Source organism: Liolophura sinensis, chromosome 9, assembly GCF_032854445.1.
Source record: "Liolophura sinensis isolate JHLJ2023 chromosome 9, CUHK_Ljap_v2, whole genome shotgun sequence".
In the NCBI taxonomy this organism is placed as follows: Eukaryota; Metazoa; Mollusca; class Polyplacophora; order Chitonida; family Chitonidae; genus Liolophura; species Liolophura sinensis.
In genome coordinates this window covers 27298412-27442590 of record NC_088303.1, presented here as the reverse complement: position 1 = coordinate 27442590, position 144179 = coordinate 27298412, and the positions used below count along the sequence as shown (strand labels likewise).

The window sequence follows — 144179 nt, the reverse complement described above, 5'->3', positions numbered from 1 at the left end:
ACTTCCGGGGCCTACGTCCTCGCCAAATGTGGTCGAAAAGACATTTAAACTCCCTCCCAACCCCGGCCATACACTTTTAAACTTTAAAATTTTTTTAACCATGTTGCTTTTACGGCTCTGTATCCTTTAATCTCTGTCTCGGTGCCTCAACTTTGAATATTTGCCCAAGAATTCCAATATAAGGTCGCAAAGCGTCCAGGGCATACGGGCTCCTGGATCCTCGCCTAATGTGTAGGGGTAAGCTTTTAAAATTCTTTCATTTTGTGCATGTCACTTTTACGGCCGTATTCTCTTCAGACATCATCTCTTGATGCCTTAAAATGGTTGAAATCTCGTCAACAGCAATCTAGAGTCGTGGAGCTTCCAGGGCCTACGAAGCCCGTGAACCCTCGCCTAATGTGCGATAGTTATAATGTGCCACATCTGCTGCTGGAACAAGGGAGTTTTGGACTGAAAAAGGTGATACTGTATCATGTGACCTGTCAAAATTGTAAGGCAACAACTGGAGAAAACTGACGAGTTGAACGTTTGTGAATTTGAGAAGTTTCCAAAGGAAGGAGGTGTCATTTATGACTCTAGAATACGGCGAGACAAGTGATCGCTAAATTAATGTATACAAAGATTGCTTAACATTTTGCACAAGTCACATGATACAGGAGCACATTTTTACCTTCAACGACAAAAAAATTCGAAATCGAAACTTCCATCACTCCTATGCTCGCTAGATACTGCGCGCTAATGTAACCATCTACAGCTAGCAAGAAGCAACCATCACAAAATATGCAGATGAGCCGTGAAACCAACAACTGATCGGCGCTAAACAAAACCACCTGTTTTGGAACCTCAAACTAATGTTAATAATGTGCACGAAAAGATGACACGAGCGCTGAGCAAATAACCTCATTGAAAGACACTAAAAACTAGAACACAGGGGAGATACAAACTAATCGGTTTATGCTGACCAGGAATTGACCAAGACAGCAGTTAATTGTGAGAATCTATCGAGGTTACCACACGAAGCAGTCCACACAAGATGCCACTTTAGGATGTGGTGTTTACAATTACATATACCAACAAAGGCCATCAACATGATACTATGTAGATAACACCAGCAAATGACCAAGATACTATTTAACTTCAGCAACTGACCATGTTAATATAAAACATCAGTAACTAACAATCATTCTGTCTAATGTCAGTAAATGGCTATGATTCTATCTAACATTAGCAATGGACTATGCGTAATGCCAGAAATGACCATGGTTGTATCTAACAGTAGCAACTGACCATGATTCTATCTGACAATAACAACTGAGAATGATACCATCGTATGACAGCAACACTATGATCTCAACTGACAACAAATACCGACCATGTTATACCAGTTAACGCCACCAACCGACGAATTATAAGATACTAACTTCAGCCACTGACCGCCAACTCACGTCAGTAGCTGACCGTAATAGCAACTCACGTCCGTAACTGACCGTGATAGCAACTCATCCCCAAAACTGACCATGAAACCAACTCACGTCCGTAACTGACCATGATATCAACTCACGTCCACAACTGACTAAGATACCAACTCACGCCCGCAGCTGACCACGGTACTAACTCACATCCACAACTGACCATAATACCATTTCACTTCCACAAATGACCAAGATACCAACCCACGTCCACAACTGACCATGATACCAACTCATGTCCACAAATGAGCACAGTACCAGCTCAAGTCCACAAATGACCATGATACCAACTCACGTCAGCAAATGACACAATACCAATATAAGCGTCAAGTCCGACATTCCTATACCATTCGTAGTCCGTAAAGGGCGTTCCAAGTCCATAATCGCAAGATCCATTTCCACAACCACGTTTAACACTAACTCCCGAAGACAAAGGTATGTAAGAAATTATACAAATAAGAAATAAAGCCGGTAACACACAAGAGAGAAGGGGTCATCAGTTTTCAATGATGCCGGGCAGACAATGAATATTCCAGACATGAATTCCATATCAAAGTTCAAATTCGTAGTCCGTGAATGAGTTCCATGTCAAATAACAGCTAAACAAGTATCTCAGTCGCGCTTTCATTGCAACTGTTCATAAAGGCATCATGCTGATGTAATTTGCATGGCTACCTTTACAACCCCTAGCCCCAGGTTAAGCGGTATTAGATACAGTCTGAAAATGACGACCGTTACAGACCCTAACCGATCAGATTATGATTCAAAAGTAACGGACAATTACGTCTTTCCCGTTAATATGTAAAGATCTCATGCTACAAGAGGCGCCATCTATGATGTTATGCATGACAAACAAGATAGACGGTTACACTGGGCAACCAGCGCCATCTATGTTGTTAAATACCATGTACGTGATAGATATGTACATAGGGATAACAGCGCCGTCTATGTGGTTGATCATAATGCAGATCGCCAGAGATTCTGAACGCTCTGTCCATACCTACCAACGAGAGTGTTATATTCATTGTAAAATTTGAGAAACTTAGAATGAAGGCGTTTGATGGAGTATCCTTGACAAACTAGTTTTTGAACTAGCAACTTGTGACGCAGATTAAAGTCATCACAATTAACGCAAGATCTGACAGATGCTACAATACCAACTCATGTCGACAACTGACCAAGATACCAACTCACGTCCAGAACTGACCATGATACCAAGTCATGTCCACAAATGACCATGATACCAACTCACGTCTATAGCTGACCATGATACCAGCTCACGTTCGCAACTGACCATGATACTAACCCACGTCTGCAAATGACCAAGATACCAACCCACGTCCACAACTATGATACCAAGTCATGTCCACAAATGACCATGATACCAACTCAAGTTCGTAACTGACCACATGTCCACACCTGACCATGATACCAACTCACGTCCACAACTGACCATGATACCACCTCATGTCCACAAATGACCATGATACCAACTCACGTCCACAGCACACCACAATAACAACTCATGTACACAACTGATCATGATACCAACCCACGTCCACAACTGACCGTGATATCAACTCACGTCCACAGCTCACCACAATAACAACTCATGTCCACAAATGACCATGATACCATGATAAGAACTCCCCTCAGCAAATGACCATAATACCAGCTCACGTCCACAACTGACCATGATACAAACTCATGTCCACAAATGACCATGATACAAACTTACGTCCACAACTGACCATGATAACGACTCACGTCCGCAGCTAACCATGATACCAACCCACATCCACAGCTGACCATGATACCAACCCACGTCCACAATTGACCATGATACCAATTCTTTTCCCAACTGATCATGATACCAACTCATGCCCACAAATGACCATGACACCAACTTACGTACACAAATGATCATGATACCAACTCACGTCTGCGAATGACCAAGATACCAACCCACGTCCACAACTGACCACGATACCAACTCACGTCCGCCAAGGACCATGATACCAGCTCACGTCCACAAATGACCATGATACCAACTCATGTCCACAATTGATCATGATACCAACTCACGTCCACAAATGACCATGAAACCAACTCATGTCCACAATTGATCATGATACCAGCTCACGTCCACAACTGACCATGATACCAACTGACGTCCGCAACTGACCATGATACAAACTCACGTCCGCGAATGACCAAGATACTAACCCACGTCCACAACTGACCATGATACCAACTCACGTCCACAAATGACCAAGATAATAACTCACGCCCCCAGCTGACGATGATACCAACCCACGTCCACAACTGACCATGATACCAACCCACGTCCGCGAATGACCAAGATACCAACCACTTCGGGAGCGGTAGATCCAGTGTCAATCCTGTGTCGAGTCACACCTAGGACTTTAAAAGAGGAAGTTCCTCGCTTAGCGTTCAGCATGGAGGGAATGTTACAACAACTGGTTGACCTGTATCAGTATAATGGCATGGCTGGGGCCGCTTACTTGCCTTCGGTAAGTCGTCTCAGTGAAGCAGCACTAGATAAAAGAGCGGTGGAAATCCGTTCTGCAACACGGAGGCACATTACATGCATTCTAAGGATTCCTTTGTCGTCATATGACTGAAAAATTGTTATGTTCGACGTTAAACCCCAAAAACTCACTCACTCACCAAGGAATGTCAGCAGCTGATCATGATATCAGCTCACTTGAGTTATTGGCGATGATACTGTTACATATACTATAAACGCTCACTTCAGATGCTGACCATGGCACTGTTGCATACTTTAAAGGCGAGCAACTAACCAAGACATCATCTTCTGTCAGGAACTGATCATGAATCTAGGCGTTGAAACAGACATTGATAAAATCCTGCCCGTCGTCAACCATATTGGACGATCGACATGATCGACAGAAAAAGTAAAAAGTACACAAAGTATTAAACTGGACTGTAGCGGAATTTAAGGAAGTAGGATTTAAGAAATAAATTTAACGCAGGGAAGTTTCATATATTCATTTCTTAATGAATTTTCACGGAAGTTTTGTTAAGATCGTTATCTGAGGCCATACTAATTAATTTACAAAGTCAATATTTTGACAATATAGCGTTCATTTATTCTCATAGGAAGTTTTAAACTTACGTTTATCTGTTTCATGGACGAGTGATGTTGTTGTTGTTGTTGTATCGGCGTTCCTACATATTTGGGATAATTATAAGTATTTTTCAGCAATGTAATGATGATAATGTAGAAGTTACGAAATTCTATGCCATTGCCTTATCTGGAAAGTATTTACCTTCTACTTTCGTTCTTGTTTCACACATAAAATATGACATGCATTGTCCTCAGTTCAACCTCGAAAGCAGAAGTTTGTGTTGCCGCCATTTTTGTACATTTTTGTACAAACTGTCAAAAATGTCTCTGGTAACCAATCAGAGTCATCTGATTTGGTTCATGGCTCCTCCCACACCATGTGGAAATCTATAAATAGCCGATTTTTCAGCGTCTGCAGATGGCCTTGGAATTTGCCGAGAGTAGTCACCAAATTGCTGATAAGTATTCGCAGCAAGTAGCTATTTTATTAAGAGTGGGAAAATTCTTGTACCGTGAATTGGGAAATAGTCCCAGTATCAAGAAAAGTGATTTGTGATCCAGTTTGAGAATTCAGAGACAGTTGACACTTGGTGGGAATTAGTCCCAGGAAGCCGGGAACACAATGTCAAAAATCTGGGAATCTTCCCAGTCCCAGAATTCTGGAACTCATCAGTCTCACGATACCTGAGAATCCAGCTCCAGGCTCAAACAAATGGAACTTGTCTGAGATATCAAAAGTGGACCACAGAGACTATATATCAGAGTAAATCAACTGAACTTTGGTACCATACTTTGAAGCAGGAGTCTCATGAGACTTTTCCCAGTCTCAAAATTCTGGGACCCTCCAGTATCACGAAACCTGGGAATCCAGCTCCAGTGTCATGCAAGTAGAAATTATCTGAGATATCAAAAGTGGACCACAGTGGACTATATACCAGAATAAATCAACTGAACTTTGGCATCATAATTTGAGACAAGAGTCTTGTGAGACTTTGTTTCATATGTCACTCATCTGGGACTCTGTCCCATATGACACTTAACTGAGATTCTGTCCCATATGACACTTAACTGTTTGGTACTTGTGTCAACTGCTGGCTCCTCCCTCGTCATAATAAATATTCATCATCTGATTCACTGAAAATCTGTTGTTGGAGAACTTTCATTTCGTTCAGGAATTTCAAATCTCATGCGTAAGTCATACTGGAATAATAGCCCGAGTTCAGGGAATGTTATGAAATGGGATCCAAATAGTAGCGGCGTCTCCGAGTTCAGGGGAAAGAATCCTGACTGGTTTGTTCATTTAACAAGCTTCGCTCGGCACGTTAAATATCGAACAGGATTAAAGTGATTGAATGGTGTCGCACTCATAGGTACCTGCATGCTTGAGAAGACATCATAAGAAACAAAAGCACATAAGACAAATACAGGACGAATTCACCCAAAGAGAAGCAGTCAACAGTTTTCAATAACGACGAGAAAACACCAGAAATGTTTTACGCCAATTAACTAAAGACAGTAGACTGTATATTAAATATAATTACAACACGGCACTTTTAGTAGTTCTAAACCAGTGACGTCGAATAATTTACATCACAGAATGTTTTTTTTTTACCAAATTCTGCTTAAGCCACGGTGCTAGGGGGTGTTTACGTTGCTACTTTTAAAGAGTATAGATAAACAGTTGGAATTAAATCCTGACCGAGGTAAATTACAAGAGGCCGTATTTCACTGGTTACGTGTTACCATTTTCCAGCTATCACACTGTCATCACTACTCTGGTTTTAGTCTCTATACCGTAGTCTGACAATATTAAACCTGTATCCAAATCGTGATACCTACTCACGCCAACAATTGTTCACCTTGATACACACCAAGGAAAATACAAACTGACCCAATCTCATCATGATACCAACTCACGCCAACGTTTTATCACGATACCAAGCAACGTCAACAAATGACCAAGCGGGATATAACAACTTAAATCAACAACTCTACAATGATAAACTTAGTCCAGTAACCAACCTAGATGCCAAATATACCTTCGATCACACTAAGACATCAACTGATGCAAACATCTCATCAATATCTCATCATGATGCCAACTGACGCCGACAATTGACCACGATACCAAGCAACGCCAGCAACCGACCATGATATGAAGTATCGACAGCAACTGACCACAATACCAAGTATCGCCAGCAACTGACCATGATACCAAGTACCGACAGCAACTGACCATGATATCAAGTATCGCCAGCAACTGACGTACATGTAAACTAAGCCATTATTATTGCTTCCTGATACACACAATACTGTCTCCCTTGGGGACATCGAATATTAATTTTACAAGTAAGAAATGGCAATTGCGTCATCTGCCTTCTGCACCGGCCCTTAACTTGCCCGACCCCAATGGCCTATCCGCACCTTGTTTCCTTTGCCGGGTACCCCATTCTCCCTGACGTATGCCGAATCAGTGTCTTCTTCAGGAAGGATTACAAACTGCTCTCCGGGAAGTACCCGGATCACCCGAGGGCCGGTTGTCGTCTCCACGGACTTGTGACTTTCTTTGTCGTTTCTTTTGATATCTGACCTTTGGTGCATCCATGCAGGAGTTCCCGTAGCCTGGTCACGTGTAAAGGATTGCTTGCTGTGGCGAGTGTCTTGAAATCTGCTGTCAGTTTGCCGGAAGGGATCCCGCCTTTCGCCACGCCGTGATCCACTCGCACAGCAATATCTGAATGATTAGGCACACGAAAGTTGGACACCAGTGAGTTACAAGGTATATCAAACATGGTGGATTAACCATCTGCTCAATAAAGCCATTTTGTACTAAAATGCAATGACAATGGATCTGTGCTTCGGAAAAGATATTCGTATAAAAGCCGTGCTCCAAAATTGGACGTTCCAGGTCAATAATCGCAAGGCCAATTCAAAAAACGGTGTTCAACCAAATCCACCAGAGAACAAAGAAAGTTTATACAGTACGAAATTGGGACGGAATTTAGCAAACGATAAGCAGTTTTCAATGATGTAAAGACTCCGGGAATGTTCTTGGCGAAATCGGGCGTGGTGGTTGACATGGCAACATGACATGTCGAGTTATCGCCTGAACATGTCCATGATAGGGAAAAAACATAGTAAAACATTTGCGGGTAAATTATAAAGCATATTTTAGGTTTGGTCAACTGTGATCAGAAATAAATTCAACCAAAACACGATCTGTATAATGTATGAATTACTAAGCAAGTGAGAGTTTGCAGGGTGTGCACGGGTTCTCTATCCCACATTACGGAGCAGGTAAGAACCTTTAAGAAAACTGATCATAAGTCACACTTTAAATGCCATGAATTTTGAACACAAATGGCTTTCAGCAAAGCATCAATTCTGAATTCAAATGGCTTGGAACTAAAACCCAGCCAAGAAATTCACCTTCACCAAGACATGAATTTGTATGGGCATCATAATCATTAGATCAAGTAAGCATTATTCATTGACTGTATCATATCTTCAGGTGGAAACCAGATGCCTTGTCATTACGAAATGTCACAAGAAGTTTAATATAGGACGATCAATTCAAAAGAATACGGCATGGTACAGAAAATATTTAAAACACTATATATCATCATTCCATAAGATAAAAGTAATTATCACCATTGAACTGAATGAAAACAATGTATATATGTGATAAATGTCACTTACCGGCAACAGAAGTAACACATGAGAAATATAGCGATAGCAAGGAGCAAGATGGCCAGCAGAACGACAATGGTGATGAATAGCCATAGCGGAACTGAAATACAACGGCACTGGCGTTTATGAATAAAATATTTTATCATTCGCAGCAGCTATCTTATATTGACATTGGTTTAATATAACACAACGAAAGACAGCATAGAATGTAAAACCAGAACTGCGACGACAGTGATATCTGGCAAATGGGCACACGTAATTGGTGAAATATGACCTCCTGTCAGTTGACCGTTAGGGTTTTATTCTAACTGTTCATTTAAATACCTAAATAGTAGCAAAATTATAGCCAAAGTGCCATGGTTTAAGCAGAATTAAGTAAATGCAGTCACGTTAGTTGCTATTTATTGGACGTCACTGACCTAAAAATACTCAAAATACTGTTGCCATGATGTCATCACATAAAATACAAATAAGAATAAACAAATTTGTATAAACAATACAGGGTCCAGGCCTGTCCATACAAAACAATCACAGTGCGTTGGCTGTACGGGATATAGGGGGTTCACCAGCCTAAGCATATTTGTCCATTATATATATATGTGAGTCCGATTACAAAAAATCATAACTTAAAAGTGTCAATATTATAATGAATAGTGTATGGTACAAAAAGTTGAAATTGCGACAGATTTGTCTTACCACTTGTCACACCGTCTAATTTCAACCACTATGGTTCAGAAATAAGTGTTACAGTCAGATTTCACTTTTTTACTTATAAGTCAAAAGCAACTCTTTGGAAACGCCCTTGATTGCTTTTGTTTAAAGAGTTGCATATAAGAACGGCTGAGATGTAATTTATATTTGTATTGGCCTGGGTTTCGAAATTTCAACAGTGTTCATGTATTTAATGAGTCTGTCGCAGATGGCTAAAGTTATCTATTACTGGATGAAGTAAACTAGGTAGATTATAGGTTTAGTCACTGAAGCTGTAGGTCATGTTCAATTTTGCTTAAGTCATTGCACGGAAGGTGTAGATTGTCCATTTTGTAATCAGTCTAATTGTATGTTTTACTCATAATCCAGTATGGTGAACTGAGTGCATCTGAAAATACTATACAGTGTACATTCAAATAGTGCATGTTGTGGAAACTGGAACCAGGAAGTATCAAGTGGAGAAAAATGATGTTCATATTTGAATCTTGTTTTACTAAAATGTTAACACTTTTAGTCTATTACATACACATGTACATATATACACTTACTGCCCAGTCCCGACAGCTGTATGCTGGTCTTGGTTGTCGTCAGAGTACATGTTGGGGCTCTACCTGACCACCGACCATTACTGCATAACTGGGAAGGTGCGCCTGTCATAGTAAAGCCCGAGTTACAAGAGTAATACACTCTTGTACCATGTGTGTAAGTCGTTCTACTCACAAACTCGCCGTTGGTGATTCCGACCGGTTTAGGACAAGCCATGTTTATAAAGAGCGACCTAACACATAAAACATAAGCAAAAATTATAATAAATGTAAAGTCCGACATCTGTATATCACTGGTAGAGCATGAAAGGACATTTCAGGTCGATAATCGACTTAAAACAAGTTTCCAAAGGAATATGTAAGAAATAATATTATAAATAGCATGTAACCTTGTAACATGTAAGAGAGGAGCAATCATCCGTTTCAGTGATGCAGGGAAGACAGTCGATATCCTATAGGCATGACATCCCATTCAAATTTTAAACTCGTTAGTCAAAAAACACCAAGCTGCTATGATATACTTGGATGCCTATACCGCCCCTAACCGCGGGTTAAGCCGAATTAGATACAAATATGACGCAGATCGCCCGAGATTCTGAATGCTCTGTGAATATTTGCCAACAAGATTGCTATATTTACTGTATACTTTAAGACACTTGGAATGAAAGCCTTTGTTACAGTATGCTTGATAACGACTTTTTTCAGTGAGTAACTTGTCTTCTCTCCATCACCTGGCACACAAACAAAACTTACTTATCACAAAGGGAAAGCTTTAGGCTAGAATAGTATATTTCAGTTTCAAAATATATATATATATAGGGGACAATGGACAAGAATATGACCTCAAATCGCTTGGGCTAAGTTCTCGGGAATGAGTATTTTTGTTTGTGACATTAATTTTACAACAAAATATTATTGTTGTTGTAAGTTGTTAAAATCTCCTCGTGATAAAATAATACTTTACTTTTTAATTTTAATCTAGTGATGTTTAACATCGCAATGGACACAGATCTTATTAGATTACTCTTGGGAAAGCTTTTTTCGTTTTGAACTATAAAACATTTAACAGCCATAGTGACTCTTTCCTTGTTCTATCCTGGCCTGTCCACGATTCGACTGAAATACTGAAATACGACTCTCAATCATTCAGATTGTAGAGTACACTGTTCCAATACAAATTACACTGTTCCAGTACAGATTGCGCTGTTCCAATACATATTACACTGTTCCAATACAGATTGCGCTGTTCCAATACAGATTTGCACTGTTTTTTTTTAGTCAGGATTTCAAATCACTTCCAAGCCTTCCGAGTTAAAGCTGCATTTTAATGCCTCCTGTACAAGATGAAATCTGCCAAAACCATGTGATATTACGCTGTCTGTGGAATATTAGTCCTGGGCATCGTGGATCATCATGCATTTACGCCGTCTATAGCATTATTGCTTACCTTAAACTTACCTCTTGCTCAAGAATTCCAAGGTGGGATTTGCTTCTATATGAGCAATATCAGTTTTGTTCCCTTGGCTATATAGCGAACTGTAAAGAAACACTTATTCCTTACAGGTCTTTGGTTCCATATACTATGCTTATGAGTCTACTATGTTTTGCCAATAACCAAACCCGCTCTATAACGATGACCTTTCACATGTGATATCAAACTGATTTATAATGTTATAAGCAAATAATAAGCCCTTACGCGTTTGTCTTTTTAGTTTACCCCCAACTTTCGCTCGATCTTATCTGTGGTAGCCGACATAAGTATAGGGAGCATACCACACCCGGCTTCTGAAGGCTAGACACATGCACGCACGAACGCCTTTAATTGTCCCGAAAGTCTGTGTGCTCAAAGGCGTCTATCAAACAGTTGACAGGGAGTTTTAAAGATAATATATCGTATTACATATATAAACACTCCATGAGTGTGTATTGTGTTTCATGCTGTCGACGGCAAGCATACCCTTGCATGGACATTCTGCATATAACCTGGTCACTGTAATTTCTGATATATAACACAGCTACACATGACACAACAGCTTAACTCCCTTGATCCATTCAAGATGCTTGTTACAGAGACAGTCATCATTAAAAACTCCGTGATTCGTGTGGTGGAAGACTTACCCCGGTATGTGTTCCGCTCAGAGCGGGTGGATATCTGTTTTCAAGTGGTTCCTATGTAAGATTGTCTTTCAGGTTTCACGATGAACTGATTAGTTAGTGTTCCCCGATACGCCCTAGAGGGGGATTTAATTAAAAGTTGAGGTGACTGCACGACCCTCAGGGTCAAAGAGGGAAGGCTTACCACCCAGTATCTATAATTTATTGGATTCGATCTGTCAAGTAAAGAACAATTACACAACTTTGATCTTTCAATTTCAGACTTACGTGTTGTGCTGTATACTCACAGCACACATGCTCATACATATCACTGACACATTATTCCAGAGGTTTCCCAGTTCGGAGCTGTATATATACATGGTTTGTGGCCGAGTCGTAAGCATGTTAGCGCAGCACAATGGGGTCGCTGTGGTCAAGCTCACCCTGGCTTCCCCTCCGGCCGTACGTTGGGAAAGTCCGGCGGCAACCAGTGGGTTTACAGCGGCTCTGCCCTGTTTTTCTCTTACCATAATGTTGGCCGCCGTCGTATAATTAAAAAATTCTTCAGTCCATCGTAATACACCAATCACATAAATAAATATACAGCTTACTTGAATGCATATAGTGTAATACCATGTTAGGAAAGCAGATGTTGAGTCATCATGTACAGGATAAACTTGGCACTGGGACATTAAACTGACGTCTTGTGAAACCAACCATCTGGTAAGCAATTTCACAATGACTGAGTAGTCGTTTGATGCGTTATTTAGATAGTCAAATGGATTACACCAAAAACCAAACGAGAATAGGTCTTGCCTTTTCCATGCATGACAGTCATTCATGTAATGGAAACCTCGTGAACATATTATTATATATCATGTCATCGACTTCTAAACAAGAAGTATACTAGGTGTGAGTTCAATCCAGGCTCTGGGCAGGGAATTCGTAGATTCAACCGTAGATTATTGGTAGTATATGAAGCGGCTGATGATGTTTGTTGGGCTCACTTCCTAGACTATTTGTTTGCTACCAATATTATTTATTTAACTGGTGTTTAACGCCATAGTCAAAAACTTTTGATTTATATGATGGTGATCTGGATTATGGATGGAGGGAACCGGAACGGCCGCGAGTAACCATCGATCCTCGCCGGGTTCCTGGCAAACCGCCTGACTTAAAGCTGCAGCCGAAACAGCCATAACTGGATTTGAACAGATGACTTTAATGGTCAAGGGCCTCAGGATCGTAGAGATCCAGCGTTCTATCCATCTGAGTCAGTGGTCCCATAACAATCTGGTACGTCACATATACACTGGAAAGTTGGTCAGTAAATTGTCAAACGTCCGTGGTTTACTTCGGGCACTACAGTTTTCTCCAGTGCACCCATGGAACTGATAGAAATTATAGCCCATAAGTGAAAAATTCGTGGCGTTGAACAACAATCAGGCAACCAAATAAAGTAATTGAGCATGTAACACTTTTTGGGTGGCACATTCACCTATAAAACCTTGATCTCACCTACCCTGAAGGTGCCATCCAATTAAGGGTAGTGTTCTGTATGGTCACATGTATGCCAAAGCCGTAGCCATGTAACAAGCATGATAGCAAATTACGATCTGCCAAAAATGTTAATAATGGTTAGAGCATGTGACTTGAAGTCCGAAGATCTGGGATTAAACCCGGGTTGGGCCATACCAAAGACTTTAAAAATTGTTGCTGTTTGCCTGGAGATTGGCACTCAGAGGTTAGAGCAAGGAAAGGGGACTGGTTGGCCCGGTGTCAATGTAATGTGACTGGGTGGGGTGTCATGTCTGGTGTCTTCGGCATGGTATTTCAGTCGCGGTAGCAATGTGGACTCGCCTGCCACAAGAAGACTCATTATATGTACACACATCTATCGACTCCTCGTCATATGACTGAAATATTACTATGAAAGAATGAATGAATGATTATGGCTTTACACCACATCGGCAATATTTCAACTATATCGTGGCGATGTTAAGTACGAAGTAAAAGGCATACATACACCCAGGTACATATGCCAATATAACAATGGCTAATAGGAAAACATACAACAGTACATGACGTCTTCTGCAAATAAAGAAAACATTTGACACGGCTCGCCACAGGATTTAATCCAATCTTCTGGTGTCCAAGGGTAGGCGTACGCCCGAAACACAATACTCTGACACTGTGTCATTCTCTTACATTTCTTAATTTATCAAAACGCTTAGACTGCGGTCGAAAGGAAGTCTCTTTTTATGCATGCATTTATGACATTTATTAAGACAGCACGATCGTGATCAGACAACGCGAGCCGTGATTAGGTAACATTCGGCCATGATCAGGCAAAATCAACCGCGGTCAGGTGACATCAGCCGTGATCAGGCAACACGAGCCGTGAATAGGCAACACCAGTCCTGACCGGGCAACATCAACCGTGGTCAGGCAACACCAGCCCTGACCAGGCAACATCCGCCGTGATCAAGCAGCTTTTTAAATATCATTTAAAGATCTGTGCACATACCTATGTGCATTCGTTTTGAGATCAGTTAAGGTAAACCTCTTCTTTCTAGGTAAGTAACATTGGTTTAACGCGGGGCAGCCCCTCCCCACTACATACACGTCACAAGAATCTCACCTTCCGTGTCGATCAAACAGGTCACAAGTAAAGTCATTCTTATTTATTTATTACGCTGTATGACGACTGTGGCTGTACAATTTCGACAACAGATTTTTTTCGGTTTTCAAAAATTTGTTTGAAATAGGAGAGTAATCAATTTTACGACAGGAATTTTGACGATCGTTTATTTTCTCTTCATCAAATAAGACTCTTTAGAATTCATTGATTCCATGATGCATTCAATGTTTCAAAATTGAGGAGATCTCGTCCACGGCAATCTAGAATCATGGAGATTACGGAGCCAGAAATTCTGAGTGTTCTGAGATGGTTTTACTCTTTGCGGTGTAGACTTTTATATTCAAATGTGCACATATCAATGTGTAGGTCTATAAATCCTTTATATATTTACGTTATTAATCGGTTACAGCATAAACAACATGAAGTGTTTCATTTGTGATGCTTTTTGAGTAGGGGAAACTAGACATAAACAGCCGGCAGCAAACAATTCGCCTAGCAATGTACCTGGACAACTCCTTAACTTTCATTTATATATTTATTTGTTGATTGGTGTTTTATGCCGTACTCAGGAATATTTCACTTATTCGACAACTGTCATTAAGGTGGTAGGAAACCGGGCATAGCCCGGGGGAAACCCAGAATCATCCACAGGTTGCTGTCGGACCTCCCCACGTACCGGAGAGGATGTCAGCATGGGCTGGGCTTATTCGCACAGCGACTGCATTGTTGAGAGTCATTGCTCCTTTAACAACCACCTCTTCCATGGAAGCCCCTCGTATACCTTTCACCCGTGCGGCCAAATTAACAGAAGATGGATTCATACCGAGGAATTCTCTTCGCAAATCTCACAACAGAGGCAATTAGTCCCCTTGGTGAGCAATGTCTCATGTAGCAGAAGGAAGCTTAGTCAGTGAGAGTTACTTCGGTTTTACTCTATAGTGGTTACTTCATGAGCATACACTGGCTGTGTAAGATTATAGTGACTCGGTCTATGATTAGTTATGCGGGAAAGTAAATCTGAACTGACTGAAGCTTACATATAATGTGGGGAAATCTGATAGTAGACTATACAATTTCCATCACAAAGACATAAACTGGCTTCGAGATATCCAAAATGTTCGTAATCAGGATGCCACAAATTATACCCACCAGTTCACCTTAGTACAAAACTGCTGTTCATATTTGTGTCCAAGAGAGTTGACGACGTCACTTTGCCTTTTCTCACATTCGCAGCATTTGGTATATTTGAAATAAAGGCAAAGAATGAATTTGTCAGAAAATAAATTTCACACCGATCTGAGACGAATGGACCCTTCATCTATATCATTCTTATGATCGGTCAGACAAATGATTGACGTCACAACAAACGTTTAAAGTCGTCTGAAAAGAGAAGATTGAATGGTCTTCCGGGATATCTCAGTATGAAAATGGTGTGTTTTAAAGCCTTGTGTTCATGGGTTCGAATCCCATTCCAAGACCACCTTAGGTGGTGCAAGTCACCACTCACAAGTGTGTATTCTTGAAAAATAGCGTGACGTTACAGCAAACGTTCAAGTATAGCTAAGTTCTGAACTATGTTCTCTCTCGAAAAAATAATATATAGCTTATATTTACAAAACATTTATTTTTGAGAGAAAGTATTTTTTTGTAGCGAACAAAACGGTCCATTTCATATATCCAAAATTCGTATATATTTGACTTCATAGAACAACAGGGCATAGATTGTCAGGAAACAAACCTGGCACAAATGGCGAGTTTGATATCATCGTTATATCACTGGTTACTGCACGCTGTCACCGTCAAGAATTAATTCTAATACACCTGAGTATACCACTTCGCAAACTTTAACACAGAAAGCATAGGGCTTAGCAAGGTTCTAACCTTAAGATCTGCCGTGCAAGTTTGTCGGAAACTCGCCTAGAAACCTTAAGGTGATAAATTTGTTTCCTAATAATAATTCTGAAAAAATAAACAGGTACACAGAATACAAATAAAGGTTTGATTTTTGCAGCCAGAATATAAGCCAGAAATGACGTGTAAACAGTTTAAGGGGAAAAAACTAAAATGAAAAAAGCCCGCCCCCCCCCTCAAAAATAAAAATAAAAAGAAAGAAAAAAGACGGACGTGGTCACTGTATGCAGACTCGGCTTCAGACCTCGTCCTAAGGCAGTGAACACAGCTTTTTTTCCGGCATATATCTAAGTCGTTTTCATGTAAAATATAACCTCAAAATTTGTTGCATATTGAACGGTTCATCTTTTGCAAACCTTTTGTACATCTACTTGAACGAAAGTTTCTTCATTTTGGAAAAGACTTCAAAATAGTTTTAAGCTGTTATTCAGGAATCACAATGACAACAATAGAAGCAGCGGTAGTAAAGTCGTGACAAAGCCTTGGCACATTCTGTCCGGAAGTGTCTGTTTAAAAAACTGTAGATGATGGGGTTAATGGAATTATTAATGAAATAAGACTTTGACAACAGTTTCATCAAGAAATCGGAAGCGTCTGTCCTGCTTTTAGTGCCCTTACTTCTCGTAACCATCACGATCAGTGTGGGCAGGTAAGACAAAATGAAAGCTAAAGTGACGACGAATAGCATGACGGTAGTCTTACTGACACGGATCTTCGTCATCATATGCTCGCCTATCTGCCGGAGGGATTTTCGCTCAGCGTCTAAACCGTCACTAGAGTTGCTGCCCAACCTACAAGGTCTGTAACTTCTTGTTTCTTCCTCATGCAATCCACTAGAATCCGGATCACTGCTAACGCTGATACTAGTACTTGGTAAATATTTTATCCGGGCTACGGACTCCCCCTTGATCTGGGCGACATCAGTCACAGACCTGTCAACGGGAGACAGAGGTGTAGGAGACCTGGACAGAGTACCATGGTCTTTGAAAACTTCACAACTTTCTGAGGAAATGACCTGTTTCTGACGACGTTTAATTTCGAACCAGATTCGGATATATAATGCGATCATGGTAACAGAACAGAGTGTAAACTGTACCATGAGAAAGCCATACCAAACCAACACAGAGCCCTTGGGTAGTGTTTTAACGACACTGCAGTCTCTACCAACAACACCGGGGAAATCCGTTTTAACATCGACTACGCCGGAAACAAAAATCGACGGAATCACTGTAAGAAATGAGAACGCCACTATCGCTAGGCAGATTTTCTTGAAGACTCGCAATGATGTGTTTCTGAAAGGTTTGCAAATCTTGAAGCAACGATCCACAGCGACGGCAACCAAAATGAAGACCGATCCGATAATCGTCACCGACTCCGTGTAGCGTAATATTTTGCAAGCGGCATTGCTGTAAAACATGTAGGGATAGCGGAGGTCGTAGATTTCAGTGGGCATGCCGATACAGCATGACACCATATCGAACATGGCCATGGATAAGATGAAATAGTTCGAAGAAGTTCTCTTGAATCGTTTTAGATAGACGTAGAGCACGAGACTGTTACCGATGACGCCGGTTACAAGAAGGATGAGGATGTAGAGAACGACAGGGATGTAGAGACGAGCTTTGTCATCATTAAGCTGGCGTAGTAAGCGGTCTGAGTCGTTCCAAGTCACATCTTGGACCGTAGTATTCTTGGCGCCACAAGAGTGACCTGTACAGACGGCCGTGGGCTGAACTGTCTCCATAAGTTACTTGTAGGGAGACCGGTCCTTGATCTTTGTTATAGGCGGTATCATACCCAAGCGTCTTATAGCAGTCGGTCCGAGCTGAAACGGAGTTGAATTGTGAAGCGAATTATTATTGAAACATTTGTTCTATTATTGCATTTAATTGCATTTTTTATGGGCAATAGTCTTTGCATGCAAATCGTGAATTACATTTGGTAATCTACTATGTGTATTATGGCTTGCAGTTGCAAACCGGCGAATGGCTGAGCAAATGTTGCTACCCACGATAGGCTATTCGTGTTCTATGGATGGCCCCTGCAATCCTATGATTGCCTGAGGAAATACTCAGCGGACAAATGACTGCCTGTGTGGATGGTATAAACATTCTGCCGCAGTGTATAAAGGCACATGCATCAGCCAGTGTCACAGGCATCTGGTACTAATATAGATGTTAAAAACTTTCTATAGATGTGTATACTAGAGAAAATGAAGTCCAAAAAATTAGGTAAACCTTTAACACTCTATAAATCTGTAAAAGTAACTAAAGAGACAATAAACTTCTCTAGATAGGTGTTTGCGTAAGAAACTGTAGCCCTACATGAAAGGCTTGAAGAAATCAGGAGAACACAAAAAAAGAAAAATGATGTGAGCAAAATCACCACAGGAACCTGTTTATTGATACCCTACTTTTTTGCTACATGTAGGTAGGACTGTGCACAGAAATTGTAGCATAACGTGAAAGTTTTCTTGATTACAAGAAATAGGTAAGTTGAAATAGAAATAAGTCCATAAATCTGAAAAAAAAAACAGTCACAGAGGATCCGTGGTGAAAAGAAATCATATCTCTGCACTGAGGCTTTCTAGAGAAAATGTGCCTACTACAGAAAACAATGTAAAGTTCATATAATTGGAAGATTTTTACATTGAAAGTCTATCAATGACAAAGCCAATAAACACTAAAATCAGTAAAGTTCAGCCTTCCATCAGTAGGCCTTAAGTAGATCTATACACCATCCATGATCCCTTGAATATGAGGGCAAAAAAATATACATAAAAATAACGTAACTTTCAAACACTGAATGTTGAAGCTAAAAAGCTTAACCTTCAATCCATAGATGAATGCCCATTATACAGGAGCTAAAAATGATTAACCTTCCATCGGGAGAACATGTATAAACATTTACATACCATAGCCTAGTGGACTAGGGAGCTAAAAGTTTAATCTTTCTTCCGGGTATGTACAGTTACCCACCATACGTTAAAATGGCGGGCTAAGAATAAACGACTTAACCTTCCATCCGAGCATGAACATTTACACAGCATACCCTAGGATAGGGAGTCAAAAAAAAAGTTTTACCATCAAGCATGTGTATGAGAGCCCATTATAACCATAGCTTAGACTAGCGAGCTAAAGAAAGCATAGTCTTAAATCCATGTATGGGAGCCCAATACATGTATTCAGGAGCTAAAAAAAGCTTAACCATCAATCCATATATGAAAGCCCATTATCCATAGTCTAAAAAAAGCATAACCTTTCATCAGATTAGGTACATTTACACACCATATCTTAGACCAGGTAACTCATACTGGTTTCCTTTCCGGCAGCAAGTGCGAAGGTCTGACAGTAACCTGCGGAAGGTCGTGGGTTTTCCCCAGGCTCTGTTCGGCTTCCTCCCACCATAATGCTGACCACCATCGTATAAGTGAGATACTCTTGAGTACGGCGTAAAACACCAATCAAATAAATAAATAAATAAATAGGCTAGAGATTTAAAGAAAAGCTTAACCTTCAATCCATGTATGACAGCCCATTGTACAGGAGTTAAAAAATAACCTGTACGCAACTCCCTGTTGCGTACAGGTGAGCAAAAAATGTTGTGGTGTCACGATATCGCCCAATAAAGCTGTGTACAGTGATGAACATTACAATTATATCGTTCTCTGCTCTCGTTAGATTAGGTGTAGGACAACATTTTAACGTAAAATGTTGCTTTGTTGCATTGTTGACCTTATAAAGGTAGAGATGCAATGTATGTGTCAACTTATTGCTAAAATGGAGCGTTTTCTATAGAGTAGCCTGGACGATGGCCTTAATGGCCTTCCGTAAAATTTAGAATCACGTGCATATATGAACATGCATCTTTTGCCATTATATACACATGTACACTAATGTTTTAATGTCACCAATTTATTACTGTGGCGATCTTTTCAATTTAACCGCAAAATCCGTTCTTTGAAATGTTCAGCACTTTGCAGAATTGGTTAAATGCTTCCCGGGGTGTCGCTAGTTCCAATCATGTTTACCTTTCTGTGGTAAACATTAAGATCATATACATGAAGTACAGTTTGAAATTAACTAAGCATGATTAAATATTGATCTCAGCTTAAACAATTGACACAACGAACCGTTAGGGCTTCTGTAACGACGCCACTTCCTGCATAGGCCTTCGAGTTGATTTTATGACATTTCCGAGATGGAGTTCTATTCACAGGGCTAAATGGAATACTAAAGCTTACCTTTTCTTATGTCCACACTCAATACCTCACGACATGTAGAGTTTTGCTGAAAAATACTGAGTATTTTTTCCCACTATTCCAAACCCACGTGACACACAGTTGGAGCTTGTTCACGGAAAGATCACTGGCGATCTTGTAGTCGCAGATCAATGGCGGTCACATTGCGTCGAGGTACTTGTATGGGTATGAAATATGGGTATGAGTATGAATCAGCTGCACGGTCATACTGTATGTTTAGTTATATCCATGTTATATTTGCTGTACAGTAAGACTTATCAGTATTATATGTCTATCATGACGCATACAATCCAGTAGTCAGGCCACTTGACCTAGCTCGTCAGCTGCGAGAGTGACGAAAACACACTTCCTGGGTCCACTGTATCAACAGGAAGCCCAGTATCCTATACACAATACACGGGCACTTGATTCTGATGACGTCATAAGCCTGAAATGTTGCCATTGTGGTATCTTTGTTTACTTAATTAAACAGGCCATACCGGATATTTTTGGCAAACAACTGATCAGCGCAAACCCAATCAATTTTCGCCGTCATGTTAGATTGGCCCAAATAATGAATTTTCACAAAATATCAGCCTCGACTGTGCACGTGTTACCATTCAACACGGTTAATAGGGTTCCTACAATTTATAAAGCTGATTACTTTAGAATTGTCAAACTTTAGAATCATTTTAACACTATAATGAGTACAAGTAAGTCTGATATTCGCTGAAAGACAATGATTTGTGCTATTCTGGGTAAATACAGAAAATTTAATTGGATTAGTGCATATGGATTTTTTGGGGTCAAAAATCTTGGGTATAGACTCTCCAGCTGATTTCTGGGTAGCGTCCCCTTTTCCACATACTTGTGGCAGTGGTCTGCCTTATGGATGGTGGAAACCAGTCAATTAAAACTGCATGGTTGAGGCCATTATACATGTACCCTTGGCCAGTTATTTAGTTCACAACCTCGAAACTTAAATTATTTACCTTGTTGACACAGGGAAGAAACATGCGAAAAAAGTTTTTGTTATATAGGGTCCACTGCTTTGGATGTCGTGGACAGATCTGTGAACCCAGATAGAACCACAGAAGTCTGAATCCCAAATAGCCGAGGCTAAGGGGCGGCAGATCCCGGGTCGTGTCCAGGGCAAATTCCTGATGGGGGTCTGGATGGGGTGGGGGTTTGGGGTTGGGGGTTTGAGGTGTGAGTCTTTGAGGCCTTTGCCAACAATTTTACTCATATTTCGTGGGATTTAATACACTACCATCAGAAAGGTTTTAATATTACCATTAATAAAAGAGCGGTGGGAAAATGTCCTGCAACAAGGAGGCACATTACATGCACTCTAAGGATTCCTTCGTCGTCATATGACTGAAAAATTGTTAAAGTGCGACGTTAAGCCCTGAGCATTCACCCACTCACTCATTCATACGTTTTTTCTTTTGCATTTGTTCCAATTTTGGTTAAGCTATAACTGCATTAGCTCTCAAACTTTGGACACAAGCCTCTGGAGTTCTTACTTTCCCTTTTGATTTCGTTTACTTTTTGGTTAATCTATAGCTACTTAACTGTAACTACTACTTTCCCTTTGACTTTGCTTTCTCTTTTGGTTAAGATGTGACTGCATTACATATCAGGCTTTGGATAAAAGCATTTGTATGTAAGTCCTATTTTCCCTTCATGCTTAGTTTTCCCTTCTGATTAAGCCACATATATTACTGCATTAGATCTCAGACAACCCACAAAGCGCTTTTAAGTCTCACATTCTCACGCCGTGTGTGTAGCAACTGAAATACACAGACCTTAACCGCGGCGTCATGACCACATCAAATTATAAAAGATACACAACTCGCTAACTGCTTGTTGGAAAGTCATAAATGTTTTGATGAAGATAGGATCCGCCACACTGACGTCTTTTTGGTTGGTTATTGCACTAAATATTGTATAAGTACAGTAAGGAAGAAAAAAAATACAATAAATTAGAGTCGTAAAAAGCATGTGTCGTGGATTAACCATTTATGTGTCTATCTTTAGAATAACATTTAAGTTCAGGGGCCCATTTAACGAAGCATGCACCAAGCCTAATTTTAATTACAACTTACAGTGAAGGTATGCCTCAACATGCTAAATGCGCTTAATGTAGTGTTTGTAAAACGCATATCACGTTGTGCTGAAGAGAGCTATATATAAAAATTATATATATATATATATATATATATATATATATATATATATATATATATATATATATATATATATCCATTGTAAAAATTATATATATATGTCATATTTGCCTCTGCATCCCATATGGGATATAGGATATGGGATATGGGTAAGTTGAGTTAAGGGGTAATGTGAGCTACCCACTTTAAAATGTACCAGGATGTGCAATGTAGAACAAAAGCACCATATATATTTAGTCAAAAACATGTGATGACCTTGTTTTATCTAGTTACATAGTGAAATCTGTCAACATCATGGAAGATAAACAACAAAATCAATTTTTGCGATAAACAGTGAATACTGTTGAAAGAGGAATATGTTCAGCTGGTAAACCAAAAAATGAGAGTTAACCTGGAGCTAATTTCACAAATAAAACCTTATACTTTAATCATTTGGTTTGTGATGTAAAATCAGTTTTACCATTACTAGTTTTGTAGCTCCCAAGAAAAAAGTAGTTGTGCGGCTAGCTCGGGTACGGTAAGATGAGCCATGGACCAACTTGCCCCATGTGGACTATTGTTGACATATGATGTTGATATCTCAGTTATTTGTCAAACATGTTCATACTTCATTTTTATCTTCGACAGCCACACATTTAACATGTTGTCAGTCACCTAGGCCTACAAATATCGTAGATAGTTATTCCTTGAGTTAAGACTGAATAGGTTTGATTTCAGATCACCTCTAGTTAGTATTTATTTATTTATTTGATTGGTGTTTTACGCTGTACTCAAGAATATTTCACTTATACGACGGCGGCCAGCATTATTGTGGGAGGAAACCGGGCAGTGCCCGGGGGAAACCCACGACCATCCGTAAGATAGCGTAAGATAAGCAAAGTGAAAAGGTGCTTATGGAAGTGTGTTCTGTGGTAAGCAACTGAGCGAATGACATGGTTTTCTTTGTCAACAGGAAGCCTGTTTCATAAGTGATAACATTTATACTATCCAGGCTTGATCATAAAAGGAGCTCCTTTTGCTTGTTAGGAAGAAAAACATATGAAAGCAGGAATGAGATATAGGTCAGTTATTTAAAATGACAGATGTAAATACTTGCTTCTTTATGTGGTGACTCAACTTACCCCACGGTATGGATCAATTAACTCACCCCATTCACGGGATAAGTTGATCCACAAAGCCAACATTTTTTATTTTGCATCTAAAACAGAACTATTCGAGTTAACTCAACATGTAATGTCCTATGCATGCATTGATAAATGCCACTTAAATCAACATAGTTTGTATTTGATAAAATGGAATATTGTGTATTTCTGATTACATTTTGTAAAAAGTGGCTCATCTTACCCCGGTCTGTCATACTAACTTGTCCGTTACTAGATGATGATTAGAAGGAACAGATATTCTCTGTCCGTCCACTACTGGCCCAATCGATGTCTTGCTTCAGTGTTTTTAGCCGTCATATCGGCTTTTTCTCTCATTTGTGGCAATACAATTCTGATTCGTACAAAGGGTTGACCAGTCCAAGAAAAGCCGAATCCTCGTTCGAAGTGGAAGCAGGTGTTATCGGGCGCAAGAACTAGCCTCAGTGAGAAATTTAGCAAAACATTGTTTTACATCACGCCACTTCGGCAATATTGCAGCCATATTATGATGAGAAAAGCTTTTAAAGAAGCAGACCTGTTCTAATACACAGAGTTCCTAGTCTTAAAGGCAGAAAGAATAGCGCTTCGCAAGGATCAAACCCAAGTAAAATTTAAATAAATGGGTTAGAGTGTTGTGGTGAAATATTTTTCACTGAAAAAACGGATGTGTCCATGCACAGTTTGTGACAGCTTGTATTCGTGTATCTCCGAAATGTTTCTCCAAAGTCAAACCGTTATTTCTATTCTAACACACCTGAATTTTTATAATTTGGTGGAATAAATCAATCAAGAAAGCGAAGTTATACAAGCCTCAAAAATCTCAATTAGGAAGTCGGGATAAGTTACCAACTGACACGGCAGGATACTGGTAGACTCCTTCAGTTATACTGTTGTCATTAAAGCGGAAAGCGATCTGAACTTTGGTTATACCCCAATACATCACTGTGTATCAGAGGATCAAAACGAAACCAGTTCACTTCGCCAAACAGAGAAAATTCACTATAGTTCTCATTAGATCTCTCTCACGAACTGTTCAGAATTAAGTAAAACTAACGCGACATTTTTTAGGGAAATTTTATTTCAGGAAAAACAAAGCATAAGACGAATTAATAGAAGCAATCTGTTAATTAATAGAACACAGTCTGTTCAAGCCGTCTTTGGTGTTCGCAAAACTAGGAAATATTTCATTCGCATCAGTAATTATGGGTTTAAAATTCATTTCTGTGTATATTATCTACTAGCGTCTAAAGATCCCCACGGTATGGAAATTATGACCCTTCAATAACGATTTAAAACCTACTGGTGCACTGCAATCCAAAATATCGCAGGCGCACATCTCGAGGTGGTCACCATGCCAACTGCAGATCCATCTTTAAACGACGACAACTGTTCATGAAATGCTAACGAAAAGGCACGTGCACATCAAACCTTCATACATCTGCAAAGTTTCAGGAAACTCCAGTTTCCATTTTAGGGCGGAGATAGCTTGGAAAAAATTAAGAATGTGCTACCAGAAAAGCACATCTACATGTCATATCCGAAAAATCTGCAAAGTTTGAGGAAAACTTACTCACAGCTTAATAAGGCTTTTCAAAAAAAATTCTATCGAAAAGGAAAGTGTACATCTACATATCATGCCCCAAAATGTCTGTAAAGTTTCATGAAAATCCAATATGTTCCGGTGACCCAGAAGCCTCTCACCAATGACGTCGCTGTGAGTTCAAACCAAGCTCAGGCTGGCTTACTCTCCGGCCGTAAGTGGGAAGGTCTGTCAGCAGTCTGTGGATGGTCGTGGGTTTCCGCCGGGCTCTGCTCGGTTTTCTCCCACCATAATAATCAGATATAACTTGCCAGTTTACAAACTGTTGAGTAAACAATGTAACGCAGCCATCGAGTTATACCTCAGGGCCCACCTGCACGAAGAGTTCGTAGCTACAATCAATTGTAAAAATATGTTATGCCGTTTAGACATCAAATGTCCTTGATAAAAGGTCAGCCTTTTTTAGAGAACTGGACACTTCTGGAATTAGAACGACAACAACAGAAGCAGCAGGAGGAAAGTCTCGCCAAAGCCTTGGCACATTCCATCCGGAAGTTGATGTTCAAGAAGCTGTAGATGATCGGGTTGATGGAATTGTTTATGAAGTAAGACTTCGAAAACAGTTTCATCAAGAAGTCGACAGTGTCCGAGCGTTGTCTGGTGTCCTTACTACGGATCACCGTCACGATCAATGTGGGCAGGTACGACAAAATGAAAGCCAAAGTAACGACGAACAGGATCACTGTGGTTTTACTGGCACGGATCTTAGTCATCACGTTTTCTCCTATCTGCCGTAGAGATTTCTTTTCGGGGTCCATTCCGTCACTTGTGTTGCTTCCCAGCCTTCCCAGTGTGTTGGCTCTGGCCTCCCCTGTGCGCAATCCGCCGGAGTCCGGTTCACTGCTAATGCTTACACTCGGCAAATATTTGACGCGAAAATTTTGTTTCCGCTCGATCTTGGAATCAGACGCAGGCTTTTGCGTGGGAGACAGGGCTGTCGGTGACTCGGGTAAGCCGCTGTCTTCCGTGGATATTTTACTGACTTGTCTTCCTAACGCTTGTCTCTGACGATGTTTAATTTCGAGCCAGATTCTTATGTAAAGTCCGATCATGGTACACGTACAAAGCACAAACACCACTGACAGATAACCATACCAAACAAAAGACAACAGAGTGCTCTTTCCGTTCTTTTTCAGGGTACTACAGTCTTTGCCTACAACGTCTGTATAGTTTGTTTCAACATCTTTCAATCCAAAAACGAATATGGTAGGAATCGTTGTTAGAACGGCGAAGATTGCTATGGCAATGCAGATTTTCTTGATGTAGCGCAATGGTGTGTTACGCAATGGTCTGCAAATCTTGAAGTATCGATCAAACGCTACGGCAACCAAAATTAGGGCTGATCCTATAATCGGCACTGACTCCGTGTAGCGTAAGATTTTGCAAGCGGCATTGTTGTAAAACATGTAGGGATAGCGGAGGTCGTAGATTTCAGTGGGCATACCGATACAACATACCACCATGTCGAACATGGCCATGGATAAGATGAAATAGTTCGAAGAAGTTCTCTTAAATCGTTTTAGATAGACGTAGAGCACGAGACTGTTGCCGATGACGCCGGTTACAAGAAGGATGAGGATGTAGAGAACGACAGGGATGTAGAGACGAGCTTTGTCATCATTAAGCTGGCGTAGTAAGCGGTCTGAGTCGTTCCAAGCCACATCTTCGGTCGTGCTATTGCTTGCCGACATTTGAAAGTCAATTCGACTGGATACCAGAACTGGACCAAATCACGCCTCACCTGCTAATCGGAGAAAAAATTATAGACGAATGACTAATTGAATAACGAAGATTTTTGGTTCATCCATAATCGGAGGATTTATAAATGTATATACAGACGGACTGACACTGACATATTCATGGAATTTGACATCCTAATAATTACGATTATTAATAATATTGAGGTCTGCATTATTAATAACTGTTCGACATTAGACTGACAATAACCTGTCGATATTTAAAAAGAAAAACATGGTGTTCCGAAGCAAATATGTCCAAAGCAATGAGCAATGCCGAAAGAAAATGGAATGAACACAGGGGCATCATAAACCGATCTGAGGTGGGGACCCTACAGACTACAGTTTGTAACTAGCTAAGTTCGTAAATACAAGGTACCGAAAAGAATACCATATACCCAAAATTGGGCTTAAATGCCATTTCCAAAATATATAGTTTAGGATACATTTTAACTTTCCTGAAAACTTACTAAACAAGACAGGCTTTTTTCTGTTAGAGAGCATTTTGTGATGAAATTTCAAATTAAAAAAAAAAATGCTTCACATCAAAAACATCTTTGAGAGACCATGTAAGCCGTGGTCAATATGGCAGTTAGGTATATACATGTATGTAATGAGCTCAAGGTAAGTTCCCATTCATGCTTGTCGATAAAAGCATTTACCATGCTAGTAACGTTACAGAAATCTAGTATTTGGGGGTTCAGAAACAATAAAAGAAAAACGCAAATGTTAATCAATGCACTAACAAATTGAATTTATACCGATTAATTGTGGGAAGTATTTATGTGAAATGTTTTTTTCATTGGATTTGCATTATTACAGTGTAACTGAATCTTTGTTGTGTTAAATCCTTTAATTACCATGTATTCAAAACAGAACGATCAAATTTGTTTGATTCAACTATGTGAAAAAAGAAATATAGACACTCACCCTTTAGCGAAAATGAAGCCAGTGTGTAGAGATCCCCGGACTAACAGTTTAAAACCCTTACTTTCACAATGCACCCACATGAGCAACACAATGGGACTCAAAACTTCCTGTGTAATCGTACGACATGTTGTATAACCAGGAAACTGCACCGTATAAAACACTTGAATGTTAGTCCCAGGCTTTCCGATCAAAACCTACAGAAATTGGAGCAACTTGTATATGCTGTAGCATCATCGGCAGGCGATTTTCAATGTATTCAGATTATTATACTACCGGATGATACCGAGACAATTCGAACATAAAAGTAAAACTAAAATACCGTGTCATGCACTTAAAAACCGTCGGCCTTGAGCATATTGAACGAATGAACTATTTGCTGTTTTAATACGTGCAAAAGCCTTCAGATATGATCCTTAAAGCATTAAGCCTAAAATAAGTTTTTAAGGATAGACGCATATGACATGAAATCTGCAGCCTTGACTTCAACTGTAGAAGTCACAACTGTAGAAGTCATTACAATCATTTACCATAACATATGACCTTAAAAAAAGGTAAGGGTCATTAACGATGAAAAAAGTACTACTCCCATATATGAAGAATATGTAACTTTCATTATTTTTGTTCTGTGCTTTCGAAAGATATGTTTACATGCACTACATGCCATTTAACTTTATAGCGGCACTGCACGTGACATTTCACTTAGCAACCTCGTTCAAGATTGATCAAGGTAAAAAATAATCAAAAGAGTTCTTTTCCGGGGAAAGAGGCACGTGTGACAATGAAATGGCAGATTTGGCTTTAATTGTTTAAGGTACAACATGTTTACATCCATTTTAAAATAAAATAACCCCAATGACCTGAAAAACAGGTCAAAGTCACAGAAAATCAATAGGGTTTTTCCCTCACATATAAGGTGTATGTACCACAGGTTTCATTAACTTTTCCATGCCTTCAAACGATATCTGATTATCATGTTTACAAGTACTACATGCCATTTTCTGTAACGGACCGGTTCACCTTGGACAAAGTATTTTCAAGGTCACTGAAAATCAGTTGAGTTCTTCTGCATGGCGTTCTCCACAACTACCTTATAAAGCAAATAGCATTTGGATTTTAGTTCAAGGCTTTCCTTTCAAAACCAACACAAAACGATGCATCTTGTATACGTCATGACATAAGCATGCAATCTTCAACATGTTTGCTTCATTCATTGACTGACTGGAACTTAACGTAGCCTTCTACATTATTTCGGTCATATAAACGATGTCTCCTTGTAACAACAGACCGTACTCAATGACGACATACAGCCCTGGCCTCAATAATAGGCCATGCGGAGGACACCAGACACGACGCTCTACCAAGTCACATTATATTGACACCAGGCCGACCAGTACTTGCTCTGTTCCTGAGAGCCCGGCATTGTAGACTGTATCTTTCAGTTATATACATGCACAGAGACCAGGTTAAGACCCTCAGGAGATCATGTACTACACTTCACTATAAGTGACGGGGACATCTAGCGATGAAGCGAGAATCAATGCGTCGAAACAGACATTCGCATACCACCTGCCAACCAATACGGACCGTTCCAGGTCAGTAATCGCAAGGCCAGTTTCCAAAAACGACGTATAACACAAACCACCAAAATGGTCATAAAGTAATAAAGTACGAAATCATGCAAAGTGAGGCGGTCAACAGTTTGCAGTGATGTTAGAAAGACACAAGGTATATTCTAGGCGAATGAATGAAATCAGTATTCATGTACCATGTACAAGAAAATGTATATCTCAGTTGCGCTTGGATTGCATCTGTTCATACCTCCAAGGTGGTGACCTAAATCAGCACGATAAACATACGGCTTTAGCCTCGGGTTAACCCGAATTAAACAGAGTTATGAAGCAGAGCGCCAGAGATTCTGGACGCTCTGTGCATATTTACTTAGAAAAGAGTTATGCTTACTGTAAAACTTTAGAAACTTGGAGTGAAGGCGTTTGGTGGAATTACCTTGACACACTAGGGACTTACTCGAGTCTGGAGTTGACCAGAGATACCCTTGACTTTATACTTGCTATGCCTGTATATGGTAAAACGATTCCACTAACCCTGAGCTAATGACTAACATCGTTAATCATCAGATTTAACGTTTTTTCTATGGTTTTGTCTGCGGTCGTCATATTTATGGCTGTGTCTTATGGTGAATTCCCGACGAAGACATGCAATCTGCTAGACTGCACAATCAGACGATTCAGCTATTTTTTTTGTGCTCCCAATATCTACTGTCTACTGTTTTTAACTTACTAAAAATTCTGCGCAATAACATGATGTTTTAGATATTCAGTAAGGAATTTATTTAAGAGCGCATCGGCATTCTGAATGGAACTTACGGAAGCAGAAGAGGAACAAGGTCGGGTATGATGAGCCGTACAGGATGGGGTAACATGAAGCAGAGAGCCCGAGATTCTGCACGCTCTGTCCATATTTACTTACTTATGATACTCATTGTACAATTTAAGAAACTTGGAGTAAAGCTTTTGATGGAATAACCTTGACACCTTTTAACAGTACTTACTGGTGACGTTGAGTGAAATCGTCACAGGAAACGCAGGATCTAACAAATGCTAAAAGGCGAGATATGTACACGCCATATAAAGGACCCTTAATACGTATGTTCCTGTCCAAATAAGGATAATTTACAATGTCAAAATTGAAAATATGCCCTTGTAAAATTTGCGAGAGAGGAAACCAGATATATATAGGTCCAGATAAGATGCACCATCTGGAGGTTTCTTTAAACCCAGCGATTACAAAAACATTGGCGGGATTTGTACCCATCGAAATACCTGTACACTGTTGATATAATTATGGTTTCCCCGAATTTCACATAGATGTTATTAATGAGCAATTCAAGCACTCAGTGAACATAGAAACATACTATGAATGGTAACCCTTGCATGTAGTGGAATTGAAGAAGGATTTGTTGCCTCTGATGTTATTATAGCGGTGATCGGGAAACCGACGACCATTACTGAAAAATCTTCCCACATACGACGGGAGGCGAAGCATGCATGAGCTGGATTTGAACTCACATCGACCGCATCGGTGAGAGGCCTCTGAGTCGTTGCGCCGTCCTGGCGCGCTTACCATCTCAGCCACGGAGGTATACCTATTTCCTTTTTAATTATTGTTTACCTGTCATTTTGACAACATTGAAAACTTTACATTACAAAGAACCAACAGAAATACTTGCAATTTAGTAAAAATAATGTAACAATGCTGAAATAAAACGTCTTATTTAATAATAGATAAAGGATACTTGCTTTTTATGAGGCGGATCAACTTACCCCATGCTGTGGATGAACTTTCCATTCACGGGATAATTTGATCCACACAGCCAACATTTTTCATTTAGCATCCAATACAAAACTATTCAAGTTAACTTTAACATATAGCGTCCTTTGCGCGCATACATAAATGCCAATTAAATCAGTCTAGTTTGTATTTGATAAAATGGAATATTGTGTATTTCTGATTACATTTTATAACAAGAGTTCAGGTGAACACAACATATGCCCAAAAATGCATTTTTTTGAAATGCATAAAGAATGCCAGTAGCATTGTGGTGAGTATAAAACCTGAGGGTAATCTTCATGGGTGTTAATGGTAGGTATGCGGCTACCATGGTTACGAAATTATTTCTATTTATATAGTATATATAAGGAAAACAGCTTATCGGTTACCATGATAACCTCGAAAATGAACAAATGTGAGTCGCGACACATTGTCATCTGTGTCTATATATGTATGTATCTACCAAAAATTAAAACTCTAGGCGGAAAACGGTTGGGAGTTTATATCCCGGACACCAAATCATATTTATTTATATAGTGTACATAGGGAAATTGGCAATCTGGTAGCCATGACAATATCGTCTTCAAGGATTATTTCACTTATATGGCACAGTCAGGTTTATGGGTGGAATTACCAAAGCGAAGAACTCCAAATTTTGTTATTCTGTTCATGTAGGCACATGTACCTTCGTCAACACATAATTCAATGCACCACATTCAGCATTCAATATTTTAATCAATACGTTTCTGTAGACTAACGTCAAATGATTACATTTGCAGAAATGATATTATAAATTCATCTTTGGTTGTATCGTTTTCTCAGAAGAATGAATGAATGATTATGGCTTAATGCCACAAAGTCAACTTTTCAGCCATATCGTTGACAATATTTCGTTCTCTGCTTATAATGCACCTTCAGTGAGACATTTTAATGAAACAGTCCATATAATATAGACATTGCCTTATATAATGATCGAAGACAAATGAACAGAAAGTGGTCCATAAATAAAGACATCAACAGATAAACACAGCAGAGAATAGAGGAAACTCTACAGAAAGTCAATGCTTTCATTGTGGTCGTGATTTAGACTGGGGGAATATCGTCTAATTACCAAGGCCTCTATTAACAATAGCGCCTTCCAGTTTTTTTGATATGTTGAAAAAACTAAGGTCTAGTTCGGATTTCTGGAACTTTCTTGATTTTTTTCCGGCATCTCTGGAGGGCCAATGCTTTGGTGTATAACTCAGTGGTTTGGAGGGTTTCCCACAGCCTTTTGGATCCACAACAGACTTGACTTTCTCCGGAATTAACTTTATTCTCTATTACCTGAAATGAATCAGTGGATCCAAGAAATATGAACATACAGCTTGATCTATTGTTCCTTTTACGGACATTTATTGCAAATATTACCGACATTTACATGTATGCCATCTGATTTCTACATGACAAATATTCGATTTTAGGCTATTCAATGCAAGATATAATGAAAGGTTTTAAAAGCATGCGGATTCCTTTAGTTTATTTAATAACATAAAACGACTTCTGTGTTAACGTAATTTTAAACTACAGAGAGCATAGCTAAAGGTAGTACATACCTGGATACTCATCAGGCCGCATCCCAAAGGGTGAAAAACATTTCCATAGAACATCTATGTATTGGTATATTAGGTTGGTGTATTAAATTTTTAACTCTTATTTTCACATCTACATGCGATGTATACTTATGTCGGCATTTTTATTTAATAATGTACACTCACTTACGCTAACAATATACCATTCTAATTAGTACCATATATGCCATAACCGTTTTTGTTTGTGTTAAATCATTACGAAAGATTTGGTGGTCACAAGTATGCCAACGAACACAAAATTTAAAATTCTTGGTTCTCTCCGGGCTCTGCCCGGTTTCGTCCCACTATAATGCTGGGAGCCGTCGTATAAGTGAAATATTCTTGAGTACGGCGTACCAATCAAATAAATAAATAAATTCCAATATAATTCTAGAATAAATGACCAAAATGATTTACACTCTGTAATGTTAACTTCTTTTAGTTATATGCTACTAAATGTATGTATGCGTGGATATATATAACCAGTGTATAAAACCATGAGTTGGATACTAAGAAAATGAATTGTTTACTTTATACTGATTTCAATGGCCTCAATGTCCTTCCGAAGAATTTTATATTTACGTTGGTGGTCAGGTTTATTGTAATAAACCAGGATTACCTGATAAGTCTCTTCTCTTCAAGCCACTGTCAAGCCTGTAAGAGACAGGTGCTTTAAAACGAACCAATTACTTTTTTATTTGTAGGAATAGCACATTGGCCAGGATGTAATCGGATGTTCATAAACTTCTATCCCTTTTGAGGAAGCCCTTCTCAGTCAGAAACTCATTACGATCGTGCCGGAGAATGAGCGTGTTGATCATTGGAGAGAAACCAATAGCTTGAAGGCCAATCTGAAACATATGTATGGAATGACTGACTGATTATGTATAAACTGACGGCCAAAAGAAACTTTACGACTCTGTTAGATAAGTCTAACCAGCCTTTTCAGCAAATTAATACCAAATTATTCTAGGAAAACAAGCATATTCCCATGTGCGACAAGCGTCATATACGCCGACACGAATTTGTTTTGAGACAACGAAAAAAGTTGAAAAATCACGTGACCCATGGATGGCCGCACATGTAATAAAAACGTTACACACAGTGTGCTGGACTTGCACGCTGACTAAAAACCCCCAAAGTAATGCCTCGATTGACTCCAGAACAGCGCTAGAGGGCCCTGGGTATGGTATCCATGGGAGCCACCCATACCCACATTGCAAGGACCTTCGGCTGCTCTCGTGTATCGGTGTCAAACTTGATGCAACGTTACAGACAGACAGGGCAGACATCCAACAGGCCAAGAACAGGCAGGCCTATGGTAACTACGCCCAGAGAAGACCGGTACCTGCGCACCTTACACCTGAGGAACCGCTTCCTGACAGTGACGTCATCGTCAATCAATGCCGTAGATCACCGGGTCAGTCGGCAGACCGTGTCCAGGAGACTCATGGCTCACGGAATTAGGGTTTATCGACGATTCAGTGGACAGTTGACAGCCGAACATCGTCGCAAGAGGTTGCTATGGGCTCGAATTGTACGCCGTTTGCAGCGACGTGATTGACCACGCGTTGTTTTCACAGATGAAAGCCGCTTCTGCCTGTTCCGAGCCGATGGCAGACAGCGAGTTTACTGTCGAAGAGGCGAACGAACAGTTGCATCATACATCCAGGAGGTGGTACCGTTTGGTGGCGGCAGCATGATGGTGTGGGATGGGATTTGTGGAGAGAAACGGACACCACTGGTCATCATCTACGGGAACCTAACAGCTCAACGCTACGTGGATGAAATTCTACATCCTGTTGTCCTGCCATTCCTTCAACAGCAGCCACGTGGTGTCCTGTACCAGAATAACAACTCCAGATCCCAAACAGCTCGAGTTGTGCAAAACTTCCTGGACGCCAACGACGTCAACGTCTTGCAATGGCCTGCACGTTCCCCAGATATGTCCCCCATAGAACACCTTTGGGATATCATGGGTCGTGGAATAAGACAACGGCCATACCTTGCAGCCAACCAACAAAAACTGGCGTTCGCTCTGCACGTCATCTCATCAGACGACTGACTTTTTCTATGCGTTGGAGAGTTTTTGCATGTATTGAATTAAGTGGTGACCACACGCGATATTAATTGGTTTTGACACTGACTGATTTTAAAAATAATCAACTTTTTGTATACTCTGCCCATTGTTAACCAAGATGGAATGACTATTTCTCTACCTCTGCTCCGTTTGTTCACTTGTAAAATGATTTGAGGGCTGCTGTGTCCGTTCTTACTCAAGACTTTCAATATCTAAAGTCATTGGTCTTTTCAATATATTAAAGTTCAGTCATCCAGTTTTTTGCTTTGGCAAAATAAAATGATCTGAACTCTTTGTAAAGTTTCTTTTGGCCATCAGTTTTGATTGCAGTATAACATGGCTTTTAACAATAATTTGGTGTTAATTTTATTATAGGCAATTCACACTGCAAATATACTTAGAGACCTACTGCACTGGAATACTATACTGACACCAGACACGACACCTGGCCCCATCACTGTGTATTGATACCAGACACAACACCTCACTCCATCACATTATAATGACACAAAAAAACGACACCTCTTCTGATATTGAGTGCTATGTCCTCAGTTTTAAAGTTTGAGGAAGGACCCTACCTGGAGCCCAGCCACCAGCTCAAGCCAGGCAGATGCTTTATTTATTTATTTATTTCTTCATTATCATCTGATTACTGATCAATGCCACACTGAAGAATTTTTCACTTATATGATGGTGGTCAGGTTTATTGGTGGACTTAACCAGATTGCTTGTTGTAAAACACCACCCTTTTTTAGGTACCTGACAAACCTGCGGTCTTAAATCTGTACATGCCGTAGGCAAAATGGCAAGGGCTGGACTTGATCCCATGACCTCATTGGTCAAGGACTGGGCAAGATTTATTCTCATAGCCTTATCCATCTGTTTATCCTTTCAGTTATCAGAGTGTAGCATTAAGCGTTATGACATGTAGTTCTCATTGTCGGATAGAAAACTGCACCAATGGCTCTCTGACATAAACTAAACATAAACCTACTGACCTCTTTCAGGTACCGGCTGTCGGTGGCAGCAGGAAATAGCTCTGTCTCACACTTCAGGACCCTATACAATGGGTTAAGCAAGCAAATTTAGAGAATGTATATATTATGCTAAAAATGAAACATTTATGCAAGAAGCAAAGCTGGGTTCTGAACTTGATCTGAGATCTGCCACAAAACATATGTGCACACAAAATGTTATCAAAATCAGAGACTATTTGAAGCAGTTATTATTTCTTACATACCATTGTCTTTGGGAGTTAGTGTTAAACGTTGTTTTGGAAATGGATCTTGCGATTATGGACTTGGAACGCCATTTACGGACTACGAATGGTATATGAATGTCGGACTTGACGCTTATATTCTATAAAGTATATAGGCTTTTGTGCTAACCGGTGGTATAGTGTTGCAGTCGTGAAAATTTATATTAGGTCAACTCATATCACTAGCTTGCACATACATTATATATAGAACAGCGCATACGTTTTGAATGTTCCCCATAATTTGTTGAAGACATATTTTGCTTCTGTGTACATTGGTTTCATATGTAATATCTACATTATAATGCTGAATTGACAATTGATGACAAAATATTTCAGCAAAACATTAGAATATAATATTTGTGACCTAAGTAAAATAGTAAGCAACAATTCATTACCTACACTAAAACTCCACGGCCTACACTAGGCTGTGTCTTTACTATGACTACTAGTATATATTATTGTTTATTATTGTTATTAAGACTGAATTTGTCAAAGGGAAAGAGGCTGGTGTGTATGAAACAGAGCATGCATTATTCACATTCACAAAAAATGCATGTATATTTTAACCTGGGGCTGTTCTATACATGTAGGTGTATCCCAGCTACAACACTGTGGCAAAGGGTCAGTGATGTCGAATGGGGCCAGAGGACGATTTAAAGCGGGAATCCAGGAATCGCTGGTAATCCTGGAATCGCCGGTAATCCATGAATCGCCACGACTCACACAAAAGAAGCTACAAGAATGATTTTCAAAATGATCAAACATAGTCACAGTAGAATACATGTTGATTCACATCATTAATGTTATGAACATGGAATGCCAATAATTTAGTCACTTTAACATGCATCAAAACCTTGATACCAAAAACAACTGCTTTGTGGTATCAGACTTTGACTATACCCTGGTGGATTCTTAATTGCAAATGAAGTGCATCTATGGGAATCCATGCAAAGTTCTAAGCAATATGACGACAATAAATGCCTGGAACCGCTTGCACAAAGAGATCGTAAGCCTAAGTTTATTGTAAATCATTAAGATCAGGATCGTAGCTTAACTTACATTTGACACCCATTTTGAACGAAGGGATTGTAAGCTACAATTACGTGTCTTATAATCAGAAATTACAATCGGGTGTACCCTGTTGTAAATATATTACCATGGCCCCCCAAAAATTAACATTAAGTACGATTACTTGCCGTCGACTTTAGTCGATTAGATTATTAGTTAGTAACTTTGGACACAATTTGCAAAAGTCCTGCTTCACATTAGCACCTCCCCTACGGGATTACAATATGCGGCTTCCCCATTCCTTCGTACAAGCTGCGTTACCGTACTTATTTGTACAATAATTTTTAAACCAAAGCTGATGAGGGCTTTTGCCAGTTTGGCATGTTAAACTGAGACCATACCATGGACTCAAAACGTATATCAAATTGTTTATAAACTCATATGTACATAATGAAGACTCTAAAACGTTTACATGCCAAAAAAAAAAAAGAAAAAAAAAGGCAATTATAGTAAATCACGCATATGTTCCTGTGATTTCCTACTGTATGAGGGGAGATTAGTTGGTGAATAATTCCATGAAATTATGGGCGATTTACGGTATTACTTACTGATATATCAGTAACTATGTAAAAGTCTTATTTGACTGAGTTAGCTATCATTTCGTTATTACGATTTTGCAATTTAAATATCATGACACCATAATGTTGAAATAAGGAAATATGTTACAATGACCACTGAATACAATTACATTACCAAAAAACCATTCATACCATAAGTGTATTTGATGTCAGTACATCTGCATTAACTACTTGTTAAGTATTTATATGGCCACTATTAGGTTTGAGCCGTTAGCCCACAGTTAATGTATACAGAGCAGATGTCGAGGGTTCAGTTTCGTTAAATGTACATATCACCACCATTTAGTTTGACACAATAGCTCACAGTAACAGTTCCCGCATGTAAGGCGTGTGTTCTTTTTCACTAATATTTTCCTTCTTCTCTGTGTGTTTGGTATTTGTTATGTATAGACTAAACCCACATAATTTTAATTATTGTGGATCTTAGACATGGATGATAACGAAGTTGAAATGTTAACCAAACATCTTGGCCATGACATGATGACACATAAAGGGTGGTAGACCTACATGCTGGCCCATTCAACTTTAGAATTATCCAAGGTAATTAGATGTAAGTTTGACTTCAAGAAATTTATAAAGATGTACAGGATACATTATGAGGAATATTAAACCTCATGATTATAATTCATTGGTTAGCTTTTCAGCTGGGTCAAACAGCTCTATATGTTGGTTGGCAGGTCACATTTTGACAATATATCTTTTAACATTTGACATTAAATCACTTATCGAAGATCCTGAAAGCAAGACGAGATTTACGTTTTGCATAATGTCGATGCTATAGTGAATTTGCACCTGCCAACGCACAAGTCAAAAATAAAACTATTACAGCTATATAAAGTAGGGTTTAAGAACTTTTATTTTGATTTTGTTTTAAACAAACTCATCAGGTAAATTTACACCATTACCATTCCCCAGGTCTCCCAGCTTTTGTAGGCTAAAGAAGGTGGCAAGGTTAATAAATGGATTAGCGCGCTAGCACAGCGTAATGACCCAGGAGCCTCTCACAAATGCAGTCGCTGTGAGTTCAAGTCCAGCTCATGCTGGCTTCCTCTCCGGCCGTACATGGGAAGGTCTGCCAGCAGCCTGCGTATGGTCGTGGGTTTACCCTAGGCTCTGCTCGGTTTCCTACCAGCATAATGCTGGCCGCCGTCGTATAAGTGAAATATTCTTGAGAACGGCGTAAAACACCAATCAAATGAATAAATAAATAAATAAATAAATTAATAAATGGAAGGGAAAAAAACTGGCAGACATATCTATCTAAGGTTAGTCTGTGCACACTACTGACCATTGTTTCATTTGGTTCTCTTTCTTCTGATTTTAACAGTATTGACAGCCTTATGGAGAGTGATTGTCTATCCACCCTTGAACATGTAGAAAATTGACACTACATTCTCATGCCGCTTATCTCTATTTCTGGAATAATATGATAATATGAGCTATACATCCAAGAACAGAATACATGTATAAAACATCGACTGAAGAATTCTATAGAATACAAAAGCTTAGTATAACTGATGATTCTGTGCAGTATACTGTGTAGTTTGATGAGATCAGCAGGTTACAGGCTGGGCTGGAATTTTAATCAACGACTGTTAAGGATAAAAAGGATCTTAAAACACCAGGGTATTATAAAACATATTCACACACCGTTTCATTTTTCTCTATAATATTCAGATTTGGAGAATTAAAACTGTTACCCATATATAGATAACAGGATAACTGGACTACTTTTAGTCCACTATGGCTGAGTTTATTTTCTATCTTTTCAACATGAAAACTATGCAACTTACTTCTGAATTCACCCAGGATCATATAGAAAATGAGACCGCAAAGAGCATAGTTTAATTTTATTGCTCTTTTTCTTGTGGGACACTTCTCTTGACTTTTTTTAAAATTTGCCTTCAAGTGAACCAGGATTATCACGATCAACATCTACATGTAATACAGGTAAGTATATCTCTGTATTAGATCACATCTAAATGTGACTCAGGTATGCATATCTGTGTATTAGGTCACATCTACATGTGACACAGGTATGCATATCTGTGTATTAGGTCATATCTACATGGCACAGATGTGCATATCTGTATGTTATGTCACCTCTGCATGTGACACAGGTGTGCATATCTGTGTATTAGGTCACATGTACATGTGACTCAGGTGTGCATATCTGTGTATTAGGTCACATGTACATGTGACTCAGATGTGCTTATATGTGTATTAGGTCATATCTACATGGCACAGATGTGCATATATGTGTGTTATATCACATCTACATGTGACACAGGTGTGCATATATGTGTATTAGGTCACATCTACATGTGACACAGGTGTGTATATATGTGTATTAGGTGTCATCTACATGTGACTCAGATGTGCATATCTGTGTATTAGGTCACTTCTACATGTGACACAGGTGTGCATATCTGTGTATTAGGTCACATCTACATGTGACACAGGTGTGCATATCTGTGTATTATGTCACATCTACATGTGACACAGGTGTGCATATCTGTGTATTAGGTTACATCTACATGTGACACAGGTGTGCATATCTGTGTATCAGGTCACATCTACATGTGACACATGTGTGCATATCTGTGTATTAGGTCACATCTACATGTGACACAGGTGTGCATATCTGTGTATTAGGTCACATCTACATGTGACACAGATGTGCATATCTGTGTATTAGGTCACATGTACATGTGACACAGATGTGCATATCTGTGTATTAGGTCACATCTACATGTGACTCAGGTGTGCATATCTGTGTATTAGGTCACATCTACATGTGACACAGATGTGCATATCTGTGTATTAGGTTACATCTACATGTGACACAGGTGTGCAGATCTGTGTATTAGGTTACATCTACATGTGACACAGGTGTGCATATCTGTGTATTAGGTCACATCTACATGTGACACGTGTGGATATCTGTGTATTAGGTCACATCTACATGTGTTTTAGGTCATATTTACATGTGACACAGGTGTGCATATCTGTGTATTAGGTCACATCTACATGTGACACAGGTGTGCATATCTGTGTATTAGGCGTTATCTACATGTGACACAGGTGCGCATATCTGTGTATCAGGTCACATCTACATGTGACTCAGATGTGCTTATCTGTGTATTAGGTCACTTCTACATGTGACACAGGTGTGCATATCTGTGTTTTAGGTCATATTTACATGTGACACAGGTTTGCATATCTGTGTATTAGGTCACATCTACATGTGACAGGTGTGCATATCTGTGTATTAGGCGTTATCTACATGTGACACAGGTGTGCATATCTGTGTATTAGGTTACATCTACATGTGACACAGGTGTGCATATCTGTGTATTAGATCACATCTACATGAGACTCAGGTGTGCATATCTGTGTATTAGGTCACATCTACATGTGACACAGGTGTGCATATTAGGTCACATCTACATGTGACACAGGTGTTCATATCTGTGTATTAGGTCACATCTACATGTGACTCAGATGTGCATATCTGTGTATTAGGTCACATGTACATGTGACACAGGTATGCATATCTGTGTATTAGGTCACATGTACATGTGACTCAGATGTGCATATCTGTGTATTAGGTCACATCTACATGTGACACAGATATGCATATCTGTGTATTAGATACCATCTACATGTGACACAGGTGTGCATATCTGTGTATTAGATCACATCTACATGTGACACAGGTGTGCATATCTGTGTATTAGGTTACATCTACATGTGACACAGGTGTGCATATCTGTGTATGAGGTCACATGTACATGTGACTCAGGTGTGCATATCTGTGTAATAGGTCACATCTACATGTGACACAGGCGTGCGATGTCTGTGTATTAGGTCACATCTACATGTGACTCAGGTGTGCATATCTGTTTATTAGGTCACATAAACATGCGGCACAGATGTGCATATCTGTGTATTGGGTCACATCTACATGTGACTCAGATGTGCATATCTGTGTATTAGGTCACATTTACATGTTGCAAAGGTATGCCTATCTCTGTATTATGTCACATCTACAGGTGAGACAGGTATGTATATCTGTGTATTAGGTCAACTATAATACTTTGAACATTTTGTCCCGCATCCATGTCGTAAAAATTTTGGATAAAACCACACGAGAAAATTTGTTATCTTTGTGAACTTGTCAAGTCACTTACCCAGGAAAAATGAAGTTTATTGAATGTAAACGTAAATGACATTTGAACTTACTTACCTGTAGCAACTACATATATAAAAAACCCACGACCATCCCCAGGCTGTTGGAAGACCTTCCCACGTATAACCAGAGAGATAGCCAGCATGAGCTGGACTTGAACTCACAGCGACTGCATTGGTGATAGGCCATATAGAACTGATGATCAGACAGTACATGTACATGCCAATTATGAGTAAGTTGGTCTCAGTCACTTTGTGATACCAATGCAGAGCTGAAATTTGAAGGGACATATTGCCGAATGAAATTCAGAATTTTTGAGCTGTGTCAGCTAAATACAAACTGAGTTGCATTTGACTACTGAATAAATCTCCAGAGCCTGTATTTCCTAGAAATGTCAAGTTAGAGAATTTAATGTGGGGAAATCTGTCATTGGTCTAAACCATCCGCCCGACAAGATAACAGGCAAATGAGGGAGCACAAAGGCTTCCACATTGCAACTTTCCCTCGTGGGTCACATGTAAACAATATGACAAATAGAAAGAGAATTATAGTTGTAGTAAATCAAATATGATCTTCCTTTTAATCGACAATGTATTATAAACTTTTTATAATTTAGAAATGAAGTTACATGGTAGGCTGCATAATTACAACACAATATGGTGTCTGACATTTAAAATTCACTAACATCTCTGATCAGTTACAGTACAAGGGGAGGTAGATGAGGTTTAAAATAACGGCACAATTTTTTCGTCATCGGCCACGTATATTTCTTTACCTCTTGTCCACTTACCCTATGCAAGTGAAAATACATTTATATGTGGGCAAGGAAAACGTACATGATGGCTGCCCTTTTTGGGCACAGTAAATCATTCCATCCATTCTATTTGTGATTGCACAGGTCATGAGCAGGGAGGACCATAATGGCTACACGACTAATATAAGAAATGCAAGCACACTTAAAAGCAGGTATATAGGGCCTAGTCATTTCCCATTTGCTGTGTTAAGATTACACACAAATTTCATACATCAGTTAGTTTTGCTTGTATGCTAATGTTCTCTGAGCCTGGGTAGTGCATGCCCTCCAAACACATTATTTTTCTGCTGATCTTTTGTCCAGACCATTTCAAAGATAGCAGCGTAAAACCTTCATGTCAGATGTCGTCAGCCTCTTAGAAACATGTTCATCATTTCCAGAAGTGTTACCATTTAGCAATTTTACAAAGAAACATGGTATTGGCAAAATTGTCTCATCTAATTTAAACGTTTGAAGCATATTTTTGCTATGTATTTATTGGATAAATTATTGTGTTTATCATGTAAATTTTTTTCTGAAACCAGACACATGATGTTATTTATTGCCGCATACACGCACCACTGGTATTGGCCAGGTGGATAACACAGTAGGCCTACCATATGAACGGGCACGCCTTTTTCAGCATACATACATGTATATATCGAAAAGTTGCTGGATTTTCTGGCAAGTCAACTAGCCCTCAGAGCAATTGTTTCAAAAAGTTAGGTTCTAGCATTGCCATTCAAATTGAAAGTGTGTCCTGTTCAGTGTTCCTTGCACTAACCATAATCCGCATTCTGGTGAACCGTTTTAATGCGGAGATGCTCTCTTAAATTGCTCACTTCTTTGCGCCAGTCTAGCATGTTGCTGCTCTCGAGTCTGTGTAAATCGTCAAACCACGGTTATCTCCCTTACCTGTCGGAAACTTCTCTGCCGTCGTCGAACGCAGTTCATAAAACACATACAAGTGCATTTATGTGGGGACGGCACTACGGGTTATTTATGTGCACACAATGAACATTTTGACAGTCGTTGCTTCAGACGCTGTATACTGTTCTGTGTTCCTTGAATGTATTGACAACAATCAGGATGCAAATTTGCAAAGAAATGCGACTGGGTTGTTTACTCGACTCGATTGTAAGTTCAACCTTTGACTTGGGCCTTGATTGGAGAGCGTAGTTGCTGTGTAGTCCAACAGTTTTCGTCAGCCTACATCCACGAGGGGAACGGAAGTACATCCACCAGGAGAACTGGACGTGCTGCTCATGGATGTAGGCTGCCCAGTACTACTCGTGTAGTCGGCAGTCAGGATGGCGGGCGAAGATCAGGCAGTCACAAACTTCAGGGAATATTTGCGTATCAAAACAGTCCAGCCGAATCCGGACTATGGTTAGTGAGGAATGGTACTATCTTGGCCGCTTTTAATTTAATGCACAACACAGTTTGATACCTCCGACTTTCGGCAAGTCGCTTAGGGCGTTCCTGAAATGAAGACGCACACGCCTTTACGATTGGATGAATCTCGGAAGTAGCACACTGAGTCCAGGTTACCGTATATGATAAATTAGTGTCATTCAATATAATATAAGTATCTTTCCATGGAATAAAATACTACCCTAGAGTGTTTAATTAAATTAAACACTGAGGTCTATTTTCATCAATTTCTAAAATTTACCTGAAAATAGACTTCAAATGTTTAACTTAATTGAAGTAGTCTACAGTGTTGTACAGTTGGATTGAATGACAGGTGATGTCAGTGATATCAGTCATTCCGCATCCTCATGCTTAGGCTATAGATTTACATCGGTTCTTAGAGCTTTGTGTTGTGTGCATGGAAAAACAAATGATATAAGTGTCTTTCCATGTGATAACTCATTGTCCTACTATAACAGAGCATTCATTACATAAACTGACGACCGAAAGAAACTTTACGACTCCGTGATTTAAATTTAACCAGCCTTTTCAGCAAATTATTACCAAATTATTCTAGGAAAACATTGTACGAAGCATGTTCCCATGTGCGACAAGCGTCATATACGCCCACACGAACTTGTTTTGAGACAACGAAAAAAGTTGAAAAATCACATGACCCAGGGATGACCACAACTGTACATGTAATAAGTGTATAAAAACGTTGCACACAGTGTGCTGGACTTGCGCACTGACTAAAGTAATGCCTCTATTGACTCCAGAACAACACGAGAGAGGCCTGGGTATGGTATCCATGGGAGCCACCCATACCCACATTGCAAGGACCTTCGGCTGCTCTCGTGTATCGGTGTCAAACTTGATGCAACGTTACAGACAGACAGGGCAGACATCAGACAGGCTAAGGACAGGCAGGCCTAGGGTAACTATGCCCAGAGAAGATGGTACCTGCGCACCTTACACCTGAGGAACCGCTTCCTGACAGTAACGTCATCGTCAATCAATGCCTTAGGTCACAGTCGGCAGATCGTATCCAGGAGACTCATGGCTCAGGGAATTAGGGTCTATCGGCCATTCAGAGGGCAGTTGTTGACAGCCGAACATCCTCGCTAGAGGTTGTGATGGGCTTGAATTGTACGCAGCAACGTGATTGGCAAGGTGTTGTTTTCATGGATGAAAGCCGCTTCTGCCTGTTTCGAACCGATGGCAGACAGCAAGTTTACTGTCGAAGAGGCAAACGAACAGCTGCATCGTGTGTCCAGGAGGTGGTACCATTTAATGGCGACAGCATGATGGTGTGGGGTGGAATTTGTGGAGAGGAACGGACACCACTGGTCATCATCAGCGGGAACCTAACAGCTCAACATTACGTGTATGAAATTCTACATCCTGTTGTCCTGCCATTCCTTCAACAGCAGCCAATTGGTGTCCTGTACCAGCATGACATCACCAGACCCCATACAACTCAAGTTGTGCAGAAGTTCCTGGACATCAATGGTGTCAACGTCTTGCAGTGGCCTGTACGTTCCACAGATATGTCCCCCATGGAACACCTTTGGGATATCATGGGTCGTGGAATAAGACAACGGCCATACCTTGCAGACAACCGAGAAGAACTGGCATTTGCTCTCCAAAATGAATGGCAACGAATCCCACATCATCTCATCAGACGACTGACTTTTTCTATGCGTCGGAGAGTTTTTTCATGCATGGAAGCAAGGGGTGGCCACATGCGATATTGATTGGGTTTGATAATGACTGATTTTAAAAATCATCAACTTTTTGTATACTCTGGCCATTGTTAACCAAGATGGAATGGCTATTTTTCTACCCCTGCTCTGTTTGTTCGCTTGTAAAATGATTTGAGGGCTGCTTTGTCCGTTCTTACTCAAGACTTTCAATATCTAAAGTCATTGGTCTTTTCAATATAAAGTTCAGTCATCCAGTTTTTTGCTTTGGCAAAATGTATTGATTCAGACTCTTTGTAAAGTTTCTTTTGGCCGTCATTTTATGATAAATATTGTTTTGTCATTCGGATTATGGAATCCTATCGATGTATGGTATCATATTTTGCCTGTCTGATTCTCTGACTATATTAGTGTCTGGGGCTACAGCTCCGTTTGTTTAGCATGTGCATGGATTGAAATAAACGCATGTTAGGTCCTAAATGTTCTATATTATTGCCCTATCTGATAAAGTTTTAGTGGATACATGCATGTACACAGTCACTGACAATACATTTGTAACAGTTAAAGGATTTACCGTGTGGGACGATCACACCAAGATTCGAACTCAGTTCTCCACAGGCGAAGAGCAGCCCTCGATCTACCACCTTACCCAAAAGGAAATTCCCACTAGCTACTGCTGGTATAAGCAGTGGAAACCAACTCCTGTTATACAGCTCCCCACTTAAATCCTTCCACTCTCCCAAAAGAACTGTTACCATATCATTGTCCTATATGGGTGATTATTTCACATGTACGTCTTTGTGAAACTGGGCCCAGCACTCTACAACAAAGTGAAATTTCCACTAAAGCTACTGCTAGTATAAGCACAAGAAATCTGTCTCTCTTAATTGTGTGTCACACTAAATCACATTTGTCCATTCTGTGGTCATGGTAGCCAGATTGCTGTTTTCCCATTTTCTGCTACAGTTTGTATGTTTTTGACTTAGTGTACATAGATACAGAAGGTCATGCCTTTCAGCAGTTGCCATGGTAATCAACTGCCTCATTCCTTATATCCACCATATAAATAGGAATATATTTGTTAAGGGATTACATATTGAGTTCACCTGAACTTTTGTCAACAATTCTCTACAACTTTTTCCTTTATATTACAAATTAGCAGAAAAACTTTAGTAAAATAATGCAAGATACCATTTTCCATATTTTTGATGCTTGATAAATCACTTTAAAAGCTTTCAAAATAGTAGTTATTTTCATTTTATTTTAAAAGTCATTAGCAAACACCATTCCCCAAAACTGGTAAAAATCATGTCTGTTTTCAAAGCTGTTCACCGATGCTTCACACCTAATGAAATTATGGTAAAATGGGAGACAGGTCCCAGAGTGCTTACAAAGTCAGTTGGGAACTCTCTTGTTTTTCTTTTTGGCTAAGATTAGTAAGGATTTTAAGAATATTAGCATTGAGAGATAAATAATAATAGAATTAATTTAGTTTATCAAAATCCCAATAAAACTTAAGATTAGAGTATGGTCTTCTTTTGCAGGTCATTCAGGTTATGCATTGTTATCAAATTTTTAATATGACCTTTCAGGAGATCTAGCCTCATCGTTTGCATCATTTACATGTATATCTCCCTGCAGACTGTATTTATGGTCATTGGTATGGCTGAAAATAATATCTTGTAAACTTAGATGGAGCATTGGCCTTTTTGACGAAGATGGCTGAAGAGTTGGACCTCTCTTACCAGATTATTCAGGTCAGAAACCCCACATGTAAATAATTTTGGGTGAAAATGCATGTTGACTTTAATAAATCTGCAATGTATCTGTGGTGTAGATCCAGTCCCATCTAGAGCTTCACAGAAATCGGCAGATGCCAGTTATATGTAACTTTGAATGGGAGAGATCTGTATTTCCCAAACTACAGAACATCTACTTTACAAAGAAGGGGTTAAAAATGGCTCATTGGTTAAATATTCATGTACCAGTATTGTATCATGTTTCTTATTGCACAGCTCTATGTGTTCACTTTTCTTTACATCACTGCCACCACTAGCAGATTTTGTACAGAAATCTTGAACAATGCCAAGGTCACTGGGGTCAAAGGGGCGGGGCACATGTCAAGTCATGTCAGGAAACACAGAAACACTGTTTCAATCTTTGTAATAACATTTTATATGCATGCCTTATTTTTATGTAAAGAATGCACATCATATTGTACCTTATAAGAGACCCTTAAATCTCATGTGATCTACTTATGTTAAGGTGTCATGTTGCTGTATGGTGTCTTCTTCATGGTAATGGTGTACATGTATATCTACTGTGACTCACAGTGACTCACTGATTAGGTATGAGCTGGAGTGTCAGTTATCTGGATGACTGGAGTGTGAGCTTATTGTTATGAAGGGTACCACTGTCAGATTTTAGAAGTTGACTAGTTGTAAATTCATCTCAAGCAAACGAACGATGTGCTGTAGATATATTACTATTATTTTGACACATTCAATTCAAAGTGAAATGGAACTGCATCATAGTAAAATTTCTAATGGATTATTTATTTCAGCTGAGCACAGGTCGACGTGTATTTGTACTCAGCTGGCCAGGAAAGTGCCCGTCCCTGCCCAGTGTCTTACTCAACTCTCACACAGATGTTGTGCCTGTCTTCATGGTAAGATAATGAGTATGAGAGCAGAAATTGGATTTCGAAAACCCATAGCAAGCCATTTACAGTATTTAAACAAATGGGTTGGAGTCTCTTGGTTTGATTTTCACACCATGTGGCCAGGATTGGCCAAGGATATTATAGTACTTCAGTGGATTTTCTCATTAACAATCCTCCTAAAGAGTTCATTCCAAGTTCACAAAACTTAACCCCACTTACACTTTGTCGTGAGGAAGAACCCTGTTGGTTTTCAGTGACCTTGACCTATTTCTTCAAGGTCGTTGGAATGGAATCATTAAAGATAAATTTTATGAAAGGCTTGTGAACACTGTCTCTTGAAATTTGAAGTTAATTACAATGAACTCTTAAGTTATATGGTAGTGCTTTATTAGAAGGACTGTGATTATTGTTTGCTTGAGGAAGACTTGGAACCATTGTTGTTTTGTTTTCCAGGAACACTGGAAAGTAGATCCCTTCAGTGCAGATAAGATGGATAATGGAGATATCTATGCCCGTGGATCGCAGGTAAGGTGATTTTTTCACTGCAAAAAATAATGGTTTCAGGAACATTGTGACATGTCATGATGTGGGGGATTATTACCACTACCATGCAATCATAAATCATTTACGATAAAACTTTTTAAAGAATGTTTGAAGGCTTTAAAGTAGACTTCCTCTTAAGGGGAAAAAAAACAACTTTTATCATAAATATTTCAGTGAGGACATATAAAAAAACAATTTTCAGCATTAATTTGTCAGTGAAGATATGTCAAAATCAAGTTGATAATAATTCTTACCTGCTACACCGTTGCACAAAAGCAGCACTCACACTGGTTTCTGTTCTCATTGGAACACATGATCTGGTAAATGCTTTTTATTACCAGTACCCCTTAATAGTTTATTTAATTGCATATGTGCATGCACTCTTCGGTTCTTTGGTTCAAACATGAAGCATTATAGATTTTGACATCCATATCTTAAACAGGTTTGTGGAATACAAGTTATTCATTCTGAATTTTGTAGCTGTGGCTAACAGTTTTTTTTTGACAAACTTTTAATGAATCTGATGTACATGAGTAGATTACAAAATAAAAAGGATGTATATTTAAGGACAAAGAAGTCCCAAAGAACACTTGGTTCTGCTATTTAAATTTATTTATTTGATTGTGTTTTACACTGTACTCAATAATATTTCACTTATACTATGGCAGCCAGCAATATGGTTGGAGGAAACCGGGCAGAGTCTGGGGGAAGCTTACAACCATTCACAGGTTTATGGCAGACCTTCCCACGTACGGCTGGAGAGGAAGCCAGCATAAGCTGGACTAGAACTCACAGTGACTGCATTGGTGAGAGGCTCCTGGGTCATTGCACCATGCTGGGGTGCTAACCCCGTCACCCACGGATGCCCTTTGTACTTAGTAACCCACTACATGTACATGTGTATGCACATGTTAAAATGTGGTGACAGTCAAAGGCCTTCTATCCTGCAGTGTCATGACAGTATGATAACACACATATCCTGTACGTGTCAAGTATACTGCATACATTATCATTACCCAGCTGCTTATAATCATGTACTATTTATTCCTCTGCAGGATATGAAGTGTGTAGGAATACAGTGAGTATTATTCACAGCAGGTTTACCTTGATTCTTGACTTGTTTTTGTGGAACAACAATATGTAGGGGGGCAAATCTCATAGCCTAAAAAATTTAATCACTGTAATTCAAGAATGTGAAATTAATGTATACAATTAAGTACTTAATTATGTTATTTGCATGATGATTTGGATCAAACACAAAAATGGTTTTTCTTACATGTAAGAATAATTTGTGGTGAAAAAAGAAAAAAAAGAGAGACTTAATCAAAATCAGAACACCTGTCCAGATAACCCACAAAGCCCTGCATATTCAACCTCATTGGTATGAGACATGATCAGAACGCCTGTCCAGATACCCCACAAAGCCCTGCATATTCAACCTCATTGGTATGAAACATGATCAGAACACCTGTCCAGATACCCCACAAAGCCCTGCATATTCAACCTCATTGGTATGAGACATGATCAGAACACCTATCCAGATAGCCTACAAAGCCCTGCATATTCAACCTCTTTGGTATGAGGCATGATCAGAATCTTCATCCTATTGATACTAAAATTTTAATTAAATATTTTGAACCTTCTTGTTCTAAGATGCAAAGCATTTTTTAATAGATCTTATAGATGTTCTTGTATCATTTTAGTGTAGGTTATAACAACATGATGTTATTTTTTTTATGAATAGATATGACAGATAAATGGTTGAAACTAACTGCTAACCCTGATTTCAAAGGCCTGTCCCAGTGCGTTCTTACTTCACTTGTGTTACAAGCCTCAGTTATGATTCATAAGTAGTATTAATTCCCTAAAAACTGAGGCTTAATGTCATTCAAATTTGAGGCTGAATTGTCGGTTAAAGTTCTTAAAGTTGATTTTTAGTTAGGGGTGGGAACCCTGTGAAAGTTGTTTCCAGCAAATGATTTGTCATGTATGTTTCAATGGAAAATTAACACTTCATCAAAAAAGGATGTTGAGTGTATAAGACAGTAAAGCTTCTTTGTTACTTATACTTTGTTATGGTTCTGCATGAAGTGGAAGAGTTATGATACAAATTAAAGTGTTCCCAGAACTGAATGCTCATGTGTGTGACAACAGGTACATTGAGGCTATCCGGAGATTGAAGAATTCTGGAAAGAGATTGCTGAGAACCATTCACTTGTCTTTTGTACCAGGTTTGTACATTCAGCGGTTCTATATCCTCACTGTGGTAGAAGTCATCACATATACCGGTGTTTATGCAACCATTTGAAAATAAAGATAAACATCTGAGGTTTCACATGGTTTTTCTGAGCAGATTGAAGTAAAAATTCGACATATTAAAAAATACTGTGCCATTCACGGGGTTGAATTTAAGGCACTTTGCTAAGCCATGCTAAGGGTACATCAGGTGGTAGTAGCATTGAACAACTATGAACTGCTTGTACATGTAGATGTGCTAAAATATGGTTCATGAAGCATTTTAATTTCTCATTAATTTACTACATGTATTTCAAGGCTATGTACATTGCAAGAGTCAGAATGTTGTCATTCACTCGTTTTTAAAAGCTCAGTATGAAATTATGTTTATTAATATACTTTGGACTTTCCCACTGCATGCAGTGTTGAATATGAACGCGTCTAAGATCAGAGACACATGGTGTGGAACATACTCGTGTCACAACTCATAACACAACTCATGTCACAACCATGAGCCGTGGATGACATCATTTTAAAGTATATGTTGTGGGTCTTTACAGATGTTCATCCCATTTGATGACATAGTTCAGACATATTTATATATGCATATTTCATTTTTTAAACATTAATAAGAGTAGCATTTGATTTTTTTTTTACTGTAAATTACATCTTTTTCTATCGATTAATCCGAACATGGCCTACAGGATATTTTTACGCAGATATTATTTTGAAACTTGCATTTATAGAATGTTTGATTGTCCGTTTACATCATTTCATTGTCACAACAGTTTGCTTATATGCACAATGGTATATGCTCAACAGATGAGGAGATTGGAGGTCACACAGGCATGGCTGTCTTCGTCAAGGATGAGCGCTTCAAACAGCTCAATGTCGGATTTGTTTTAGATGAAGGTGAACATACTTGAAAATATCTGTATCATAATTAACCTTCATATGTGTGTGTGCGGGGCCTCTGTGGCCGAGGGGGTTAGCACGATTGTGCAGCGCAGTGACCCAGGAGCCTCTCACTGACGCAGTCATGTTGAGTTATCCATCTCAAGCTGGCTTCCTTTCTGGGCCAATGTTGGATGGTCTGCCAGCAACCTGTGGATGGTTGTGGGTTTGCCCTGGGCTCTACCTGGCTTCCTCCCACCATAATGCTGGCTGCCATCATATAAGTAAAACACCAGTCAAATAAAAAAAAAAATAAAAAAATAACGAATACTTGTGTGTTTGTAGAAGTTTTGGTGTAAAAAGTTCAAAAGTTATACAACTAAGGAAACTGGCTGCCATGTGTGACCTGGTTGAAAAAACTGCAGTTCTCATCATGCATTATCATTTATTGGTTCATTCATACATTTACACAAATATGAGTATTACTCTAGTTCACTCATAGTGTGGTGTGTAAAAATGCACTTTCAGAAGGATATAAATACCTGAAATGATATGTCTGATGCCAACATCAAGAAATCAATCCATCCTTACTGAACTTACTCACTTACTCTTAAGTGATCCAATAAAATGTGTTAGCTGGCATGTGTGATCTGGTTGAGAAAACTGCAGTTCTCATCATGCAACGTCATGTATTGGCACTGAGAATCAAGTAAAATGTGTCATTTCAAAAATGCTAAACTTTAGGTGAAATACAGTACATGTCTTCAAAACTGACAAGTATGATTACTCTGTCTTTAGTCTTGTGCTTCTTTATGCTAGACTTTTATCACTTTCCTGTCAAAATCACTCTTAGATTTGGAAGATGTAATTGGAACTGCCATTTGGCCCTCTTTAATTGGCTCTATAAGCTGGTTAAAAGCCAGAATCAAGCATAATGTGTCATCTGAAATAAAAAGTTAAGCTTTAACTGAAAAACAGTTGAAGTATCAACATGTATTAGGCACTGGTGTGCTTTGTGTTTCAGGCCTGGCAAATCCCACTGACAGCTACACTGTATTTTATGGAGAGCGATCAGCTTGGTGTAGGTAATAATAGTCAGCGGTACTAGAATGTGTGGCTGGTAATTTTAACCTCTCTCTGTACTTATGTAATTTATCCTCACATATCCTGCGAGTGCTTATAAAACTACTTTATTTATTTATTTATTTATTTAATTGGAGCTTTGTACCTTTTTACTCAAGAATATTTCACTGATATGATTTTGGCCAGCAGTTATGTTGGGAGGAAAATTGGGCAGAGCCTGGCTAAACCCATGACCATCCTCAAGGTGCTGGCAGACCTTCACTAATGACTGAAGAGAAATCTAGGATGAACTGGATTTGAACTCACAGTGGTTCCATTGGTGAGAGGCTGCTGGGTCATCATGCTGCATTAGCACTGCTAACCACTAGGCCACTAAACTACTTCTCATGCAAGGCTTATAGTGCAGCAGTGAGCCATTCCTTTTGTTTAGTTGTAGTTTTTTTTGACTTGTCAACAGAACTCTTTTCATAACATGCATATCTTGCAAATCTGATTGTACAGTTGTGCGGCACATTCAGCTGATCATTGGGCAGTATAATGTCTCAAAAACACACAATATAATAATCAAGCAGGTATAGCATCTTCATTGCCATTCTTTTCTTTTGTGGATGCCCTAACTTTGTGGGTTTCATTTCTCACAAAATGATGACATTTTAAAGTACATTTTTTCAGCTTTAAGGTAAAAAATTCAGACAGTCTAGTCTCTTCCTCTCATAAATCAAATACGCAGTAATTCTAGGGTATGATGTTACACATCAAACAAACGAATAAAAAAATGTAAAAAAATTTTCTCTGCCCATAAAACTTCTCCCCATCGTGTATTAGATGAAATATTCTTGAGCATTAATCAACAATCATGTATAAATGGGTAAAAATAAAATCAGTATCAAGTAACATTTGGAATAATTAAATGCCTTGGTTAACTACTTTTTTATGCAAGGTGGCCACGCATGTTTCATATTGACCAGAATCACTAAGATTCTGGAACCTGTAATGACATTCATGATTTGTGTTTTCTGATTTGGAATTCATATCAGTTTGATACAGTAATAGTTGTTGGTATGGTATCTTGCTTATAGTATAGAGGTTGCCATGATCACGTGTGGCTGTTGCCTGTGTTACAGGGTTGCGGGTGAAGTGTCCGGGAAAACCAGGCCATGGTTCAAGATTTATCCAGGACACAGCTGCAGAGAAAGTGGTGAGTAAGGTTGAAAACGTGAACATTTAAGAGAAATCAAAATATTATTTTCTGACTTATTGGCTACATGTCTGTATGTGAATAAGAAAAAAAAAGCTTTACATTATCAGTGTATGTTCAAGATATGTGCGATGGTCCAACTTTCATTTGCCAGTTCTAAATTGTATTCACACCCCTGAATTTATTTATTTTGTTTATTTGATTGGTGTTTTGTGCCGTACTCAAGAATATTTCACTTATACGACAGCAGCCAGCATTAAGGTGGCAGGAAACCGGGCAAAGCCCAGGGGAACCCCATGACCATTCACAGGTTGCTGCCTGACCTTCCCATGTACGGAAGGAGAGGAAGCCATCATGAGCTGGACTTGAACTCACACTGACCGCATTGGTGAGAGGATCCTGGGTCATTACGCTGTGCTAGTGTGCTAACCAACTAAGCCATAGAGGCCCCCTGGTGTTTAATGGTGTGCTTAATAATTTCTCACTTTACAATGGCAGACAGGTTTATGTATGGAGTAAAATGAAGTGTCCAGAGTAAACCACTGACTGCACAGCACGTGATAAATCTACCTGATGTAAACATAGCCTAAATAATCAACTTTGTGTGATATCAGGATTTTCTGCACTGATTAAAGTGATATCTCAGTGCCTAAGTTAGACATCACTTTTGTTATTACACACCCAAACACCGTTTAGGTTTATGACATTCCATGTCAAGCTCAGCGGAATGACGTCATAATGACAAGTTCCGTCAGCTTTAACATTCCTATGTCACACAACAAGACGTCATGTGCGATGTCACGTTGTATGTGGTCAAAGATGGCCTACAGCTGAAAATATTACTTAAACTTGTTCAAATACACAGAATTGTGATATTGCCAGAGTATAAATAATAAATACTATATTGCACAGGGAATGTTGTAAATTATAAATATTTTCTTGTGAAAGGTGGAAATGATAACCTGTCCAGCGCTTCGTGTCTCGTGTGTTCTCTTTTTCACATCTCACTCTAAAAATGTTAATGATATTCAACCTTCACTGTGCATTATTATCTATGCCTTGGTTGATTACATCTGAGTGAACTGAGCCACACTAAGCAAAATATACATGGCCGTGAATGCTACAAAGGGACAAAACTCTGCATTTATCTCATAACTGTCTTATTAATGGAGAATTAATTAAAAAGTTGAGATCCTGATTGCAGCCAACAATATTGAGGACTGGTCAGTTATCCAGGTCACACCTGTGCACAAAATGTCATCCAGATCTTTGTGTAGCTGTTTTGTAATGTGGCTGACTGACAAATGAGTGATTGAGCATTTTCAGGTACAGTCATTTTTTAATCTCCTTTTTTTGAAAAAATAGATAATGTAATGTGGTGTTCAGAAATATTGGAAACATTTAGCCTTTGACATTTCACATAAGATTTAATGTTTTGTTTTTTTTCTTTTTACAGCATAAAGTCATGACTAGACTGCTTGAACTGCGAGCCAAGGAAGAGAAAAAGTAATTGACTTTGGTTGAAAATTTTGTGGTAGAGAAAGATTTGGAATGTACTCTTACCATTCATTTTAATATCATGTAAAAATGATAGGTTTAGCCTCAATGCTCATTACATTCTTTAAAATTAAATGGTTTAAAATAAGCCCACAGCATAAAAAGCAATTGAATATGTTGAAAAAGAACTTATCAAGAGGTACCCACCAACCTGCAACAAATGGTCTAATGTCTTGCATAATTTTCACAATAAGGGCTGAGGTGGCCAGCATACCAACAGGGTACAATGACCTAGGACTCACTAGTGCGGTCGCTGTGAGTTTAAGTTAAAGACTTTTGATCCATTAATTTTACATGGTTTATTTTCAGATTTATGGATTGTGATAGCTGTCTGAAATTAGGAGATGTTACCACCGTGAACTTAACCAAGTTAGAGGTAAAGTCAATCTTTCAGAGTTATGTCTTGACCTTAGTGACCGCGCAATATTCTCATCTCAGACTGTGAAAGCACTAGCTCGCTTCCACTGTCACCTGAGGAACAGTGAGGGCGTTGTTAGAGTCTAGTTTTCACTGGTTTGACTGTGACTCCCTTTAAGTGAGGCGGTTTGTCCGGTACCCAGGGGCATATCACCATTGTGCTCGCTGTGAGTTCAAGTCCAGCTCATACTGACTTAATTCATCTCCAGTTGTACATAGAAAGGTCTGGCAACAACTTGCGGATGGTAGATCCTTGATTTCCTCCCTCAGTAATGCTGGCTGTTGTTATATATGTCAAATATTATTGAGTATGGCGTAAAACACCAATCACATAAACAAATAAATAATTGTCCAGTACCTGACAAAGGGTATGAGTTTATAAATAACTTCCACCGAAAACCTTGACTGGCGTCATATAAAGTGAAAAATTCTTGAATTCAGTGTTAAATACCAATTAATCAGTCCGCTATAATCTCTTGATAAATGCTGAGTGTGGAGTAAAAGTCTGATTCAATATTAACTCTAATAAATGTAGATGTAAAGTTTGGACTGAACCCCTACAGTGTACAAATAGGTAAAGTATGTTCACCTTTCACTTTCGCTTTCAAGGTAGAAATAAGTTCTGATATGATTTTCTTCAAGAAAGTTTACTTTTGCCCAGAGTTGTCTAGGTGAGGGCAACTGTTTTATTATGAAAGCTATTGGCATCCATGATGCATGGTTTTGGTGTAAACTCCACCGAGGTATATGAAGTTGTGGAATTGATATCTCTTGGTGGAACCAATATTACATCATAGAAACTTATTGAAGACTGAAATTAACATCAGTGAAATTATAATTGAGTGAACGTGAGCTGCCATGAAATAAGCGTGGTTTCTTTGTGTACAATAACCTTGACAACCAAGAAAGCTTGTACTTCTGCCCTAATACAACAGTTATAATGTTTTGTGTGACAGCAATATAGTAAAATGTACGTGCACCTCTTTTGTATGTTGTAGGGTGGTGTGCAAGTCAATGTGGTACCCAATGAGTTTGTTGCCTGTAAGTTTTTAAAGTTAGGATTCTGTGATAGAATACCGGAAATTAGAAGGAAGCTCCTCTTATTTTATTATTTGATCTTCAATGTTAACTTTTCCCAGGAGATTCTACAAGTACCATTTTAGGTCAGTTATTTCCCCTCTACCATGAACCTAAAAGTTAAAAAAAAAAAGAAAAGAATAATCAATTAAATAAATCCTCACTACTTTTTGGCTTGTTAGATGATCATCAAATAGAAATGGAAAGTGTCATACGGAATGCTTGTAAGTATAGAGGAATTAAAGTTTTGTTTCAACAGTCGTTTAGGTTACGTATGTTCTTGAGTAAAACATCAGTGAAATAAATAAATCTTTTGGGTTACAAATTCAAGCTGTATCGATTTTCTTACACACACAGGATGTCTATGAAACAGGTGGTTAGCGTGAAATCACATGCAAAGCACAATTACCAATCCAGCCACGTGTATGTAACGAAAACACCCAAGCTCAACTCGATTTCCTCCTGACGAAATTTTCTTTTTGTACGGCGCACAACACCAATCAAAAGAATAAATAAAGTAAGTCGATGAAGCAGTGCATGAAGAGATAAAATATGCATGTAATATTATTTATGGCTTTTTACTCAGATTTTCTTGTTGTTTTCAGACTTTGACATCCGTTTAAACCCCCGAGAAGATTTAGTGGCTTTTGAGGAGCAGCTGAAGAGTTGGTTTGCAGAAGCTGGTAAAGATGTGACCTACGAATTCCTCCAGGTGAGTGAGTGTAGGGAACAACTGAAGAGTTGGTTAGCAGAAGCTGGTAAAGATGTGACCTACAAATTCCTCCAGGTGAGTGACTGTAGGGGACAGCTGGTGAGTTGGTTTTCACAGGCTGGTATAGATGTCATGTATGAAATCCTCCAGGTGAGTGACTGTAGGGGACAGCTGATGAGTTGGTTTTCACAGGCTGGTATAGATGTCATGTATGAATTCCTCTAGGTGAGTGTCTGTAGGGGACAGCTGGTGAGTTGGTTTTCACAGGCTGGTATAGATGTCATGTATGAAATCCTCCAGGTGAGTGACTGTAGGGGACAGCTGATGAGTTGGTTTTCACAGGCTGGTATAGATGTCATGTATGAAATCCTCCAGGTGAGTGACTGTAGGAGACAGCTGGTGAGTTGGTTTTCACAGGCTGGTATAGATGTCATGTATGAAATCCTCCAGGTGAGTGACTGTAGGGGACAGCTGATGAGTTGGTTTTCACAGGCTGGTATAGATGTCATGTATGAAATCCTCCAGGTGAGTGACTGTAGGGGACAGCTGGTGAGTTGGTTTTCACAGGCTGGTATAGATGTCATGTATGAAATCCTCCAGGTGAGTGACTGTAGGGGACAGCTGATGAGTTGGTTTTCACAGGCTGGTATAGATGTCATGTATGAAATCCTCCAGGTGAGTGACTGTAGGGGACAGCTGGTGAGTTTGTTTTCACAGGCTGGTATAGATGTTATGTATGAAATCCTCTAGGTGAGTGACTGTAGGAGACAGCCGGTGAGTTGGTTTTCGCAGGCTGGTATAGATGTCATGTATGAAATCCTCCAGGTGAGTGACTTTAGGGGACAGCTGGTGAGTTGGTTTTCACAGGCTGGTATAGATGTCATGTATGAAATCCTCTAGGTGAGTGACTGTAGGGGACAGCTGGTGAGTTGGTTTTCACAGGCTAGTAAAGATGTGACCTACAAATTCCTCCAGGTGAGTGACTGTAGGGGACAGCTGATGAGTTGGTTTTCACAGGCTGGTATAGATGTCATGTATGAAATCCTCCAGGTGAGTGACTGTAGGAGACAGCTGGTGAGTTGGTTTTCACAGGCTGGTATAGATGTCATGTATGAAATCCTCCAGGTGAGTGACTGTAGGGGACAGCTGATGAGTTGGTTTTCACAGGCTGGTATAGATGTCATGTATGAAATCCTGCAGGTGAGTGACTGTAGGGGACAGCTGGTGAGTTGGTTTTCACAGGCTGGTATAGATGTCATGTATGAAATCCTCCAGGTGAGTGACTGTAGGGGACAGCTGATGAGTTGGTTTTCACAGGCTGGTATAGATGTCATGTATGAAATCCTCCAGGTGAGTGACTGTAGGGGACAGCTGGTGAGTTTGTTTTCACAGGCTGGTATAGATGTCATGTATGAAATCCTCTAGGTGAGTGACTGTAGGAGACAGCCGGTGAGTTGGTTTTCGCATGCTGGTATAGATGTCATGTATGAAATCCTCCAGGTGAGTGACTTTAGGGGACAGCTGGTGAGTTGGTTTTCACAGGCTGGTATAGATGTCATGTATGAAATCCTCTAGGTGAGTGACTGTAGGGGACAGCTGGTGAGTTGGTTTTCACAGGCTGGTATAGATGTCATGTATGAAATCCTCTAGGTGAATGACTGTAGGGGACAGCTGGTGAGTTTGTTTTCACATGCTGGTATAGATGTCATGTATGAATTCCTCTAGGTGAGTGACTGTAGGGGACAGCTGGTGAGTTGGTTTTCACAGGCTGGTATAGATGTCATGTATGAAATCCTCCAGGTGAGTGACTGTAGGGGACAGCTGGTGAGTTGGTTTTCACAGACTGGTATAGATGTCATGTATGAAATCCTCTAGGTGAGTGACTGTAGGGGACAGCTGGTGAGTTGGTTTTCACAGGCTGGTATAGATGTCATGTATGAAATCCTCCAGGTGAGTGACTGTAGGGGACAGCTGATGAGTTGGTTTTCACAGGCTGGTATAGATGTCCTGTATGAAATCCTCCAGGTGAGTGACTGTAGGAGACAGCTGGTGAGTTTGTTTTCACATGCTGGTATAGATGTCATGTATGAAATCCTCTAGGTGAGTGACTGTAGGAGACAGCTGGTGAGTTGGTTTTCACATGTTGGTATAGATGTCATGTATGAAATCCTGCAGGTGAGTGACTGTAGGGGGCAGCTGGTGAGTTGGTTTTCACAGGCTGGTATAGATGTCATGTATGAAATCCTCTAGGTGAGTGACTGTAGGGGACAGCTGGTGAGTTGGTTTTCACAGGCTGGTAAAGATGTGACCTACAAATTCCTCCAGGTGAGTGACTGTAGGGGACAGCTGGTGAGTTGGTTTTCACAGGCTGGTATAGATGTCAGGTATGAAATCCTCTAGGTGAGTGACTGTAGGGGACAGCTGGTGAGTTGGTTTTCACATGCTGGTATAGATGTCATGTATGAAATCCTCTAGGTGAGTGACTGTAGGGGACAGCTGGTGAGTTGGTTTTCACAGGCTGGTATAGATGTCATGTATGAAATCCTCCAGGTGAGTGACTGTAGGGGACAGCTGATGAGTTGGTTTTCACAGGCTGGTATAGATGTCATGTATGAAATCCTCTAGGTGAATGACTGTAGGGGACAGCTGGTGAGTTAGTTTTCACAGGCTGGTATAGATGTCAGGTATGAATTCCTCTAGGTGAGTGACTGTAGGGGACAGCTGATGAGTTGGTTTTCACAGGCTGGTATAGATGTCATGTATGAATTCCTCTAGGTGAGTGACTGTAGGGGACAGCTGATGAGTTGGTTTTCACAGACTGGTATAGATGTCATGTATGAAATCCTCCAGGTGAGTGACTGTAGGGGATAGTTGGTGAGTTGGTTTTCACAGGCTGGTATAGATGTCCTGTATGAAATCCTCTAGTTGAGTGACTGTAGGGGACAGCTGGTGAGTTGGTTTTCACAGGCTGGTATAGATGTCATGTATGAAATCCTCCAGGTGAGTGACTGTAGGGGACAGCTGGTGAGTTGGTTTTCACAGGCTGGTATAGATGTCATGTATGAATTCCTCCAGGTGAGTGACTGTAGGGGACAGCTGGTGAGTTGGTTTTCACAGGCTGGTATAGATGTCATGTATGAAATCCTCTAGGTGAGTGACTGTAGGGGACAGCTGGTGAGTTGGTTTTCACAGGCTGGTATAGATGTCATGTATGAAATCCTCTAGGTGAGTGACTTTAGGGGACAGCTGGTGAGTTGGTTTTCACAGACTGGTATAGATGGCATGTATGAAATCCTCTAGGTGAGTTGCCATAGGGTACAGCTGAAGAATTATTTTGCAAAGGCTGGTAAAGACATGACATACAAATTCCTCTAGGTAAGTGCCAGTGGGGGACAGGTGAAGAGTTGGTTTGCAGAGGCTGACAAAGGTGTGTCATAAAAATTCCTCTAGGTGAGTGCCTGTAGGGATCAGGTAAATTAAAAGTTGGTTTGCAGAGAGTATGACATAGAAATTTCTTCAGGTGTGTGCCTGTTGGGGACAGCTGAAGAGTTGGTATTGCAGAGGCTGATAAATATTGTGGAGGCTGGTAAAGATGTGTGGTACAAAGTCCCACGCAATCTATAATTTTTTTTTTTCTTATGTCTTTTCCGTGCAATAAAGTTCTTACGCTTTAATTTCAGAAAGGAAATTGCCATCAACTAACTTCTACAGACAAGTCTGACCCCTGGTGGAATGCATTTAGCTCAACACTAGAAAACATGTGAGTGTCCTTCTAGAGTTGTCTGCCCTTCATTGTAAAACCATTTCTTATTTTGAGAGAAGTGCATATAAAGTGGAGCTAAAACATTTATCAGGATAAGCACCTAAATGTTGTTCTCTAGAGTAGATTCACTGTAAATAAGGAGTCACACAGATATTTTGACTAGAAGCCTTCTACACGTACATGCACGAGCTGTGATCTGAGGCAAACGTAACTTGTTTGTTCCAGGAACCAGGCTTATGAGACAGAGATATTTCCTGCAGGCACAGACAGCAGATTTCTTAGGGAGGTAGGTATTGTATGGTGGTGTTTGTCCTTTCCTTTTTTTTTTCATACCCCAGGAACCTCTCACCAATGCAGTCTCTGTGAGTTCAACCCCAGCTCTTCCTGGCTTCCTCTCTGGCCGAAAGTGGGAAGGTCTTGCAGCAATCTGCGGATAATCGTGTGTTTCCCCCAGGCTCTGCCCCCGTTTCCTTCGACCATGATGCTGGTCGGGTAGAAGTGAAATATTCTGGAATACGATGTAAAACACCAATCAAATAAATAAGTAAATTTTATACCCTTCCAATATCTTGCGGAGATATCTTAACATACATGTAGAAGCCATCCGTCCTCATATTTGTCTTTTCAGCCATCTGCTTTTCTGTACTCCTGTGTTCTGTTCTTGTACCCAAAACGGCTTTGCATCTAAATATAAATTACAAAAACTTAGCCAAGAAATTCAGTTTTCTATCTCACATTTTCTTGGGTGTCCGTATGCATATGCATTGGTGCACATGTACTTCTATCAGGAAACAGGGGTACCACATACATGTAGTGTATTTTGCCAAGCTTTTGCGTGTTCATTTATTGTCTGAAGGCATTACCAGAAAGTTCCCACTAGTTTATGCCAGCTGGTTCAGGTGAACCAGCAATAGTTGCATTTGAGCTCTCAACCTTATTGATCAAGGACTTGTCATGTCGAGTTATTTATTTATTTGATTGGTGTTTTACACTGTACTCAGGTAAACCCCAAGGATACATGTTACGCTGTACTAACAAATATTTCACTTATATGACTGCGACCATCATTATGGTAGGAGGAAACAGGGCACCATCTGCAGCTACATGTAATTGTTGGCAGACATTCCCACATATGGTCGAAGGAGAAGCTTGAATTCACAGCTACCACATTGGTAGGAGGCTCGTGGGTTATTGAGCCAGTGGCATGGTAACCACCTGCTCCTTGTTTCGAAAATGACTGGTGTTTTAGAGCTCTGAGATGGATAGCTCCTTTCAGTATAAGCATGAAAACATGTAAAGTTTAAAGGAGAAGAAAACTTAGAAAATATCAAACAAATACCATTGAAAAGAGTATGCATTTTCTCGCAGGTGCATACCATAAAAAAAAAAAAAAATTGTACCGCAAGTTGATCAATTATAAATAAAATCAACACCAAAATCCATTTTGCTTAAGAACAAGTCCTGAAGTCTTGTGTTAGGCAGAAAATTGCTGTCGGAACTGCCAAGCATTTCATACATTTCCGGTAGAACTCTTCTTCCCAGAATGTAGTGAACAGTGCAGTTTGTTTTCCGCTTAACGATTGTGACTCCGGAATGTTGGACGTAGGTTCCGAGTTTACACGAATGAGCTGGTAGTTTTAATGACTCTCATTGGCTGAGAGGCAACAGAAGATGGAGGATGTGTTGGACTCAGTGATTGATGCCAGCTTTGCCGTTTTCAGGCTTTACGTATATGGCGAGGGAAAATCGAAAAATTATGCAGCAGGCACCACCAGGTAGTAAAAAATGTGCTCTTTTCAGCCTATAGTGTCATAATTTTAAGCTCTCTATTCCTTTAAATGATGTAACATACCTACAATATATTTTTCATTAAATACTTATCTGTTTCAGATTGGCCTTCCAGCTATTGGCTTCTCTCCAATGAACAATACGCCCATTCTTCTGCACGATCATAATGAGTTTCTTAATGAGAAGGTTTTCCTGAAGGGAATTAAGGTGTATGAACAGCTGATTACTTCCCTTGGCAACGTGCCAAAGTTCTGATCACTGAGACCATTTCTGTGTGTTCGCGGCCTATTCCATAGAAAGATGAAGGGACAGTGTGTTGTTCTGATTGATTAAGACCATTTTGCTATCATGGATAAGAAGATCATATCTTTGCACACCTAGACAGTTTTCTCGCAAGTAATTTTTGTACATTTATTCTGGTCCGACACAAACTTAGTTGAACACTTCTGTGACAGATTCACTTCAAATTTTTAACAAGTGACTTAATTCTCCATGATCAAGCAATAATCATCATTTCATGTGACTGGTTTTACATTCTAACGATTTTTCTTCGGTTTAGTAATATTTCTGACAGACTATTTTGTCGTGAGTAACAGGCAGCCCATTGTGATCAGTCCATATTTTTGATTTCGTCACATCACTGTCTTAACAGTTTAATTTGAGACGATTTTGGTGCTCACAGAACTAGATGACTCCTCACCATTAGGGTTGAATTTCTTTTTCAGCACCAAAATCATCCAAGTGTGTGTCAGTCTTTTTCAGCTGAATTCAGATTTTACAATTTAAGTGTATTAGCTTTCTATTTTGATAGCTTTTTTGTTGACAAAACCCATAGTGATTTTTGGATGTACACAAATGTGTATACCTTTTGCTCATTCAGCATTGATAACAAGTATTTTTCTTTCTTTTCCCCTCTTTTTTTTTTCCTCTTGCTTTTTGTGTTTTTGCAACATATCTGAGATAATGAATTGCATTTTACATATGACCAAGCTTTTGCACCATGAAGATATTTTACCAGATATTTATTATGAATTGATATCAGTGACTATGAATGTCCAGAGTAGTTTTTGACAGCGCATGTACCTGTAAACAATTTGTACAAAAGCATTATGATTATGGCAGGAAAGCTTAACATTCAATGGAAGAACCCTTCAGCAATCATCCTGCAAATAAATTGTAGGCATAAGATCTAAAGACGAAACTCAAAAATGTTACATCATTCACATTGATGAAGAGGTAATTCCGATTAAGGGTTTTGGGGCATGTACATTGCTACTATTTAAGCATAAACAGAATAAAGACCTGAATTAATTGAGGTAAATTGACAGGTTGCTGGATTTAACTGGTAATACATGTGACCGTTTGTCAACGATTACGCTGTCTTCACTGCTCTGGGTTTACTCTCTATGTTGTAGTCTTCGGTGTTGTGCTTTTCACTTTTATTCAGGACAGATTTTTTTAGGACATTTTGCTAATTGTGTTGGGCTTTAGCCAAGACAAATTTACTGAGAAATATTCAGGATGTATTGTAACTAGCCCTGTAGCATAATGATGGCCAGGATGTATTTAATACAACTAGAAATGTAGACTTTTGATGTACATGTACATTTACCGTAAGCTGATGAAATCAACATTTGCAGAAAATTTCAAAGAGAATATTAAAGCATGCTTAAATCCAGACTATAAAAATAGAAATGACATGGTGATCCAACTTTAACAGGATGCACAGTGTAGCCTCTTCCACCGATATGTACATCTTTTCCAACCTTTCCCCAACTCCTTTAAACTGTCTTTGTGCCAATAATATATACATCCTGTAGCTCAAAGTTATGTTATTGCAAATGCTGCGCATCAGGCACATTATGATGAATGGAAGTTATAATTATTAAATAAAATTTATAGTTTGTATCTGGTAAATATTTATCTAATCTTTGAAAAGTACATGTAGCTGTTTTCTATGAAATATATCCCTGAATGATATATATAGAGAGAGAGACAGAGGGCGAGATATTTTGAAGAGGAGGTATGCAGCCAGTATGGGACTTATAACTGTCCTACTGCTACCAAAGGTGGCTAAAAGGTTTACATTTATACACTTCATATGTCAGACAGTCACGAATCAGTTTTCTGGCATTTGTTTTTCAACTTAGTTCATCATATTGAACTTGGTACATGTCTTCACCATGGCAAGTTACAGATCAAGTTCCAGTTTAGTCTTTTGTCCATCTCTTTGGACAAAATTATGGACGTTCTTGTGGATGGCTACCTATAGATGTATGTTGTTCTGATGGCTCAAACTGGACGGGTGTTACATTTGTTATCTGAAATCATCTGAACGACAATATTCCATCCAATGTTTATATGGTCATAGTGACTGAATATATGACATTGAATAATGATTAGATAGATGACTGAAGTCCCAAGTTGTCTAATAGAAATGTGGTATGTAACAACCCATATATGAAATAGTTATTTTTGTCTTCGAAAGGTGTTTTGAATGAGTAATAAAAACAGAAGGTTTTAATGACGCGTCATTGACCTTTGTGTGGAATCTATGTATTTTCTTCTTTTATCTGCTTGTTGTAGTTTTATAACTTTCAGAGATTTTCATCTGCCGACTTAAGAGACACTTTGAAGTTGAACTATCTGTAGGTTGCTGACACACCTTCCCACATACAACCAGAGAGGAAACCAGTATGAGCTGGGCTTGAACTCACAGCGATCACGCCACAGAAGCCCCTTAACGTCTAAATTGTATTCAATGTTGTTTCAGTATTTTGCTACAGTGACTTAAATGATCAGTTGGGGTACGACTCACGGTACAGGCTTGGGTTTGCTTCATCCCGATTGATGAGTTCGCATTATAGTTGAATCCCTGGAACTTACTGCAGGCTCATTTATATCTTCACATATACACGGCATTGAATTTATCCCATGGGTGCGAGATGGTCTGGTTTCCTCAAATCATTAATCGGATGTCCGTCATTCTTAAGGTTACTTAATGAAATGAACAAATTGATATATACACTGGACAAGGCAACAAAGTATGAGGGGCAAAGCAAATGATCAGTAGGGATTCCACGAGACAACATAGTCTTTAACTAATATGGTATACTAATCGTCAACCGTATTGGACGTTCCATGTTAATAAAAGCAATACTACAGCCCAGAGAGTAAAAGCAGAGCCTGATCGACAGTGTGATAGCTGACAAATGGTGGCACGTAATTGATGAAATCCGGATTCATGTCTCTAATCTTAAAATCGTTATTTATCGTCGATTTTTTATAAACAGCAAACATGCTTCAGCAGAATCCTTGCCTATATCGTTGTTATATGACTGAAAAATTGTTGAGTACGACGTTAAACCCCAAGCACTCATTCACTCAATGTTTATACGGGAATAAAATATAAAAAAGTACAGCCCTGAATCTAAAACCATGCAGAGCAGGGACGACAATGGTATGGTGGGTAAATGGTCAGAAGTAACCGGTGAAGTACAACCTCATGTACTGTTCTATCAGACACCGCAATTTTACTCAACATGATGCACACCCAGTCCCTATGCAGCCACGGGTTAAGCAACATTAGACATATTATGACGCAGTGCGGCAAAAATTCTGGACACTCCTTTCACATTTACTCATATACGAGAACTATACCACTTGTAAAAATTAAGAAACTGAGGGTCAAGTCGTTTGAAGTTTTGGATGTGATAACGTTTGACGTTCACTGAAATCTTAAGCCGTCACACAGGATCTTGTTGGCATTCTATAAAGTGAGTTTTGTACATGCCATATGCGGGACCATTCAAGTAAGGATAATTACCAAAGTCAAAACTGACACTGTCTGTCTGTTGGTAAAGGTGGTATGACAGGAAACTTGGTGTCTTTGTACAGGCAAGATGTTCTATCAATCCCGCATAAACCTGTGTCTCACCCAATCTTAGTACTTTAAAGACTGGGTAAAAGCACACAACATAGCTTTGAAGGCGTGAAATATAGACTTATATAGGTTCATCACAAAAGTGCAAGTATATATCAGCGCACTTTTCCTGATGAAAAACAATGATAATCACAATGAACTGAGGAAAGGCGTAACCAGACATATGTTGTTGACACAAGACGACCAGTGGTCAGGACCTGCCGACTACCAGGTGGTCATGGCTTACTATGGAAGAGAAAAATGCTGATGTCATCAGCCTCTTAGAAACATGTTTATCATTTCCAGAAGTGTTACCATTTAGCAGTAAACATAGAAACATATCTGATGAAATGAAATGAACTCTTAATTTAGGTTTTGTGCCGTACTGGTATTGGCAAAACTGTCTCACCTAATTTAACCTTTTGAAGCATATTTTTGTTATGTTTTTACTGTATAAATTATTGTGTTTATCATACCAGACACATGATGTTATTTATTGCCGCAAACACGCACCATTGGTATTGGCCAGGTGGATAATACAGTACCATATGAACGGGCATACAAACATGTATATGTCGAAAAGTTACTGGATTTTCTGGCAAGTCAACTTGCCCTCAAAGCAATTGTTTCAAAAAGTTAGGTTCCAGCACTGCCATTCTAACTGAAAGTGTGTCCTATTCAGTGCACTATGCACTAACCATAATCCGGATTCTTGTGAACCGTCTTAATGCGGAGATACTCTCTGAAGTTGCTCACTTCTCGGCGCTCGTCTGCCGTGTTGCTCCTCTTGGTGACTTTTCAGTAATCTGTGTAAGGCGTCAAACCCCGGTTATCTCCCTTACTCTTGGAAAACTTCTCTGCCGTCGCCCAGCGCAGTTTTTAAAACACAAGTTCATTTATGTGGGGACAGCTTAAAAGACTCATTCATGTGCATACAATGAACATTTTGACAGTCATTGCTAAAGAAGCTGGATACTGTTCTGTATTCCTTGAATGGATTTTTTTACAATTAGGATGGAAAGTTGCAAAGAAATGCGACTTGGTTCATAATCCAATTGATTGTAAGTTTAAAATTTGACTTGGGCCTTGATTGGAGATCGTAATTGCGTAATTGGGTAAGCAAGATGTCGGGCGAAGATAAGGCAGTGACAAACTTCAGGGAATATTTGCGTATCAAAACAGTCCAGCCGAATCCGGACTATGGTTAGTGAGGAGTGATACTTTCTTGGCCGCGTTTAATTTTATGCACAACACCTTTTGATACGTCCTAGTTGCGGTAAGTCGCACAGAGTGTTCAAATAATGAAGACGAATGAACCTTAGCAGTAGGCCTACTGACAGGCTGCAGTAGGCTTGTGTGTACTGGTGTGTCTAACCACACGGCTACGATTGGATGAATCGCACAGAGGATCGAGTCAGTGTGGACTGTATATTTACCATATATGATGATTGAATATCGTTCCATGGACTGAAATACCAATGTAGTGTGTCATTCAACTAAATTAAACACTGAGGGCTATTTTCAATAATTTCTGATATTTACCTGAAAAAACAAAACAAAACAAAGCAAAAAAAACAAACCTGATATGTTTAATTTAATTGAAGTACAATGTAATCCAGAGTGTTGTACAGTTGGATGCAATGACAGGCGATATCAAAGTCATTCTGCATCCTTGGGCTTGGGCTATAGGCTTACATCGGTTTTTAGAGCGTTGTGTTGTGTGCATGGAAAAACAAATGATATAAGTGTCTTTCCATGTGATAACTCATTGTCCTACTATAACAGAGTATTCATTACATATGGTAAATATTGTGTTGTCATTCGGATTATGGAATCCCATAGTATATGGTATCAGTTTTTGGAGAAGGTCTGCCAGCGACCTGTGGATGGTCGTGGGTTTCCCCAGGGCTCTGCCTGGTTTCCACCCACCGTTATGCTGGCTGCCGTCGTTTAAGTGGAATATTCTTGAGTACAGCATAAAACCCTAATCAAATAAACAAATAAATGTCACATTTTGACTGTCTGTTTCTCTGTCTGTATTGCATGGTGTCTGGGCTGCAGCTCCAGTTGTTTAGCATATGCATATCACCCTATCTGTTTATTGGGGGACAATACATTTGTAACAGTTTAAGGATCCCTCGATCTACAAGCTGACCCAAAGAGAAATTCCCACTAGCTGCTGCTGGTACAAGCGCGCAGTAGAAGCCAGCTCCTGTAACTTGTCTTGTAACTCCTTCTCGTCTATATGAAGACGATCAAAGCTGTGAACTCATTTGTTCTTCCTTTTATTACATCACAGTTATCGGTGTATGTGTGCTCATAAAACATATATGAAGAACACACACACTGCAATGTAACAGAAGAAAACTAAACGCTCTACTTTTTTTCGACCAACCTTCTGTGTAGCTTGTCATTGAGTCTCGCACTATCTGTGTATGTGTGCTCATAAAACAGATATGAAGTATACACGCACTGTAACCTCACAGAAGAAAACGATACGCCCTACTGTCATTTTGACCTTCTGTGTAGCTCGTCCTCGAGTCTCCTTTTAAGAACTACACTCATTTAAGAAGTTCGCAGGCCCAAAGCCCCACACTCTTGACAACCCTTTTGGTTATAGCACAAGTGTAATGATTGAATGATTTTAACTCACATCACCCTAGCCAAAGTCCAGAGTCCACTTCACAAATCTTCGTAAGTCGTATTTCTCATGACTTTTTTGTCATATAAAACATTGTCTAGGTTGTACCCCGGCTGTAAGACGACATCATTTAAGAGAAAAGTTATGAAAAATCAATTTACGAGGCTTTTTAAAGTGGCCGCAGAACTCTACTAAGTGACCTAATGGGAAATTTCCACTAGTTATGCAGCGCACGTTACCATAAGCACTGGGAAGCTGCTACCATTAAACTGCTCCCCACTTAAATCCTTCCCTTCACCCAAGACACACTTACGTTGACAAGCCCAGAACCAGACATTTAGAACCTGGTTGATTACAGCACCAGAGTAAGCGGGGAAGAATATACAATGTTGTCACAATAGCATTTGAGCTTAAATCACCTCACCTGAAATCCAGGGCCCAGTCTCACAAAGCGGTGTACGCCTTTTTTTGTACGATATTTTTGACGTCACTATTACTGTACCATTGTCCTATATGTGTGATTATTACACATGTATGTCTTTGTGAAACTGGGCCCAGCACTCTACAACAAAGCGAAATTTCCACTATAGCTACTGCTAGTATAAGCACTAGAAATATATCTCTGTAAAATATATGTCACACCCAATCACATTTGTCCACTCTGTGGTCATGGTAGCCAGATTGCCGATTTCCCATTTTCTGCTACAGTTTGTATATTTGTGACGTAGTGTACATAAATACAGAAGGTCATGCCTTTCAGCAGTTACCATGGTAATCAAACAGCCTCATTCCTTATATTAGATGATTAGATGTTGAGTTCACCTGAAATTTTGTCAACAATTCTCTACAACTTTTTCCTTTATATTGCAAATTAGCGGAAAAACTTTAGTAAAATAATGCAAGATACCATTTTCCACATTTTTGAAGCTTTATAAATCCATTTAAAGCTTAGAAAATAGTAGTTATTTTCAACTTCAAAGCTTTAAAAGTCATTAGCAAACACCATTCCTTAAAACTTACAAAAATCATTTCTGTTTTCAAAGGCGCTTCACACAAAATTCTGTTAAAGTGTTAGGCAGGTCCCAGAGTGCTTACAAAGTCTACAGGAAACTATTTTTTTCTTTTTGGCTTAGGTTAGTAAGGATTTTAAGAAAATTAGCATTGGGAGATAAATAATAATAATAGAATTAATTTAGTTTATCAAAATCCCAATAAAACTTAAGATTAGAATATGGTCTTTTGTTAAGGTCATTCAGGTTATGCATGGTTATCAAATTTTTAATAATGACCTTTCAGGAGATCTAGCCTCATTGTTTGCATCATTTACATGTATATCTCCCTGCAGACTGTATTTATGGTCATTGGTATGGCTGAAAATAATATCTTGTAAATTTAGATGGAGCATTGGCCTTTCTGACGAAGATGGCTGAAGAGCTGGACCTCTCTTACCAGATTATTCAGGTCAGAAACCCCACGTGTAAATAATTTTGGGTGAAAATGCATGTTGACTTTAATAAATCTGCCATGTATTTGTGGTGTAGATCCAGTCCCCATCCAGAGCTTCACAGAAATCGGCAGATGCCAGTTATATGTAACTTTGAATGGGAGATCTGTATTTCCCAAACTACATAACATCTACTTTACTAAGAAGGGGTTAAAATCGCTCATAATTTATTGGTTAAATATTCATGTACCAGTATTGTATCATGTTTCTTATTGCACAGCTCTATGTGTTCACTTTTCTTTACATCACTGCCACCACTAGCAGATTTTGTACAGAAATCTTGAACAATGCCAAGGTCACTGGAGTCAAAGTGGTGGGGCACATGTCAAGTCATGTCAGGAAACACAAAAACACTGTTTCAATCTTTGTAATAACATTTTATGTGCATGCCTTATTTTTATGTAAAGAATGCACATCATATTGTACCTTAAAAGAGACCCTTAAATCTCATGTGATCTACTGTATGGTGAGGTGTCATGTTGCTATACGGTGTCTTCATCATGGTAATGGTGTACATGTATATCTACTGTGACTCACAGTGACTCACTGATTAGGTATGAGCTGGAGTGCCAGTTATCTGGATGACTGGAGTGTGAGCTTATTGTTATGAAGGGTACCACTGTCAGATTTCAGAAGTTGACTAGTTGTAAATTCGTCTCAAGCAAACAAACAATGTGCTGTAGATATATTAATATTATTTTGACACATTCAATTCAAAATGAAATGGAACTGCATCATAGTAATATTTCTGATGGATTATTTATTTCAGCCGAGTTCAGGTCGACGTGTATTTGTACTCAGCTGGCCAGGAGAGTGCCCGTCCCTGCCCAGTCTCCTACTCAACTCTCACACAGATGTCGTGCCTGTCTTTATGGTAAGATAACGAGTATGAGAGCAGAAATTGGATTTCTAAAATCCATAGCAAGCCATTTACAATATTTTTCACACCATGGCCAGTATTGACCCAGGGTATTACAGTATTTTAGTGCATTTTCTCATTAACACTACCCCTAAAGACTTCATCCCAAGTTCACCAAACATAATCACACCTACACTTTGTCGTGAGAAAGAACCCTGTTGGTTTTCAGTGACCTTGACCTATTTCTTCAAGGTCATTAGAATCATTTAAGTTAAATTTTATGAAAGGCTTTTGGACACTGTATCTGAAATTTGAAGTTAATTACATTGATCTCCTAAGTTATATGGTAGTGCTTTATTAGAAGGACTGTGATTATTGTTTGCTTGAGGAAGACTTGGAACCATTGTTGTTTTGTTTTCCAGGAACACTGGAAAGTAGATCCCTTCAGTGCAGATAAGATGGATAATGGAGATATCTATGCCCGTGGATCGCAGGTAAGGCGATTTTTTCACTGCAAAAAATAATGGTTTCAGGAACAATGTGACATGTCATGATGTGGGGGATTATTACCACTACCATGCAATCATAAATCATTTATGATAAAACTTTTTAAAGAATGTTTGAAGGCTTTATAGTGGACTTCCTCTTAAGGGGGGGGGGAAACAACTTTTATCATAAATATTTCAGTGAGGACATATAAAAAACAATTTTCAGCATTAATTTGTCAGTGAAGATATGTAAAAATCAAGTTGATAATAATTCTTACCTGCTAAACCGTTGCACAAAATCAGCACTCACACTGGTTTCTGTTCTCATTAGAACACATGATCTGGTAAATGCTTTTCATTACCAGTACCCCTTAATAGTTTGTTTAATTGCAAATGTGCATACACTCTTCGGTTCTTTGGTTCAAATTTGAAGCATTATAGATTTTGACATCCATATCTTAAACAGGTTTATGGAATACAAGTTATTCATTCTGAATTTTGTAGCTGTGGCTAACTGTAATTTTTTGATAAACTTTTAATGAGTCTGATGTACATGAGTAGATTACAAAATAAAAAGGATGTATATTTAAGGACAAAGAAGTCCCAAAGAACCCTTGGTTCTGCTATTTAAATTTGTTCATGTGATTGTGTTTTACACTGTACTCAGTAATATTTCACTTATACTATGGCGGCCAGCAATATGGTTGGAGGAAACCGGGCAGAGTCGGAGGGAAGCTCACAACCATTCACAGGTTTATGGCACTTCCCACGTACGGCTAGAGAGGAAGCCAGCATAAGCTTGACTAGAACTCACCGTGACCGCATTGGTGAGAGGCTCCTGGGTCATTGCACCATGCTGGGGTGCTAACCCCGTCAGCCACGGATGACCTTTGTACTTAGTAACCCACTACATGTACATGTGTATGCACATAGTAAAATGTGGTGACAGTGAAAGGCCTTCTATCCTGCAGTGTCATGACAATATGATAATACACATATCCTGTATGTGTCAAGTATACGGCATCATGTGCCTTACATGAGAAGGTCTCCTAGCAACCTACGGATGGTCGTGGGTTTTCCCCACGATCTGCTCGGTTTCTTCCCACTATAATGCTGGCCGCCATCATATAAGTGATATATTTTTGAGTACAGCATAAAACAGCAATCAAACAAATAAATAAATAAATATAATCGTGTGCTGTTTATTCCTCTGCAGGATATGAAGTGTGTAGGAATACAGTGAGTATTATTCACAGCAGGTTTGCTTTGATTCTTGACTTGTTTTTGTGGAACAACAACATGTAGGGGTGCAAATCTCATAGCCTAAAAAATTTAATCACCGTAATTCAAGAATGTGAAATTAATGTATACAATTAAGTACTTGATTATATTATTTGATTGATGATTTTGGACCAAACACAAGAATGGTTTTTGGTACATGTCAGAATAATTTGTGGTGAAAAAAAAAGACTGATCAAAATCAGAACACCCGTCCAGATAGCCCACAAAGCCCTGCATATTCAACCTCATTGGTATGAGACAATATCAGAACACCTGTCCAGATAGCCCACAAAGCCCTGCATATTCAACCTCATTGGTGTGAGACGTGATCAGAACACCTGTCCAGATACCCCACAAACCTCTGCATATTCAACCTCATTGGTATGAGACATGATCAGAACACCTGTCCAGATACCCCACAAAGCCGTGCATATTCAACCTCATTGGTATGAAACATGATCAGAACACCTCTCCAGATAGCCCACAAAGCCCTGCATATTCAACCTCATTGGTATGAGACAATATCAGAACACCTGTCCAGATAGCCCACAAAGCCCTGCATATTCAACCTCATTGGTGTGAGACGTGATCAGGAGACCTGTCCAGATACCCCACAAACCTCTGCATATTCAACCTCATTGGTATGAGACATGATCAGAACACCTGTCCAGATACCCCACAAAGCCGTGCATATTCAACCTCATTGGTATGAAACATGATCAGAACACCTCTCCAGATAGCCCACAAAGCCCTGCATATTCAACCTCATTGGTATGAGACAATATCAGAACACCTGTCCAAATAGCCCACAAAGCCCTGCATATTCAACCTCATTGGTATGAGACATGATCAGAACACCTGTCCAGATAGCCCACAAAGCCCTGCATATTCAACCTCATTGGTATGAGACATGATCAGAATCTACATCTTATTGATACTAAAATTTTAATTAAATATTTCTAACCTTCTTGTTCTTAGATGCAAAGCATTTTTTAATAGATATTTAGATGTTCCTGTATCATTTTAGTGTTGGTTGTATCAAGGTGAAAGTATTTTTTTTTATGAATAAATACAAAAGATAAATGGTTGAAACTAGCTGCTAACCCCGATATCAAAGGCCTGTCCTAGGGCATTCTAACTTCAATTGGGTTACAAGTGAGCCTTGACCCTTAACGTTCTTGAAATTTAAGGTTGAATTCTCATTAAAAGCTCTTAAAATTTATTTTTAGCTACTGATAGGAACCCTGTGAAAGTTGTTTCCAGCAAATGATTTGTCATGTATGTTTCAATGGAAAATAAACACTTCATCAGAAAAGGATATTGAACGTATAAGTCAATAAAAACGTCTTTGTTACTTATACTTTGTTATGGTTCCCAGAATTGAATGCTCGTGTGTGTGTCAACAGGTTGGGTGTATAAGACAGTAAAAGCTTCTTTGTTACTTATACTTTGTTATGGTTCTGGATGAAGTGGAAGAGGTATGATACAAATTACAGTGTTCCCAGAACTGAATGGTTGTGTGTGTGTGTCAACAGGTATATTGAGGCTATCCGGAGATTGAAGAATTCTGGAAAGAGATTGCTGAGAACCATTCACTTGTCTTTTGTACCAGGTTTGTACATTCAGCGGTTCTATATCCTCACTGTGGTAGAAGTCATCACATATACCGGTATTTATGCGACCTTTTAAAAATAAAGATTAAGATCTGAGGTTTCACTTAGTTTTCTGAGCAGATTGATGTAAAAATTCTGCGTGTTAAATTACACTCTGACAGCCACCGGGTTGAATTTAAGGCACTTTGCTAAGCCATGCTAAGGGTACATCAGGTGGTAGTAACATTGAACAACTGTGAACTGCCTCTACATGTACATGTGCTAAAACATGGTTCATGAAGCATTCTTGTTTCTCTTTAATATACTACATGTATTTCAAGGCTATGTACATTGCAAGAGTCAGAATGTTGTCATTCACTCGTTTTTAAAAGCTCAGTATGAAATTATGTTTATTAATATACTTTGGACTTTCCCACTGCATGCAGTGTTGAATATGAACGCGTCTAAGATCAGAGACACATGGTGTGGAACATACTCGTGTCACAACTCATAACACAACTCATGTCACAACCATGAGCCGTGGATGACATCATTTTAAAGTATAAGTTGTGGGTCTTTACAGATGTTCATCCCATTTGATGACATAGTTCAGACATATTTATATATGCATATTTCGTTGTTTAACATCAGTAAGAATTGCATTTGATTTTTTTTTTACTGTAAATTACAGAAATCTTTTTCCATCGGTTAATCCAAAAATGAACTACAGGATATTTCTAAGCAGATATTATTTTGAATCTTGCATGATTGTCCGTTTACATCATATCATTATCACAACAGTTTACTTATATGCACATGGTATATACTCAACAGATGAGGAGATTGGAGGTTACACAGGTATGCCTGTCTTCGTCAAGGATGAACGTTTTAAACAGCTCAATGTCGGATTTGTTTTAGATGAAGGTGAACATACTTGGAAATATCTGTGTGATAATTAACCTTTACATGTGTGGCCAAAGGCGCTAGCATGCCAGCACGGTGCAATGACAAAGGAGCCTATCACCAGTGTGGTCACTTTCCAGGCATATGTTGGACGGTCTGCTTAGCCCAGTTTCCTCTCACCATAATGCTGGGCGCTGTGGTATAAGTGAAATATTCTTGAGTGCAGCGTAAAACACCAATCAAGTACATAAATGAAAAAAAAAATACTTGTGTGTTTGTAGAAGAAGTTTTGGTGTAAAAAGGTCAAAATCTGTACAAGTAAGGAAACTGGTCTTTGCTGCCATGTGCGATCAGGTTGAGAAAATTGCACTTCTCCTGATGCATTGTGGACAATTATAACAGTGAGAATCAAGCAAAATGTGTCATTTTAAAAATGCTAAACTTTAGGTGAAATACAGTACATGTATTAAAATTTGACAAGTATGATTACTCCGTCTTTGGTCTTGTACTTGTATATGTTCTAGACTTTTATCAGTTTCCTTTCAAAATCACTCTTAGATTTGGACGATGTTATTGGAACTACCCCTCTTTAATTGGCTCTATAAGTTGGATGAAAGCATAATGTGTCACCTGAAAAAAAAAGCTAAACTTTAGCTGAAAAACAGTATGTTGACAGTTTTCTATCTACATGTATTAGGCACTGGTGTGCTTTGTGTTTCAGGCCTGGCAAGTCCCACTGACAGCTACACTGTATTTTATGGAGAGCGATCATCTTTGTGTAGGTAATAAAAGATCAGCAGAACTAGTATGTGTGCCTGGTAATTTTAACCTCTCTCTGTAATTATGTAATTTATCCTCACATATCCTGTGGGTACTTACAAAACTGCTTCATTTATTTATTTATTTGATTGATTGGAGCTTTGCACCCTTTCACTCAAGAATATTTCACTGATATGATTTTGGTCAGCACTTATGGTGGGAGGAAAATTGGGCAGAGCCTGGGTAAACCCATGACCATCCTCAAGGTGCTGGCAGACCTTCACTAATGACTGAAGAGAAATCCAGGATGAACTGGATTTGAACTCACAGTGGTTGCATTGGTGAGAGGCTGTCGGGTCATCGTGCTGCATTAGCACTGCTAACCACTAGGCCACTAAACTACTTCTCATACAAGACTTACAGTGCAACAGTGAGCCATTCCTTTTGTTTTGTTGCAGTGTTTTTGACTTGTCAACAGACCTCTATTTGTACAACATGCATATCTTGCAAATCCGATTGTACAGTTGTGCGGCACATGCAGCTAATCATTGGGCAGGGTAGTGTCTCAAAAACACACAGTATAATAATTAAACAGGTATAGCGTCTTCATTGCCGTTCTTTTCTTTTTGGGATGCCCTAACTGTGTGGGTTTCATTTCTCACAACATGATGACATTTTAATGTACATGTACATTTTGCCAGCTTCAGGGTAACACTTCAGACAGTCTAGTCTCTTCCTCCCATAATTCAAATACATGGTAATTCTAGGGTATGATGTTACACATCAAACAAACAAATAAATAAATAAATGTTAAAAATTTTCTGTGTCCATAAAACATTGTATATTAGGAGAAAAATTCTTGAGCATTAATCAACAATCCTCTAGAAATGCATATAAATAAAATTGATATCAGGTAACATTTGGAATAGTTAAATGCCTTGGTTAAGTACTTTTTTATGCAAGGTGGCCACGCATGTTTCATATTGACCAGAATCACTAAGATTCTGCAACCTCTAATGACATTCATGATGTGTGTTTTCTGATTTGGAATTCATATCAGTTTGATACAGTAATAGTTGTTGGTATGGTATCTTGCTTATAGTATAGAGGTTGCCATGATCACGTGTGACTGTTGCCTGTGTTACAGGGTTGCGGGTGAAGTGTCCGGGAAAACCAGGCCATGGTTCAAGATTTATCCAGGACACAGCTGCAGAGAAAATGGTGAGCAGCACAGTCAGTTTGATAACCTCTTGAACATTTAAGAGAGATCAAAATAATATTTTCTGATTTACTGGCTATGTGTATGTATGTAAATAAGGAAAAAAAACGCTTTACATAATCAGTGCATGTTCAAAATGTGCATGATGGTCCAACTTTCATTTGCCAGTACTAGATTGTATTCATACGTATTTTGTTTTTTTGATTGGTGTACTTAATAATTTCTCACTTTACCGTGGCACAGTACAGTACCTGACAAATCTCCTGACTGATTTACGCATATCCTAAATGGTCAACTGTGTGTAATATGATATTTTATTATTAAACATGAAATTTCAGGATTTTCTGCACTGATTAAAGTGATATCTCACTGCCTTAGTTAGACATCACTTATGTTATTACACACCCAAACACCGTTTAGGTTTATGACATTCCATGTCAAGCTCAGCGGAATGACGTCATAATGACAAGTTCCGTCAGCTTTAACATTCCTATGTCACACAACAAGACGTCATGTGCGATGTCACGCTGTATGTTGTCAAAGATGGCCTACAGCTGAAAACCTTGCCGAAACTTGTTCAAATACACAGAATCGTGATATTGCCAAAATATAAATAATAAATAGAATATTGCACAGGGAATGTTGTAGATCATAAACACTTTTCTTGTGAAAGGTGGAAATAATAATGTCTCATGGGTAACATTTTCATGATTTATGATATTCAGCCTCCACTGTGCAATATTGTCTGTGCCTCGGCTAATTATATGCGGGTGAAATGCGCCACACTAAGCAAAATGTACATGGCCGTGAACGCTACAAAGGGACAAAACTCTGCATTTATCTCATAACTCTCTTAATAATGAAGAATTTATTAATAAGTTGAGATCCTGATTGTTATCCAGGTCACACCTGTGAACAAAGTGTCATCCAGATCTGTGTGCAGCTGTTTTGTAATGTGACTGACTGACAAATGAGTGATTGAACTTTTACATGTACATGTCATTTTTTAATCTCCTTTTTTTGAAAAAATAGATAATGTAACTTGGTGTTCAGAAATATTGAAAACATTTAGCCTTTGACATTTCACATGAGATTTAATTCTTTTTTCTTTTTACAGCATAAAGTCATTACTAGATTGCTTGAACTGCGAGCGAAAGAAGAGAACAAGTAATTGACTTTGGTTGAAAATGTTGTTAGAAAATGGTAGAGAAATGTTTAGAATGTGCTGTTACCATTCATTTTAACGTCATGTAAAAAGTGATGGGGTTAGCCTCAATGCTTATTACATTCTTTAAAATTAAATGGTTTAAAATAAGCGCACAGCATAAAAAAAATTGAATGTGTTGAAAAAGAACTTATGCAGAGGTACCCATCAACCTGCAACAAATGGTCTAATGTCTTGTATAATTGTCACAGTTAGGGAGGAGATGGCTGGCAATGACCCAGGACTCACCAATGTGGTTGCAGCTCATGCTGGCTTCCTCTCTGGTGGCACCTGGGAGGGTCTGCCAGCAACCTGCGGATGAATGGAGTTTGGTCAGGGCTCTGCCCAGTTTCCTTCCACCATAATGCTGGCAGCTGTCGAATAAGTGAAATATTGTTGAGTATGCTGTAAAACACCAGTGAAATAAATAAATAAATTAACTGTCACACTACTCAAGGTTGTAAAGCTTTTTTTTTTCAGTGAAACATGGATGAACTTTTGATCTATCAGTTTAACATGGTTTATTTTCAGATTTATGGATTGTGATAGCTGTCTGAAATTAGGAGATGTTACCACCGTGAACTTAACCAAGTTAGAGGTAAAGTCAATCTTTCAGAGTTATGTCTTGACCTTAGTGACCGCGCAATATTCTCATCTCAGACTGTGAAAGCACTAGCTCCACTGTCACGTGAGGAACAGTGAAGGCGCTTGTTAGAATCTAGTTCTCGCTGTTTTGACTGTGGCTTTAAGCGAGGATGTTAGTCCGTTACCCAGGGGCCTATCACCATTGTGCTCGCTGTGAGTTCAAGTCCAACTCATACTGACTTAATTCCTCTCTGGTTGCACATAGAAAGGTCTGGCAGGAACTTGCAGATGGTAGACCCTTGATTTCCCCTCCCTCAATAATGCTGGCTGTTGTCATATACGTCAAATATTTTTGAGTATGATGTAAAACACCAACCAAATAAACAAATAAATAATTGTCCGGTACCTGACAAAGGATACAGGTTTTATAAGTAACCTCCACAAAAAAAAAAACTTGACTGCCATCATATAAAGTGAAAAATTCTTGAATTCAGTGTTAAATACCAATTAATCAGTCTGCTATAATCTCTTGATAAATTTTGAGTTTGGAGTAAAACTCTGATTCAATATTAACTGAATAACTAATACATGTAGTTGTAAAGTTTGGACTGAACCCCTACAGTGTACAAGTAAGCGAAGTATGTGTTATCACTTTCAAGGTAGAAATAAGTTCTGATATGATTGCTCCTGGAAAGTTTACTTCTGCCCAATGAAGTTGTGGAATTGATATCTCCTGGTGGAACCAACATTACATCATAGAAACTTATGCAAGACTGAAATTACAGCAATGATAATGTTTTGTGTCAGCAATGTAGTAAATGTATATATAGATATATATATATATATATATATATATATATATATATATATATATATATATATATAGGTACGTGTATCTGTGTTGTATGTTGTAGGGTGGTGTGCAAGTCAATATGGTACCCAATGAGTTTGTTGCCTGTAAGTTCATAAAGAATTACAAGTTAGGATTCTGTGATAGAAATACCAGAAATTAGAAGCCAGCTCCTGTTATTTTATTGTTTGATCTGCAACGTTAACTTTTCCCAATAGATTCTACAAGTACCATTTTAGGTCAGTTATTTCCCCTGTACTTTGAACCTAAATGTATAAGTTAAAAATGAAAAGAATAATCAAATAGATAAATCCACAGTGCTTTTTGGCTTGCCATAGGAGCATCAAATAGTAATGGAAAGTGTCACACGTGAATGCTGGTGGGTGTAGAAGAAGTTTTGTTTCAACAGTCGTTTGGGTTACATATGTTCTTGAGTGCAGCGTAAAACATCAGGGAAATAAATAAATCTTTTGTGTTACAAATTCAAGCTGTATCGATTTTCTTGCACACGGAGGACGTCTATGAAGCAGGTGGTTAGTGTGCTTGCATTGGATCGTTGCCCAGGAGTCTCTCATTAATGCAGTAGCTGTGAGTTTAAGTCCAACTCAACTCATTTTCCTCGTGATGAAATTTTCTTTTTGTACGGTGCACAACACCATTCAAATGAATAAATAAAGTAAGTCGATGAAGCAGTATACGGAGAGACTACATATGCATGTAATATTATTTATGGCTTTTTACTTGGATTTTCTTGTTGTTTTCAGACTTTGACATCCGTTTAAACCCCAGAGAAGATTTAGTGGCTTTTGAGGAGCAGCTGAAGAGTTGGTTTGCAGAAGCTGGTAAAGATGTGACCTACGAAATCCTTGAGGTGAGTGACTGTAGGGGACAGAAAAAGAGTTGGTTTGCAGAAGCTGGTAAAGATGTGACCTACGAATTCCTCCAGGTGAGTGACTGTAGGGGACAGATAAAGAGTTGGTTTGCAGAGGGTGATAAAGATGTGACATAAAAATTCCTCCAGGTGAGTGCCTGTAGGGGTCAGGTAAGTTAAGACTTGATTTGCAGAGAGTGGTAAAAGTGTGCCTTACAAAGTCCCATGCAATCTACAATTTTGATTGTTTGTATTTTTTTTCTGTGCAATAAATTTCTTACGCTTTAATTTCAGAAAGGATATTGTCATCAACTAACTTCTACAGACAAATCTGACCCCTGGTGGAATGCATTTAGCTCAACACTAGAAAACATGTGAGTGCCCTTCTAGAGTTGTCTGCCCTTCATTGTAAAACCATTTCTTATTTTGAGAGAAGTGCATGTAAAGTGGAGCTAAAACATTTATCAGGATAAGCACCTAAATGTTATTCTCTAGAGTAGATTCACTGTAAATAAGGAGTCACACAGATATTTTGACTAGAAGCCTTCTACACGTACATGCACGAGCTGTGATCTGAAGCAAACGTAACTGTTGTTTGTTCCAGGAACCAGGCTTATGAGACAGAGATATTTCCTGCAGGCACAGACAGCAGATTTCTTAGGGAGGTAGGTGGTGCATGGTGGTGTTTTTCCTTTCCTTTTTTTTTTCATACCCCAGGAACCCCTCACCAATGCAGTCTCTGTGAGTTCAAGTCCAGCTCTTCCTGGCTTCCTCTCTGGCCGAAAGTGGGAAGGTCTTGCAGCAATCTGTGGATAATCGTGGGTTTTCCCCAGGCTCTGCCCGGTTTCCTTCGACCTTGATGCTGGTCGGGTAGAAGTGAAATATTCTTGAATACGGCGTAAAACACCAATCAAATAAATAAGTAAATTTTATACCCTTCCAATATCTTGCGGAGATATCTTAACATACATGTAGAAGCCATCCGTCCTCATATTTGTCTTTTCAGCCATCTGCTTTTCTGTACTCCTGTGTTCTGTTCTTGTACCCAAAACGGCTTTGCATCTAAATATAAATTACAAAAACTTAGCCAAGAAATTCAGTTTTCTATCTCACATTTTCTTGGGTGTCCGTATGCATATACATTGGTGCACATGTACTTCTATCAGGAAACAGGGGTACCACATACATGTAGTGTATTTTGCCAAGCTTTTGCCTGTTCATTTATTGTCTGAAGGCATTACCAGAAAGTTCCGACTAGTTTATGCCAGCTGATTCAGGTGAACCAGCAGTAGTTGCATTTGAGCTCTCAACCTTATTGATCAAGGACTTGTCATGTCGAGTTATTTATTTATTTGATTGGTGTTTTACACTGTACTCAGGTAAACCCCAAGGATACATGTTACGCTGTACTAACAAATATTTCACTTATATGACTGAGACCGTCTTTATGGTGGGAGGAAACAGGGCACCATCTGCAGCTACATGTAATTGTTGGCAGACATTCCCACATATGGTCGAAGGAGAAGCTTGAATTCACAGCAACCACATTGGTAGGAGGCTCGTGGGTTATTGAGCCAATGGCATGGTAACCACCTGCTCCTTGTTTCGAAAATGACTGGTGTTTTAGAGCTCTGAGATGGATAGGTCCTTTCAGTATCAGCATCAAAATATGTAAAGTTTAAAGGAGAAGAAAACTTAGAAAATATCAAACAAATACCATTGAAAAGAGTATACATTTTCTCGCAGGTGCATACCATAAAAAAAAAAAAAAATTGTACCGCAAGTTGATCAATTATAAATAAAATCAACACCAAAATCGGCTGTGGGCAACTCCATTTTGCTTAAGAACTAGTCCTGAAATCTTCTGTGTTAGGAGGAAAATTGCCGTCGGAACTGCCAAAGTGCATTTCATACATTTCCGGTAGAACTCTTCTTCCCAGAATGTAGTGAACAGTGCAGTTTGTTTTCCGCTTGACGATTGGGACTCCGGAATGTTGGACGTAGGTTCCGAGTTTACACGAACAAGCTGGTAGTTTTAATGACTCTCATTGGCTGAGAGGCAACAGAAGATGGAGGACGCGTTGGACTCAGCGATTGATGCCAGCTTTGCCGTTTTGAGGCTTTACGTATATGGCGAGGGAAAATCGAAAAATTATGCAGCAGACACCACCAGGTAGTAAAAAATGTGCTCCTTTCAGCCTATAGTGTCATAATTTTAAGCGCTCTACTCCTTTAAATGATGTATCATACCTACATATATTTTTCATTACTTATCTGTTTCAGATTGGCCTTCCAGCTATTGGCTTCTCTCCAATGAACAATACGCCCATTCTTCTGCACGATCATAATGAGTTTCTTAATGAGAAGGTTTTCCTGAAGGGAATTAAGGTGTATGAACAGCTGATTACTTCCCTTGGCAACGTGCCAAAGTTCTGATCACTGAGACCATTTCTGTGGGTTCGCGGCCTTTTCCATAGAAGGATGAAGGGACAGTGTGTTGTTCTGATTGATCAAGACCACTTTGCCATCATGGATAAGAAGATCATATCTTTAAGACCGTTGCACACCTAGACAGTTTTCTCGCAAGTAATTTTCGTACATGTATTCTGGTCAGACACAAGCTTGGTTGAACACTTCTGTGACAAATTCACTTCAAATTTTTAACAAGTGACTTAATTCTCCATGATCAAGCAATAATCATCATTTCATGTGACTGATTTTACATTCTAACGATTTTTCTTTGGTTTGGTAATGTTTCTGACAGGACTATTTTGTCGTGAGTAACAGGCAGCCCATTGTGATCAGTCCATATTTTTGATTTCGTCACATCACTGTCAAAAGCGTTTGAGACGATTTTGGTGCTCACAGAACTAGATGACTCCTCACCATTAGGGTTGAATTTCTTTTTCAGCGCCAAAATCATCCATGCGTGTGTCAGCCTTTTTCAGCTGAATTCAGATTTTACAATTTAAGTGTATTTGCTTTCTATTTTAATAGCTTTTTTTGATATTCTTCTCCTTGGTCTGAGGTAACACTTTCATAAATTTGTTGACAAAACCCAAAGTGATTTTTGCATGTACACAAATGTGTAAACCTTTTGCTCATTATTCAGCATTAGTAACAAGTATTTTTCTTTCTTTTCTCCTCTTTTTTTTTTTCCTCTTGCTTTTTGTGTTTTCACAACATGCCTGAGATAATGAATTGCATTTTACATATGACCAAGCTTTTGCACCATGAAGATATTTTACCAGATATTTATTATGAATTGATATCAGTGACTATGAATGTCCTGAGTAGTTTTTGACAGCGCATGTACCTGTGAACATTTTGTACAAAAGCATTATGATTATGGCAGAAAAGCTTAACATTCAATGGAAGAATCCTTCAGCAATCATCCTGCAAATAAATTGTAGGTGTTTGTGTAAGACCTAAAGACGAAACTCAAAAACGTTACATCATTCACATTGATGAATAGGTAATTCCGATTAAGGTTTTTGGGGCATGTACATTGCTACTTTTTAAGCATAAACAGAATAAAGACCTGAATTAATTGAGGTAAATTGACAGGTTGCTGGATTTAACTGGTAATACATGTGACTGTTTGTCAACGATTACGCTGTCTTCACTGCTCTGGGTTTACTCTCTATGTTGTAGTCTTCGGTGTTGTGCTTTTCACTTATATTCAGGACAGATTTTTTTTTTGCACTAGGACATTTTCCAAATTGAGTTGGGGTGTAGCCAAGACAAATTTACTGAGAAATATTCAGGATGTATTGTAACTAGCCCTGTAGCATAATGATGGCCAGGATGTATTTAATACAGCTAGAAATGTAGAATTTTGATGTACATGCACCCATCTTGAATTTCACCGTAAGCTGATGAAATCAACATTTGCAGAGACCATTAAAGCATGCTTAAATCCAGACTATAAAGATAGAAATGACATGGTGATCCAACTTTAGCAGAATGGACAGTGTAACCTCTTCCACCAGTATGTATATCTTTTCCAACCTTTCCCCAACTCCTTTAAACTGTCTTTGTGCCAATAATATATACATCATGTAGCTCAGAGTTATGTTATTGCAAATGCTGCGCATCAGGCATATTATGATGAGTGGAAGTTTTAATTATTAAATAAAATTTATAGTTTGTAATCTTGCAAATATTTATCTAGTCTTTGAAAAGTACATATAGCTGTTTTCTATGAAATATATCCTAGAATGATACATATATATAGAGAGAGAGGGCGAGATGTTTTGAAGAGAAGGTATGCAGCCCGTATGGGACTTATTACTGTCCTTTTGCTACCAAAGGTGGCTAAGAGGTTTACATTTATACACTTTATATGTCAGACAGTCACGAATCAGTTTGCCGGCATTTGTTTTTCAACTTAGTTCATCGTATAAAACTTGGTACATGTCTTCACCATGGCAAGTTACAGATCAGGTTCGAGTTAAGGACTTTTTTGTCCTCTTTTGACAAAAGTATGGCCGTTTTGGTGTTATCTTTGGACTTGGACAGTTTTCTGGACACTGTTGAAAAGTTTCACTTGTTGGATTGAAATTAGTACATAGCTTCGCCCTAATAAGGTACAGATCAAGTTTTGGGTCTTTTCACTCATTTTTAACAAAATGATTGCAGTGTTTATATTTTGTACTTTTACAGTTTTCCGGATGTTTTGCCAACAGGCTGTTTGATTTTTTTTAATTGAAACATAGTACATGTATATGTCTTTACCGAGACATGTCACAGACCGAGTTCATATTTTGGGCCGTTTTGTCAGTTTTCAACTAAATTATGGCTTTTTCTTCTGTTACAGACGGCTACCTATAGATATATGTTGTTCTGGTGGCGGACGTGTGTGACATTCATTATCTGAAATCATCTGATCGACAACATTTAATGTTCATCCAATGTTTATATGGTCATAGTGACTGAATATATGGCATTGAATAGTGATTAGATAGATGACTGAAGTCCCAAGTTGTATAATAGAAATGTGATATGTAACAATCTATTCATGAAATAGTTTGTTTTGTCTCCGAAAGGTATTTTGAATGAATAATAAAAACCAAAGTTTCTAATTATATGTCATTCACTTTTGTGTGGAATGTTGTATTTTTATTACGCTCAGATTTTAATCTGCCAACTTAAGAGACACTTTGAAGTTGAAAAGATGAACACATCGAGGTTAATTCGTTCCTGATGAAAGGTTATATAGTTCCTGATTAAAGGTTAATCGTTCCTGATTAATGGTTAATTCGTTATTAGGAGCGGATTATTTCGCTCTTGGGAGCAGAGTTAAACGTGTGACATTTTACATGTAAATTTATTTTTCTGATTAGAGTTTTATGCCCAACTCAAGAAAGTGTTACTTGTGCGACGGCATTATGGTTGGAGGACATCGGGTATAGGCAGGGTGGGAAACCCACGACCATCTGTAGGTTGCTGAAATACCTTCCCACATACGACCAGAGAGGAAACCAGTATGAGCTGGGCTTAACTTACAGCGATCACGTTGGTGAGAGGCTTCTGGGTAATTGTGCTGTGCTTGCCACCACGCCACGGAAGCCCCTTTAACGTCTAAATTGTATTTAATGTTTTTTCAGTTGGGTCAGTATTTTGCCTCGGTAACTTAATTGATCAGTGGGGGTACATTATAGTTGAATCCATGGAGCTTCCCGCATACTCATGTATATCTTCACACATGCACGGCACTGAATTTATCCCATGGTTGGCAAGATGGGCTGTTTTCCTCAAATCATTAATTAAATATCCGTCATTCTTCAGATTAATTAATCGAACAAACAAATTGCTATATAGAGAAATGCTGACATTTATTAGACATGGTGAACAGTATAGTTGTATAGGTACAGCGGTTTATGAAACCATGGAGCTTAATGTATAACTTTCACAAAGTACATTCATCTGATAAGTGCGACTTGCTTTTGGCGAGCAAAGCTGCATTATCTGCTCTATTATGGAACAACTTGAAGTCCGCTTTATTACCTTTCGTATTGGGTCCAGGTTGGCTCAGATGGACAAAACGCTGTTGTGACATGACTAATGACGTCGCCTGTTAGTAAGCAGCTCTTGCTGTTTTGGCTGCGGTTTTAAGTTAGGAGGTTTGCCTTGTACCTGGAGACAAATCGTATACTCTGGCCACTCCGATTTCCGCCACCCATATAAGTGAAAAATTCTTAAGTAGAGCGCTGAAAACCTAGCAAATATCAATGAATAAATAAATAAATAAAATAAATATCGGGCCTTAAAATGCGAAACATAAAACGAATGAATGGTATACACGTCAAGACCATCATTCAAGGAGAAATTTGCTGATGTAGGCTAAAAGATATTCTACCGAAGGTGACGAATAGCGGTATTTCACATTTTTCACGCACTTTAATCCGACTGATAACCGCTCCTATAAAATGTACGAAATGAGACTGATTTCCGAAAATTGATGACTGGACAATCCATGACCTTCCATTTACACAGATATGGACTAATGCTGAACCCTCCCTACCAATGAGCGGCTGACAACAACTTTTAACATGGGTACAGTATAGGCATGAATAATGTGAGCCGTCCAGGTAAAGTATATAAGACAAAATTTGATCGACTATGTATAACTTAAAACAATTCCTGACGTTGCGACCCTCACCAAAATGCCTTCAACAGAGTAAGCCTAGGTCTGCTGGGGTGAAAATATGTATATATTTACAGTATATGTATATATAGGTATTTACATACTATCGGCGGGTTAAATTCATACCAAAGGTTGTAAGCCTGTAAAACATTGGGTAGAATAGGTCAGGTATAAGACAGGTATAGCACTTTCCCGCTTGGTGCTAAGACGATTGATGAGCAAGTAGGCTCTTATCTGCATGCTTAGGGTCGGTGTTTTGTCCTAGTCATATGTGCACACTGGCGTGTGGCGTCAAGATTAAGCGTCACGTTAATAGGTCACATGGTCCCCTTTAGAAGCTGAGACGTCATTTGTTTGTGACGTCAGTCTGGCTAACCTTCCTGCACCAACCAAACCTGTTCATGGAAGCAGCTTCTGGTTTCTTTTCTAGCCAAATCGAAAGTAAAGTAATCTATATCGGCTCTTCTTCGTAATATAAAGGCACATGCTGGCGCACTGAGAGGAGACCCAAGGTCCACAATGGGTTGGAAAGTTTTGTTTAATGACGGGGCATCTAAGCCCGAGGAACATCCGCCAAATCAAGCCAAAGAGAGGATTTTAGATCCAATCAACGTTGTTACGGAGACGAATCTGTTCAAGAAAACACCTAGTAGCGGACTCAAGCGCAAGTCGAGTAAGCAGTTAAGCTTTCCCCCTGTTATTGTTTAAATATGAGTTCCTCCGAACTTATATCTGTTGTATCCATATAGTCTTCACATGTAACTGACTCACCATTGTGGTATGATGCATAGGCTTATGAAGCCGAATTCGTTCACTAAAATCATTTCTTTTCTCTTTGAATAAGTGACCCAGTCGTGAACTTCTGTAGATAACTCTCAAGGTACTGGAAAGTAAAGATGAAGATAAGACGTTGACTCATCTAGTACAATACTGTTCGAATCGATGCAAAGTCAGTTGGTTTGTCAGCTATACCTAACAAAGGGCTGTGGTATCTACATGCTTTAGACTTTCCACCGTCAAAGAAGTGAAATATGGATCGTAAAACACAAATATCATAAATCAACCACTCAGTAAATTTGCCACACATAAAAAGATATAGGCAAAACCAGCTTGTGAAAGTTCTTGGAATTAGAATAGTGTAACAAAAGCTAATGATATATGACTTTTTCCGTGCCGGTACAGCGGTGTAGGCTTACAAAGAAAAAATATCGTACAGATAGACAATGTATCATTCTCGTCATTATACGAGAAAATATTATGTTATATTATTATTATTATTATTATATATAATATTATTATGTAGGCCTATATAATATTTATTCGAAATAACATTTTCTCGATCTTTGTTGGAATTTTTTAAATTGATTGCACTAAACGCCTTTCCAACAAAGACAAATAAATTTGTTAACAAATCTGCTCGGACGTTAAAAAACAATGGGGAATATATTAGCGGTGTATACTATTTTGTTCTCTTTAGAATACGCCAATTTTTCTGTATAGCTGTGCCCGTATGTAGCAAACATGTAATTTATCAGCACTGCGGCGTATAACAGCAGAAAATGATGTGTTTTTACACAGCATGGATCCTAGATGTCTCCGTGGGAAATGTTATCCAAGTTGCATAGCTAAGGATTTTGGTTTCAGCTCCCAATACACCATATACATGATCGATATAATAATCATGCCATTTCACCGCCTTGGGATGATAAATATTTCCACAGCTACACTCAAAAAATTCAGCTGTTAATTGTAACAGAAATTGTCTTATCTGAGTGACGCTACAATGTAATCTGCTATTGCAACAGATTATTCTCTTAATATAACACACATATTCTATTAATTCAACATAAAGGTTGTATTAAACTAACTTAGTGTTATATTGATGTGACACATTATTATTTTATAGTAATAGAATAATACATTCTGGCATCACTCAGACAACAAACTTTGTGTTAAAATTAACAGATTAATTTCTTGAGTGTATCAGTGTATTCCAGGTCAAACGTGTACCTTGGACCAATGGTGTAGGCTTATTGTTAAGCTCTGTATGTCGAGACTGCGGGTATACGATTAAAGCGCGCCTGGTACACTTTGTATATAGTAACATAGCACAGAGGCGTGTAGGCGTCAGCAGGATGGCTAAAAGTCGCATTGCAGAAGAACAGGAAAACGATAAACCTCATGAGTCTTTAGAAACTCCAAAACGAAGCCATGCTACTCAAAAGAAAGCTAGTGAGTATTACATACTATCTGGTTATTTTTCTAGGTATTTTTAACCTACCTGCAACATTTAAGACGTCCGAATTATTTGTCCTGGTTCAGGATAATGTTCTTTCGCTCATTTTGCGCCTTTTTGAAACAAAATGAATAGATTTGCTTGGACCCTGCATGTGTGTGATTTTTCCAGATCTGAAAAGCCGGGTAATTAACTAGGCACATTTATATGGTGACGTAAAATCAATATTATACACGTCGTATATGTATATCTATGATCACGTTACCTGCTATACCCTTGGACCGTACCCTCTCTCATACCAGTTGTTACATGTACCCACTTGTTCGTGCTGTTTGGCGAAGCTTCTAATGGATGTCGACTAGGTGACGACTGGCCGCACTTAATGGAATGTCTTGATCTATATATACACATTGTATACCACCAAAACTTCAAGAATCTACTAGCCGACTTGGTTGATATGAGAGCTTTATATACTTCACTTAATAGTTAACTTTTATAAATGACGAAACAGCACAACTGGCGGTTAACACGCAGTCTACTTCTGTTGAATGTATAATAATGTTTCTATCTGTATTACACAAATCACTTCAAAATACAATATTTATAATATTATATATATATATATATATATATATATATATATATATATATATATATAAGCACCATTAAATATATGCTGGACTATGACTAAAGTGACTTTAGTGACAAATATATTAACCGCTGAACATGACAAATGAACAACAGTTGGTTATTTCGTCTTCTCCGATATGCATTGTCTTCGTACAATCGCTTGGAGGTGTATTAAATTGATCAGCAGTTATGCTACCAAACAATAAAAACTTGAATATATTCACAGTTTAATCTGTAATAAATGTTTGAATCGAATCGTCGTAGAAACACTTGAAACCGGTGAAAACTAACGACAAGCGCCTGTTGGTCACACCCATACATTGGCCTACTCTCTAAAAATGGCTGTGCTAATTAACATTTCCTCAATGAAATGAATATCAGTTGTATTGTGTGATTTGTTATACTGCATGCTGCATAGTACACAAAATTATGCGGACGTGCAGTTTTACCACTATGCCGCGTACAACTCGTACGAAGTGGTAAATGGTGGATAGTCTGTGCTGTTTGTGAATAGTAAAACAAAAAAGATTACACCATGTAGCATTATTGTGTATTTGACAGTCACCCGGACCGCCATGGGGGAGTATATTGTACCTCCGGGAGGCAAACCGCTCACCGTCCTAGGTAAGACTCCTCCCCTACCTTTAAATAAATAAATAAATCATGCGTAATGAACAAAGACTAACATGTCTTCCACGGATGTTAAAACTCAAAAGAACTTAAAATTAGCTGCAAGAATTCTTGAAATTGTGTACTATATCGTCTTGTGCCGGGGAGAGTGAATACAGTCGAAGTGCTGCCAGAACTGAAGTATCATGCCGAAGACACCAGATATGACACCTAGTCACATTATACTGACACAATCCAACCAGTCCTGTTTCCTTACAAAGCGGTCTTCTTGTTGAGATTGAGAGTTGTTGATAAGACACTATTGATTACATGATGTAGAATTAGACGTTTTCTGTTTCATGTATAGAAGCCTATGTATATTACAATTTGATTTTTCAGCCAATCCCAACGTTCCCGGTCCCGCCAGTTACTTGCCTAGAATTGCGGTCACCAAACCCTCTGCACCACAATATTCTCTCAAAGGCCGATACAAACAATCAGGTAAGTCACTAACCCTCTGCACCACAGTATTCCCCTAAGGACCGCTGTAAACAGTCAGGTAGGTCACTAACCCTCTGCACCGCAGTATTCCCCTAAGGACCGCTGTAAACAGTCAGGTAAGTCACTAACCCTCTGCACCGCAGTATTCCCTCAAAGCCATGGCCCAAAAGTATTCCCTCAAGGATTGTGACAAAAAATCAGATACGTCACCAAACTCATGGCCCCACAGTATTCCCTTCAGCTTGGATACAAACAATCAGGTACGTCAACAAACACTCGACGCCAAACTAGTCCCTCCAGGATGGATACAAACAATCAGGTACGTCACCAAACACACAACGCCAAACTAGCCCCTGCAGGTTGGATACAAACAATCAGGTACGTCACCAAACGCATGGACCAACAGTATTGTCTCTAGGGTCAACACAAACAGTCAGGTTCATGTAAGTTACCAATCTCACGACAGCAAAGTACAAGTGTCAATGCAAACAGTCGGGCACATGTAATTTACCCATCTCAGGGCAGCACAGTACAAGGGTCAATACAAACAGTCAGCTACATGTAAGTTACCCATCTCACGGCATCAAAGTACATGGGTCAATACAAACAGTCGGGCACATGTAAGTTACCCATCTCACGGCAACACAATACAAGTGTCAATACAAACAGTCGGGCACATGTAAGTTACCCATCTCACGGCAGCACAGTACAAAGGTCAATACAAACAGTCGGGCACATGTAAGTTACCCATCTCACGGCAGCACAGTACAAAGGTCAATACAAACAGTCAAGTACACGTAAGTTACCCATCTCACGGCAACACAATACAAGTGTCAATACAAACAGTCGGGCACATGTAAGTTACCCATCTCACGGCAGCACAGTACAAGGGTCAATACAAACAGTCAGGTACATGTAAGTTACCCATCTCACGACAGCAAAGTACATGTGTCAATACAAACAGTCGGGCACATGTAAGTTACCCATCTCAGGGCAGCGCAGTACAAGGGTCAATACAAACAGTCAGGTACATGTAAGTTACCCATCTCACGGCATCAAAGTACATGGGTCAATACAAACAGTCGGGCACATGTAAGTTACCCATCTCACGGCAACACAATACAAGTGTCAATACAAACAGTCGGGCACATGTAAGTTACCCATCTCAGGGCAGCACAGTACAAGGGTCAATACAAACAGTCAGGTACATGTAAGTTACCCATCTCACGACAGCAAAGTACAAGTGTCAATACAAACAGTCGGGCACATGTAAGTTACCCATCTCAGGGCAGCGCAGTACAAGGGTCAATACAAACAGTCAAGTACACGTGAGTTACCCATCTCAGGGCAACACAGTACAAGGGTCAATACAAACAGTCAGCCACATGTAACTTACCCATCTCACGGCATCAAAGTACATGGGTCAATACAAACAGTCGGGTACATGTAAGTTACCCATCTCAGGGCAGCACAGTACAATGGTCAATACAAACAGTCAGGTACATGTGAGTTACCCATCTCACGGAAGCACAGTACAAGGGACAATACAAACAATCAGGTACATGTAAATTACCCATCTCACGGCAACACAATACAAGTGTCAATACAAACAGTCAAGTACACGTATGTTACTCATCTCAGGGCAGCACAGTACAAGGGTCAATACAAACAGTCAAGTACACGTAAGTTACTCATCTCACGGCAGCAAAGTACAAGGGGCAATACAAACAGTCAGCAGCGATTCCACGAAACAACATACTCTTAACTGATATAGTGAGCTAATCGCCAACCATATTGAACGTTCCATGTCAATAAAAGCAATATGAAAGAGTACAGCACAGAGAGTAAAACCAGAGCACGGACGACACTGTGATAGTTGACAAATGTTGACACTTAATTGATGAAATCCGGCTTCATGTCTCTTATCTTAAAATCTTTATTTATCGTCGATTTTTTTTTTATAAACAGCTAACATTAGCCGAAGGTACTTGACAAACAATAAGTAACAGGACAAGAAAGCAAGTGTATTCTAACTGTTCACGTAAATGTATAAATAGTAGCAAACAATACGCCTACCCCCTAGCACCACGCCATAAGCACAGTTAGGGGGAAAGTGCAGCGATTTTAATTGCAATATATCAGACGTCACTGATCTTTGAATGATGCGTTGTTATCACGTTTAGTAACCTATAAAATGAAAACAAGGCTAAGGGACCAGGCCTCGGCGATGCTCCAGCAGATTTCTCCAGCATAATCCTTGTTTATACGGGAATACAATGTAAAAAAAAAACTACTGCACAGAATGTAAAAACATGCAGAGCAGGGACGACAATGGTATGGTTTGTAAATGGTCAGAAGTAACCGGTGAAATACAAACTCTTGTCCACTATCTCAATTTTGAAAACAACGTTGAACACAAACGAGCTAATATCTAAGAAAATAGGCTAGATTACAAATTAGGATGGAGTCATGTAAAGAGATTCAGTCAGCATTGTTTGTTGATTCCCGAAAGACGAAAAGTATGTAATCCAAGGCGTGGAAATTTAACCCGTATCATTATTAATTTTTAGTAGTGTAATTATCTTGTAAGTAAATATGGACCTAGCATCCACAATCTCTGGCGCCCTGCTTCATGATTGTGTCTTTAGTCCGTTTAACCCGGCGCCAGGGGCAAGATATGAAGAGTTACAAGCAAAGCGCAACCGAGAAACATATTTTATAACAACTTATATTCTAGCATGGTGTACAATGTGAATACTGATTTCACTCAGTCGCCCAGAACATACCTTGCGTCTTTTCAACATCATTAAAAAGTGTTGACTGTTTCTATTTGCATGATTCCGAGCTATTGTCGTACTTTATATACTTTATGACAACTTTATGAAATTCTTTGGTGCTTTGTGTTATACGTCGTTTTGGGAATTGGCCTTGCAATTATTGACCTGAAATGTCCTTACGGTTTGACGGTTGGTAAACGAATATCTGTTTCGACGCACAGATCCTTATACTGAACAATAATAATATACAAGATGCCGTTAATCAGACTTGTATATTGCAGTTGCGCTTTGGCATGCACTGTTCTATCAAACGCCGCATTTTGTTTTTTTAAACACGATGCACATCCGGTCCCTACACCGGCAGGTTAAGCGACATGAGACATAATATGACGCAGTGGCGTAGATTCTGGACACTCCATTCACATTTACTCATATACGAGAACTGTACCACTTGTAAAAATTAAGAAACTGAGGGTCAAGTCGTTTGAAGTTTTGGATGTGATAACGTTTGACGTTCAGAGAAATCTTAAGCCATCACAGAGGATCTTGTTGGCATTCTATAAAGCGAGTTTTGTACATGCCATATGCAGGACCATTCAAGTAAGGATAATTACCAAAGTCAAAACTGACACTGCCTGTCTGGTGGTAAAGGTGGTATGACAGGAAAATGTTGGTGTCTTTGTACAGATACAAGTTTAAATAAGATGTTCTATCAATTCAACATAAACCCGTGTCTCACCAAACCTTCGACACCATAGTATTTAAAGACTGGGTAAAAGCACGCAACATAGCTCTGAAGGCCTGAAGTATAGGCTTGGATAGGTACATCACAAAAGTGCAAGTATATATCAGCGCACTTTTCCTGGTGAAAAACACAATGATAATCACAATGAATTGAGGAAAGACAAAACCTGACTTATGTTGTCGTTGTTTTACACGAACAGAAGGCGATCAGCGGCCAGGACCTGCCGACTACCAGGTGGATCATGACTTACTGTGGAAGAGAAAGACGCTGATGCTAAAAGGCCGTGAACAAGAAATCTCCTTCGTGGAACCAGGTAAGTAGGGCGGGCTGTTTTTTGGCCAACAATACTATGCGTACAATATGTCTGTATGCGTACAATACAATGTTTGTTTATTTGTATGTGTAAACATGCAGTAATACCCAGTTTCCATACGTTCGCTCAAATCAGATTCGTCTGAAACATTAAGTTCTATATACTTCCAATCAGTGAATAGGGCCTACCGTTTCTGTTCCATCATATAGGTCTATGCAGGTATCTGTATACCTGAATGCACATTGAATATAACTTAGACTGAGATGAGCACATGACTCAAGCGCCATTAGTTATTTTGTGCGCTGGAAGTATACGGTGAACGCCAGTCAAATCACACCAATCGACGTTTCATTACTTCAGTGGTCATGGCTCTAAAGCATTAATTTCTGTGCAGGAGCTAACGACTTGGGGCCTGCGGGATACAACATAGAATATGACACAGTCGGTAAAGGTCGCCCCAAGTACAGCATCAAAGGCAGGAAGCCATTCAAGTTGCAAACTGGTCCTACGACACTCATGTTTCAAGCGATAGACACAGCAGGTGAGTAGTGAGAGAAACATATGTATCTAAAGAGTGACACAATATTGATCGGAATTCAGTTATAACGACATGTTTATAAAACGAAATAATATTAAAAACTAGAAGTTTCTCGGAGAAACTCAAACCACAACCAATGTACTGATTACCGCACTGCGGGAAATTCTGCCTTGTATATCTGTCATTGGTGAGGAATCGTTACAAAAACAAATATGCTTGGATCCGGATTTCGATCTAGGTCTCCAACACTATTTAAGTGATTTGGCCCAAAGACAACGTGCGACTAAAATCCCTGCAAAATGCAAATGTGTACCATTTTGTATACACGTGGTTGTGTATCTCGCGACATAAACAATATGTGTATCACAGGTACACAATTTGGGTACACGTGAAAAGTGTAGGTACATGAAGATGAAGTATGCAAGGTACAAATTAATGTTTCTGTGCAAATTTGTTACAATCAATGTGAGTCTGAAGTACACACCTTGTGTGGTTTTTGTGCACAATTGCTTTTAGAGAGTAAGTTTTCTAGTAAAGTACAGATGTACAGATATACAGACACAATCGCCGGGAATGTCACAATCTCTTGAGCTGTGGTAACAATGTTAAACCTATAAAGTAAACCAGCTGGCCGTAATTGCACACCTTTAGTTTGATTTAGCAAACGGTAGAAGTATGACATTGCAGTGTCCTTCAATTGCCCCTCAAAGGAATGTTTAATTGTTGACACCATCAAACGTCCATTGTATCTGTATGTCACTGAGTACTGCATTAAAATGACTAAATATTGAATATACTACATGATATTGTGAATGTGTTCAGAAATCGCTGAACTACCGTTGTTTCTTTACCTAAATTTTAGAATACGGTACTGTATAAAATGCATATAATATATGCTAACCATGTTTATACGTATATACTGACATTACAGTGTATGTCGAACTACCCTGTTTTATCGGGCCCTCCGTGGCATAGGGGTTAGCAAGCCAGCATGGCTCAATGGCCCAGGAGCCCTCTTACCACTGCGCCGCTGTGAGTTCAAGTCCAGTTCATGCTGGCTACCTCTCCGCCGTACGTGGACGGTCTTTCAGCAATCTGTGGATCGTCGTGGGTTCCCACGGGCTCTGCCTGGTTTCTTTCCAGCATAATGCTGGGCGACCGTCGTATAAGTGAAATATTCACCAATCAGTGTAAATCACCAATCAAATATATAAATGAATACCTTCTTTTATGTGTGTGAGTTAACTGACGTAGGTTATAGAATTTCGCTAACGTGTTAGTTTATTCCCTGAATATTTTAATCCAAACTGACATGAAACCTATAACTTTTTGCCTAACCTCAAACCTCTAGGTTTCGAGACTCCTGGGGCCCTAACTACCGACCAGGCTCGTCTGATTGGAGAGGTGGGCCACAGAAATCCTTCGGGGCTCCTCTCCCGCACAACTACATCTTGAATCAGCTTACGGTCGGTGAGTATATGGTATTTTCTATAACCTACCTGAGCTTATGATACGGGAGAAAGCGTCAAAAGGAAACCTTCCAGGAATATGTAAGCCGAGGTCTCGAATATGTAAGAACATTCTGCCACGAAACTTTCTTCTTCACTTACACAAACTAAGTGCTGAAGGTTCTATACTTTTATGCATTTATTTACAGGTCCGGCTGATTATAATCTGTCCAGTGTTCCAGCCTGGGACGGTCCGGCATATAGTTTGGCTAAGAGATTGCCCACTCTTCCCGGTGGCGTTGGCGGTAAGCTATGTGACTATCTTGATCCATCAGTTGCATGTTGCTGCATGCTGTAGTGACTGTAAAGTTTAAAAGAAAAGACAGCAAGTTATATTATTCAGGAAGCGAGGTGGACATGAAAGGCCTCAGATATTTTTTTCTGATGTGCTTGGTAACTCAGTAAATCAGTTTTCTTTCTGGAATTCTTGGGATGCACATGGGATGCAACGTGTTAAAGCAACCCGAAACACAATGTGGCGGTGAGCTGTATGTATGCTGGGGTTTTCACGTCGCATACTTAACAACATGACGACGAAGAGTCCTTACGCGTGTGAACATATATACTATATGTTCATGTGGAATGGCAAGTTTATGCCGCCAAGGTGCTGTCGCCACTGAGATATCAAGCCGAAGACACCAGACATGACACCCCACCCCATCACATTAATACTGACACGGTGCCTGTCATTTCTGTTTTCCTTGATTTAATCTCTCAGTACAGAGCGCCGAGCGAGGCAGTAACAAGTACCATTTTTAAAGTTGTTTGGTATTACCCAACCTGGGTTTGATCCTTGGTCCCCTGACTTCGAGGCAGATGCTCTAATCTTTAGGTCCCTCAAGCGATTTCATAATGTCACGTCACTCATACTCGTTATCAAAATTATCTTTTATCAGTCTGCTATAACACCACAATCTCTACTCATCAATATGTTGCACGTCCATTTTATTGCAAATAACATGCAGTTAGAATACTTTTTCTAATTCGTAATGTTATACTCCATAATCTTGTTTTCAACACTAAGAGCTCATTAACGTCATAATTATTTAAAAAAAAAAACCAAGTGTCATGTTGGTCAGTAACTGGTACTACATGTCAATTAGTATACTGTGTGAGCTGTACAATGACCTGTCCTACGTCATATTCCAGAGAAAAGGCCAGGTCCCAATGAATATGAACTAGGGACTACTGTGGGTAAATGTGAAGGTGCCTCTATGACGAGTCGGCGGGAGACTTTCAAGCCGCAGGGTAAGTATGACTGCATGAAAGGACCTATAACTGTACTATAGAATCCGAATTATCCTGCTTTGTGGAAGGCCTCATATATAACCAAAGAAGTAGCATATAAAGTGCAAATTCAGCATTCGAATCCAAATGTTTAAATAGTTCAGAATCAGAATCCAGCATGCCACGTGCCTGTTAAATGGGTTAATGGGGTCATTCGCCTTAATGTTAACGTTCTCTATCGTGCGATTCTGCATCAAAAAGTAGACATAATCCTTCATGTTATGTGCCCATTAAAAGCAGCCTGTTGGTTCATTGATCTGATCCTTAGCGTTATCTGTGACGTCATTCCCGCGTCCTAACTTAATCATGGATGTTAGGCCTAAGTGTCTTGGAATTGTGTTGGTTATTCATCTGATGGTGGGCGTTTCTTGTATGAAATGATTTCGATTCAAATCTTAAACCTAAGTGTTCATTTGTCTTCGTTCTCTGTGACGTAATTCTGCATCAGGACTTAATCCTGCATACTTGCTATGTGGCTAGGCAATCTTTTTGGCTAATCTGAAAACGCAATCCTAGGTAATCTTTTGGTTCATTCGTCTTTTGGTTTTCGTTCTTTATAACGTGATTCTGCATCAAAACTTAATCCTGTATGCTTGCCATGTACCTAAACATTCTGTAAATTCATCTGTTTGGTCGATAGCTTGCTCCTTAACATCTTTCTCAAGTGCTGGGAACAAGTAAACAGTAAGTTCACCAACTAAAGTATTTATACCAGGTTTATTCTGTTATTCTCCATACAGAAACACCAGGCCCTAACAGCTATACCCTAAAGGATACCATAGACCTTAATGCCAAGGCAGCCTCCTTGACATACCGCTGGTATGATGGTAAGCAGCAGATATACAGCTGTTGGTGACATGCTGCAGCGGAAGCGAGAGCGTCTTTACAATATTTGTAAAGCGTATTGGCGTATATTTACGTACATCTGGACGAAATATTTAGTTTTTACGTACATCTCGACAAAGTATTAAGTTTTTATGTACATCTCGACAAAATTGTTAGTTTTACGTACATCCCGACAGAATATTTAGTTACTGTTTGAGTGCCGTACTTATGTTTGAGGCATGCTGTATGCAAAGCCTTCCCCCAATTTCTTCACTCACGTGATGTTGGTCTCCGTATATATCTCCTTTTCTGTTTGAGTGTGTGTGATGTGGGTCAGAGTTCAACCCATGTTTGATTTTGTCAACGGTTTCATGATTTCTTTTCAGAAGATAAAAGGGAAGAAGGTGGGTTATTCGTATGATTTTAAGGATTAGAGTATAGTAACCCTCTAGTCTTTCTACCCGGTCTTGTATATATAACACTAATTCTATATAACAACACTAACGATCTGGTGTTTGCATAATAGTGTTTGGTTATTAATGCTATGTTCCGACATTACGGGTAGTCTGTAGAAATATCTAGGTCTACAGTTTATTCTGTGTCCACCTCTGTATACTTTATGTACAAACATTACGTGTCTAGATCGCAAGGCACTATGGCAAATGAACAACTGTAATTATATATATATAGTTACACGATGTATCAGCGCAATATAGCGATGCTTACAGAGTCCATGTCCTCAGATGAGGCCTACATACATGACATATGTACATTTACATGCATGAAGGTATAATATGGTATATGAAGATCAGAGTGCATGCTTGTGCTATAGATTTATATGATTAGGCTAGCTTTTGTTTAGTATAGGCTTCTCCCGAATATTGATAGATACACTGTTTCATGTAATTATGAATTATCAGTGTCAATCGTCAGTGTGAGCTGCTTAAAAAAGCTTATTCTAAGTCAATTGATGCTTGCATTTTTATATCCGTCTAATCTTTGATAGAAAGCAATGGACATTTTAATTTGGAGTATATACAGATAACCCTAATGGGAAACCCTCCCCGCTAGATGTAAATCGGGCGAAATCTGTGTAGTCTGTCGTTCATTCTTGCGATTGTGATGATATTTGTGGACAAACTGGTAACGTACTAATTATGATTGGCAAGACCATAATGATCAGTCTAGCTTGGACCCGAGAGGGAAAACGAACCTACTTCGTAATACGGTTTTGAGTAACTGGCGCCTCGGCGTAATTATGCATTCGGGTTCCTAGATTTAGCTGTCTTCTAGTATTTGTCAACTTTTTTTTCTTCTGATTCGCTAATAATATATCATCTTATTGCCCTTAATTTACGACAATCAAGATTTCATATGCTTAATTGTATAAGAGCTTGTCGAGATTTTAAGTAAGACTGTTTTATACACATCGAGTTTTTCTTTTGCAGTTGAGAACAGTCCATTTATGCGTTATGCGTATGTAATGAACAATTTAAGAGGAACCGCAGTTCAGTCATTTTTATGCATAGATAAACTTACCCACAAAGATGTAATTTGCATATATGGTTTGGTCGAAGGTTGTATCCTGTTCAGCACGTCTTTTTTGCGTCTATGTCGTCTGTGAAGGCTTTTCTTGCATTCATATCTTTGTACTGATATTTGTTACTCCATCATTGGCATGGCTAACATTTTACAGAACCCTCCAGATTGCCTGGTCCTGGACATTACGACGTACCGGTTGATACCGTGGGCGGCGGTCCTGCCTTCACCTTCCGGCCTCGACTCGACAAGTTGGCGAACACATCTTAGCAGGTCTGAAATTATTGGGTATTTATTATTTATTTTTTTGCTTTTTGATGACAAGGTTTTTTTTTAAATAATGGATTCCTTTGACATATACATGTGTGTATAAAACCGTGACTCTTATATGTTGCGATCAATTAAGTCAAAGTCGGTTTCCTCGTGAATCCCAAGGGTTGAGCATTATAAGGTCCAACATGATATATCTCGGATGCGTGTCCAATTGAAATGATGCTTCAGTGCATTATTAATAAACAAGTATATGGATAGGCTTATATATATGTGATACTATTTTGTAATATGTTTATCTCCACAGGAGTGTTTCATTTTTTCTTTCCTTCAGTGAAGCCTTACGTCGAATTTAGGAATATTTCACTGATAGGATGGCCAGATGATTCTTGTAGAGGAAACCGCACATATCTCGGAGGAATAAACCATCATATCTATATAGCCAGGCAACACAAAATCCCGGTTGGCGGAAATTAACTCAAATACGTCATCTTTTGTGCATAAGCTTTTAACTTTGTCGTCTGTAAGGCATAGACCAATATTTTGTTATTTTAGGTACCCCTGGAGATGGCCCTGCCAAATACGATATCCGTAAAAGCTTTGCGGAAAATGACAAACCTGCTTTTACAATGGGAAAGAGATTAAAGGAGAGCGAAAGTAAGCACCATGGACCACAGCGCTCTGCATTCACATTCGTATAAATGGTCCTACTTGTAACCTTATTTTTCGAATGCCACTGTTGCATGGCTGCCCAGGAGTGTCAGAATACCACGAAATTAACAAGAATAAGTTGCTGAATTATGTAAACATGGAAACATTTATCACAGTGTATATGGGTTCAGGGTTGATTTAGCCACAACGACAACTCGCCCTCCCATTCATTTCTTCTGAACTGAAAATCTGGCACAAGTATTTCTATTTGGAATGAACTGTTTTATTTCTGCAACACAGTTTAACAGTTCCTATTTGTTTATCTTTTCGTCACAGAGGATAACACTGGCCCAGGTCCTGGTCAATACGAGGTCAAAGCTAGACCTGAAATGAAGTCTGCACCAGAATTTTCCTTTGCAAAGCGCCTTCCCAAGTTACTCAGTGAGTATAAAACTCCACACAATACTTTTTATATTATCTATTTATTTATTCCCTTGACGTTCTAGTCTGTCCTCAAGAAGATTATACGTATATAACCCTGCTTAGGTTAGTGCATGGATGTGGAGAAGTATCTAGTCATAGTCTAGTTCATAAATACAATAGATTACAACCAAAGAGAGTAAAATCATATAGCAGCTACAACATGGTGATAGTAGGAAAATGGTCACAGGTCACCGGTGAAATACGGCCTCATGTCTATTTACCCCAGTTAAGGTTATTTTCTAACTGTCCATGTAAATGCTTAAAAAGTGACAATTTATTCCCTTCGTATAGCACCATGGCTTATATATAATCACATAGTCACATATATAGTCACATCCTGTCTAACGGATAGAAGAGTTCTCGGCCATATACGCCCCTACATAGACTACATATTCTGACCAGTCACCTTATTGGGCAGGAAATGTGTCCAGACTAACAGACCGCGTGTCAATTTCCAGAAGCGCATCCAAATAAGTAAGCCCTTAACTACCATAACAACGCATTGTGTAGAGATATGAAGGGCACTTAGCTAAGGGCCACTTAACACTACTCTTCATGAAACCGGGCGCCAGATAATTTATACGTGTGTAACAGTACATCTTAAAAGACTGCAGCTTGGTGAGTAAATCCAGAGCAGTGACGTCATATTGTGATATTTGGCAAATGGTCACAAGTGAAATCCTGTCCCATGACATTTTACCTCATTTAGGGTTTTATTCCAAGTATTCGTTTACACATCACCTTACCATCGTGCTTACACATCCCCTGGCACCATGGTTGAATTAGATTGAAAAGTGCAATGAAGTTATATGCAACGTATTAGGTTTCACTGCATACCAGTACACACAGTACTGCTAGATCCTAACGATATATCTGGCATGGATGTGGGTCGAAACATCCGCGTACGCCGATCATACAACCAAGATGGATGCAGCATCCGCGTAGGATGGCGTAGGATCCGTGTATGGTGGGGGTAGGATCCGATCATCATCCGCGTAGAGTTTTACGACATGCAATAATATTCACACATAAACTCATCTAATTCGGCGTTGTTAAACACCAACCTTGTTTATTCTCTCGTAATAAAAAAATATTCACAAATGATCCAGTAGCCGGTGTGGTTACTAATTCGCAAATAATGGTGATAATGCGCAGATCGATGCAGTCAATTTATGTGTCAGATATACTGTATAGTTATAACAGAACTCATACACAATTTAGGCAACACGAATGGCTCATTTATCATTTTAGTACAGCTTTTGGCGAGAACCTACGTTATCGGTTGTCCCAGAATGCGGTTACGATTTTACATTTCCAAATAAACTACGTCGAGAAACGGGGCAGCAAAACTTGGAAGTCATGCATTGGGATAGCTCACCATTTTACTGGCTTGAATGAGTGTGAGATAGGCAAATGATAGACCATTCACTATTACTTTTCTCGTCACCACGCCTGCCTTACCAGGTAAGCAAACTGAAGCACCGGACAATCAAGATCCACGTAAGATCCGATCAGGATGGTGACAACACCCGCACATGGGTCGTCCACCATGGCCGTATGATCCGCGTAGGATCCGACCTACATCCAATCAAGATGCGCGTAGGATGCGCAGATGATACGCGTAGAGTATATCGTTAGGATCGGGCAGTGGGGTATACAGGTACACAGTATAGGCCCTATATATCAAGGTTTGTATCATTGCTTTCAGGAACGAGTGGCCCCGGTCCTGCGCAGTACAAACCCAAACTTTTGGACGGAGCTCCTATGTATACGATGACCCGCCGCCCCGCTAGTCACAAAGGTTCGACCTTTGCACGATTCACTTCTTATGCATCATATATTTACTAAGTAAACGATTTATTTCAGTGATATATTTTAGCATGTTAGTGAGAGGCGGTTTCTACTATATTTGAGCGCAAGACCTAATATACAGTTTTAGTTTGTCTGTGTTTCAGCTGTGTGGGCGTATTGGATTAAGATTTAGAGATTGGCTCAAGTGATATAATTAACTTTAGGCAATCAACTTCCCTATCAAACCCCAATATTTACATATACATTGTACATGAACTTTTACATGTTCAAAACAAAATAATCAGAGACTTAATCCGATCCACCTATAAACGTATTAATTTATACCCACTAACATATATGTCTTTTCATGGTTTTTCGTGGTTGTGTTCTTGTTTTTTCAGGAAAAGTGAAATCTTCTCCCGGCCCTTACCGACTTCCAGAAGGCGCCACCCGATGGGGGAGACAGGTTGGAGGGGGCATTACATTTAAAAGTCGGGCCAGCCCATTTGTCTACTCAGGCTTCAAGACACGCAAAATTTTCGAACCGATGTCACCTTTATAATGCGTGTACAATAAATACAAATATAGAAAACATAGAAATATACAAAAGCTAATGCTGCAAAAAAAAAAAAAAAAAAAAACCGAAAAAAAAATTAAATGGACTATGTTTTAAACCCTGTGGTCATAGTACAGGGTAATTGTTGTCCACTAGCCTAGTTTGCCCCAAAAGATCTCCACGGAATGATCTTGCCAATGATTTGAAATGCTTTCGATGGTTTTCAGTGATCCAATAAAATCTGCTGATCGTAACATGTACTCTCCACTTAATTTGTTGGTCAGCATTTTATATATTTATTTATTTTATACATTTCATTGCTGTTTTACGCCGCACTCAAGAATATACCTCGGCGAAAACCGGCCAGAGCCCGGGCAAACCCCCGACGATCTTTGAAGATCTTCTCACATATGTCCAGAGAGGAAGCCAGCAAAAAGTCATTTTATATACATATAGGTAGGTCATTACAAGGTATTTAGACTTCCAGATTGTTGTGTTCTCATCTACATGAATGTGGCTTTCCTGGCGAAGATCACTGATTCGTTTTGGTTTTCTTCTCACATAAACTTGGCCGCCTTCATATATTAGGAGAAAAACGCATGAACACCGCGTTAAACAACAATAGACACGTTTAGTTCGATTTATTTATTTTATTTATTTGATTGCTGTTTTACGCCGTACTCAAGAATATTTCACTTATACGACGGCGGCCAGCATTATGGTGGGTGGAAACCGGGAAGAGCCCGGGGAAAACCCACGGACATCCGCAGGTTGCTGCCAGACCTTCCCACTTACGGCCGGAGAGGAAGCCAGCATGAGCTGGACTTAAGCTCACAGCGATCGCACTGGCGACAGGCTCCTGGGTCATTACGCTGTGCTAGCGCGCTAACCAACTGAGCCACGGAGGCCCCACCTTTAGTTTGAAGTTACAAGTTCAACTTATAACTTATAACAACAAACTAGAACAGATAAACTAATACTATATTGAAGTGGCAAGTTACAAGTTTGTACTTGCAACTAACAAAAAGGTCTCTAATCAAATAAATAGATCTGCGAGCCGCAAGTTGTGTGAGCCAGGTATCAAAGAAGCACATGTTTCATGGTATTGTCACGAAACCTTGGGACTTCAGGATTACGAAGAGATCTTTTCAGATCAATTTAAAATTGTTATTTCTTTCCGTAAATATGTAAAAAATATACATATATAATTATATATATATTATTATTATATAATATATGAAAAACATAAATAAGTTATTAATGTAATACAAATTTCAGCTAAAATAACGGGAAATAAGATTCCAACTTTAATGACCGAAATTTTGACTTAAGTCTTAGATCGCTTCGTGATCCAGTGGCCTGGTGTATACAGTCAGCATGCATGTAGTTGTCACAATATATCTATCTTCAGTCGAGTCGAATATAGTCCTGCTGCATCGTGAAAACCATATGCAGGTTTTAGCCTGATATTGTTGGCGATGAGGCATCGCTATGTAACAGTATGTCCAGCCTATCCAAGCACTGAGAAAGCTTACAGGAGAATGTTGACACAAATCTGTTTGAAAGGAGCGATGTTTACTATCTAAGTACTAAAGTGCATTATTGGTTCTGGCCAAAATTGTTATGTTACTCGAGCCGCCTGCCTGAGTGACATTATGGTCTACTAGACGTGCACTGAACTGCTGCCGGTAAATGTCGTGCATGTTTCTTTGGCTGTCCTTTGACACTTTCCACACTGTTTACTGCATATCACGACGGTTTATTTCTTGCGTTTAGCTGATACGCTCTGGCACCTAATTACAGCCGCCATATACCATTTCAGCGTGCGTTTCAGAAATGGTCTATATAGCGTTCGAGCTAGGTTTGTACAAAACTTAGTATGAAAAGCAATGTTTCGGTGTCGTGGTATAGTTAAGAGCACGTAACGATACGTATACTTAATATAATGGACCCCAGACATAACACAGCATATTGACACCTTTGTAATGGACCCCAGCCATGACACAACACACTAACACCGTCGTATAATTGAAATGTTCTTGAGTACAGCGCAAAAGGCCAATGAAATAAATAAATAACACATTTGGACAAAAAATCATCGTGTTAAGAGTTACTGTTCGCCAATACCAACAAAGTGCCCGTTCATTTATAGCACTCCAATACTTACGACAACGCACAACGATCAAAATAGGATGGAAGAAAAGGGCAAAGGGTTAGATATAATCGGCAGCACCTAAGTCTGTTCAAAAAGTATCCACCAGTGAAACATGGATATAAACCTGTCGGTGATCTGGCCCAGTTGTTTAAACATGTTTTTACAGCGAAACCTGATATCAACTTCAGACGGGACTAAAATCACATTATTGTTGTGTTTAATAAGCGACACGATTTAAGTCTGGATTAAGTTTTAATACCCATTTGAACAACCAGTCGCAACTGTGTCATCTTCATGCACACCTGTTGAGCCCATATTTAGTTTAATACGTCATCATAATTCCATCAGTTGCATTTGAAATAAGTGACTTGTAACTCTTTAAATCTTAATGGTTAATGGCCTTAATGGTTTGTCGTGTGTATACATCCAAGGTCAAGGAGTATAGAGTGTGCGATGCAATGGACTGGAATAGGCTGAACTGAACGTGGACTGGATGTGTATAGATGCAAGTTTAAGTGAGTCAACAGTATGTTAGAGAGAGAGAGAGAGAGAGAGGGAGAGAGAGAGAGAGAGTTTGGGAGTATTTTTTTCTTATCAGAATGGAAATATGTCATGTCTTCAGGAACTAATCGCTTTCAGGGAGAATGCATTTGCAAGGTCAACATATAGTTTAGCTTCGACAACCGCAGTGATCTTTCAAGGGCACATCAAGGTCACGGAACTCCAACTGGGGTCTTCCACATAAATGCATGTATAGGTACCTTCATATGTACATGTAGAATAAAAACGGAATGGCGCTCCGACACGAAATGCATCTTCTGAAAATGGAAGGAAACTCCTACGTGTATAAGTAGTAAAACAGGAGTTGGCATGAAGTAAGTCTTCTTGAAGACCTTCTGTTTCTTCCCGCTTGACTGCAGAAAGCTTCGATGAGCTTTCGGAACTGGAAGATCTCAAATTGAATGGACAGAAAATATGTTTTGGTAGAAAAGGTGAAAAACTCGAGTCGACCGGCTAGTTTAAGAGACCGTTTGTGCATGGAAATATCCCTGAATGACGTTGATAAAAAAATACAAGGTCATGGCCTGAAAATGAATAGGGCGTTTGCCTGTGACTTACGTGGACGTGTGATGTAAGTTACGTGTATTTAAAAAAGATAGTGTCAATAAAAATGGACACATTTCTAATGTGTCTAACAACATTGGCTAGTTTATAGCTTGTCTGGCACATCTCATCCGTTTTTACACTATTTCACTAAGAAATGTATGTTTTATGACCTGAAAAAGTCTGATATGTACAACACAGGAACCAACGCATACCATAAATCTGCGACAATAGCAACTCCCAGTCAAGTTCATAGGCTCACGTGAAAAATGAATGGACCCGACAGGCAGAATGCCGCACCTCGTAAGAATGTTATTTTAAAAAGTAATTGCGAGGCTGTGACACAAAGGGAGGACTGGAGGTCAGTAACTCATGATGTACGGTTATTGTGGTTGATTACGTCCAATAACAATGCTTAAAATTTGTGGCATGTGCGTCATTGAGCGACACTTCGTCAGGGCAGTGACACAACCAATGCAAGATCACATCTTCCCTATACCTTAGTCGTGAATACGAGCCAGGCTATGATTATCAGACAAGTGTCCACTTCCAGAAAGTTTGTGTACAAGATCATAGTAACTTCTGCACCGAACACAAATTCCCCGCAAGATATCATCTTCCACTCATGCCCTTTGTTAAGTGAATGGTCCATGCTAATAACAATCCAGACGAGTGATGTGTAGGGCAGTTTCGAGTTCGAAATCTTTCATCGCTTTCGGTTGAAAAAGTTCTATTGCATCTTGTGACCCGTCAAAAATGATAAGCAACTATTGCAAATTCTCAACGTTGTCGACCTCTAAATCGCTTTTTCTTCAGTGAAATTTATGCATAATCAGTTATTTTGCGTCATTATAATGTAAGCTCCAAAAAAACTCTGCATACTGGCCCACAGTTCCCTCATAAGGATTCCAAATATTGGGTGTATAGACTGTTGAAGAAATAAGGTACTTTTGATCACATAAGCCATTAAATACATGGACGTCTGAAAAAGTTTCCTAAAAGAGCAAACGAACAATGGAGAACACTGAAGAGCTGAACGTTTGCGAACTTAAGAAGTTCTTAAAGGAAAGAGATGTCATTTGTGACACTTGAACAGGGTGAGGCAGGTGATTGACATAACTGTAAGTTATTCACAACAAAGGTTGCATACAATTTAAGACATATGATACAGCAGGACTACGTTTACCTTTAACTGTAAAAAAGTTCCAATCCAAAATTCCCCTATTCTAAAAGACACGTTCAATTTAAGGGTACAAAACAATCAAAACAGTGTCAAGAGCTATAATTCCATTTGGCTTTATCTCTTGCCTTTATATTTAGTAGTTCCGAATTGTCCTCCTGTAGGACACAACCAGAACTTCTCCTTAACACTGCACCGAAAATATAGCTAATATTTCCTCCTTTAGAAACTGACTGATGAATAAAATTAGCATAATTTGACTGGGTGACTGAAAACAATTCCAAAATTCACAACAGTGGGGTAAAACAAAAATAAAACACCATGAAGTACAGGAAAAAGGTTTATTACTGTATAAGCACTTCACAACTGTACAACCTTTACTGGAAATAAAAACTTTTTTTCTTCACATTTTCACTCTAAGGGCACACTGGACATTCACGCAACTTTTTCATTTTGTTTACAAGCAGAGTATAAATAACAGCACAATAAGACATCCAATGAAATACAACAAGATACAAAACGAGAGATTACAATGTCTGTAGCATGAGGTGTGATTTGTACATTTATGATCCAGAGGGGCGAAACTTACATTAGAAAAGTACACGTGTCTAATTTAGGGATCCTGTGTCTACATCATGATCTACTGATTCGAGCATCTTTGTCGTATTTTTCCAGCAAGTGTTTCTTGAAGGCCACCTGATTGTCCCATAAATCTGCTGCATGAGCATTTAATGGACTGTCATTGTTAGGTTCTGAAAATGTAAACAGACCACAATGTTAATATAGAATTCCTACTTGAAACATGAACATTTAATCTGAAATATCACAGAATCAGTGACACTGTATTTCACTTAGGACCTTGAAATGACAGCACCAGATTTTTCTGATAAGTAATTTACAGCCAAACATTACAAAAACTCTTTAATTGAAACTACAACGTGAGTAAATAAACCAAAATCAAGCAAAATTTGTCACCTGAAAAACGCTAAAATAGGTGAAATGCAGTATTTGAAAAAGAATACCGCTAGCGTAACACTCTCTGCAACGCTGTGGGCAGATGCTTTCTGTGCCATATTTAGTTTTCAACCTGAGCCAGCAGCTTAAATACCTAACATTAAATCTTGTTAATGCAGGCAGCAATCTATTACTGAAACAGTGAGGGTGTGAACAAGGACTGACCCCTCTCATCATTTTTGAACTACTGTTTCGTCCATTCATAAACCTGATCAAACATTCTTGAACACTGTGTCAAACATCAACCAAACAAGTAAATAAATAATACAGGCTGTTATAGCACTATTGCTATATTAAAATCTCTATGTATTATAATGAGTGAGTGAGCGAGTGCTGGGGTTTAACGTCTTAACGTACTTAACAATTTTTCAGTCACATGACAACGATGTATTATAATTAAAAATCCATATGAACAAGTAACAACAATTCCCACATCATTCTTTGAAAGATAAAATGGTACAAACCTCCTAATAAACTTTGAATTGACAACAGGATAGCTTTGACATCGTAGCTGGCAGACCACTTCTCCTTAAGAATGTCCAGGCAGATGTTTCCATGTTGGTCAACATTTGGGTGATAACACGGAGTCTGGAACTTCACTGTTGGGGCTTTGTAAGGGTAAGAACTAGGAAATTCCAAATCCAGTTTGTACTCCAGTCCCTCATATACCTTTAGGCAAACAGATTGGCATTGAAGGCCAGTAGAGAAGATTAAAAAGTGACAGAAGGATACATGCTGTGTGCATTGGCAGGAAGACCAACGAAACTACATTTTAAACTTTTCCCTGTATCAGCAACGTGATGTCACTGGTCAAGAAATGACATCTCTTTCCTTTAAGACAACTGATATTGTCTAGAGCTTTCTGCTATGAAGTGTTTGTGATTTATATGCAGAATCTATTCAACACCAGAACATCCAGGCATTTGTAGCTTTACTCGCGCCAACATGCTTTGCTCATGCAGACATGGTGGTAAAAACATGGAAGTTACCAGGGACCTCTTGCACAAAGCAATTATAAGCCAAGTTGATTGTAGTTACCATGTTAAAAAACATAGTAAAAAGCCAAGGTAGTAAAGACAACTTAGCCAATGATTGTCTCATTGTCTTTGAGATGCCCTATTCTGACAAAATTAACATGGGAGAGAAAGAGCAAACAGGAGAAAATTGCACCTGTGATGGCTTAATGGCAGCTATAGTTTTCAGAATACCATCCAATACTGTTTACTTCCTAACACCTTCCCATGTTATCTTTCACCTCTTTGGCTGCTTCCTCATGCCAGCCAAATGCCTGGATGTGCACGGTGTTGAATTAAAGAAACTTAAGACTTACAAACTGCTAGTACTTTAAATGATCTCAAAATACAGGAAAAACAATACTTTTGTAGTGAAAACTGCTCACAGTGCCCATTGCTCCAGTGATCGTTCCAATCCACTTAAAAATGTTGTCTCCATCAGGAAATGCACTGATGCCAGGTATGCCAGAAGTCTGCAAAGTGACAATCAAATATTCCTGTTGGATACATACATGTACACACATATACAGTACACTCTAGCCTGAGACATGTAGCTACACATGTATACAATGAATATGTCCAATTATGCAATTAACTTGATGCTCTTGTTGTCTGTCCTCATTTACCACCTCTACAATCGCATTTCTTCAAAAGCAGAATTGCTGGATTTAGATGAGGAATCAGCATTACAACAGAATAGTCATATCCAAAATATGTAACGTATCAAAACTGCTGATTTTCTATATGGCCGTTTATATAGCATTCTCGTGAAATTATGGATTCCAACACCTTCATGAGTTCACACAAGTCTGGTTTAAATGAGACAAAGTGGGGCTTTCGCAAGCTAACGTGACTAAAAGATGTGATGTTACGGTAGCTGATAACTAAGCAATTGGGCCAACTGACCTGGCAAATCGAAACGTGTATTCAATCTAGCAAGTATTGAAAAATCTAGCAAGTATTAGCCTCTTAGTTTGCAAGGCCCCCCACCCTGTCTCATCGATATCTGCATGAACTCGCAGAACTCCTGAAATGTCGATTTGGCTCATGGAAGTGGCCTGGCACCTCTGATGACATAGCCACTGAAAGTCAGGCAGTCAAGAGCACCTTTACCACTTGCTTGCTCAGGTCCCCATCCCTGAACGCATTATAGTCATGAGTTATGTTAGCACACACTTACCGTATAGAAAATAATATAACTTATTCATATTAAGAGAAAATAAACCAAGGTTGATTCAAAACATTTTAATTACAGACACTTTGGACTATAGGTAAACACTTACCAATAATGTTAACAACTCTTTATGTAACCTGTAAAACACAAGCAAAATCAATGCAAGATGAATATATGGTTTGTCAACAAATTATAGCTGATTAGAAAAATGTACCTTCAGTCAATCATGTCAGCATAATATCTGTTGACTAGGAAATTCTACGTCTTAGAGTAACCTTAATATATTTAAGACAAGAAATCAAGCAAAAAAAACCAAATAAATTCTCGATTGAGAGGTTCCACTGGAAAAAATTTTTGAACAGCCATCACTAAGTTGCCAGGAATTGCCAGAAGTTCCAATACAAGTTTTTCTTGTTGAATTTAAAACAATGGCTCGCTGATGCTGGCTTGGGCACATTTTCACTTCATGGAGGACATGGAGGAATCAGTGCACACCAACTATAATGATGGCTCTAGTTGTTATTTTCAGTGAAATTGTCTGCATGGAGGTAGGTTACACCAATGCTGAGTGCTCTGTTAGTAGTGTCTCAGTTGATCTTGGGCTATGTCTACTCAGTGCAGGCAAAAAGTGTGAAAATGCACTTTTTGGTGTTGTGTAACAAATATGCAGTGAACTTTGCTCACAGGGTAGCGGAATGTCGACAGAATGTGATAATCAGTTCACAAATTGTCCAGGATAATTATGGCCAGGGGTTTTCATGTATGTCTTTAATATTTATAAGCAATCCTTAGACCGGGGTTTAGTTTCAAACCTGTACCTTGAGTGGCAGTCACCAGACTTAACAATTCTAAATTGTTTCTAATGTGTCCTTGGATATTGTGCTCTGTGATTGTGAAGAAAAGTTGTATTTTAGACTAGTACCTGGCCAAAATAACTTCTCTTGTAGTAGTTGCATGTGCAGAAGGGTCTAGGAAAACTTTAAGAAAAAGGAGATAATGGGAAAAGGCAGTTGTAAAGAATGGGTTGATCCTCTTGTTAGTCTGAGTACATTGACTGCTGGTCGAGAAATATTTGGATACGCCATATTCACCGTTGCTCAATCAGTCTGTCAAGCAAATTTTTTTCTCAATGGTGTGAAACAGGTAGTGGCCTGAATAACAACTCCACCTACCTATAGCTGGTCAGATCCATGATGTAACACATCCCCTTTCAATTGCCACGCAAATTTTTATTGTATATACAATAAAGTATCATTTCATGTGTAAAATGCCTACAGGTTATGTGGTACTGTCATGTTTTCAAGATAGCTGCCATGTATTTACCATGAATATATTTATTTATTTGTTTATTTGATTGGTGTTTTACGTCGTACTCAAGAATATTTCACTTATACGATGGCGGCCAGCATTATGGTGGGAGGAAACCGGGCAGAGCCTGGGGGAAACCCACGACCATCCGCAGGTTGCTGGCAGACCTTCCCACATACTGCCGGAGAGGAAGCCAGCATGAGCTGGCCTTGAACTCACAGTGACCGCATCGGTGAGAGACTCCTGGGTCATTACGCTGTGCTAGCACGCTAACTGACTGAACCACGGAGGCCCCTACCATGAATATAATTCTGGGAACATGTGAACTCTTTTCAGTTCTTTTTTTTAACAGAGGTAACCTTATTCTTGTGCATTATTTTTGCAAACATAATCTTTCATTTATTGGAATTTATATAGCTATATAGAATAATAATTTTGCACTATCTTAAATAAAGTCAATTTCGAATAATGAAGTCCAGGAGGTATGGTGACAATATGGCCTGCACGAACTTTAGGCGTGAAACGATACTTTACTGGATTACCATTACAAAATTCCATGTGGCACTTGGAAGGGGATATGTTACGACGTGGATATGACCAGCTAGAGGTATGTAAAGTGGTAATTCGGGTCAACAAACTTGCTTGACTCTGAGAGTGGTTGAGCAGCCATGAATACGTCGCATTCAAATATTTCTCAACCAACAGTCAGTGTACTCGAACTACTTGTTAGTCAATGTGTCCATTCCCAGATGTTCACTGTGAAGTGTTGGTTCTGAAATGAATTGACGCCACTCTACACGTGACAGCAACCTCAACTTTAAAATCCCGTTTGGAAGAAGGGGCAAATTTTAACGCGATTTCTTCAAATAAAAGCAACACCTAGATCCACAATTAACACTGAACGTTGTACACTACATTTTAACACTTATTACAGAGAGAAATCCCAACAATAATCTCGCATTTTCGCGAGCTAAGGCAAAAATAAAATATAAGATCGATGTTGAATATTGTTGTTGTCGTTTTACACTGTTGGATATGGATAAAGGTACTGTACTTTTTGCTCAACATTGGACTTACCTTTTTGAAACTGAATGGTTATCATTAGAAGAATAAGATCCATTATCCATCTCTTTGTTCCTTGTTGATGTAGCTGCCGCAGGGTCTGTATTTTGAGTTGCCATTTTACGGTTTTATCACCCTTTCACACGCGGCTCTAATGCACTACAAGTTTGCCGTTTAAAACTCCCTGGTTTAGCTGTCGACCAATAGGAATTGTGTTTACAACAGACTCGAACAAAAGACCAATCGCCATATTAGATGCAATGAAATGGGCTGACACAGTAAAAGGGTACATAGTTTAATATGTAAAATATGTTAAGAATCAAAACCGCATCATTATTCAGTATACACTAAATTTATTGATCTCTTCTTCTCATGTAATATATTTTACAAGGTACCAGAATTACCAATACTATTAATTCTGTAGATTTTTAAATGTAGAGGAGACCTGGCTACCCTGTTAAACATTGGACTGTTCCTTTGAGTTCTCCACACAGGGTTCGCATACTCCCGATGTGCGGAGACAAAGTCAGAACTTAACACCAAGCGGCTAATACTGTTAAGTTACTTTTTACTATTAATCCATCGACTCGTGACAATGAATCGCTCAGTGCTTTTGAAACAAGTTTTAGGACGCTTGTGTTGGGATGCAAAAGATTTCCGAAAAGCCTACAGCGTGTTTGCTGCCGTCGTGTCTCGTCCATGTTCTTTAGGCTTGGCTGTCAAAGGAAAACCATGTAAAGTTACATTTGCCTAATATTACATTGAAATTGCCCCCATGCTTCAGAATTGTTACTTCAGTGTATGAATTTGAACATAATAATGCAAAAACGAAACCAGATGTTTGTGATCATTGCTTTTTATAACCAGTATTTTGGTAGGCATTGTCAAAACAGTAGTGATGTTAGGACATGATTGAAGATAAAAGTCTATGCATTTATGGGTCTATACACAGTCTGCTTTTTCAAGGAACCCCTTTCCTGTATTGTATTGTCGTACAGCTCAGCCTCAAATTGCCATACTGATGTACCCCCTGATTAAATGACTTGTTCAAGGCAGAGTGCCATGCATTTAAAAATGTTAAGAGGTGGTAGAATGCTATGATAAGCCATGCGCAAGCTGTCAGGCTGCACTGATACATCAGTATGTTGCAGAAGAAAGCTTAGCAAGAACTCAAAGTATACAGCTTAGCTTTTACTTCTCATTATGGAGTATAAAATGTGGCCTAACATATTTAGGTGCAAAAAGAGTTTTTCAGCTTCATATTGGGGTGTAAAAATGGCTGTAAACAACAGGTTTTGTATCCTCCCCCTCCCAGCAGTCAATCAACAAATTACGTAGCCTTATCTGATAGCCTTATTTGGTAACACCAATGATGATAGCTATCAAAACAACTCTGTTGGGGGTGTTAAGCTGGCCCCGCATTCCCAGTGTGCGTTTTAGGCATGTATCTTTTTTCATTTTCCTTAAAACCATACTCTTCATGTATAGTACCTTCTCATGTATCATTTTAGTGTATTTGCTTGTCATTTTATTACATGTAGGCAAGACCAAAGATTCAAGGTTCTTCTGAAAATTCTTCACATTACATTATCAATGTAAGAATATGTTCGGGGGATTTTATTTATCGCAAAATTCGTATAACTTGTGATCAGTGACATGACATGGCTCATTTGAGATAAATATCAGCATTTTTAATGAAATATGTTTATGCAGTTGAAGTTTTGCCGGTGTGCCACATGTGTTCTGAAGCTCGAGATCTTGATCTGAACAGGATTTACTACTATTTCGACACTCATGCTCTGGTGAAAAAGCTGCAAGCTGCAGGTATGTTCTGTTAGTTCTGAGATTCAGTTTCTGGACAGCTTCAAATGCACACTTTTGGACTCAAAAGTTGGTTTGGCAGCAACCTGGGGATCCTCATGAATTTACCCCGGGCTCTGCCCGGTTTCCTCCCACCATAATGCTGTCCACTGTTGTATAAGTGAAATATTCTTGAGTACGGCCTAAAACACCAATCAAATAAATAAATAAATGACTATAAATGTCATCCATGACTAAGTTGCCCATTATTCCTGACTCCAAGAGTTCTTTTGGTTTTAGAAAGTCCTTCTGAGGTTAGTTTGGAACAAGGGATGATATTCTCTTGGAAAAATTACCAGAAAAAGTTTTAGCACCAAAAGTAATATTTTATGACATTTGTTTGCCTCTAAAAATGCACTTTTGTGGACAAAATTTTTAAGGTTATCATGGATCTCAGTCATGATAGTGAGATTGTATGGTGACATCCCTGCAGCTCATATACATGTAGGTTTTGCGACAGCATTGTGTTAGAAGATTTGTTTGGAGGTACCCAGCAAGTTGCAGTGGTTTCCTATAGTCTCTTAGGACTCCTGACTCCAAAATGCAGACGGGGAAGCCCACAACCATCTGCAGGTTTCTGAAAGACTTTCCCACGTATGGCCACAGAAGAAGCCAGCATGAGCTGGACTTAAGCTCACAGTGACCGCACTGTATCAGGAGAAACAGGTCAATCAGTAAAGAAAGGTATAGGCATATATACTAAAGTGGTGCGAGAAGCTCTGTACATTCAACTATATACTTTGTGTTGTATACTAATGTAAACGACCTGTAAGTCAACAATATCCTGGATCTTTGTGTGGGAAAAGTGATAAGACTTGACACAGATTGCCATTTGTCAAATTTCTGCTCTGCAGAACATACTGACATTGGTGAAGAATGGTTGGACAGTTTTTCATTAATATGGGGCCTTCGTAGCTTGGTTGGTTAGTGCGCTAGTGCAGCGTAATGACCCAGGAATCTCTCACCAGTGCGGTCACTGTGTTCAAGTTCAGCTCATGTTGACTTCCTCTCCTGCTGCATGTGGGAAGGTCTGTCAGCAACCTGCGGATGGTCGTGGGTTTCCCCCGGGCTCAGCCCGGTTTCCTCCCACCATAATGCTGGCCGCCGTCTTATAAGTGAAATATTCTTGAGTACGGCGTAAAACACCAATCAAATAAAATATTCATTACTAGGCTAACATTTCATTTCCTACATATAAGCTTGATACATGGATTTTTCTTTGACAGGATTCACTGCAGAGCAAAGCGAAACTGTTACGGAAGCACTGGTTCATGTAGTCAGTACCCAGACAGAACAGCAGAATAAGATCTTAGTGACAAAAGCACACCAGGTATTTTGTACCATTTAAACATTTATGTTCTTATAAAGTACTGTTAAGGAAAAGACAACAAATAATTTGACAGAAGGGTGGAAACAGCCATTTCTTTCTCATATGCCTGGTAACTATATTAATTTATTTTTAAAACAGAACTGTTACAAAGCCATGGAATATGCCATACATGTACTGGAGAAACTGTTGCGTCAGTGAAACCCTGCACTCACTCAGTCTGTATGGCAGAGAGGGAGAACAGGGATCACATAATATCACAGTAGGAACAGGTGTGTTTGTGCGTTACAGAAAAAACTTTTGTCTGATCCATTAAAAATAATGAGTGCATTCAGTTTTATGTGTGTGAGAAATTTTGCTTGTTTGGAACTGCAATAACTCAGATATACCCCACCACAAAAATAAAAAGGTGCACTTCATGAACTTTGGATGGGATATATATACTATTGTGATAAGTGCATTTGGTCTATGTTGGTGTCTTCTCTTTTAACCTCATCGGGATTACTTTGTGTTTTCTGCCAGGGAGGCATAATACCCAGGTTCAGTCTTAAGTTGGGTATTTAATAAGCCATGTCATTACCTCGTCACATGGCACACAGTAGTTAATAATTAAGCCGTGTTGCTACGTCTTGACTTGGCACTTAGTACAAGGGAGATAATCCTGATTCACTCATTGTCAGTATAGTGTGCCTGAGTGGGACATTGTGCGTGGTAAGCCAAGGAGTATAAAGTAAGTTTGGTGTAAGATGTAAAGCTGAGACTTGCCAGCTACAAGGAGACAATGTTGTTATATGACAGAAAAGGTGTCCAAGCAGACTTTGATATCCACCACTGTCGTGTTCAGTGCAACAGAGTGAAATGTAAGCACTATCTATCTGCAGGCTGTGAGAATTTCCCTTTAGTCTAGTGAAATAAGCATGGACTTGAAACCTAGAGATTGCTGGTTCAAATCCCCAGCTGGTAAATTAAAGCCATGTTACATTATGTCAGCCTTACTCACATTCAAGGAAAGACAAGCTCATATCTTTATCATATAGATCTGTCTGCCTGAGTTGTAGTAACCGAGCGTGTATGACATCTTTCCATTTGTGAACACTTGTTAATTCTTCTCCTTGAAGGAGAAAAAGTAGCAGAATTTAATTTTCATTCCCACATTAGTCATATCATTTCGTGGAACTGAGCAAAATCAAAACTGGTGAACTGAAATAATAGTTGAAAGGTACAGGGAGTGTAAAAGAAGGTTCATTTTAATTTTGCTTGTTGTGTTTGAAATGTAGATTCGTGAACATATACATTACTGCAATATGTGGACATGACTTCACATAGCAGATGTGGTAATTTATTGCTTTCACTTTCCTCTGCCTCTGGGAAGTCAGGGCTAAAATTTTGTCCATCCTGCAAAAGATGTTTGATGTTTGACATTTTTAAAATATTATATAAATACTGATATTAATACAGTTAACTTGTTTCAGTCTGTTGACCGGAGGATATAAAGTTTACAAATTGTCAGACCAGGGCTGCCTGGTGGAACAAGAGTTTGTACATGCAGTGCATGTACATATATGGTAAATTATGAACATATATATATATATCTATATATATGTATATTTGATGACACTGCATAGAGGTAAAGACTTCCTCTCATGATGACAGGCACTTGATCAATGGGGTCTCGCTTTCAGATTTACTAGCTAACGACATGTGGGTTTTAAAACCATCCTGGGAAAGAGAATTTGTAGAATCCAATGTGTTCCCTGCTAGAGAAGCCTTGGTGGAATTAGGTAGTCAAAAACCCTTGTGTGATTGTTTGTACAGTCTAGCATCCATTGAAGATCACTATGAGATATCTATATGTCACATGTGGCAGAGTTCATCAGTAACTTGCCAAATATCAGTGGTTTACTCCACCAGGCCAGTCTGGTTTCCTGTGCTCGTAACACTGGCCACCATCAAATAAGAAAAAAATTCTTGAGTACACATTCAGATCAAATCCTCTGGTTCTGCTGTGGTCATTATGTATGTATACAGACTTTTTTCAGGTACACATGTACCTGACGTCCATGGTTTGAGCAGAGTGTTATACAAATTAGACCAATCATGCAATTAAATGCATAGTTTTTGCTGATTTATTTTCTGTCATTTCAGGAGATCACAGTCCAGCAACTTTTAGCTAACATAGCCTCAGTCAAAAAGGACATGCTTATTTTGGAAAAAAGTGAATTTTCAGCCTTGAGAAATGAAACAGAGGTATGTAATTCAGGTCAGTTTGTAGCAAAGTGAAACTCTTCACCCTACCCCTACTCCCATGTGGGTAGAAAGTGAAACTCTTCACCCTACCCCTACCTCCTGTGGGTAGAAAGTGAAAGCCTCATGCAGACTGGATTATCACTGAGTTAAATGGAGCAAATTCGTGTGTTTTAGTGTTGACTTTGACACTTATAATATGCAAGCACTGACAGCTATTTTTGTTTCTGACTGGATGAGTAAGGTGTAGTGAAGCATTGAAGTTGGCCCTTGGACAGACCCTTGACCAGTGACATCTCTACTTGGAACCCAACTTAGTCTCCTCTTATAAGCCTGATTAGTGCAATCATACAAGTGACATATTCATAAATACAGCGTAAAACACAAGCAAACAGGTAAATACATATGTGTACTAGTTAAAAAAAACATCTTGTCTAATTAGTGTCCGAATATTACATATTACATCACAATGACCCAGGAGCCTCTCTTCAAGTGAGAGACTTGCTGTGAGTTCAAGTCCAGCTCGTGTTGGCGGCGTCTCCGGCTGTACCTGGGAAGTTTGCCAGCATGTGTTTTTGTCATATGTGAGTAGAACTTCGATGTGTACTTGAGCATGTCGTGGAGTGAGAATTTGATCAAACACTTAAGAGATCAGTCTATCAGTCACACATTACAGGTATGTATCAGTTACATATTACAGGTATGTATCAGTCACACATTACAGGTATGTATCAGTCACACATTACAGGTATGTATCATTGAATCACTCAGCTATCACCCAGGTAAATCTTTCCTTACAGAAACAAACTCTAGAGATCAACAGAATGAAGCAGACTGTAGAAGACGAAGTAGCCAAGTTAAGAGGACAGGTATCTCTGGATATAAACTTGGAGAGGAGCAGAGCTAAGGAAGCGGTTAGTATTGTGAGAAGTTCAGTATGGAGGGGCAAAGGGTGATGATGGGCAGTTAATAGCGATAGATCCCTGTTGAATTACCTCCCTTTGCCCACAGTACAGCATATATATATATATATATATATGTAAACATAAGATTAGTGTTTAACATGTGATGCAATGAGAATTGAGACCTCCATTGTCAACTATCATAAAGATGTACATGTATATTCAATCTGGCAACTACCATCTTCTAAAAACATCTTCTAGCCCTGGTGGCTTGCCAGATGCAGCATCATGCTTTTTTTCCACAAAACCTGTGTGAACTCGCAAGACTTCTGAAATGCTGATTCACTGCAAAGAGAGTTAGAAACAAGTTTCGACCGTAAGGACCAGTTCTCTCATCTCATATACAGGGTGCATATGGACATGCACACAGTGACTGATTTCAACGCAGCTTGTAATCATTACTGCCAGCAATATTCTAAGGTTCCACCCCACCACAGTTCTTCCAAAAATGCCCCATTTGGGTGTTATAGTTACCATAGAGGTACTTTGGTGAGGCCCCATTGTACATGTATGTGTTGAGGTAAATGTTTGCATATAAAATGGATTATCATCAAAAAGATAATGAGTTTGTCATACTGTATCTGCAAAATCACAAAATCACAGTCTTCTGTTATAACTCCTAATTATGTTGGCAAAGCTACACATGTACATGTCATAATGCTGTGTGGCAACGCTTCGGGACAACCTAGTCTGTGAAATATATATGGTCAAACTGTCACAGGTATCACACATATCACAGGTTCAGTCTTTTAAGCACGAGTGAACTGTTGTATTTCACATTAAATACATATACATACATGTGTTATCTTGTGTGAGCACACAATAACCATCATACCAGTGTGTATCTATAAACATGGGTTTTTCTTACTTGTCCTATTCCGTCTTTTTTATGAATATGAAAAGCTGAATATGACATTCAAATGCTAGCAGGATAGAGACATATGTTTTATTCTCCACAGCTGTTGTGTAATATTGATTGGCGTTCAGTGCAGTAGTGTTTACACTCTGTATAAATTCATTTTAAAAAGCCCTCCCTGTGTTAGCAATTTGATTTGGCAAACAAATGACACCCCATGATGTCCCATGACCTTCATTTCAAACCTGTGTTCCTGGTTATCTTACAGCATGCAGAAGGTGAAAAGCATCGGGCTATTTTAAACAATCGCATTGATACAGAAGTAGCTAATCTACGTACAATTTATGAGCAGTACCGAAATGATATCCTGAAATATGCTGGAGGTGAGTAAGTCTGCTTGTTGCTAAATGTGTATCAAAATTGTTACACTTTCGCAGCTCTTTACTGTTATAGTTTTAAGCACAACTGGAAGTGGTTAGAATCACTTGCCTTTCAATCCCTGAGACACTCAATGTTTAGGTTCAAAACCAGCCTTGGAATTGATAGATAATTTGTACATTAACCACATTCACATTGTATAAGTGAAACATTCTTCAGTAAAACACCAACCAAATAAATAAATAAAATCTTTGACATTCTTGTCAATGTACATGTGAGTAAAGTTCCTGAGTGACGTACCAAAGGTCGGGAGTTTACCACAGGCAGCCGGGTTTCTTCCACCCGTAATTCTCACTGCAATCGTATTAAATGGGAAAAATTCTTGAGTATGTCGTTGAAGAGCAGTCAAATTAAGAAATAAGAAATACACAACTTTGGGCAGAAAGTTTTATGATTTGGGCTAAAAGAAACTGGCGGAAAACTCTGTAGGTACCAGTTCAACAAACTTAACATTTCATACATTTTTATATGCCCCTGCCATTACAAAACATAATAGCCATTTTCCTTATATATACTATATAAATAGATATGATTTTGTGTTCAGGCTATAACTCCAACTGTTTTCTGTGTAGAGGTTTAATATTTGGTGTATTTTTTTTCGATGTATGGTGACTCACATTTGTCCATTTTCGCAGTTGTTGTGGTAATCAGATATCCATTTGCCTTATATGTGTTACATCAATAGATACGATTTTGTTTCTGGGCTATGACTACAACTGCTTTCTGTGTGGAGGCTTAAGTTTTGGTGGACACATGCACGTACAGATGATGATGTGTCGTGATTCACATTTGTCCATTTCCGCGGTTGTCATGGTTACCAGATTGCCAGATTAAGCTGACTGGAACTAAACAGCAAGAGGCATTATGTATACTATACAGATGGGGGCCTCCGTGGCTCAGTTGGTTAGCGCGCTAGCACAGTGCAATGACCCAGGAGTCTCTCACCAATGCGGTCGCTGTGAGTTCAAGTCCAGCTCATGCTGGCTTCCTCTACGGCCATACGTGGGAAGGTCTTTCAGCAACCTGCGGATGGTCGTGGGTTTCCCCCGGGCTCTGCTTGGTTTCCACCAACCATAATTCTGGTCGCCGTCGTATAAGTGAAATATTCTTGAGTACGCTGTAAAACATCAATCAAATAAATAAATAAATATACTATACAGATAGATAGGATTTCGTGTCCGGGCTATAAGTCCAACAGTTTTCCATATAGATTTGTAATTTTTTGGTGGATACACAGATGATGGTGTGTCGTAACTCACATTTGTCCATTTTCACAGTTGTCGTGGTAACCAGATAGTCATTTTCCTTATATATACTGTATGAATAGTAATGATTTTGTATCTGGACGATAACTCCGACTGATTTTTGGTGGACACATTTGTCCACTTGTGCAGTTGTCATGGTAACCACATACCTATCATCAACACCCATGAATGTTCCCCTTAGGGGTTATACTCACCACAATGCAGCTAGTATTTTTTTAAGCCTTCCAAACAAATGCATTTGTTGATGCCTTTGTTGTGTTCACCTGAATTTGTGTTTTTTATGTGGGATAGATATGATAGATTGCATAGAATGGTCAACATCCCCACATGCATGCTCTCAGTGCAAACTAAAGCTTTGCTTTCATTGCTTGTGAGGCCTTGGTGAAAACATGTGGTGGACTGTACTTGTTAGGCCAGTTAAAGCTGAGGTGATTTGAATGGATTTAGGTGGTATTTGTGCTTTATGTTGGTGATTCATGGTTACTCTTGTTTGTTTTCAGGAACTGTCCTTTCCTGTCTGACCATTACCCTGGGCTTCTATAGACTGTGGTCCTGATAATTGACCAGCATCTACTTCCAGTGGCAATTTGCCTAAACAGAACTCGGGGCATATTTGTGATTTTAAATTGTATCACTTAATACATGTAATTTCCATTTCTGATGTCAATGAAATATTGCTGTTATGCGAACTCTTGTTTGTTTGAACGGTATATCCATACCCACACTGACATGTAAGGGCCCAAGATGGTTACTGCCTAATGATTATGTGTTTTAGGACTCAAACTACCAGTCTGATCTGATTTTGGATTTTTGTATTTCACCAAAAATTGTGCATGTAGAGATGCACTTTCAGAAGCACATAAACACCTTTAAATGATTGATACTATTGATGCCCACCTTTCACTTTTTCTGATAAGAAATTAATCAAACTTGAAAAAGATGTCACTTGAAAGATGTTACTTTTAGGTGGAGTACAGTAGTTCAAATTTACTTTTTATCCCATTTTTTTTTGCAAAAAGCTAGGCAGATTAATTTGGGTCTTTGGTTACCATGCAATAACTCCTCCAAATATTGTCTAGTGTTGATTAAATTCTCTCGGTGGAACCTAGGTTGAAGTTTGACTACGAGATTAATCTGACTACCAGAGAAAATGGGTTGTTTGGTAGAGAATAATTTTCTTTATTCTGGCTTATGAAAGATAGTATAGCTTGAGAAGAAAAATATATGGAAAAAAACTTTTAACAAATCCTGATATAAACTTTACAGAATTTTTTAATGATGGCGTGGCTTAATTGTTGTAGAAAGATTGAGCAACTACAGTGTGTCAAGTATATGTCAAGTATGTTTCCTGTTGGTATTTATATATCACATACTCATTTTGTAGCAAATTCTACCTTTTGTAAACCAAAAAATATTTTTTAGGGTAGAGTTAGGGCAAGTGGATATTCATTTTAGCACCTTGAAATTTGGTATATTAGCACCAAATAATATGGACTCCTTGATATGTTTGAGAAGTATTAAATTGTAAAATATTTGAAATAAGTCCTGTCAATAGTATTTAAATATGTTACTAAACACATGTGGTCACATTATTACCAGAAGTGAGCAGTATGTTGATTCTACTTCAAAATCAACAACAGACATTGAACTAAAGTCCTGACGTGTGAACTATTGTGAAGTGAAAAATTCCTGTTCAGTTAGTTCAAGTCTTGCAGTACTTTGCAGTACTCAAAAACTAAAAGTATTTTTTTCTTCGGTTTCCCCATACTCATGTGGCACTGAGACTTTACTGGGATATAGATATGGCAATATTATACACAGAATTTACATTGGGAAGTGCAATTGTCTTTACTTGACTCAGAGCAACTGTAAAACATGCATCCTAATTACGTATAGTTTGGAAGCGAAAAAACGAAAATGATTGTTCCCGTGAAGCATGTGTGAATGTACATGTTTTTTTTTTATGACCATTGTGATGAAGATGCGAAACAGCAAGATCAAACTTTAACTAATTTGGGATCACTTGCCACTGTCAAAAATACGGGTCAGTAAGTTTAATATATTTAACTGGCGTCATCTATTGGTATTTGTTAATAAAAGAACCTCTAGCCTTTATTGACTTTATATTTCATTTGTTGGAGTGTTTTGTACAAAAATTGAAGTGCATACACATACACCATGTCACCATGTAACAAAACTTCCAGATGAGTGCATGAGCATCATTCTCAACCCTAATAACTTCTAGTTTTCCACTAGTCTGGTCGGGAGCGGTAGATCCAGGATCAATCCAGGGTCGAGTCACACCAAAGACTTGAAAAGAGAAAGTTGTAATTTCCTCGCTTGGCGTTCAGCATGAAGGGGATAGTGCAACGACTGGTTGACCCGTATCAGTATAATGGCTTGGGCGGGGCTTCTTACTTGCCTTCGGTAAGTCGTCTCAGTGAAGCAGCACTAGATAAAAGAGTGGGGGAAATCCGTCTAGCAACAAGGAGATACATTACATACACCTTAAGGATTCCCTCGTCGTCATATGACTGAAAAATTGTTGAGTACGACGTTAAACCCCAAGCTCTCACTCATTCACTCCACTAGTCTGGTAGTACCTGACATCTACTATCTGAAGTGGGTCAGATACTACCGGATTAGTTTTCCACCGGGCCTTGACCAATGAGATCGCAGGTTGAAATCCAGCCCGTGTTGTTTCGGTTGTGGTTGTCAGTGAATGGGTTTATTGAGTACACGTAACTGAGGAAGTACATTGTTATCCTAGGGGCCTCCGTGGCTCAGTTGGTTAGCGCGCTAGCGCACAGTAATGATCCAGCAGCCTCTCACCAATGCGGTTGCTGTGAGTTCAAGTCCAGCTCATGCTGACTTCCTCTCCGGTCGTAAGTGGGCAGGTCTTTCAACAACCTGCGTATGGTCGTGGGTTTCCCCCCGGGCTCTGCCCGGTTTCCTCCCACCATAATGCCGGCCGACCTCGTATAAGTGAAATATTCTTGAGTGTGGCGTAAAACACCAATCAACTAAACAAGTTATGGCTCAGAGTGAAGAGGTTTGTCGAGTACATGGTCGGTGGCACACTCAGGGCACTCCGCTTTCCTTCACCCATAAAATGGAAGTAAGCCTTTATATGTCTATTTATTTGAATGTTGTTTTATGCCGTACTCAAGAATATTTACACTTATTCCACGGCAGCCAGCATTATGTATGTATGTACACTGATGAGTCATGCCGAAGACACCAGACATGACACACCACCCAGTCACATTATATTTACACAGGGCCAACGAGTGATGTTTCCTTGCTCTAAACTCTCACTACTGAGCGCCAAGCGCGGCAGCAGAAAGTACTATTTTTAAAATCTTTATCATGACCCGATTCGGGTTTGATCCTGGTGTCGAACGACTTCAAGGCGGACGCTGTAACCGTTAGGCCACTAAAACGGTTCCCCTCGGCGTTATGATGGGAGGAAACCGGGTAGAGTTCAGGGGATACTTACGACCATCCGTAGGTTGCTTCAGACCTTCCCACGTATGGCCGGAGAGGAAGCCATCATGAGTAAACAATCCTTGAGCATAGTGTTAAACAGAAGTCAGTCAATTGTGCAGGACAAACTTCACCGAAAAAAAGAGACCACAGAACTTTCAAGATTTTACTGAACAAAACGCCCAGATGGGCAGAGTAAAGAGTAAACGAGGAAATAAAAGTATGGAATCATCAAGCGAACAAAAGTTGTATTGTGAACACTATGTACAGAAGGTCCTCTAATTTACCCACGACCAAAAGACAGGGGGTAAAACCGCAAGGGTCTTGCTTTATCACTCCAGATATAATGCTAATTTATTTATTAGAGCACATAGTGGTGAAAAATAATTATGGATTGGGTGCGGAAACAAAAGACAACGATAATAACTTTACAAATGTTACAAAAAATACCATGAACAACTACAACGGGAATAAGAAGTTTATAAAATACCACTATACCAATTCCACAGAGCATATTTTTCTTAAATATTTTAAAATAATAAATTACATGGCTTTATATCAACTTATTCAATTCGCGAGGAACTTTGCTGCCAGTGGTGTAAAGTGAAAAGCTAGTTCTGTCAAAGGGACGACAACTATTTCGAGATGGCTCAAGCAAGGAATGGCACACTAGATTCAGTAGATATTGATGTAACATGTATTTATGGCGGGAAGGGGCAGAATGCCAAGCTTGACAAAAAGAGGAAGCGTATGAGCATTTTTACTATAAAATAATATAGTCCAGATCGCTTTTTTTACGAAGAATCACAAGAGGACGTAAATAAGATAGATATGTATTTCCCCAAATTATATTACAATGCACAAGGTAAGGATAGATTAGGGAATAATAGAGAGTGCAGAGGCATTTAAGGTTTAGAGAATCTCATAAGTGAAAAATTAGACCGACATTTCTGCTTACTTTCTTCGACATTTCTGAAATATGCGTTGTCCAATCGAGTTTTTCATTACAAAACAAACCCAGAAATCTATACTGACTAACGTCATCTATCGGGTTACCGAATATATCAACTATGAATTTTTTTAATATCTTTTTGGTATCTAAATTGTATGATTAACTTGAATTTTGTTTTCCCCGGGTTTAGAGTTAGTATGTTGCTGACCAGCCAGTCATTCAGTTTAGTCATTTCAATTGACATTGTATTTGCGTGTGGGCAAGAACATAACCCGACAGATGCAAGCGCACATAGCCGGCAAACAGTCTGAAATTGAGTAAAGTAGATGTTTTAATAATATCATTAATGTATATTAGAAACAGAAGAGGACAGAGAATTGATTTCTGAGGCACACCGCACGAGATCGGTTAAGGAGTAGACAACTTATTATTTAGAGTTGGCTAAGATAACTTTCAAGCCAGTTTTTAGTAATATAAAAGCCGTATTTTTCTAATTTATGTACGAGAATTTTATGGTTGACGGTATCGAATGCTTTTGTATGGTCTATAAATGTAACTACACTAAATTTTTTAGAATTCTGTAAGACGGATCAGAAGCTAGAGATCATGTGATTTTATCGGTAACAAAGGGCATGGGTAAAGAAAACGCCCCCCCCACACCCAACGTTATTGCATAGGAAAATGCATATTTTTAAATCGCTGTCAGCGATCTTGTATCCGTTGTATTTGTATAATTTTCAACTTTCCAGACCTGGATTTACTTAACAATTCATTTAATACTTTCTATATGTCTGTTATGTGCTATTGTAAACTTTCCTTCATAAAACCATTTCTTAGCAAGACAGAAAGTTTGATTTAGTTTATTTCTGTAGCGTTCATAAATATTTCTAGGTTCCTGGTTTTTCTGTGATTAGTGAAGTCGATACAGACATTTTTTTTGTCTCTAATAAATTTTAAAATAGCATAACTTATCCATGTTTTTTTTTATTTTGACTTTGGAAAGAATTGTTTCGATGAGCAGGAAACCCTCATCCTAGATGTCACTGAAATCGTTCAGGGAAATATCTAATGTTAAATTCACGTCGCTCACGCCATAGACCTCGTCCCAGTTTTTCTGCTGTATTTTTGTGACCAATTGTTCCTTCTGTTCTGCAGTTATATGTCTATGGGTTAATGTGGATTGGCTTGATGGTACTGAGAAAATTTGTTTGTCGATGTGACAAAACATGGAAATGACCAATGATGTCATCTAGGAGAACAGCAGAGAAATCCTAAAAAATGATAGTTTGTAAATATATTATGTATTATGGTAGCCTCTGTAGACTTCACCCTAGTTGGTTTGATAATTTTCGGGAAAAAGTATACGACTGCATGGATTACAGAAACTTTTTAGTTGGTGGGTGGTGATCAGTTTTAAAAAGTTCCAGATTAAAATTTCCCATCATTAAAATCTCTCCATATTTCCCGCTCTTATGTTATGGAACATGGTAATAGGTTTTTATTGAAATTATTGTTATTTTTATATGTGGGGCGATTAAATTATACCTAACAAGTATTTTTGAGCGTTAATTTTTGTTTCAATAGATAACGACTCATAGTCACCATTGTTATCAATAAAAGAAAGATCTTCCCTCAGAAGAGTGTCACTACACTCATCGTTTATGTACAGATCGAGGCCCCCGTCTTTTCGCTTATTTCTGGCCATGGTCTGCCAGTAACCTGCGGATGGTCGTGGGTTTCCCCCGGGCTCTGCCCGGTTTCAACCCACCATAATACTGGCCGCCGTCGTATAAGTGAAATATTCCTGAGTACGGCGTAAAACACCAATGAAATAAAAAAATAAATAAATAAAATTTCTGGCCATGGTAAATGTCTGGTTTCCGGGCAAGCCATATTGAGTGGTACTGTCAGGATCCAGTCAGCTTTCCGGCGGACGAATGGCTGAAAATTTGAACTCCATATTTGAGATCATTCCTATTATTTCGGAAAAGTGCTTTTTACGACTTGGAGAACTGAAATGCAAGCAAGATATTGATCGGAAACAGACCAACCTCCCCCAGCTGAGTTAAACTACGCTAGGGTATAGTAATTTGACTGATGATCATATTATTCTGACCAATAAGAGGCTTCAGGTGAGCTGTCATCAGTACGATAAGAACTCTCTGCCAAATAAAGGTTCAATGGATGAAAGAGCGTTTTCTCGAAACCATCGAGAACACAGAGGTGTCATTAAATATAGCCGAATGACCAGATGTATGGAGGATGTCAGCAGAAGTGATTCTGTTGTGACGATGGCTTGGATTGCCCGTTTCGGACGTGGGATCAGCCATAGCTGTTGATTATTATTCTGATTAGATAATATTTAATTGTAGTATGATTATTATCTGAACATATGTGTACTGGACTGACATAAATATTGCTCTGTGGTAGATCAAAAGGTAAATACGAAATATTTACAATAATTTTAAAGACACTCGTTGCCATCAACAGAAAGGTTAGTGCTCAGGTATTCTTAATGGGCAAATTAAACAATACATGCTGTAGCCTTGGTATGATATTTAGTAAGCAAAAACAGTCTGAAATTCAGGAGTCTAAATAGCTAAATATCATTTCATCCTTGTGTGAACTTTTGAACAAGAATTTCCAACAGAAACTGTCATGTTATTCACACCCTATCAATTAGTCCACTGGGTTGTTGACTGTTGTTAGTGGCCGCTTGTCTCATCTACGGTTGACGTCTTATATAACCAAGCAGGTGAACAAACTGGTAACAGGGTAGTCAGATGTTACAGGAATCGGTGAAGGTAGAGGGAATATTCACATATACATGGATTAACAAATAGTAGTCTTCTCTTCATCGATTAATACACTTACGTCCTATAAATTCGAATGTAGTTAGATCAAAAAGTTTGGAATAACCAAACAACCTTTTAGGCAGAGGTAAGACTATCCATTAATATTCCTTAACAATTTAAATTTTTTTTTTTATTAACACCTCAATCAAAAGAGACAACAAGCCTATCAAAAGAGCTTAAGACTACATTTGAATCATGTTCAAAGTCATCAATTACGCAGACGATTACGAGGACTCTTAGACAGAAAATGGAAACATCCGCCGAACAGCTGAGTGGAAAACACACTAAGGTGGAAACAACCCTCTATGCCATGTGTCGTGCTGACCATGAGGGATCCGCCTATGTCAGCCTTTATTATGGGTATATGGAGCTCACCTTCAACCTTCATATGCCAGTCTGTTAGACTTCTGAAGGTGGCTTCTAAACGTCCATCAGTTACAACATGTACCAGTCCAAAAGCCCGCCAAGGCGTTTCAATAACCAAGTTGAAATGAAATAAAGGCGTTCCTCTGTCTGTGTTAATTTTTATGTCGGCTTTAACACAAGTAAGACCAAAGCAAAAGCTCCCTGATCGTGTTACTTTGATCATGGGCAGTTCGTGCAAAACTAGTTTGTCCAGCGAACGAAGACCAAAGCGGATTTGCTCAATGGTTCTAGCAGCGATACCCAGCTTACTGGGAAACCTCTGAACATCAACAAAATCCACAAGATGTTTTACTTCATCGACAAACTGCACGTTCTTGTATATAACAGAGGCTATATTTCTCAGTCCTTTGGAAAGAAAGGCAAATTCCTCATGCGTACCACCGTCTTCATGCTGGAAGCACAATTGTATGTTCCAGCCGGTTACCAGGTTGGACGTGGGTAACCTGCAAAAAACGAAACGTTAGAGCTAAAAACCACAAGGAGATTTCAAATGATCTCAAAACATTTCAGCATGGCTGGGTGACCTTAGTTTGTTTAAAACCACATGTATATTAACCATTCCATTCATGCCAATGATGCAAGTTATTTGAGATACCAATAGTTATTTTAAATTATATATTTAAATAAGGCTACAATCCTAAACAATAGCGTTACGAACCCGTCTTTAAACACTGTATTATATATATATTATTATTTCTTCCTGAATCATTGTCTGATCTGCATTTTCACCTTTGTTTGCATTATAGCCTGCACTGTAATTCAGTCCAGCGTTCTCGAGGCTTCGGTGTTAAGGAGTTTAGTGTCATTGTACATGACGTATATATTCTAGAAATATGTGTAAAGGATGTTGTAACTTTTAGGTGCGTATGTTCTTGGTTATTATATTTGTGACGCCAATCCGTCACGTCGAACTTAGTTAGGTCCAGCTTTTTGAAAGTTTGTAATTTTGTTTTTTTGCGTATCAGGTGAAAATGGAGTTCTTCACTTGAAGGAAGTCTGTGCTCCTGTAATTAACGGAAGATGGTAAAATTTATAGCAAACTTCTTTGAGGTTTACTGATAACTTTTATAAATGACATTTTTATTGATCATTTTTGGGGGGGGCGGGGTTACAGATTTCTAACTAGATTCATTTGTACAGACAGAAGTACATATTTAAATGAGAGATTGTTAGATACAATATACCCACAAAGTCTTCAGTAACTGTCGAAATAGTCTATCACACACAAAAACACAATGATGTGTGAAGTTTTCACTAACTAAACTTAGCTATTGAATAGCAAATGACAGGATGACCAAAAATTCATAAATCTGTCTTGGTCCCCTCTTAGAATACACGTGCCTTTCATTTTCATACAGACTTTGCATTTCTTTCTTTACAAATTTCATTGTCGGCAGGGGGCCTCCGTGGCTCAGTCGGTTAGCGCGCTAGCGCAGCGTAATGACCCAGGAGCCTCTCACCAATGCGGTCGCTGTGAGTTCAAGTCCAGCTCATGCTGCCTTCCTCTCCGGCCGTACGTGGGAAGGTCTGCCAGCAACCTGTGGATGGTCGTGGGTTTCCCCCGGGCTGTGCCCGGTTTCCACCCACCATAATGCTGGCCGCCGTCGTATAAGTGAAGTATTCTTGAGTACGGCGTAAAAAACACCAATCAAACAAATAAATCAATCAATCATTGTCGGCAGCTGGCCTCTAACTTTCAACTTGTACATGGCGTTTTTTTTACACACATAAGTACATTTAAAGGTCGATAACTTATCTGTGTGAAACAAAGTGACACATTCGAACAATCTAGTACTGGCTGTATACCAGCAATTTTGTTCAACCAAACTTGGAATTCTTTCCACAAATTGTAAACATATTTACAGTCCATATTGATGAGGCTTCTCCAAGCTTCATTTGATAAACTAACATTCAGCTCTTCCTCCCAGTTGCGGTTTGCCCTATACTTAGTAAGGTATCGGTAATAAAGTTTACAGCCATTAGAAACAGAGCTATTTTTGTTGGAATAAGAGGCAACGGCAAAGGAGAGGAAATACTATTCCAGTCCACAGTATTACCAGCAGATTTTATTGCTGAAATGACACTTTGATATTCTAAATATTTTGTATTGCATTCATATTTTTCATTAAATTCTGTAACATTTAGAAATTTCCCGTTACTGTTCAATAGGTCTTTAACCCCTTGTCGAGCCATTTACCATACACAAACGGTTTATTACCAATAACAAACAAATCATTGTAAAAAACACATTCTCCAAGCAGATCTGAAATGTTTCTCAATTCCATGTTTTTCTGAACTTTACTCCACGAATAAAAAACCTCTTTCCAAAAGTTATTTGCAATTCTAGGTATAACGTAAGTACCTATTATTCGCTGGAATTTATTTCCCCGGATTTTCTCCAAAAATATGTTCGCGGGAATTAAAGAGAATGCTGAAAAACAGATCATAAAATCTTAAAATTTTCCGAGATAAAAGCACGTGAAACAGGTATCATCATGGGTGGCTTTTATCCTGGTTTGTTTTACAACAATGGGGGATCGATTATCACTACGTGAGATTACTTTGGCACCTACCGTGAACAGTACTCAGGTAGGTGCCACTTCTTTTCAAATCATTGATGAGCACTTTTAAACACCTGGCAAAGTGACCTGTCACCTTTTGAGCAGTTCAACCCAAAACCTATGAATTCACAATTATCGGCGCCAGTCACTCACTCTTAATCAAGCAACACGGTAAGTTCTGCATTGTTTTCAGTTTTAATCGTCGTCTGTAGCAGGTCAGAAACCGGAAACATTACCGTAGTTGTCAAACTGCCATAGTGTTGTTGTACTCACTTCACAGTGTTAGAAGCTGACTCACTGGACCACATGAGAGACACAGCCAGCGGGATAGCGTGTGTCACAGCAACATTCATTAGATGCCAGCACGTGCCGGTGTCTACATATCTTTCCCTTTACGGGCATAACGAAGATTGATCAAACGAATAAACTCCCGTTTTGTTTTATCCCTTTCCCTGCTGTTAAAAAATTTAGCTGGCCTGTCGGGCTTTCTTAGCGCAACTCCCGTCAGCCTAGCAAAGATTTCACTTCATTATTACCACTACCTGTAGTATATGATTCAATATTGGATATTTTTTTCGCTGGAACTATTAAATCTGCGAAAAGTAGTTCCACGCGAAAATTAAGTACTTCACAGTAACAATCTGTTCCAGAAAAGAGGAACCTATTTCTAAAGGATTTTGTTTTACTACTGTATTATCATAAAACAGATCGGACTTGTAAGTTCCTGATATCAGTCTTTTTACCCAGGGAAGCTTTTGTGTAAACACATATTTTTCAGTAGAAGGCACATTTAAGCCACCATTTTTCGTATCTTTCATTATTGTACTACGTGCAATTTTATCAGGCTTATTATTTTATTCCAAATAAAAGCAAAACATTTGTTTTGAAATTCCTTTATTTGCCACACTGGTGGGTTTGGTAGACAGCTGAACAAATGATTCAGTTGTGACAGCATCAGTGATTTTAAGACAGCAATTCTTCCCAGATGGTTGAGGTCTCTTTTATCCCAACATTGCATCATCCGGTCTATTTTCTTAAACTTATCCTTATAATTTCTTTCCACCATCTTGTTGAATTTCCAATATCCGCTCCCCCGTTCAAGATTTGAGAATTTCAGCTTTAGAGTAATCACTGAGTGATCTGACCTGTAACTTATACATGTATTTACATCAGACTTTTGAACAGAATTTAGCATATTTCGTGAGATTAAAAAGAAATCTAAACGCGCCTATTATATGGGAGTGCGCTGTCTCCAGGTGTATCTCCTCAATTACATATCGACATCTCTCCAAGGATCTACCAAGTCAAAGTCTTCTTTTAGATATAAAACCGTTAAACGAGATTTTGTGTTATTTACATTTGTTATAGTTAAAGCAATCCATTTCCGGATCTTGCACTATGCTCCAATCTCACTGGTGAAATGTACATCTTGTAGAGAGTAAATTGTAAAATCTTTTCCCTTTAGATACTGAAAAACATCCAACCGTTTGGGTCTTTTATTTATCCCCTGACAGTTTACTGAGGCAATACTTACTATTATAGCATCACCCGCCATACAGGCTTACATTATAGCTTTCAAATCTCATGTAACATGCATATTTATATCTTAGTATATTAGCTGTTGGTAGGTTACATTCTCTCATATCAAATTTCGATGAAAAAGGTTGAATATGTGATCGATACAAAAATATCATAAAACAACTGAGTAAAATACAATGGGTTACTTGAATTAAAACTAGTAAAACGTCAGGCAGAGGTGTCATTAATAGATGTTGTCTGTAACTTAAAGAGAGAAGGTACCGGCTCTAGCCTTGTACATTTTATTACGAAAGAAATAAATGAACAAACATCAAGAATTAGCAATGCTATTGCTATATAAGATAATTTGTTTGATGTTGTGATATTGTCATAGTTTGCCACGTGCATTTATTTACATCACAGCACGTGTATGTTTACATCACATGATCAGCTCCCCTATATTGATATTCATGACGATTGATTCATTAGCGATTGGCTAATAATACGTAAGTAACATACTGCGGGACTGCTCAAGGTGATGAACGGAGTGGAATAGAGTGACTGTCTGAAAGGAGACGCTGTTTCGAGTCCTTTATTTATTTATACTTTCTTACGTCAAAAGACGGTAACATAAAAGTATTACATGGTGTCAGAAGTTCAGAAGAACCCTCGAGATGGCAGCAAACGTGAAACAGATGTCTCCCATTGATTTCGACAGCGGTAATGTTGCAGAAAACTGGTCACGATGGAAGGAAATGATGCACCTCATGTTCACCGGACCGGATGCAGACAAGTGGAAAACGGAGCAAAAAGCCGCACAGTTCTTGATAAATATCGGACAAAAAGGCAGAGACATTTGCAGAGCATGGCGTTCTAGTGGTGAACTTTCAGAGGAAGATTCTAAGAAGCCAGAGAAACTGTTCGAATTTTTCGAGTACTACTGCAACCAGAAGAAAAACACGACTGTACAACGTAAGTTATTTTATCAACGGGGTCAAGGTCAGTCAGAATCTATTGACGAATGGGTCACTCAGTTAAAACTCATTGGCCGTGACTGCAGTTTTCATGATCTAGACGACATGATTAAAGACAGGATTCTCATGGGCTCAAATTCATCTGAAGTTCAGGAAAAACTCCTCTTAGAAGATGATCTGACTCTAGAAAAAGCAACGAAAATTGCCAGGGCTCATGAAATAGCCCTGAAATAGCCCAAATAACAAGTGTTGAACAAAACTCCCAATGAAGTCCACGAGCTAAAATTTTGAGAATAAATTTGGAAAGAATAAATTCAAAACTGGTCAACAGAAATTTCAGGGACAAAACCAACAGAAATTTAAGAAGTTTCAGAAAACGAACACACATGACAAGGAGGACAATTCTCAGTGTGGTCGGTTTGGATATGAACATAAGAAACTTGTCCAGCAATGGGAAAAAATTGTATGAAATGTGGAATCAAAAATCATTTCAGGAGAATGGGTAGGTCTAAATCAGCTCATGCTGTTTGTGAAGATAACCATAACACAGAGACTGACACTGAAGACAATGTGGTATTTTTCGGTACAGTTAACAAAACTGAAAACAACGAAAATGAAGCTTATGCAAACATTGAAATAGGAAACATAGGCAAAACTCTCAGGTGTAAACTGGATACTGGAACACAGGTAAACTGCATTCCCACAGAAACATACAAAAGACTACTGTCAAGCGAAGTACCTTTACAAACACGATTTCTCTCCAAGTTGTCAGGATATGGTGGTAATCAACTCAAGGTCACAGGTAAATGCACGGTACCATGCAAGTACAAAAACATTATTCAGAACTTAGAGTTTGTAGTTGTGGATAGCCCAGCGAAACCCCTCCTAGGTTTCAACGCCTGTAAGCTGCTACACCTGGTGAAAGTGGTTATGACAATTGATCAACCAATCACAAAGCAGTTTTTGACTAAAGAATCAGTGGTCAAGGAGATCAAGGATATCTTCACAGAGCTTGGTTGTCTTCCAGGAAAAGCCAAAATTAGACTCAAAGAAAAAGAAATGTTGGCAATTCAGTTTGGGTGTGAGAAGTTTCATTTTTATATCTATGGAAAACAAGTGACAGTACACAGTGATCACAAGCCGCTTGAGATAATCATGCGCAAACCACTGGCTTCAGCACCACCCAGACTACAGCGCATGATGCTGCGCTTACAGCTCTACGATTTGAACATAGTTTTTTGCCCCGGAAAGGAAATTCCAATTGCGGACACACTGTCGAGAAATTACAAATCTTGACATGACGCACATGAAGATCCAACCCTGGAAGAGCATGTTCATGCAGTATTTGAACGGATCCCAGTAACTGATCAAAAACTGGAAAAAATCAAGTCGGAAACAAAAAAGGATCAAAATCTCATCAAACTTAAATCTGTCATTCACAGAGGCTGGTCACAGACTAAACAACAAGTGGACGCTGATCTGAGAGAATTCTGGCATGTGCAAGACGAACTGACTGTTTTGAACGGCATAGTGTTCAAAAGTGGCAAAACTGTGATTCCAGCATCATTGCATGTCGACATGCTGCAACGGATACATGCAGGACATTTCGGCATGGAACTTTGCAAACGACGTGCTAGAGAATTTCTCTACTGGCCACACTTGTTCACAAATTGAGGACTATGTGAACAGATGTAGCACATGTCTTGAACACAGATCCTCCCTACCGAAGGAACCGATGATGTCACCGCCGATACCAGACGGGCCATGGAAATTGTTAGCCACAGACCTGTTTGAGTAACACAACCGTAACTATCTCATCGTGGCTGAGTATTATAGTCACTATTTTGAGATCAGCCAGTTACCTAATATCACCGCCAACAGTGTCATCAATCACATGAAATCAATCTTTGCCCAGCACGGCATATGTGAAGAACTGATATCTGACAGTGGAAGCCAATACACATCTGCAGAATTCAAAAGATTCGCCGTAGAATTGGGTGTCAAGCACACCATGAACAGCCCCTATCATCATCAATCTAGCGGACTTGCTGAAAAGTATGTCGGTATAGTAAAACGGGTCATGAAGAAAGAACAGACCGATGGTACTGACCCGTACATTGGACTGTTAGTCTACAGAAATACACCCACTGATGGAACCGCTACATCAGCTCAACTTCTAATGAGTCGTCGTCTTCGAGACAACCTCCCAGTCCAACAAAAACGGCTGCGTCCATCTGTACAAAACGTAAAAGATGTACAAAGGCGACTTTCACAGAAACGGATGAACAGTGAGAAATACTACAACTGTAACACCCAATCTCAAAAACCATTAAAGGAAGGAGAGGATGTGTACATGCAACAGCTCAATGGGAAATGGAAACCAGCGATAGTGCGAAAAGTAGCCGAGATACCACGATCATATATTGTCTCCACATTTGTTTACATCATAGCACGTGTATGTTTACATCACATGATCAGCTCCCCTATATTGATATTCATGACGTTGCAGCATAGCGATTGGCTAATAATACGCAAGTAACATACTGCGGGACTGCTCAAGGTGATGAACGGAGTGGAATAGAGTGACTGTCTGAAAGGAGCCGCTGTTTCGAGTCCTTTATTTATTTATACTTTCTTACGTCAAAAGATGGTAACAGAAAAGTATTGCAGATATGTACCCATGAATCAATGGACACCTTGTTCAGTGTCCGCCATTTTTCATCAGCTTGACAAGGTGAGATCGTGTGAAAAATTATGTGAGTGTAACTATTCATACAAAGATTAACAGGTGTGTAAATCTGAATCATGTCATAAGTTTCACCAAGATTGGTAGCATAAACAGTGATAGCGTTAGCATGTGTTACTGATCAGTTATGTAATGTTTACATGTACTCGAACAGCTGATCGATTGTGCAGGAACACACATGGCTTCGGCCTGGCTGTAATGGTTTGCTCTCAGTAAACAATACCACATATCGTAACTCCAATCCGATGTACAACACTGTCTCATACTATCACCCACCATAATGCTGGCCGCCATCGTATAAGTGAAATATTCTTGAGTAAGGCGTAAAACACCAATCAAATAAACAAATAAATATAACATGATGTTTGACTTTCTTTCATGTGACACCTGTAGTAGGTTGCTATTCGAACAACCTTTGGAGACATCCCAGTAGGGTTCTGTCAGCAAAGGTAGGCGGCATTTGGGGTAAGATGTTCACATTGTCTGATGGTAGTCATGAACCATCATGGTTTAGTAGGACCTGTGTGTAGTAGTACATGTTTCATTTACATGTGTTGCAGTGTTTCCAAACAGCCTTGTGCATACATTTACATGCTGTGATTTTATTATCCTGTTAGTTTACTTATATCATAACTCATTCACATGTTGTTATGATGCCATATAAAACACGGTACTTGAACCGTCCCATTAGATGATGATATAGCTAAGACAGCATAGCTGTTCATGTAAATACTTCTAGTTATTTAAGCGAGTTACATCGAGCAAAGTATTGTTTCAGAATAACTGATGTTCTGTTATTCACATGCAACTGCTAATAGAAGCACCTTTCTCATATTACCTCTATATTGATTTCAAGTTCGACACTTCACTTCTTTGGAAAGTTTACTGTTTCAAGTTAAGAATACATGCATAAGGAACAGGGTTACCTCCATTGATAGTACATACAACCAGCATCAGAGATTTATGATCATACACTGTAAAAAGTATATGGGTCATACGTAACGGCAGTACCACATGCGGCTAGCAATGTATAATACATATATCACCACTTTACTTAATAACACTGTAAAAGTGTTGTTCTGATATGCCTGTCTTCTCAGATCTTTCTGTCAGTCTGTACCACCTGTATGCGGTGACAATCTCCATGGGTATATAAAAGAATGTCAGTCCCAAGTGAGTTTTGGAGTCCGTTTATTCCCTGCCTTTACAGATGCATCGGTGTTGTAAAAATGTTTACGATCAAACAATACAGAATTACACTAGTCTACAAAAATGAGCGACAAAGGTGTGAAGCTAGCAGTCATTTATTCAAGTCCACTTGTGAGCACTTACTGAGTTTTATACAGACCACCTTGAAACTGTTCTCTTTATCATTTACGTATCTAGCTTAGTATTTATGTATTTAGTGTCAAGATGTGTTACGTCGTATTCATTAATATTTGACTTACATGACGGCTGCCAGCACTCTGATGGAAGGAAAGTGGGGAAACCCATGGCGATTCTCAAGGTGCTGAAACACCATTCAAAGGGGGTTAAGGAAGGAAGTGGACGAACTCGGAAACGGAGTGGACGAACTCGCAGCGACCTCATTGGTGAGATTCTAAAAATATCTGCTTCAGGACAAAATAAGGAATATTTTGAGCCGCCACCTTACCCAGGTTTCAGAGTTACGTATCCTACCTTATACACGAGTCCCCGGTCACGACGTAGACGAGAATCAAAGTGATAAATACGTGCTTGAAGTAATACGCCATCTTCATCTAAGTGTACAGTCAGCAGAATTGTTGCATGAACACATCAAGCCTACTGTTTATTAGATTGGGTATCTCCAGTGTTCAACTGAGTTTTACTTTCACTTTTGCCTGACTCAGCCGAGGCTGTGTAGCTACGTCACTAGGTCACTGTAAATATGCACAGATGTAGGGAAATATGCATACATGTACATGAGGCTGTGTAGCTGGACACAGACACCCATTGCAACTTCCGAATGTAATTCTATGTATTTTAGGGTAAAACGTCTTTTTTTGCTCCCAGGCAGCCATTTTTGGTGTACAGGTGCATGCTTGGTATTAAAATGCTGGAAACTGTCTAAAATTTGCGGAGGCATGAGCTTTATTGATGAAAGTTTGAAATTCTGGGCGAGAGGACACAAGGTGTGAGGTAGTGATGAGGCTGCGAGTGACGTCCTCTTGGCGTTGCTAGGCACTGCTCCCAGCTGCCGGCTTGGAAAGATCCAGATTTTGACGGTCAACCTGTGTCAAGATTTTTATGGCTTCTTTATCACAGGCTGGGCCAGGTATGCATCAAAGCTTATTGGCCACAGAATGTTTGGGACTGAGCTACAGCGCTAAACGTTAACATTGTCGCTTATGGAAAATTAAAGGCGGCATGTGGCCAGCTACGTCACCAGGTCACTGTAAATATGCACAGATGTAGGCATATATGCTTTATTGCTAGGAAATGAATATAACCTAGTTCAACACCTGGAGTACGGTAGTCCGATAACTGTTGGTTGAGGATTACTGAAATAGGATATATTCATGGCTGCTCAACCTACAGCCAATGTTATTCTTTATTTTTGACGCAAAATATCATGCTTCATATGTAATGTGTCAAGCCAGTAGTCCTAGATATCGCTGAATACGTACTTCTTATCATACTCCTCAGAGCGCATACTCCGCCAAAAAAAGTACATATGTACAATAAACGTTTGTTCTAAAATGAAAATGTGCAATTCATTTTTACATATGTGCAGTTCTTCTGTATCTCTATACCCGTAGGTTACATTGTACAAATAAATTTTATATATGTTTACAATAAACGTTTATTTTACAAATGACATTTGTACATATATGTGAAGCTCTTTTCTATATATGTCGAAATCTTTTACATTACTGTCTACATCAAGAATAAATATTTCTCCACACGAGAGCTATATGACAGTAGGATCCATCAGTTTTTCCATACTGGGACAAGTCAGTCAGGGAAATGATCCACGCTGGAAACAGGAGCCACATATCTTAACCAACACACACTCCAAAAATGAAATGGTTTTACACACCAATGTCTTTTTATCAATTTTAATTTAAAACACACTTGTGATATATGGTGAAAATATACATTTACCTACT

At 39.0% G+C, this 144179-nt stretch overlaps 7 protein-coding genes across 8 annotated transcripts; 4 read left to right on the top strand and 3 right to left on the bottom strand.

The window, feature by feature from the left end:
- Positions 1-16349: 16349 nt before the first annotated feature.
- Positions 16350-20746, bottom strand: LOC135474795 (orexin receptor type 2-like). Its single transcript, XM_064754391.1, has 2 exons — positions 20417-20746; positions 16350-17998 (listed from the first exon to the last, which is right to left on the bottom strand). The coding sequence occupies exon 2, from the start codon at positions 17915-17917 to the stop codon at positions 16601-16603; it is 1317 nt and encodes a 438-aa protein (XP_064610461.1). The 5' UTR covers positions 17918-17998; positions 20417-20746; the 3' UTR covers positions 16350-16600.
- A 4071-nt stretch (positions 20747-24817) lies between these two features.
- Positions 24818-28047, bottom strand: LOC135474796 (D(3) dopamine receptor-like). Its single transcript, XM_064754392.1, has 2 exons — positions 28011-28047; positions 24818-27088 (listed from the first exon to the last, which is right to left on the bottom strand). Exon 2 carries the CDS (start codon positions 27033-27035, stop codon positions 25737-25739), a length of 1299 nt encoding a protein of 432 aa, XP_064610462.1. The 5' UTR covers positions 27036-27088; positions 28011-28047; the 3' UTR covers positions 24818-25736.
- Positions 28048-43700: 15653 nt separating this feature from the next.
- On the top strand, positions 43701-66533 carry LOC135474682 (aminoacylase-1-like). Its single transcript, XM_064754237.1, has 16 exons — positions 43701-44326; positions 47746-47810; positions 48617-48721; positions 49169-49240; positions 50314-50336; positions 51413-51489; positions 52316-52405; positions 53412-53468; positions 54595-54668; positions 56125-56174; positions 56535-56601; positions 57641-57683; positions 58325-58431; positions 62112-62191; positions 62420-62480; positions 64085-66533. Exons 1-16 carry the CDS (start codon positions 44248-44250, stop codon positions 64235-64237), a joined length of 1203 nt encoding a protein of 400 aa, XP_064610307.1. The 5' UTR covers positions 43701-44247; the 3' UTR covers positions 64238-66533.
- A 2442-nt stretch (positions 66534-68975) lies between these two features.
- On the top strand, positions 68976-87731 carry LOC135474751 (aminoacylase-1-like). Of its 2 annotated transcripts, none has more exons than XM_064754333.1 (16): positions 68976-69180; positions 71942-72006; positions 72819-72923; positions 73331-73402; positions 74613-74635; positions 76213-76289; positions 77104-77193; positions 77894-77950; positions 79079-79152; positions 80268-80317; positions 80886-80952; positions 81854-81896; positions 82554-82660; positions 82955-83034; positions 83265-83325; positions 84944-87731. In XM_064754333.1, exons 2-16 carry the CDS (start codon positions 71968-71970, stop codon positions 85094-85096), a joined length of 1098 nt encoding a protein of 365 aa, XP_064610403.1. In that variant the 5' UTR covers positions 68976-69180; positions 71942-71967; the 3' UTR covers positions 85097-87731. The 2 variants fall into 2 exon arrangements, with proteins under 2 accessions (XP_064610403.1, XP_064610402.1); XM_064754332.1 differs by having other exon boundaries at positions 69028-69107.
- A 3713-nt stretch (positions 87732-91444) lies between these two features.
- On the top strand, positions 91445-106574 carry LOC135475757 (uncharacterized). Its single transcript, XM_064755694.1, has 13 exons — positions 91445-91541; positions 92737-92799; positions 93184-93285; positions 97007-97120; positions 97515-97661; positions 99316-99411; positions 100316-100414; positions 101194-101280; positions 101665-101682; positions 103643-103744; positions 104075-104179; positions 105930-106022; positions 106414-106574. The coding sequence occupies exons 1-13, from the start codon at positions 91445-91447 to the stop codon at positions 106572-106574; spliced, it is 1284 nt and encodes a 427-aa protein (XP_064611764.1).
- Positions 106575-111351: 4777 nt separating this feature from the next.
- Positions 111352-116721, bottom strand: LOC135475831 (ubiquitin-conjugating enzyme E2 C-like). The gene is made up of 5 exons (XM_064755771.1): positions 116594-116721; positions 114318-114345; positions 113421-113507; positions 112486-112690; positions 111352-111759 (listed from the first exon to the last, which is right to left on the bottom strand). Exons 1-5 carry the CDS (start codon positions 116695-116697, stop codon positions 111641-111643), a joined length of 543 nt encoding a protein of 180 aa, XP_064611841.1. The 5' UTR covers positions 116698-116721; the 3' UTR covers positions 111352-111640.
- Positions 116722-117173: 452 nt separating this feature from the next.
- LOC135475756 (mitochondrial calcium uniporter regulator 1-like) lies at positions 117174-127627 on the top strand. Its single transcript, XM_064755693.1, has 7 exons — positions 117174-117312; positions 118292-118402; positions 119665-119768; positions 121911-122012; positions 122810-122923; positions 124096-124210; positions 126031-127627. The coding sequence occupies exons 1-7, from the start codon at positions 117174-117176 to the stop codon at positions 126084-126086; spliced, it is 741 nt and encodes a 246-aa protein (XP_064611763.1). The 3' UTR covers positions 126087-127627.
- The last annotated feature ends 16552 nt before the right edge of the window (positions 127628-144179 follow it).

Bases quoted from the DNA above. Each gene is read 5' to 3' on its own strand.
- LOC135474795 (XM_064754391.1), bottom strand. From the start codon at position 17,917: ATGGAGACAGTTCAGCCCACGGCCGTCTGTACAGGTCACTCTTGTGGC.
- LOC135474796 (XM_064754392.1), bottom strand. From the start codon at position 27,035: ATGTCGGCAAGCAATAGCACGACCGAAGATGTGGCTTGGAACGACTCA.
- LOC135474682 (XM_064754237.1), top strand. From the start codon at position 44,248: ATGGCGGGCGAAGATCAGGCAGTCACAAACTTCAGGGAATATTTGCGT. The intron at 50,337-51,412 runs GTGAGTATTATT...GTGTGACAACAG, and splicing joins ATGAAGTGTGTAGGAATACA to GTACATTGAGGCTATCCGGA. The intron at 52,406-53,411 runs GTGAACATACTT...TTTGTGTTTCAG, and splicing joins CGGATTTGTTTTAGATGAAG to GCCTGGCAAATCCCACTGAC.
- LOC135474751 (XM_064754332.1), top strand. From the start codon at position 69,029: ATGTCGGGCGAAGATAAGGCAGTGACAAACTTCAGGGAATATTTGCGT. The intron at 74,636-76,212 runs GTGAGTATTATT...GTGTGTCAACAG, and splicing joins ATGAAGTGTGTAGGAATACA to GTATATTGAGGCTATCCGGA. The intron at 81,897-82,553 runs GTAAGTTCATAA...TGTTGTTTTCAG, and splicing joins ACCCAATGAGTTTGTTGCCT to ACTTTGACATCCGTTTAAAC.
- LOC135475757 (XM_064755694.1), top strand. From the start codon at position 91,445: ATGGCTAAAAGTCGCATTGCAGAAGAACAGGAAAACGATAAACCTCAT. The intron at 91,542-92,736 runs GTGAGTATTACA...TGTATTTGACAG, and splicing joins TGCTACTCAAAAGAAAGCTA to TCACCCGGACCGCCATGGGG. The intron at 100,415-101,193 runs GTAAGTATGACT...TTCTCCATACAG, and splicing joins GGAGACTTTCAAGCCGCAGG to AAACACCAGGCCCTAACAGC.
- LOC135475831 (XM_064755771.1), bottom strand. From the start codon at position 116,697: ATGGCAACTCAAAATACAGACCCTGCGGCAGCTACATCAACAAGGAAC. The intron at 113,508-114,317 runs GTAAGTGTTTAC...GTCACTTTGCAG, and splicing joins AAGAGTTGTTAACATTATTG to ACTTCTGGCATACCTGGCAT. The intron at 112,691-113,420 runs GTGAGCAGTTTT...GTTTGCCTAAAG, and splicing joins TCACTGGAGCAATGGGCACT to GTATATGAGGGACTGGAGTA.
- LOC135475756 (XM_064755693.1), top strand. From the start codon at position 117,174: ATGAATCGCTCAGTGCTTTTGAAACAAGTTTTAGGACGCTTGTGTTGG. The intron at 117,313-118,291 runs GTAAAGTTACAT...ATGTTTATGCAG, and splicing joins GGCTGTCAAAGGAAAACCAT to TTGAAGTTTTGCCGGTGTGC. The intron at 118,403-119,664 runs GTATGTTCTGTT...TTTCTTTGACAG, and splicing joins GAAAAAGCTGCAAGCTGCAG to GATTCACTGCAGAGCAAAGC.